Below are 130,612 nucleotides of genomic sequence, written 5' to 3' on the forward strand. Positions count from 1 at the left end.
GCCTTTAAAGTGCAGCTGCCCTATGGGTCTTGAGGCACCATAATCTTTAATCCTTACTGTAACACTCAAATAATGGCAGTGCTGGTACAAGCAACAATGCAAATGGCTTAGGCGGTCTCAAATGCACTACTATGTTGTTAACAGCATCTCAGTGGCTGATGTAAATAGCAAATAGATCACATTAAACACACACAGAGCTGCATTCTCCTCCCCTCTCATTCATTATTAACAGCTTGTTATATTCTGGGTGATTAAGGAAGTTCTGCTCCACATTCATGGCAGATAGTTCAATTGTTTATCCCAGACATGAATCAAAAAACATGACAGACACAACACTACGAGGCAGCTTTGACACATTTAGAGATGCAGACGGGTTGGGCTAAACCCAGAATTAACAAACTGGCTGCCTTTCAATTCACAAGGGTGAATATGAATCGAACTGGGCACTCCCATACGTTGTTGAACTGGAATGACATTTATGGAATTTCAGTAGTCCAAAACAACAACAAAATTCTTGAATGTTCTGTTTTCAATTCTGCATTCAATGCTAAATGATGCCCAAAGCAGTTTACACTCTTAAAAATAAAGGTTCTTTATTGGCATCTTTGTTCCAATGACATCCCTTTCCACAAAAGGTTCTTTATAATGGAAAATGTTTTTTAGATATTTAAAATAAGGTCTTATAAGAATTGTTTACTGAAAGGTTCTTTGGGGAACCCCAAACCTCCTTTTGGAACCTTTATTTTTAAGATTGTAGTAAATTTAGCACCGATTTCTTCAAGTAACAACATCCGATTTTGATAAAAAGTTTTTTAATTGATTTTTTTAAAAATCATAATTTACATAAGCAGACCTTTAACAACAGTGCATCAAGACACAAAGAGCATGTTACATAGTTACATACATCATCTACACAACAAGCAAGGCCTGCACCACAGCAAAGTGTCCAAAGAGCTTCAGCTGTGCAACTGTTGTCTATCAGCTCCAGCACTTTGGCCAAGAATTAAATCATTTTTCAGAGCAGAAATCGTCTTCACACACACTCTGGCTTTGATGGGCGCAGAGGGCCGCTATCACACATCTGTGTCCCATATTCAGCATTCCGTATTTTTAACCGAGAGGCGAGATATTCCTGGATATCTCCCAGTCTTCAGGGACGACGCCACTGACAGATAAGTTACGCAATCGGTACAGAAGTCTGGAAAGAGCTTTTTCAAGTAAATACATCTGATGCGGCGCCGCACGTAGATTCTCACTTCCTCTGGAGAGCGGCAGCCATCGGATCTGAGGCGGTACGGGGTGTAGAGCCTGTTGTTTGTGTCTGTGAGTCTCTGGATCTTGTCGCTGACTCTGGATCAGTCCTCCAGAGGTCCAGAAGCCTCAGTGTACGTGCATGTTGCTCTGCAAGTCACACCGTTTTAAGAGCCTCAAATCCGCAGAACTTCCAGCGTTTCTCCAGTGTCGCTCCAACGCCACTGAACTCCTGCTTGAACATGTTGGGCAACCGGACCATTAGTCTTTCAAGTTCACTGGCCGAGATCTGAAAAATGAGACATGAGCAAAGCAAAGTGTCACTTAGATTGTTATTGTTGCTCCATGCTGAACATTTTGTGCATAAACAGACAAAATTGCCCATTGCGTTTGCTTAGAAATGAATCAAAGGCTCTAATTTGTTTGTTAGTATGTTTGTCGTTTGGTTCCTGCAAACAGTTGCTGTAGTTCATTTTTTAAATTTATAATACTGTTTGTTTTCTCTACTCTTAGTTAAGTAAATGGCAATTTAGACTGGAACAAGATAAACTTGTGGCATTTCTTGAAAATGCATTTTAAGTTAGTCAGCTGATCTGATATAAAAGACTTCCATCAAAGCTTGGTGCCTGCAGGTTTCTCTCCTGTTGAAAGAGTTAGGAGTTCTTTGAAGAGACTTTGTGTAATTGAAGATGATGAATCAATGTTTTGGTAATCAGAGGCAGCTGGTATTTATAATTTAGAGAGATTGACGTTATTGTTCTAGGGAACATTCCATTAGGAAAAAAGTTGTACACGCCATGGAAGATGAGTCATCAAAACTTTCGGTCTGTTTTTCCAGGATTTTTCCTTTTCCTAAATTTTAAATGTGTTTATCTACTAAGCATTTGAAAGAAGGCAGATGCCGTTTGAACCTGCTTTTTCTGTAGTAGCATATATTAATAAATTAGTATATACTACTAAATATATTAGAATTATATACTACTTTCAAAAGATTTCTTGCCAAAACAAATATTTTTTACCAACTCCAATGCACTCATGATGTCAAAATGAATTAAAGAAATAGTTCACTCAAAAAAAAAAAAATCTGTTATTTATTCACTCTCATTTATTTTCTGATGCACAAGAACCAATGAGGTTTGTTCTAATGAGCTTTTGTTTAACATATGCAATGTGCTCTATGCATGCGTGTTTATATGTAAATAAAAGCCTAAATAAATTCTGTTCATCATATAAAGTATCTTCACAAGACTTGGATGAAACTGCCAAATTTACATATATGGTTTAGTTTTATGATGCATTTATGATCTTTTTGGATAACTTTCAATGGAGAGACAAATCTCTCAGGCTTAATGCACACATTTTAATTTGTGTTTGAGGTTTAACCAAAGTCTTGTAAGTTCGGACATGAGGGTGAGCAAATGATGATAGAATTTTCATTTTTGGGTGAATTATCCCTTGAATTAAAACAAATAATCACCTTTGTATCAAGTCTCTGGATATAAGACCACAGATATTCAATGTTGGCTCCAAATGGGTGGACATGGAGGAAGGTTGATATGATTCCTGTGTGGAGATACAGACAGCAGAGCAGGCTTGTGAATGAACATATGTTGCCTCTGACTAGTAGGCAAGACAAGAGATGCAGTGGCACAATCATAAATATGCCGCCTGGAGCAGAAGCACCATCCCTCCCCCACTTAAGCTGATTACTTTGGAGAGGTCCTGCAAAGGTAAAGCACTGATGCGGAGGCACAGGATATAGTGCCTTGCCTGAGGGGCCTGAGCCAATATTTATTTCCTTGATTTATATGCCGTAACACCGCCAATTACCAAGGAACCTCATTCAATTCCCTCCGCAAGACCTACTTTCACAGAGCCGCACTTGGGGAGGGAAGGGGAGTCTCGAGATGTCCGTTCTAATTTTAAAATTCAATGCAGATCAGCCGAGCCAACTCCATATGTCTCTGTTCTGCTACGGTGCGTCGTGCTTACAGAGAGAAACATATCTGTTTTGCATACTCGTACGAGAAATCTAACCAAACAAACTCATTTGAATGGCCTAACGGAGGGAGCTTATACAAAATGATGTTTGCACAGCAAGCTAATCCAAAAACTGCATTAGACGTCCCTTTCAGAGCTAGTACGGGAGCGCCTGGAGACTTAAACAATTTGTGTTCTTCAGTCCGTCCCTTCACTTTGTTCTGCTCAAATGAGTTTGGCTTTTCTGGCTGAGGGCCTCCGAGCCTGGCTGAGACTCCCTACTCCATCAGTGCAGTATATGTGTCCTCTTTGCAAGTGGCGGTGTTGTGCAGCCATTAGATAGAGCGAAGGATATGTGGTCTTCTCTGGGCCAGTGAAGCACCTGGCAAAAAGAAGAACAGCTCCCCTGAGCTCCTCCTAAGGATCATCATCCAAAAACATGACAGAAAAGCCAAGGTGCTAGGAGCTTTCCTAGTCATTGTTATCACAGTGGTTCAAACACTGGCCTGACAGCATTGCGTTCAACTGCTTGGCTGCTCCTGCACCTGCTCGCCCTCCTGTGCTTTTAAGCTAGGACTCAATCCTCCAAGCCCATCTGGTATTCAAGCCCCTCAGCACACGGCTCAAGATGTTTTATAGATCAAAACGGCATGAAGCGGAGTTGGAATAATTACCGAGCAAGAGAGCCTCTTTCTCTGATCTCAAAGGACCCCAAATGACCGCGTCGTTATTCTTCTCTCGATGCTGGAGTGCCGCAGTGCCATTGACTCCCTGTACACATGCATACAAGGGAAAAACACACATCAGGATGCAGAGGAACCTTCACAAAGCAGATAACAGAGAGATGGGATCATGCAACTGTTGAGTTGGTAGGGCATGTTTGCTAATCTTTACTGAGGATGCACCGCATTCGGCTGCGTTCAAAGAAATCAATGCCTATTGACATTCAAGAGGCTCTTCTTCCAAGATGCTGCTCAAGATGCCAGACTATAAGTTACAAAGAGGTTAAATCAAAATTTTATTAAATATAAATTTTTAGTCCTCTGTCAATTGACCAAAATCATGCTAGGTGATCTGTCTCAGGTGCAGAATGTTTCTTTGAAGGACTAGAAAACAATCTCCTATTTGCTGTCAAATGCATAGAGATAAAGATGCCTGTTTACACCTTATGTTTAATGCTTATGTTTTAAATTCTTTTGTTTCTATAAGCTACAGAATATGTGGAGGACTAAATCAATGCAGGCCTTACAGTCCTAATATTCATAATATTCTGGAATAGTGACAGTAAATGTGTTAATCATTTCCGCTCCAAATCACAGTTTATAAATATAAAATTGGGTGTGAAGACATTGCAGTAAATATTATAGTGAAAGCTTAAGTTTGATCAAACGTTAAAAAGAAATGTTAATTGAAATAAAATCAAATTAGAAAAAAAAAATAATTTCAGCTAGTTGCCAAGACAACAGTTCTTAAAATAAATAAAACAAGATTTACTAAAGCTCCAAAACGAATATGAAAATGGTGCTATGAATACAAAAATAAAGACTGATTCAGAATATTAATAAAACTCAATTATATCTCAATGATACTAACATAAGACTGAAACTCAAATCTGTGTACATTACTGTCTGCCTCAGTAGATTGTAGAGCACTTTAACATGAGGTCAGCCAGTTATCAAAAAATGTGTTTATGTACAAATCTTATCAGTGTGTTTATTATGTTATCTGTTGCAGAGACTTTAGTAAGCTACTTGATTTTATGGGTTTACAGATTTAATAGATAGGAATATTCAATGGATATAAATCATTAATGTGAATCTCTTTTATTGAGAATTTATTGATTCAATAAAAAAAAAGTGCAATTCTGTGAAATTCAATTACTGATTGCAAATACTGCACCTTAATTAAAAGTTTTCTGACACTCTCTGCAGCACTCTTAAGTTTGGGAGTCTTTATTTTATGCAGAAAAAGCAGAGGGAGCCCATATTCTCACAGAGCATACAGATCAGTAGTCTAAAATTAACTTCTGCCAGAGAGCTCATGGTGTGAGGAGAAATGAAGGGATGATGCAATGTTAGCGATTCACATGCCTCTTTTGATGTGTGGTGGTAGTGCAGTCTAATCTCACTGGTGAACGTCAGTGACGTGATGGACGCTGGGCGTTACGCAGAATCAGTCTGACTTACCTTTTCATGGCCTTCAGAGTTGTGGTTTGTCAAGTCTACCGATTCCATGGCGTTCAACAGCTGTCAAGAAAAAAAAAGAAAACAGAAATACTCACTTCCAGACTCAATCCTATTTTGCAGTACAGCTGTGAAGGAGCTTTGCAGACAGTGTAACCTCTGGGAAACCTCAGTCTGGCCTCGAGTGGGCCAAGTTGATACTACATTTTTAATGGATGCTTGTGAGAAAAGGGGTAATGAAACACATTTGTAATTCCATACATTACGGCCAGGGTGTTTGTAGAAGGTCACAGCAGTATGAAATATTGAAGCACACCACATCTGGTTCTAAAAATACTGTTGCAGGTGGGTTTGTGTAGGAGCACAATACAGTATGGGCTCCACAGGACCTCCAAGACTATTGATGTTCCTGTTATCTCAGTCAAATAACATTCATGCAAACCAACGTCTGCTGTTAGGAAAATGGGGTAAACAAGGCTGGTCATTATTTCCTGTGTCTGTACTGGCACAAATGATGATGGTGTCATGTTGTGCTGCTCTGCAACAGAGAGAACAGATCATCTGTCCTCAATGACAACAACTCTATAAACCTTAATCAAGCCAGACACCACACTGAATTTGACATGGATGAAGAAGCTATAAGTGACAGACAGTCTATTCAATAGATATGAATAAGGTTTCTTAAGGTCAAAGGTTACATCTTACTTTCACAACTTGTTTGTGGAAATTAATTTTCAGTTGCTTTCTTTCAAAACCTAAAGAAGCGCCAACAGAGGCAGAATGTTAATGCACTCCTTGTGAAAAATTACTCTTTAGCATACATCTAAAAAGAAGGCTTATAACGGAAATAATATACTTTAATATATGAAAAAGTGTGAACTGAATGTAATGTTTTCTGACACTTAATTGCATGTTAATTGCAATGAATTTTTTATTTTTATTTTTTGTAGTAGTAGTATAAATGTATAGTAAATTTGGGTAACTTTGATTTTGTATTGTTCACAATTCACACAGCTTATCTGTTGGCTTTTGTTTGAATATGCTTGGGTGTCATCTTCGCTTGTTTCTGCGATGGTCTTTGCCATGATTGTGTACGTACTGTACATATGGAGCGGAGATATCAAAATAGGGGCAAGATCCTGTTGGGGTATGTGCATTTGTTTTGGTGCTTTCAAATATTAACATCTTTTGGAAAAATTCTATTAGGACACCTTTAAGTGTACTTAAAGAAATTACACTTAAGTACACACTTGAGTACACTTTTTAAAAAAATACACTTTGTACAGTAAATATCTGAATATCTAAACTTTTTTTTTTTTACTTTAAAATACATTTTAAATCATTTAATCGTGTTTTGTTGTCAAAGCACACTTATTTTGATGTTTTAACTAACATAATACAGCACATGATAATAATTTTATTTTTAACTATGGTTTGTTATACAATGCTACACATATAGTTAATACATTCTAAACATGCTAAATTGCAACATCATTACACACATGTAATTATAAACATTTAAATACATGACATACAAGTTTCAATAGAAATGACATTAAAGCATGTTTTGGTTTAAATTCAATTGCACTTATGTTTATTCTTTTAAAATATATTATTTCTGTAATAACTACTGTTTTAAAAAGCATGTGTGTACTTCTTTTTCACAAGAGAACTGACTTTTGTGTTTGGCTGAATCCTCTTTGGAGGCCACTATACGTGTTTTCAGCACATATAGATGTTGTCCCGTATGTGTATCTTTTTCATAGATTGGGCATATGTGACTGTGTGTTGTCTAATGTAGAAATGAACAACCCGGCTCTCCAGCGTAGCCTTGTTCCCCTTCTGCAGCCACAACAAAGCATATTCATCTTAAAACCAAAAACTGTCCTGCTCTTTTTTGTGTGTTGCTATTTATGTGTCTCTGTTTTCAGGTGTGTGTGTGTGTGTGCGCACACCCTGTGCTCCTGCTGCCATGTTGAGTTGTGTTTCTCGCTGCATGCACAGGGGGAGTGAGGACAGTAAGTGACCCCGGGCTGCAGAGCTTCCCGCTGTTACACATGAGGAGGCAGATACTGCCAAAATGCAGCATATCTGAAGTGAACAGTGCTCTTAATGGCTTACATAAGGCTTTGTGTCCATCTACACAGTAACTCCCTACCAGTGCTGGGAAGTAACTACAGGCTACTTTTTCCAGCGAGCAGAGACACAATTACAGTACGTATTGCATGTGAAGATTTACAGTTGAGTGAACAAATCAAACAAGCGTGCATAAAATGTTCACTACTTCTCTCAAATGAAGCAGTGGGAAATCCAGACAAGTGAATTGATTCATTCAGATGGATGATGTAAATCAGAGGTGGCCAAACTTTTTACTACGAAAGACCAAAACAGAATTGAGAGCTATGGGCCAAAAGTATATGTTACATTATATCAGATTATATCATAGTAAAAAAAAATCATTTATAGTCTCTACATATTTATGCAAAAAAAAAAGGTTAAAACAAAGATAAATTGAAATAGTTTCCCCAGTCTTGTGATATATGACAGATGTGACAGTTTCATGTCTTCTTTTTTGTAAAGCTATACAATATATATATATATATATATATATATATATATATATATATATATATATATATATATATATATAGTATAGCTTTACAAAAAGGAAGATTATATTATAATATATTATAATAATATTATAACTCACTCTAAAAATGTGCTTTGCTTGCTGTTAATTTTAAACTGATGCATATAAGATTAATTAGTTCCAGGGCCACCATTCAGTTATGTTAAAAAAAAGTTCTAAGTCAATGTAGTTTGTTGGTAAACCCTAATTGTATTAGTTAATTTGATAAGTTGTCGTAACTCAAAAGACTGATGACTAATGTTGCGTTATTATTTTTATTTATTTATTTTTTGCTGAATTATTTGTCTTTAGAGTGTATTTGTTACTATAATTTTACAAAAAACTATAACTTTTAGTTAAATGCTGTTGTTTATCACTACAATATCTGCTCAGTTGCATAAATCATAGGTTGTTTTTTCTTCTAATTTTATTGTAAAAAAATATATATAAATAAATAAATAATAATAAAATGCTGTTACCCTAATTGGCATCCTCATTGCTTTTTACCATATAACTGCTCTGATTGCAAAATAATAGCCCTGCAAAATATTAAGTTTGCAATTTAGCTAAAAGGGTAACTTTAACTTGAGTAACAGCAGCTTCAAAGTAGCTCTCCCAACACTGCTTTTGCCCTCAAATAAAACTATAATGCAGATGGAAATGCAGATTATTTGGCAATATGACCATGAAGTCTGTCCAACCTTTTCCCTGAGGCTGAGGACCTCTCCCTCTAGGTAGTGCTGCTCATCTCTGGCCTGCTCCAGCTCCAGCTCCTTCCCTTTCAGCTCTTCCTGGAGCCGAAGCAGTTGCTGTGGAGACAACAGAAAGCAGATGGCTGGAGCAATGAGCAGCATGTGGGGCTGTGTGGTGCCCTCATAAACAAACACCAGATAAACATCACTGAACAGCAAACCACAAAGATCATAAAGAGGAGGTGGGGTGAGGAGCTTGACTGAGTCAGACTTTTATGTCTGTTCAAAAGTTAATGTGGTCAGCTTTTTGTAGCATTTATTGAAATGAAAAGAATAAGAATGGAATTTTAAAAATTAAGCCTAGAATTTTCTCAGTTTTTACCCCTAATCCTCTAAGGGGGACGTCACATACAATAACAATAATAATGGCGTGCAGTGCTCACAGACCACAATAACAACATCCATTCTTGCACTTTTCATGATTCAGTCTTTTCCAGATTCAGAAAATCCAATCTTGTTCTTCACTTAGCTTGTTCAATGTTCTGTTTCACTTAGAAATACAGGTTACACTTTAGTATAGGGACCAATTTTTATAGTTGCTTATTAGCATGCACTGTATTATCATATTGGCTGTTTATTAGTCTGTATAAAGCACATATTCTGCATGACCATATTCTACATCCCTAGGCCTAAACTTAACAACTACCATACTATCTATTAATAAGCAGCAAATTAGGAGTTTATTGAGGCAAAAGTCATAGTTAATGATTTGTTAATAGTGAGAATTGGACCTTAAAATAAAGTTTGACCGAAACACACTCTTCAAACATTTCAGGTTGGTAAGATTTTAAGTCAAAGTTAAGTTTTACAGTAAAAACTCTAATATTGTGAAATATAATTAACATTTTAAAGAACTGTAATTTATTCCTGTGATGCAAAGCTGAAATTTCAGCATTATTTCTTCAGTTTTCAGTGTCAGATGATCCTTTAGAAATCTTTCTAATATGCTGAATTGGTGCTGTTAAATGTTACATTTTAAATAGATTTTTTTGTATCAATGTAAAAGTTTTTACAGTAACTTTTGATCAATGTACTGCATCCTTAATGAATAAAAATAGTAAATAATTATAGTATATAATTATTATATAATTATATAGTATATTAATTTCTTTAAAAAAAATCGCACTGTCCCTAAACAGTAGTGTATATGTGATTACAGACATAAATTTAAAACTAAAGCTTTGTGTAATGAAAAAAATAGTGTAATTAAAAAGTTCTCCATCCATTAAATTAAATAATGACAGTCCACTGCACTCTATATAAATCTGAACATCATCTTTCTCTTTCCACAAAAAGGATGCTCATTTCTTACATCAGTATTAAACATATATATAAAAACATATAGAGAGAGAGAGAGAGATAAAATAGAGAGAGAGAGAGAGAGAGAGAGAGAGAGAGAGAGAGAGAGAAAGAGAGAGAGAGAGAGAGTGAGAGAGAGCTCACCGGAGCCTGTGCTAATGGCTGCACTATGACAGTCTGCGTCATGAAGAACTAATGGAGAACATAATTAATGGAGGTATGTGTGTTTGTGTTCCAGATGGAGTGCTGACGTGAGAGCATACTGAACACTTACGCACTGATTTTTTTGTATGTTTAAATGTGTCAAAAGAAGACACTAGGAGGCTCTTTAATCTCAGCCATCCCATAAATATCAATAATGTGATGATGTGATTTTTCTCCAATGTCGACTGAGATTGAGTAAACTGTGCGCGATAAACATGGGACAAATATGTCCCACAGCTTTACTTGTGAAAAAAAATAAAATAAAATAAATAAAAACTTTTTGAAGAAAAGGATTTGATCTAATTGGTCATTTGATGAGTCATGAGTCCGCCTCAAAGCATGGACAATAATATCAAACATGCTGCATGTTTGGATAGTCAGCAGTGTCAGCAGGAAGTTGAGTCGTTGGGGCTGTTAACACCCACCTGCTGAGAGACTCTCTCCAATTCACGCACAACAATAAAAATATACATTACCATTCAAAGATTTTTTTTTTTTTTTTAAGAATTTAAAATTTTTATTCAGCAAGAATTCATTAAATTGATCAAAAGTGTCAGGAAAGGCATGTATAATGTTAGAACAATAGTGTTTTCAGCATTGATAATAGCAATTTTTCTTGAGCAGCAGATCATCATATTGGAATGATTTCTGAAGGATCATGTGAAAATTCAGCTTATTTATTTTCAGTTCCTCTAAATTCGCGCGCGCGCGGCCGCGCACTTCTTCCACCGCAGCCGCGCAAAAGAATTAATGTGTGTGTGTGTGTGAGTTGGGAAAGCCATTTGCGAAAGCGAATGAATTGCAATGCTGCTACAGAGTGATTTCACGATAGTGTTAGAACCGGTGTGAATGTGTGTCTGTTTCATAGAAAAGGAATGTGCGGCAAATGAGTCGCTGTAAAAACCGAATATTTTAATGGTTGCGTACGAAATAGCTCAAATCGTGTGAAGAGCGGCTTGATTAAGTGCTGGAAATAGTAGATGATGGGCACAGAACTGTAACAAAACTCAGAGACATTTACAGTCACACACAGGTGTAGTTTACATAGCTATAGAATAATTGACCGTCAGGTTTTTTTAAAAAAATATTTAACTTACAGATCTCAGTTAAATGCTTCAGTTTCTATTCTATTCTATCTATTATTTAACTGCTTCAGTTTCTATTCTATTGTATTCTATTCTATCAGTTTAAAATGCTTCATTTTTTGTTTTGATATTATATTATGTTAGGCCTATATATAAACCTAATAAATAATTGACCTTGTTTTTTATGGAGTCTCTGCTCATCAAGGTTCAAGTTGAGATTATATAAAAAATACAGAAGAAAAAACAGTAATGATTGTGAAAGCTTATTGCAATTTCTAATATTGGTTTCATGTTTTAATATACTTTAAAATATAATTCCCGTGGAGCAAAGCTGAATTTTCAGCATCATTACTCCAGCCTTCAGTGTCATTAATACTTAGAAATCATTCTAATATGCTGATTTACTATCAGTGTTGAATCTCTTGTAAATGCTTAATATTTATTGCTTAGCTTTTTATTTTTATTTTATTTTTTGGAACAGGGGTACATTTTTCTTTGATTCTTAGATTAATAAAAAGTTGAACAGCATTTATTCAAAATAGAAATCTTTTCCTAAAAATATGTCTTTATTATCACTTTTTATCCATTTAACCATCCTTGCTGAATAAAATTATTTAATTTCTTTAAAAAAAGAAAAAAATTACTGACCACCAAAAACTTTTTAGTAGTGTATATTGTAACACAAAATAAATCTATTTTGAATAAACCTGTCCTTTTTAACTTTTTATTTATCAAAGAATCCCGAAAAAATATCACAAGTCCCCCAAAAATATTAAGCGGCACAACAGTTTCCAGCACTGATAATAAATCAGCATATTAGAATGATTTCTGAGGGATCATGTGACACTGAAGACTGGAATAATGATGCTGAAAATTCCTTCATAGGAATAAATTATATTTTAAAGTATATTAAAAAGAAACATTTTATTTTACATTGCAATAAATATTTCACAAGTATTATTTTGTGAAATAATATTCAGTAAGTTTTATCAGGTAATCTAAATGTACATATTTAGTCACGGGTCAAATCAAATACAAATAGCACATTAAAGTTAAAAGTTTACACACTTTTTCTGTGTGCGCGAAGTACAGGTCTGGTATAACGTTGTTTCTGCACAGGTGGCCGAAATGTCCGATCCACATAAATGAGAAAAGTTTTGCTCAGCAAATCAAAAAATTAGAGGGAACATTGCGCTGGCAGCTGCACTCTTTGCAAATCGCCTTTCCTCATAATGTGCTAATTAGCAAATTTCACGATGAATGTGGCTAAAGTAAACAGTCTCTCTGAGCGTGGTTTGGAAGAGAGGGGCGGGGTCAGCAGAGCTCATTTGCATTTAAAGAGACATGTAATAAAACAGCTTACTGTAGACAGGTGTTTTTGACAGGGTAAAAATAGTTTTTTACACTACTATTGAGAAATTTTAACGAAACTATGTTACAGACTTTTCATTAAGACACTAAATAATCATATCAACTTGTGAAAAATGGACATCTGATGACCCCTTTAAAGTTATGTCGAACTTGATTTTAATTGGCTTTCTTTCAGAACCAATGAAAATCTGGTAACACTTTATGTTAGCGAACACACATTCACTATCACTAAGATTTTTCCCCGCAATAAACTCCCAATTAGCTACTTATTAATAGCATGTAAGTCAATTACTGTAGTAGTTATGTTTCGGTATTTGGTAGCGTTAAGGGATCTAGAATATGGCCATGGATTATTATGTGTTTTATAAGTACTAATAAGCAGCCAATATGCTAGTGAATGTGCATGCTAATAAGCAACTAGTTAATGGTGAATAGTGTTCCCTAATCTTAAGTGTTAATTCTGTTGCAAAACCAGCTTGAGGCTGAACACTCAGATGTGTGTATCACCTGCTGCATGTTCTGCATGGTCTGCTGCAGGAAGTGCAGCTGTTGTTCTTGCGTGTGATCCTCCTCGGTACGGTACATCTTGCCCTGCTCCTTCTTCAGCAGCTCCACCTCGTTCCTGTAAGCGTCCAGCTGCCAGCGCAGACTGTCGTTTTCCTCCCGCAGAGCACATGTCTGCGCAGACAGCACTGCTCTCAGACAGGAAGGAAGAGAAAGAGACAGGAAGTTAGCTTGGATGAAGGTCTTTATCTCATCTGTTGCACAGATAAGATGAATTCACACTTTTGTGCCTGGTAGACCACCTTGACTCAGCTGATTGAGCTAGTTAACTGTCCTAGCTTAACTTGTTGACCAGTTCAACCACCTTAAGTAGTTCTCACTGACCTTTGTTTCTTCTAGTAGGGTGCAACATATGATCTGTTGCGTAATCTAACATGCATCATATAAGACAAGTTCTAACATCAATACGTCTGGTTGGATCAGCATATACGCGGCAGGCTTTACATCAAGCGTTATAATTCAGAGCCGAAATCGATGGTGAAGTTTGCATAACAACTTGGTCACTGTGCTGAGTCTCTGCTGTGTCAACAGTTAGATATTCTCAACCATTAGATATTCCTACCTGCCACTGAAAATACTACGTTTATTGAGCCAGAGCTTGTGTGCTGTGACAGGTCATGAAATATCGCTGAGCTCAGAATCCCCTGACACTTCCTGCCGCCTTTCTCTGCTGAAGCAATATCATTCATAATCAGATTTGCTGTGGGATACACGCAGAAGGGAGAGTGTAATCACTCACGTTGATATCTCAGCACAAATGCTGTTGTACTCAAGGTTATCTGAAGGATGTGATCGCTCGTTTGAATAAAGGTAATAAAAACAAGTGGTCACGGAGGAGCTGATTTGATTGAGACTAACGGGGGGATTGTGTTTCACATTAAACCAGGTTTATTTATTTTTTATTAAATTAAAATTCGATTGGGAATTATTATTAACCTGATACTTTACAGTCACTATCCGGAGATGGACTTGACACTTTACGAAAGTTCCATTCATTAGTTAATCCATTAGGTATTATGAACTGACAGTGAATGATTATTTACAGTGTTTATGAATATTTTATAAAACATGTCCCTAAAATGTCCTGCAGCACCAGAGCTGTGCTCAGACTTCACTTACGTCTTACATTCACTGATGTTCTACATGTGTTTCAATGCTTTGCAGATGAAAACTACATTGGTTTGTGATGTTTAGCTGGCAGACATAGATGATGTATTATTGAAGTTATGTGAAATTGTGATAGCCTTGAAAGCATCAGTTAGAATGATTTAAAAATGATAAACAAAACAGTTTTGCACCATATGCCATCTTTTTCCAGCATTGTGTTACATTATGGCTGTAACTTTCCCGCTATTATTGAAAATTAAATAAATAATGTGGTAGAGGGCTGGTGGGGAAAATACTGATTTGTCTATTTCACAAATTATTCTTTATTTATGAATTATTATTTATTTATACACTACTGTTCAAAAAAATGATATCAGTAAGACTTTTTTTTTTTTAAAGAATATTATATTTCTATTCAGAAAGGACACATTAAATTGATCAAATGACAGTATAGACATTTATGGTGTTACAAAATATTTAAAATAAATGCTGTTCTTTAGAATTTTATATTAATCAAAGAATCCTAAAAAAAAAAGAAAATGAAAAAAAAAAAAAAAAAATGAAACATTGGTTTAGCAGAAAAAAAAAAAAAAAAAAAACTATATATATATATATATAGTTGAGCCCTAAAATGAAACATAATTATGTAGGCACTGCACAAAGGTCTCTATGGCACAGCATTACACATTCCTCTTAATTAATAATGACCTTTATTGAAGATTTATTGTTAGTTTTAAATGCACTGTACAGTCCCAACCAGTGTATATGAACTAGATGTTAGGCCATCAAATCTAGGGCTGTTTTTAGCCACAGTCAGTCCCTGCCTCCAGTGTCCTAATGAATCATGATAATGATAATCAGTGGCTGATCATAGGCCTACCCGTGTCCTCCATTCTCATTTTTTTGCAGGGGTTTTCCTCCAAGTCTTCATCTGACATCTCCATTTCCTCTTCTCTTCGTATTCCCATGATCTCTTCATTTTGAGCATTTCTGAGCTCCTAATGGAGCACAACACAGAAATCAAACAAACACACACACACACACACACACACACACACATCCCATTACTGGCTTCTGTCCGAGACCTTCAATGATTAAAGATTACATTTTGCACACATTAACATTTCCTCTGCTCTGAGTAATTCTGCAAGGACACACTTTTATACTTCCATTTGCTGTGTAAATGTGGCAGTAATGTATACAGCAATCACACATATCAATGAAATGTTTTCTTTCTGCAGTTCTACTTTAATAATACTCTAATTTAATGTGGAAACTTTTGACAGGATGAAAAAACAGGCAATGATTTGGCAAGCACAGGCCCTGGTGATTGATTCCTTAACTTAAAAATACAACCCAGAGGCTCTGCCGTGCTATAGTGAAAGTTCATTTGTCTAAGTCTGAAAATGGAGCGTAAAAAAATCACATTACACAAACTTCCAAGCCCACTGATCCTCTGATAGCCATTATATGGATCAGCACAAAGGACGTTTAATGCCACCACTGTGAAATCTTGCAGATCTGACTCTATAAAGGGAGCGCATTTGAGCTTTGCTTTATCTGTGACTGAATACATTTTACTCTAGCACTGTGTTGCCTGATCTTTCATCTGTTTCTTGAAAGCTGTAGTATCAGAGGAATACAGGTCGAGCTCTGGGTTGTTTCTGATATCATATTTCTCTCTAATTCTCACACCTTTTGACCAAAGAATATCCATTACTTTTCCAGTGGTGTTTCCAGGCATTCTGGAAAAACCAATAAGGTTTTTTATAACATTTTTTATAAAGACTGCATTCACTTAGAGCCATTTCTGGCCAACAAAATAAGGGAGACTAAGGCAAGTTGTCACTCTGTCACAAGGCCTATATCTCCATAATAATAAGTCAGACGTTCACATGCTTTATTTCTTGTCCAGCAGTGATTGTGCATGTTGGTTTAAAAACTGTATAACATTTCAATATCTATGTTTGTAATTTTCCAATCTAAAATCCCAATATCATACTTTTTATATGTTGAGTAAACAAGTAAATATTTATATTGTATGTTTTGTCATGTTACATAATTCATGGGCTCATAATTGTTTTTCTGTTTAAACAGGCTCTTATACACTATTTAATGGTAATTTCCCACTGTGACAGCAGAAATCTCTTTTAAAAAAAGTAAGAAAGAACAACAATAAAAACAACTTTTCACAGGGGTGGCATCTTGACTGGCTTTCACTTCTCACAGCACCAGAGACTCTGCCACAATGCTGATGTCTTACCTCTTGGCGACTGTGAACTGAAATGGAATCCTTTCATAGACTTGACTTAAAGCAATTAATCAATACAGTCAGTGTATTTCTAAGACTAGGTTTCGGGCCTCACATCACTGCTCATGATATACAGTCGTGGAAAAAGTCAGATGGCTGGAGGAAAGACTGCAGCTGGAGTCTATCACCAGCGAGGGATTTTTATATTTCAAGGTTCATTGAGTATTCTGTTTGTGCTAACATCAATTTTGCATACCGGTGACGTTCCATATTATGAATATGGAAACTCCATATTGTGCATTCCAGAGAATTCAGGGGTTTCTAGTGCATAAATGCATACAGGCACATTTTGAGTTAACACACACCTCACTTTTCCTTCCCCATAGAGACCTAATTCAAATTGGATGAGTTATTAACAATTAATTCAGGCTAATCACTGATGAGCATCATTATAATCCTGCCAGTATCTGTTGCCATGGCAGCAATGGAGGTTCTTTCTAGGTGGCAATTTCAAAGAGAGCTCTGCTGCATGAAAGAGCAGAGACTAGAAAAATGGGATGTCTTTTGCTGTGTGAGGGCCCACAAGTCTGTACAATGAAAAGCCACAAGATACACTGCCATATAAAGAGTTGCTGTGTCAGTGTACCATGTAGAGCAGGGGTCTCAAACTACATTACCTGGGGGCCACTAGCAAGTCCTTCAGAGAACCAGCATTTTTACAACCACAAATTTGAAATATGTATATTATATATAGTAAATATTGGTGCAACACTTTGGCTTTTAAATACATTAAGTCCAGACTACCCTGTTGAAAAAAACAGCATATGCTGGTTAGGTATGTTTTGAAGCATGGCAGCTGGTTTAAGCTGGTCATGTGCTGGTCATGAGTAAGCTGGTTTTAAGCAACTAACTCCTGATCAGGACCAGCTCATAACCAGCTTATAACCATCTCAGGACCAGCTTAAACCAGCTCATGACTAACCAAGGACCAGCTTAAACCTGCTCAAACCAGCTGCCATTCTTCAAAACATACCTGTACCAAACCAGCATATACTGTTTTTTTTTTTTTTTTCAATGGGGTATAGTGAAAATTGGTTTGTAATAACAAAGCTTGGCCCATAGTTTGAGACCCCTGATGTAGAGTCAGCATGACAAAAGGGGAGAAGAAATACCAACCTCACACTGCTTTCGCCAAATGTCTATGTTCTTGCGCTGCGCTTTTGAGAAATGGTCCCATGCCTTTTGCCTGGTGGCAGCGGTGAACACAGCCGTAATCTGCTCAACTTTGGTGGATAAGGAAGTCAGACAAGACAAGCCATTTATGTAGAGCTCCGTATCTGCGCCAGCAGTCAGACGCATCAGGACCCTCGCAACACTTCTCTGAGAGGCCCCTGATTGTGTCTGTTGTACTTACATCTCATTAGCTGCTGTTTCAATTCCTTAGGACTGAGGAAGGCAACAGTCTACAATGATGGATTTGCTGGAGAAGCACTAATAAAGTACTGAGTGTTTGATGTCAAACATTGATTGAGGGTTTAGCTCAAAATGGGTACGTGTGCAGTTTTTATTTTGGCATTAGATGTTGGATTTGCGTTAGGATTGAGATTTGGACCAATTGTAAACTGTTGCCTGCTATTTATTAATTTGACCAAGTCTACAGTTTAGAAAACAATTATGTGATCATCTTTTTTAGCCTACTACAACTCTAAAATACATTTTTTTCTTAGTATTTCATGCACAAATGGTGTCACAGTGTCTTTCTGTCAAGCTGCCATCACACATATTCATTCAAGTAAATTACATTTCTTTGTTTGAGCTGGGATATTGGCTTCTCACCTGTCCGGGCCGCAAAAAAAAAAAAAAGATGAGTGATTCTGGTGTTGGCCTACCTTTAAGTTAAGTTGAACATCTCCACATCTGCTATATGGTCAGAGTACTTCCACTGAGACTGTACTTACCCAGGGCCCTTCTATGGGCTATGGCTACAGTCACACTGTCTCAATGCAATCATATCTCCTACTGTGCATTTGTGTAGTGTAAATCTACAGTGATGTCTTGTGAACCGTGTAGGAAACACTGTGGCTCTGTTCCACAACTAGTGAGCTGCCTTGCTTTCTAACAGCATCCAAACTGAAATAGAACCTCATAAGTGAGGGACTATTAGTGTGACACATAATTGATTCTGCCGTAAGCATTTTCCTAAGCTAACAGCAAAATAAACAAAATTAGAACTTGTAACACTGTGTTCTAGAATATGTGATTAAATTAAATTAATTGTTAGGACAAAACATTCCTAAAATAATGTTTATGGAACATTCTTATTAATATTTGATTAGTCTTGTGTAGTCGGACCTTCAGACGGAAGGCAGAAGGTCTGGGAACCTTAGCCGCTTTGAATGGCCAAGCACCGCCCTAGGCTATAGGACTGACAGGTAAAGCAACCAATCACATTTCGTTTTGTGCTGCGTCATGTTTAGTGGGCGTGGAAATGTCCCCACAATAACAGAACGGTGTGTAAAACTCACTTTACATATTTTTGAAAAGCCAGCATTTAGTTGATCCTGATAAGCACTCATTGTCACAGCTGTAAACACATCTCCCGGAGATACTGTATAATTCAACCAATCCAATGACGACTTTGAAACTCCTGAAGTGTTTCCAATTTTGTGTGCTGTATGCATCAGACGTTCTGACTGAGACTAATATTTGATATACTTTTTCAAAACAACATTCTCGGAATGTCTTTATGAAGTTATTATACATACTTGAAGAACGTTCTCAGTGTTGAGAGAAAACATTCTTAGAACAACATTCTTAAAATGTCCTTATGTTATTTGTACTTGATGAAAGTTCTTATTACGTTTTGTAACCTTTAATAATGCTATAATCACAACAAGAAAACAGGACAATGTTCTGAGAATATAAAAAATAAACATTCAAGTGACATTATATGTGGTCCTTAAGTTAGTATACATTTGCTTTAGAAACATTTTTAAAAATGTTCCCACAATGTTTTTATACCATCTCATAACCAGTAATCTTACTGTATTGTGTATAATAAAGGTGCAGTTATGAATTATACACAGAGTGAATGTTTTTGGGCTTGAGCGGTACTGTTTAGGCACGGTTCTTGTTTGTTGTTTTAAATGGGTCATCGGATGCAAAATTAACTTTACATGTTATTTGAACATAAATGTGTGTTGGAAGTGTGTGTACACATACACCCTATAATGATAAAAATCCACCCAGTGTTTTTTTTTTTTTTTAATTCCTATTTTAAAATCCCCTTTCTCAAATCAGGCTATTCTGAGATTCCTGCCAGAATGATGTAGTTCTGCACAGGCCCCTCCCACAATGGTTGATTGACAAGGCTGTCTTACCTTAGACCCGCCCTGAGTGAGCTGTGAGCTGTCGGACATTGTGTTGACTCCGGTGCAGGGGAAGACAAGAATGTCTCTAATTAAGTGATTGATGTGTTTTGTTGTTGGATGAAATAATGAACATATCAGTCATCATTTACTCCCGACATCTGAACCGCATAAGACGCAGAGGATTAACATTACTTTTGTTTTTGAAGGGAATGCACCGATCCCCGATCTGCCTTAATGCGTTTATGTTCACGCTAATCATTCGTGATCCAGCTTCATCTACAGAAGAAGTGGGTATAAGGGTTTTTTATGAATCTTTGCAAATCGCCTTTCTTAATAATGTGCTAGTTATGTTTTGCGGATAAATGTGGCTAAAGTTTACCATCTGCTCATCACCCCATGGAAGAGAGGGGCGGGTTGAGCTAAGCTCATTAGCATTTAAAGCGACATGCAAGGAAACAGAGCTGATTTTGACAAGGTAAAAATGGTGTTTTTTACACTACCATTGAGAAATTTTAACCAAAAAATGTTATAGACTTTTCATTAAGACCTTAAAGAATCATATCAACTTGTGGAAAATGGGCATCCGATGACCCCTTTAAGGCCTGTGCAGACCTCTAAAAAGGACACCGCATAAAAATGATGATGTATTTCTGGTCTCTGTGAATACAATCAGAGACAATGATAACTTTAGCTATATTAGTCATGCAACTTCTATTTCTACTGAAATGACTGGATTTCGAATATGAATTGTCACAGAGCAAAGATAAATTTGATGCAGCTTAAGATGGATTTTGTCTCAATGTATCATGGCATTATCTTCTTCATGAAGGATATATGTGTTGGCTTTTATAATGCCTACCTTTTATAACCTCATCTATGATGCCTTATAATGCTGCCTATGTAGGCAGCTCTCTAGGTTTTGGAACAGAGCCCATGTCTTGCCTGTTACAGTTAGGGGCAGTGTAACGTATATGGTAGTTCTGGACATATAAATACACTCCTACTGGCAGTACAGTCATATTAAGATGAGCGAATTCCAACAATCAGATCAGAGACTGAGCCCACTTAAGGACGGCTATATCATCTTGCTCGGTACAAAGGATGAGCTGTTGTCATGGCAACACTAGATGAAAATCTCATAGTAGCCAGTTGGGATACAAACAGTGAAGGCAGGAGGTATCTTACATTGTGTGAGAATGGCAAGCAGGGAATTCTTAAAGTGTTCTTTGGCCAGCTCCATCTCCTCCTCGTGCTGAGCTTTCTCGTTCATTAGGCGCCGCACGTGGCTGTTCGCTGACTGGATCATGGAGTAGAAATGGTTTGCAGAGCGTCGGTTCACCTCGCCTCTGTCGATCCACGTGAACAGCACTGCCGTTGCCTCACTGAACTTGTTGTCTTCTGGAGAAATTAATAAGGAAAACTGTCATTTGTACTTCATCTACTTATGACAGAAACTGCTGTAACACTTACTTTGCAGGCTTGTCAAAGCCAGCGCACAGTTGAAAATCCTTTACATGAGAAAAATTTTTAACTCTAATTTGCCTCTAAATCTTTGGTCTTTGGTTCCATTAAGAATCTTTAATATCTATGGAACCTTTCCATTGAACTTTTTACAGTAGTAAAAGGTTCTTTATGTTATTAAAATGTTTTTCACAGTATGACAATAGAAAAATAGATAATAGGAAAATAGTTATTTTAAGAACTTTTTACAGAAATGTTGTTAGGGAATCTAAAATAGTTCTATTGCATCGCTACGGAAATCAAAACCCTCTTTTAAAACCTTTTTTTTTTTTTTAAGAGTGTACTAAACTTACAGACCTTCAGTCTCATATTAAATATGCTCTCAAAAATATAAAATCTGGAACTATGGTGCAGGTTGGCTTACAATAAGTCGGCATGAAATGTAAATTAATCCTGTCTATTTTCTATTGCATATTAAATTATCTTATTTTAAACAACTGATCCATATGTTTAATCATTTATAAGACAGACTTCTCTCTGATGATATAACTGGGCTGTTCCAATCATTTAGACAGCTTAAACCCTGGGCCTTTCTTAAAATCCAGCAAGTTCACATTCATATCCCCATCCAATCAACAACCGTCCTACTTTTTGTCATTTTTGATAGTTTGTTTCACAATATGTCACAACACTGCATGTACAACTTTAAATGTCACTGCTTTATGTGTCAATTTTCTATTTTTTTTCCCCATAAAGGTATTATATGTCTTTACACTATTTCCCTGTGTAATACTGTAAAGCTGCTTTGACACAATCTGCATTGTAAACAGTGCTACAGTATATAAATGATGGTGACTTGACTAGAAGACTGTAATGTAATGCCCAAGTTATATGTACTACTGTTATAATGCTTCTATTGGTTTGGAACAATATAAGGGTGCTTAAATATATATTTTTAATATACCTTTCAGGCTGTTCTTTTCTTAGTTTTACAGTTTCCTCTAACGAATGGTTAAAAAAATAATGTATTGCTGGAATTTTAAAAGACTGTTCAAATCCAGCAGTTCAAAATTCATTAACTTGATTTAAGTAGCTACACACCTATACATATATCCAACCATTCATACTGTATATCCTGTCTAGTAACCACACCAGCAGCTTTCTATAGCACCACTAGAATACCCTAGCAACAAAGTTTTAAAATTCAAATCTCTCCTCAAACTACATAAGGCCTACATTCCCTTCACACTTCAAAATCTCTCCTCCTAAGATTTCACATTATACAAAACTCAACCTTCAAACTCGAATCTCTTTCCAAACTGCTCAAGCATTCAACACACAAGACTTATAACCTTCACAATTCAAGACTTTACTACACTTTCAGACAAGACTTTCCTTTTCAGTTAAAGTACTACATGTAATTTTAAGAACTTTCACATGATTAGTTTTGCCACCTCTATTGAGGAAAAGAAACGATAGGGAGATCGGGATTGGACCTCATGTCCACATGCTACAATAAACGCTAAGCCACAGCTCTAACTTTAGGGCCTAATTTAAAGACTCTTTCCCTGCATTGTCTTTTGCTATTGGACAAGAACATCATCTCATCAGTGTGTTCAGTCACGGCTCGTGAATCAGTAACTAACCCTGCATTTTTCCTGTCTAAACATGAAGTGTAATTTTAGCCTGAGTAGCTGAGACATGAGGCATTGAGTGTGGCCTCTCCCAAGCTTCAGTAATCTGCTCCCTGTGGACCCGTGTGAAATACATTACTGAAATTGGAAGAATAATTGAATTTTGCCACAAAGTCAGTGCAGTAGGGCTGGCAGTAAATTCCATCCCTTCCTTAATGAGATCCTGTGCATGGAAACAACATCATTCCCTGCATCTGTGCACTTTTCACCACACTTATTGCTTTGTCTCACCACAGTAAAACCGATTTCAAGCCAAGCAGGAGAATGACATCACAAGAGATGTATCAATTATACCGAACCTCCTTAAAATATGTGCTCAACTCATTTAATTAGAATTTTAGATTTGATATCAATTTTAGTCCTTTTTCAATTAAATAGATGCTATTCCCATGTGTGTTGGTAAGAAACCCAAGGGACTCTGAGCGTTCGAGATCAAGAGCAGGTGTGTTATTAAGGTGGCACTCAAACTTCCCAGCTAATTAAAGGAAATTGAATTCTCCCGACCCTCAGGCAAAAATGCCATCTGACGAGAATAAAAATCATTTCCACAGTCAAATGAGCTTGCTCTGCCAATCTCACGTCTAATGAGAGGCTCCACAAGCAATGCAAATGTGAAATCTCCACACTCTCCCTTGAAATTCCCAGCATTCAGTCATCCGACCTCTCCTTAACTCAGACGCTATGTAAGCCGCCACGCTACTGCAAATTCAGTCAGTGTCAGTTATGGTCGGGAAATTAGCTTTGTTTTAAACGTCGCTCATATTAATTTTTCCATGAAAGCGTAATGTGGCAATGAGCATTTACTTGCCAGAAAGCATTAACCAGGGGCTGTTTGAATGAATAGCATTAAAATGTTTCCAAAGGCAAGAGACATAAAGCAGCAATGGATAGAATTAAGAGTCAATAGTTTAAAAAGAGCTGAAGAACGGCCAGATTTGAGGATGAGGGAAACAGTGCATTTAGATTAAAAAGGGCTTTTTAATGTACATCATTACATTAAAGTATTTTTTAACTATTGGACATTTTTTGATCTTCTAGTAAATAAATTCTGTTTAAAACACTCTTTATATTATTTGTACACTATCAGTGTCTAATACAGTATACTGCTCTGTTTTTGTTTTTTATTTCTGAAAATTCAAGGCATTTTATGGGTATTATCTGATATATACAGAGCCCCACACATGGCATGCAGGAAAAAAATAGTAGACTAAATCGTGTGCACAAATTACTATTTCATTCCCTCGATTTATAAATTGTGTGCACGATTTACTAATTCGTTCCCTCAATTTGCTAAATCGTGCACATGATTTATTAATCGAGAGAACTAATTTGTAAATTGTGCACACGATTTAACAAACCCAGGGGACAAAATAGTAATCGTGTGTACGTTTTAGTACATCGTACTAATTAAGTACAAATTAGTACAAATTAAATTGTGCGATTAAATTGTGCACACAATTTATTTATTTTTTCTTGCATGTCATGTGCGGGGCTCTGTAGATATAAATAACATTTTAAAGATTGTGAAGAAAAATGTGACTCATAGCTAGCTAAAATTTATGAATGCTAACTACCCAAAATAAATTTCACACAATAAAATGTTATTTTACTCTTTGATTAGATTATATATGTAGTTTTATAGATATTTAATTAGATAATTATATAGTTTTAAGAAATAATTAATTAAATAAAGAGGTTTTTTTTTTCTTTTTCATAAAAGGTAATATGTCATTGCTGTTTTTATGATGCATTTTCATATTTGTAAGATTGAAAATCAGGGTCTGAGGTAAAACAATAAAATCGGGTAAACGGTAAAATAAAACAGGGTAAAACAATAAAATCGGGTAAACAGTAAAATAAAACAGGGTAAAACAATAAAATCTGTGCATAAATTGCAAAAGTAAATGATGGAAGTAGTGAAGTGTTTTAAAGATTTTTTAATTAACTTTAATATAACAAATAAAATAAATCTCTAATATGTTAATCAATTAAAAAAAAAGATAAAAAAAGAATAATTGCACAAATAGGCCAAAAAAACATCAACACAAATCCCAATGTTCATTTGCATGCTGTTGATACTTAAACAGATACCACTAGCTGTAGTCAGTAAATATTTGCAGCATAATTGTTTGCGTTTAAACAAGGGAGAGGCAACTGGATGTCAGGCATGAGCAGAACTGTGCCAGACACTAGAATATTGAAACCCCGTCTGAGATGTTTTGTCTGTTGCCTCCTGGGCTCAATAAACATAAGAACATACAGACAGAGCTGGGGATGTGCCACGCAGGGAGAATGGGAAGTGCTTGACACGGGAAGTGCTGTGATTGCTGATGAGGTGCAGGCTGCAGTCAAGTCCCCATCATCTAAATGAAAGCAGTCTCTCCAGAGAGACAAGAGCTCAGAGAGGCATGGAAACCACTGCAGCCAGCACAACTCAACCATCACTACCTTCCTGGAGCCGCTAGCTGTAATCAAATCACATCATGGGAAAACAGCTGTCAGCCAGGAACCGGCTCTGAAATTAAAACATGAAAGGTGACGTTACAAATATGTGTGAATGTCAAAGGGGTGTGATGGACTGGTGAACTCTAAGGTGGAAACACAGCATGTGGCACCTTGAAAATTTCTGTATAATGAAAATTTGACAAGTTGCATGAGTGTTCAAACCTCTCTAGATTCAGAAATAAACATTGTGAAATATTTTAAACCTCACATAAACTATTCTTGTCTGTGTGAAAACGGTAGGAAATCTAAAGAATATTTACAGCCAACCCCGAGCAATGTTGCTGACGCAACACTTACAGTATGTCCATGTAAAGCCATAGAAGAGAAAAAAGTATCACAAATTTTTTAAAAACTTCAAATTTGAAGCACATCTAAGCACCCTAAAAGCAAATGAAAATTCAGCCAACCTTGGAGTTAGGGTTGCTGCGATAGACAGTGTTGACGGTTTTACCAGTGAGAAGCTGCAACACTGGTTACATCACTTGCCCATCGCAGCACCGCCCCCACCGTGGTTTTGATTTTTTATAGTAATAAAAATCATTTAGGTCTGTTAGAGAACAGACACTACAATTAAAACTGAATGCAGCTGCTCAATGCAGCGTGCCGAACGACAGTCGCATCACAGATCAGATTTAATTTATCACGTGAGGAGAAGCTGACAAGAAGAGAATGGTGAGACGACAAGACGATGGCAAAAGAGTTCCAAAATGACATGCAAAAATATTCTGGATTTTTGAAAAGCCTGTTGACTTCTGCTATTTATCTAAGGTGATATTGGAAGTTTTTTTTTTTTAAACTTTCTTATTTACTTGGTTCAACGGTGTTTGCTGATTTTTATTTATTTAAACTGTGTATTTTTTTTCTTAATTTTACATCAAGTATGCCATGTTTCCAAGCTTACTTATTTGTTTTGCTAATAAAGGTAAGTTTCTTATTTATTTGGTTCCACAGTGTTTACTGATCTCCAGTTTTGTATACCTAAACTTTGTGTAAGTTATTTATTTTATATTTCGCATATAACATGGTGTATTTTTTATTCATTTTGTTAATAAAAGTTCTATGTTCTAGGTTTTATTTTGTTGTTGCTTGAATTGAATTCTTTTTGAATTGCTTTTAAAAGTGAAGGAAAGTGAGGAAAAGAGGGAAAACTAAAACCAACTAAAAACAAACACCCGCCAATTATTTTAAGAATTTATTTTAGGACATTAGGAAAATGTCCTCACCGTCGCCACACCCCAAATTGGAGTATTGAGTGTTCACTGTTTAAGTTATAATATATTATTTTAAATAAAGGAAACAAAACAAACATTTACATGCATAAATAAAGAACAAAGACACACCAGTAGAAGGAAAGAAGGGTAGAGAAAAAAATCAGTCCCATAACAAAACAAACAAAAAAGAAACAAAGCAAAGAATCAGTCCCCAACAAAATAAAACAAAACAAAAAAAGCAAAAAATCAGTCCCCTAACACAAAACAAACAAACGAAAATTATAAATAAAACAAAACAAACAGTCCCCTAAGAAAAAAAATAAAATAAAAATAATTCCCCTAACACACACACACACACAAACACACACACAAATCAGGCCACTAACAACAACAACAAAAGGCAGTCCCCTAGCAAAGCAAAACAAAACAAATAGTCCCCTAACAAAACAAAAAAGAAAAAATCATTCCCCTAACACACACAAAAATCAGGCCCCTAAAAAAATCCCCTAGCAAAACAAAACAATCAGCCCCTAAGGTAACACTTTATTTTAAGGTGTCCTTGTTACACATTTTACATGTATTTTCTATAATATAATTGTAATAACAATAAATTATGCATAATTACATGCAAATAACCCTAGCCAAACCCTATCCCTACCCATGTAGTAAGTACATGTAGTTAATTAATATTACTCAGTACATGAATGTAAAATACACTGTAACAAGGACACCTTAAAGGGGTCATCGGATGCCCATTTTCACAGTATGTGTACATACAGTACATGTACTTACAGTGTACTTTCAGTGTACCTACCTAAGAAAGTTCTGATAATATAAGGTAACTACATGGGGTAGGGTTAGGTTTAGGGGGAATGTTCATGGTAAGTACCAAGTTATTACCTTATTGTAATTAATATAATAAGTACATAGTATGTACATGGGGAACAGGACTGTAAAATAAAGTGCTACCTCTATAACATACTTTGGTTAAAATTTCTCAGTGGTAGTGTAAAACAACACCCTTTTTACCTTCTCAAAATCAGCTCTGTTTTCAGCAACCCGTTTTAATGCATGTTCCTTTAAATGCTAATGAGCTCTGTCAACCCGCCCCTCTCTTCCACAGTTCTCATTATACTGTTTACTTTAGCTGCATAACTTGCTAACTAGCACGTTATTAGGAAAGGCGATTTTCAAAGATACATAGAAAAACTTATACTCACTCGAAAAAAATAGCAGACTGATGACAGCTCACTCAGGGCAGATCTAAGGTAAAACGCTAGTGTCAATCAACAATTGTGGGAGGGGCCTTGGTCTGTGTGACGTAACACAGCCAAGAATCTGAGAATGGCTTGAGAAAGGGAAATAATTTCGCGAGAATAAAAAAAAAGGCACAAATTGCATATTTGTAAATATTTTCTTAGCGATAGATGCTATTTACACTAAGTGCAAATAGCTATAGTCAAGTCAAGTCTGCTTTATTGTCAATTCTTCCACATGTACAGTACATACATACAGAGAATCGAAATTTAGTTACTCTCAGACCCCCGGTGCATACAGATAACACTAACAGTAGAGCCTAAAAATCTAGATCAAATATAAAATATAAGATATAACTATACAATAAGGGAATGTAAAAAAAGACATAATAAAAAAAATAAAATAAGGTTAAATAAAGGCAGTGCAAGGCACATGGCAGATAGAGTGCAAACCAGTGAACAAACAGTGCAGATAAAAATATTTTTAGTCCATAAAAAAAGCTTATTCAGTCTGATTAAAGTGACAAAAGGGCTCAAGAGCAGTTATTTTATTTAAACTGACTGATAAGGTGGTAGAATGACGTCAGTTCCATGGTGAATGAGGTAGTGGGCAGACCAATGCTGCACAAAGTGACTGGTGCATGTCATCGTATGTTAGTGGGAGAGGGGGTGGAAGGACCTGGAGATGTGGGATCTTGGGGGGGGGTTCATAGTTCAGTGGTGCCTGGGGCGGAAGAGGGATGGGGGGGCAAGTTCGGGAGCGAGTTCAGCTTCCTTACAGCCTTATTGATGAAGCTGTCCTTCAGTCTGCTGGTCCTGGCCTGGAGACTCCGCAGTCTCCTCCCTGATGGCAGCAGACTGAAGAAGCTGTGTGACGGGTGAGTGGGATCACCTGCAATGCAGAGGGCTTTGCGAGTGAGACGGGTTCCATAAATGTCCTGGAGGGAGGGGAGAGAGACACCAATGATCTTCTCAGCTGCTCTCACTATGCGTTGCAGAGTCTTCCGGCCGGACGCGTTGCAGGCGCCATACCACACAGTGATGCAGCTGGTCAGAATGCTCTTAATGGTGCCTCTGTAGAAGGTGTACATGATGGGGGTGGGGCTCTGGCTCTCCTCAGTTTGCGGAGGAAGTAGAGACGCTGTTGTGATTTCTTCTACACTATCAGAAATAAAGGTACAAAAGCTGTCACTGGGGCTGTACCTTTTCAAAAGGTACATATTTGTACCTTAAGGGTCCATTTTGGTACCTTAAAGATACATATTAGTACTTAAAGTGTACATATTAGAACCCAATAGGTACAAAAGTATACCTTTTGAAAAGGTAACGCCCCGGTGACAGCTTTTGTACCTTTATTTCTGAGAGTGTATTTACTTTGTTAAAATAGCAGGATTTATACTACTTATTGCAAATAGTGGCAATTATCTGCACCTCAGTATTGTAGTACATTATAAAACAGTATGAAATAATAACTTATTGAGTGTAAATTTTTTATTTTAATTCAAATTATTAAATGGATGCCACCTTATTGGGACAATAAGCCCTCCTTACACCTACCTTTACCCTACCCGATACTTTATTTTCAACTTTTTGATTATTTACTTCATTTTCATTGAAAATAAATGCTTTTCTGATGTGATTTGAAATTTGAAAAGGGAGAAAAAGAGTTTGCCAAAAGGCGGATTCGAACCTGGGTCGATCAAGTCAAAATAAGTACAATACATGTTTTACCATCTGTGCTACTAGAGCTGATGATTAGCAACTCTCTTTTGTAATCTTGACTAGCTGAATCACACGTTGGTGGGCGGAGTTACAGTAGTGTAAGCTAGCTTCTGCCAACAAGGCGGGCTATTTGCACTTAGAGTAAATAGACACTCCGTGAAAAAAAAACCCACACTGGGTGGACCTTTATCATTTTAGGGTGGTTGTGTACACTCACTGCCAACACACATTTCAGTTCAAACAGCTTGTAAAAGTCGCATCAGATGACCCCTTTAAATAAAGTCTAATTATAAAATGTAACTATGTCCCATTTGGTTCTTATAGACAATAATGACATTACATGAAGGGAAAATTGGATATTTAAGTCTCACACCTGTCTCTGGTACAGTTTCAGAAGAAAGATAAAATGATCTGAGCTTCTATTCACAGATTTAATTTGATGTCATCTCAACAATTTTAGGATAAACATCTGAGACAAAGATGAAGCTCAAATAAAACCCTATTTAAAGGGCACTACTATAGGTCTTCAATGCTATGATAAAGTAGTCTACAAGCAAACTCTTGCACAATATCTGATTTCTAGACTAGAATCAACCAAAGCCCATTTTAAGCACGCTAAAATCAAATGAAAACTATTTAGTCAACCTTGGGAAACCTTTTGGCTTTCCAGAAGCCTGGTACTCAGTGTTCACTTGATTGGCAATCATTGGTCTCATTGAAGCTGATGAATGGAACTAGCTGATCATATAAACACACCAGTCTCACAGAATAAACAACAGCTGGGGCTGTTAGGCTGGCAGCTGCAGAGAGGAAAGAGGACTGAAGCGTAAAAGCCTCAAAACTATGTAGCCACTCATTAATGTCCGTCACATCATCAGAGATCAGTTGAGGACAGCTGCAAAACGTCTGAAGGAAGGCAGACCTGGCGGCGTAGGTCATTTTACCACACTCTGCCTTTATAAGAAGCATAAAAGTTCTGCCTTGAAGCTTTTCCTAAGAACCCAAATTTCTCTGGGCATTAGATTAATGATGACAAATCTGTGCTTTAAAGGCTAGATGAGATCATGGCACCGCAGTCTGTGGGAAAGCTTACCTTTCAGTTTCTCAGCCAAAAGAGCTGCCTCGTGCTCAGAGTAGTGCATTATGGGAGGAGGTGATGGAGGTCTCAGCCGGTCCTCCTGGATTTTCCGTCGGTGCCGCTCCTCTCGTGCCAGCAATCTTTGTTTGCACTCCCACTCATACAAGTCATCTCTCGCCTGAGCAAAATCTACATGTATGCGGCCCGAATCCTTTTTATCAGTGCTGGAGCCAATGCGCATCCGATAACCTAGGACAACAAACATTATTCAGCAAACAGAGCTCTCATACAGGCTGCTTTAATATATCAACTATCAGTTCACTAAAATAAACATATTGAATGTGAATTAGCATTTGCTTCATTCTAAGATGTTCCTTCCTGCAACATAAATAAAAGCCCCTGCTGAACAAAACAGTACATCCGCTCATGCTATGTTGCATGTATGTTGCAGCATATGCATCAGATGTTGCTTATGCACTTGTACCTAGCTGACTGGGAGCTGATTTAAGTGGACTTTTCAGCAAAGATAAATGCAAGATGTATGGTTTTTCCTACTATGTTATTATCTATTACTATATAACAAGAGAAATGACATATATATTAAAAAACACAACAGAGAGGTAAAGAAACAAAACAATGAGCTCCATAATGAATTTTTTTTTTGATAAATAATAATAAAAATAAAATGACACACCAGAAATGTAGAAAAAACAATCAGTCCCCTAAAAAAACAAATGTTTACTTGTATAAATAAAAACACATCAGACAAAACAAAACACAATGACACACCAAAGAGGTAGAAAACGTAATCAGTTCCCTAACAAAACAAAACCAAACAAAAAACAAACAAAACAAAACAAAACAAAACAAACATTTACTAGTATAAATAAATAAAAAAACATTAGAAAGGTAGAGAAACAAAACAAACTGAACAAAACAAAATTAAACAAAACGAAACACAAAGAGATGCCAAAGAGGTAGAAAAAAAATTATCAGTCAGTAACAAAACATAACCCCAACAAAAGGTAGAGAAATTAAACAAAATAGGTTTCCTAACGAAACAGAATGAAACAAAACAAAAAGAAAAAAAAAACAAAACAAAAAACAAGGACACACCAGAGAGGTAGAGGGCCTTGTCCACCATGAACTCCTCACTAAAACGAATGTGGCAGAAGTTTTTCTTGCTCTTGCGGATGGCAACAATCTCTCCACACTGGTCAAACACTTCTTTGATGATCTCTTCTGTTGCATTCTCCGGAAGGCCACCAACAAACACCGTCTTACACCCTGGAGGTCTCTCTCTCGTGGAGGGAGGAGGAAGATCTGCAGAATCCACAAAGATGTCTTACTGCACTCATAATGCATGACTAAACATGACATAGATCAAATTAACAAATTTTTTCCCCCACATTAACTTGCTAATTTTTTATATAACATTTCTGGAATTTTTATTTAAAAAATCATTTGTACCTGATTCTCAAAATTTTGATCAAATAGTGCATCAAATCCATAGATAGATCAATGTATAGGTCACATTTTATTAGATTTAAAAAATAATGTAAAATATTGGTAAATAAAAAGAAACGTTGATTACAAACAATAAAAATATGGAGCTTATTTTAGTTTCCCTCACTCCACTTCAAAACAGAAATGAATATGGCTAAAGCAATCATAAATTATAGTGACATTCATTATAAACATCGTTTATTATAAAAACCAAACTTAAACAAATTTACTTAAATCGAAACTGATAATACCAGTGTGTGGGAACACATAAACTTGGGCTTAGGTACATCTGTAATTCATTGAAAACCTAAATGTGTGTGCTTTTTGTGCATCTTTGGTATGCTTGCTGCGAATTACATTATATAAGTCACTTTGGAATACAAGTTGCAGCAGGTTTCAGATGATTAAAAAAACAATACTTTCTGGAATATTTTGGAAAACAGAGAAAAGTCAGAAATCCAAGGCCAGACTGAAAATCTTATATATCACCTTATATTGACATTACATTGATGAATTATCATTAATTTATTTCCATTAACAAGAATAAGAATATGAATTGGAGTAATTAGATTCTTATGCAGTGTGCAGTCCATGTGGATAAAATTAACTGTTTTAGGGTTAATTTACATTTATAGTATTTAGGACAAAAGCTCTACAGGTTTAATATTTTGTCTTTCACTGATTTTCCACATTGGAGCATTTAATAAACACTGTCCTGTGGTTGTTGCGATTTCAGTAACTGTAAAACATCTGGCATAAAGTTACAGGTCTTTCAGTGGAACATTTTACCACATAGTCACAGGTCATTCAAAATGGCACAGACTGCACTTCATATATTTACCATGACATCAGTAGAAGTAAATAAGGGTTGGCTACGTTCATCTTTTATGGTGAAAGCTCTAATAATTGTGCTGCGGTAGGTTGCTGTAAAATGCTTACTAGGATTCTGCGGGAAAAGTGTGCAGCTCTTGCAGTGGATGATTTCCTTAATAACAGGAAGTTCTGCTGCCACAGGATGGGGGGGGACCAGACTGATGCCAGCCATCATAGGATTGATTGGGGTGATGATGCCAAGGTTGGGGTCAAAACTCTGTATACAGATGGAGTCTGGAGAATGAAACAGAAAGAGTCATTGATTTGGACCTCGGCACTGGAACCATCTGAGCACAACCACAAAGAAGCCAAAGAAGTAAGAGCAAAGCTGGTGAAAGACCAGCGGAGATGTGAAGAGACCAGGTCACTGCTCTTACTGCAGACGACAAAACCCAGAAAATCTACTAAAGATTAGTTTCTTCTTCAATGAGCTTTCATCACACTAAGCCGCACAGGATCTGAGACCGGAACGCATTGGATTTGTGCAGTAAACCGTGTGCACTGTAAACCACGACAGAAGTCCTACACCTGCATGCACACTTTATATTGTACATACACTGAACAAAATTATAAATGCAACACTTTTGTTTTTGCCCCCATTTTTCAAAAACAGAACACAAAGATCTAAGACTTTTTCTATGTAAACAAAAGTCCTATTTTTCTCAAATATTGTTCACAAATCTGTCTAAATCTGTGTTAGTGAGCACTTCTCCTTCGCCGAGATAATCCATCCACCTCACAGCTGTGGCATATCAAGATGCTGATTAGACAGGATGATTATTGCACAGGTGTGCCTTAGGCTGGCCACAATAAAAGGCCACTCTAAAATGTGCAGTTTTATCACACAGCATAATGCCACAGATGTCGCAAGTTTTGAGGGAGCATGCAATTGGCATGCTGAGTGCAGGAATGTCCACCAGAGCTGTTGCCCGTGAACTGAATGTTCATTTCTCTACCATAAGCTGTCTCCAAAGGTCTTTCAGAGAATTTGGCAGTACATCCAACCGGCCTCAGAACCGCAGACCTCAGAATTTTGTTCAGTGTACATAGAATTCATAAAACACATAAAAACATACAAAACAAATAAATCTGTTCAGTTTCAGTTTCCCCCTGCAAATGACTCAATTATTATACTTATTTCTTAAAACTCATCTTTGATAATCCGCTTTTTCATGTCTTAAAATGGCTTCAATATTCAATATTCACTTAGCCTACCTACTTTATTATATGCCGATTCATAAACATGAGTCTGCTCTAAACACAACCATAAAAACAATCAGATTTTGTGAAGCAGCCTGTTTAATAACAATTTTCTCAGTGTCCTGATCATGTTGAAGGACTAATCAGAAGGTATCTTAAACCTCTTTTTTTTAAATTTCTAAAGTAAAAATGTTACATTTACAATTAAAAAGTCAAAATGCATTCATATTAACACTCAAAAGTGAGGTTATTGAGAGCTTGCTTTTGCAATCCTGCATTGAAAATCTGAAGCCCTGTAAGCTGCGCTTTCACTGTTTGTATCTAAAAGGTGTTTCCACTACTACATTGTAAAAGAATATATATAATGTTCTTTATAAAAAAATAAAGAAATGTTGACATATCTATGAAAATGAGAAAATGTGTTTTGTCTTACAAATAAGGCCTCTTAACTAATAAGGTCATGTTCAGTTCATTATAATTACTGTGCTGAACCACTTATAAACACTCAGTAATTTGTTCTCATTAAAACAGCTTGACATACAGAGAAATGAGTATTACTTAGTGTAAAATATGTTTAAAATCTTCACTCACATGAGATGAAAATTCCAGTCTTAATACTGGCCTAATAAAAGCATTTTTATTTATTTATTCATTTATTTGTCCACATGTGCACACAACCCCAGTCCATCAATCAAAGGGGACCTATTATGCAAAAATCACTTTTAAAAGGTGTTTGAACACAGTTGTGTGGCCTCAGTGTGTGAAAACAAACAGCCTATAATAGCACAAATCCACCCACTCATTTTTTTTTTTTATAATCCCAATCTCTCCAAACGAGCGGTTTTAGATTCTCCCTCTGTATATGTCACCGAAGGGAAAACGCCCATTTGTAACGCTCTCTGCCCTATTAGCAAAGATACAGCCCTGAGTGAGAAGCAGCAGTCCGCCATTACTGTTTTCTTGCTGTAGCTGCTGGACAATGTCAGCACCAAAGCAGCATTACAATGTGGTTTGCTTGTATTGGGATGCACCCATGAACATAGGAGTCGTATTTTGTTTTCCAACTGCCTTTCTGAAAGAGCTTCTTGGCACTCTGTAAGGCTAATGTTGCTAAAGCTACTATTATCTTTGCCTGTTTTCACTGGTGCTGCCTTCCAGAATGATTGTAAATAGGAATGTGGTAGTTAAAAATTGCATATGGAAGCAATGTTAAGTCAACCGCTTAAATTGTTCGAGCTCATAATCACAAATGTGACTTATAAAGTTTGTGATAGCATGCTAAGGTACAATGAGTCCAGCTGTCGCTATTTTTATCACATCATGCTCCTCGTCTGTGTAATTCATAAATGCATATTTATTATGCACATGACAATCAGATGACTGACTCTTAAACCAAGTAAAGATAACAGGCTTGTACTAATATTTGTATGCCGGAGCATGAGGTCCTGAAGCTCCGCTCTCTTCTGTAAATGGGCCGGGAGCACCAGCTCATTTGCATTTAAAGGGACACACACAAAAACGGCGCATTTTGGCTCATACCCTAAAAATGGCAATTTTACCAAGCTATAAAAAAAAATTATCTGTGGGGTATTTTGAGCTAAAACTTTACATACACACACATCAGAGATTTATTTTACATCTTAAAATACATAGGTCAACTTTAACATCGTGTGAAGTGAGAAGCAGTTAGAAACAAATGCATCATTAAGGAGTTTTTACTTTAAACCTTCGCTTTGGGAGAATATACCAGTCCACAGTTCCTAATAATCCTCCAGTGAAAATGCTGATCTCCTGTTGTCCTCTCACATTAAAATCCACAGACACAGTTTTGGACTGTTTTTGCATATTTCTCTCCTGATTCAGACGAGACAACTTTTTAGAAAGCAATAATGCGGTCTCGTATTACAGCTGTAAGCATTGGTTTGTAGTTAAAACATCTTAATGATGGATTTGATTCTTACAAACATGCAGCTTTACACTTCACAAGACAGTAAATGATGGACTGGAGTCATGTGGATTACTTGTGGATTATTGTGATGCTTTTATCAGCTGTTTGGACTCTCATTCTAATGGCACACAGTCACTGCAGAGCATCCATTGGTGAGCATGTGAAATAATGCTAAATTTCTCTAAATCTGTTCTGATGAAAAAACAAACTAATCAACATATAAGATGGCGTGAGTGTGAGACAATTTTCAGCAAATGTTCATTTTTGTGTGAACTATTCCTTTAATGATGGCTGACTGTGAAGAGAGCACTTTTAAAATAGTATCAGTAGGACTGCTAAAACTAAAACTAAACTAAAAGGCCTGAGCTTAACTTAATTTACTGTTATCAGTAGCTTGACAGTAGGTCAACTGCTTTCAAAACAGTGTAGCTTTTTCCCTCTTAGGCAGACTTAACATAGTTTGATGTAGAAACAAAAACTCTTTGTTAGCAGCTTGTTTAAATTAACATTATGTCTAGCTTGTAGCTTGACAAACTACAGTTTCAACACTTTCACCAACACCTCTCTCCTCAACATTATTCAGTTACTGAAAGTTGAGTATTTTCACACTGTTGTAATATTTCAACCTTAATCGGGACAGTCCCGCTTACTTTGTCCTGTAGTGACATAATACAATGGAGAACACTAAATCTAACCCAAGAGATGCTTGAACTGGAAGAAAATCTCGAATCCCTTGCTGGGGAAAGAGATGATGAAAATTATGATCCATAAATCTCCCAGCGGCTGCAAACATGTGAAATGCATCAGGAGATCCATGCAAAACCCAAATCAAAATGTAAACAGGTAAATTACACACACGCCTTCACATTTATCGTTTCTTAATGTTGTTTTTCTTCAGTCAGAATGATTCAAGGACTACTCAATCCTTTGGCTCACAGCTCTTGTTTCTTTTCCAAAAACCTGCTTCAGGTTTTATTTGTCATTATTATCTGCTTTCCATTAAATTTGGATTCACTACGAAGTCAGCAGCTTGCGAAACATTTAGTTCCTACAGGACGCAGCTTCTCATCATTTCAGAGGTGAGACGGCATTAATCAGAGCCCATCACAAACAGCATTACTAAATGCAAGATGCCAGCCCCAGCAGCCCCAGGCCTTGCAGTCCAAATATATAATCCGCAAGGAAATTTGTCTCAGCTGTTTTTTACAGTCTCGCTTTTTTTGGGCTTGAAAGATTTCCAGTCATTGCTCACCACAGCTAATATGCATAATTATCCAAAGCACCCGAAATGACAGTGAATAACTCTAGCAGCACTGAGTCACACAACAAACCTACATTTAACATGTACTGCTTAGGTTCTATTAAAAACTTAAGCTATTAAATAATAATAATAATGTAAAATTATTCTTGTTTTTATTATTAGATTAAAATAGTAAACAAAATAAGAAATATTACTATTGCAATATTTCACTGTAAAATTAAAAACATATTATTATGAAAAAAAATACAATTCTACTTTTATGATTTTTTTAAATGTCTTAGTTTTTAAATGTTAAATCACCACTTGCAAAAGAACACTTCACTTAAAAAAAAACGCCGTGCAAATGGTTATCTAAATAAAATTACAGCTTTTACAGTTTGATAATTGCCCTAAAGCATATTGTGAATTTGAGTTTATTTAAATTAATTGTGCAGCCCTAGAATGTGTTCAGTGTACGTAAATATGTAATCAATACATGTATAACAACTGGGTTCTTATAGTTAGTGATAAAAACGCCCTTAATGACCCCACTTAAATGTTTTCAGTCACTTTTAAATGAATATTGATCATTATTAAAAAAAAATAATAATAATATAATCAGGAGATATTTAGAATATTGGCATCAGACATTTAAAAAAAATAAAAATAAAGATACCTTTTTTATCAGTACTTTTCCCCAAAAATAAATTATTAAATAAATATAATAAAAATGAACGCTCTCATTGGCTGTATTCACATAAATGTTTCCAGTTCCTAGTGCTTCCATAAACAGCACTCAGGAAGATGTTTCTTTGTCATTACAGTGCAATAGTTAAATAGGTCATCGCGACAGCATGCAACTGTTTCTGGTGGAGCATGATTTGGATTTTATTCTCCCTTTCTTTCTTCTTCTTCTAAGCCACTTAAAGCAGCCTTGGTGAATCTTGTGTAAATCTGTGCATTCATACGTTCAGGGCTTACACCATTTCTCAACCTAAATCTCCCAGCATGCTCTGTGTAAAACTCTCACAATGGAGCCGCAACAAAAGCAACTTCATAACTGCAGGAAAATCATCTATATTTAGAGCACTATTCATTGTAGTGCTTTATCAATCCAGTGGGATAAAGCCACAAGAAAAATATAAAAAGAAAATTCTCACAAAGCATGTCTTCTAATGAGCTGGTGCAAATAAACATTTATAATCAATAGAAAATGTGTTGAAATACTGAGAATGAAACTGCCTGCGAGGACAAATTGTGCAAGTGGGCATCTGCTCTGCGAGCAGCAAATTTATGAGCAGATACGGGACAAAATAGAAGCTGTGTGTGTGTGTCATAAGCAATATGTGTGATGCTGAAGTGTGCCTGGAAACATGCTGAGGGAAATTAAAACAAAGACTCAGAGGTTATTTCGGCATAATCTGTTATCTTCGAACAGAAACCAGGCAAATCTTTTCCAATCATTCCGTTGAAGCTGGAATTTCTGTCAGCGTCATTAAAGTCTTTCTGGAGCCAGAGACGATCCAGCCTGTTTGTTCTCAAAGGCTAGCATTTATGCTCGTGTGACAAAATCCTCTTTTAGGTATCTAGAGGCATATCGCTGGTAGCCTGTGTGTACTACATGTGTGAAAGAAACACAGAAAGAAAGAGGATACCGTATGTAAAATCCTCGTATGAATTGCTGGAAGTGTTTCTTTCAGCTTTGGCGTATTACCAGAGGCTTTAGCTCAGAAGCTGAGGATAATAGTTTTAATATTCATTCTTTTCATTTCTGAAATCATCCAAGAACAAAAAAAAAGTAAACCTATATGCAAGTCAAATGACTTGTGCCTTCCCAAATTCTCATAAATAATCATGATCTGAAATATCGGCTCATGCATTTTAATCTGAGCCTAATATGCCTCAATCCATGGCTTCCCTAGCGTGATAGTAATTATAATAGGATCCAAACCAAGGAGAGACTTTATTAGTCTGAAAAACTGACAAGAGAGTCAGTTCTAGGGAATAGTTAGCAAAAAAGTAGCAATGCTACTAACTTTTTTAGTTTTGCATGATTAAAAATTCAGTTTTATTCATTAGGGATGCACTGAATTAATCAAAAAGTGACAGTAAAAGCATTTAGAATGTTAAAAAGTTAAATTATAACTTTCTCAAATAAATGATTTTAAAGATTTTCTATTTATTAAAGAATCCTGAAAAAAATATACATAATGATTTCCTCAAAAAAGCCGTAAAAAAGGTTTTCGACATTTATAATAATAGGAAATATTTTTTGAGCAGCGAATTATCATATTAGAATGATTTCTGATGGATCATGTGACACTGAAGCCTGGAGTAATGATGCTGAAAATTCAGCTTTGATCACAGAAATAAATTACATTTTACAATATATTAAAATAGTAAACAGTTATTTTAAATTGTAATAGTATTTCGCAATATTACTATTTTTACTGCATTTTTTTATCAAATAAAAATAGCCTTGGTGAGCATAAGAAACTTTAAATCTCATCAAACCGTTATAAATGGTAGTGTACATTTATTAATTTTGCAGACTATATTACTTTTTTCAAAAAGCTGGGCTGTTTTTATAGTCACATTTGTATTGCAAGCAAATGAGGAGAGAAATATTGCACATTTGTATTGCAAGCAAGTAAGGAGTGAAATAATCAAACACATACTGAGCAAAATATTTACTGATGTTCATTACTGTTTGTATATGTAGCATTATGTATTAGTACTGTAGTTTTAATTTAACTAGAGTATACACTGACACCCTAGCTCAAATTATAAGTCATATCACCATATTTAGATATGAAGATCAGGGTTCCCACACCTTGGTTAACTTCAAATTCAAGGACCTTTCAAGGACTTTCCAGGTCCAATACCATCAAATTCAAGGACTTAATGTGGAGACACATTTCCAGTGAGAGCAAGGTTACATTATGTTACCTTAGATACATTGTTACAGTTTTCATGTGTCAAACACAACTATGCAAAAAAGCTTTTTTTTTTTCATTTGTTTTGCTTAACCTATGTACAATTATTTTAAAAATAAAGTTTATTGTCATACAATTTTCTTTATAAATTATACACAAAGCATTGGCCTGAGTAAATTCTACCACTGTAGAATTGTGACTGCACAAGTTTAGTAATTTAGGAGGTGAATATACTGTGAAATAAAATAAAATAAAATAATTTAAAATTTGAAAGTATAACAACTGAATATCTATGAAATTTCAATCAATAAAGAATTTTTCAAACAATGACATTTAAAATTTTGAACTAAAATGTTATTGCAACAATGTAGCCTATGAATTCATGAAAATGAATATTTTTAAATTAAAGAGAACTTGGAGTGTGTGGGCTAATTTTGGTGCTTGAATTTGTTCTTCAATATTAATGAGGTCCAGGTTTAGGAATATGCTAGAAGTTACAGTTTTAAAAATGTGTAATTTTGTTTCTCTATTTAACAACATTAACTTAAAGACGTCTTCCCTCAGGTAGATTGCATGTTTTCTTGCCTAGCTGGATGTTTAGCTTATGATTGATAATTACTTTCTTTGCATTCACCCAAACTGATTTGGCAAAATCAAAATGCGGATGGTGAAGGGGATTGCCGTTAGCACAAGTGAAGTGGGAGCGTCCAGCCGGCAGAAGATTCTGCAAGGTCTTAAAGCCTTCCTTGAGTGGCTATGTTCGCAATTCAAACAATAATTAGAGCAAAAAGAATGATTCATTTGTTATTTGTATGGTCTAGATGGTCATACAGCATATACCTACGAATACGGGACAATCGTATATCTTTCATACGGAACGCTTCTCTGATGCCTTAAATACAGGACAATTCCGTATTATACTGAACAGTTAGCAACCCTATTTTGCATGGATTTTATTGAAAAGAGCTTAGGCTCATGTACTGTAACCAGAAGTTTTAAAATATATGAATACGCTTTTTTCTTGCCTCATGGGTTTACATTATCTTAACAAGCAAAGCAATTCAACAGTAATTTCACGATGTCTCTGTGACATGTTGAGGTACTATCGTAGTAGTTTTCTGCACGTGTGAACGTCATGGCAACATACAACACGAAGTAACACTTAACGTAACTAAATGAGCGTAACTAATGTAAATCAAGCAAGCTAGTATGCATAGGACACAAAGTGTTGGCGAAATAACACATTAGTGAACCAGAGGGAATAATATGGATTTTTTTCCAGAAAAAAAATAAATAATTCAAGCACTTTCAAGGACCTGTATGTTTATTTTCAAAAACTTTTCAGGGCCTGTGGGAACCCTTGAAGATACTGCTCACTTTAATAGTTTCATTGTAGTTGACAGCTTACTTCTTCAAAAGTGTAGCTTGACTATAGTTTAACTACTTCCACTCCCACTCATGAGTGCTGTCAAAGCTAGAGAGGTGAATTGCCAGTGTATGGAGAAAACAAACTGTCAATCACTCCGTTAGTCCACTCACTGCATCCACAGCTTATTTGAGATAAAATCACGATTATAAGAGACAATTTCTGTGCAGCTAACATTTACAAAAGCAGCAGAGCTGTTATGATTGCAGATGGCTGCTGACGATCACTGGCCAATCAGAGACAGCAATGAGGAAAGCAGTCCAGTTCTCTGACAAACATCTCTACAAAGCTTCAGTCAGTTGGGAGGATTGAGACGAGTGCTCAGGGCTCCAGGCAAGAAAGTGGTGGGTGCCACCATCCCGCCAGGACATGAGCTTTTCAGAGCTCCAACAATCCAGTATCTCGGCCGAAGAATAAAGTTCAACAAACTGTAACATGCTTCAATGAAATATCCAATGTGTAGTGTTGCTTCTAAAGGTCAAATATTTGGCTGGAGAGGCTGGTGCCTGTGCTGCTTGCCAGAGGGGGAAATATGGGAACCCCGGATTAATATCTGCTTTTTATTCCCCTGCCGTGAAAGGGAAGAGCAGGGAGAGCCATGGATAAAACAGCAGGATTAGCACACTGGAGGAGGGCACAGGGCTTTACCTGATACCAGCTGCTGCCCGGTTAAGCCCATCGGCACAATGCCCAGGTTGTTCATGGCAGTGGCCCAGGCGCTGGGATCGGCCACGGGAACGGTGATGTGGCTCTGCTCGGTTCCCAAACTGCCGATGCCGTCTGCTGCTGCAAAAGACAATACAGTCCATTAGGCACTCATGCAAAATGACAAGTACCTTTAAAACACACACTGGCTAAACACCTGCACTGTCATTCAGCAAAATGTGGCTGCTATGCTTTGCTTCACAGGTCGGTTGCATCAGTTGTGCATGGATTTAGATTATACTCTAGTTCAAGAGTGTTCAGTTAAAGCTTCAAGGGGTCTAAACATTACCTTCCCAGCAAACGTTCCTGAAAAACCCTACTGAAAAAAACAGCATATGCTGGTTAGGTATGTTTTGAAGCATGGCAGCTGGTTTGAGCTGGTTTAAGATGGCCCTTAGTTGGTCATGAGCTGGTTTAAGCTAGTCTTGAGCTGGTTTAAGCTTGCCATGTGCTGGTCCTAAGCATCTAGCTCCTGCTCAGGACCAGCTCATAACCGGCTTATAACCAGTCAAATCTGCCATATCGAGGTGTCTCATAAAACAGCATAATCATCCAGCCTACGTTTGGAACGGTTTGCACATCATTAGCGAGTGCATGTCAGCTTAAAATGCTGCCCACATAGGCAGCTCGCTTCATTTTGGAAGCATGTGTGGTTTGAGTTTTCTGCTAAACAGGACAAGTACTGGACACAATTCGAGGAGGTTAGTTACCGCTAGCCATGGCCCGTCGTCAGTGTTTGTTTCTCTTGGTGCCACTGCTGTCAACAGAGCCCTTGCTCTTCCAAGACAGCCAGCCGGGGAGAACGAAGCTCTCAGGAACTCATCACAGCATTCAGAGAGACCTGCAGCACACACAAACAGAGGCGAGACGACATTCAGAGCACAGCCACATTTTTATTAGGACTATTTAATGCGGCTGAAGAAAGGCCGCTCTTTTCCCAGTGCTCCAGTTACAAATGCCTCCTCAGATAGAGCCAGGCTATAAATAGTAATGATAATCAATAGAGGAGAAATATCACAGTAACACTCATTATCTGTTTCTAATGTGGAAACTCTTACCGTCACACCGGGTCCAATAGTTTCTACAGCTGCGGTAACAAGACTGCAGGAAATGCTCCTTAAAGCCACTTTGAGACATTCTGTCATTGCATCCGCTCTAAATGACTTACAGCTGACCCATCAGTCTTCCATCAAAATGACACATGTCATCCGCTGATGGGTCACAGTGTGTGTGAGTGAGATCTGACCCCCTCCCCCCTATGTTTCCCCCTGACAGATCACATCCCCTCCTCCTGCTCTCTATATCCTCGCGCATTATATCATCCTGGAAATCAAAGTCTGGGAGTTGGGGCCATTAAGCTGTTTAATACTGGTTGGAATAATGGATCCCATACGCGGCGAGCGCACCGTGCTCTGTCCCCGGCGGGGCTGTGAGAGTGAAGTATCATCAGTATGCCAAACTCGTTCCTCTCTGCCACTCTAAACCACAGCACATTATTCAAATCTGACACGCGGATATCAACTTAGGAGCGATGCAATTCCCTTTAATTGAGAAACAATCATATCACAACTTTGATTAGGCACAGTGGTAATGTGTTTGCATTTTATTTGCAGGAATGGATATCTGGTGAAAAGGAACATTGATTTTAACTCTTTCAGAACAATGGCTGGCATCTCCAGTGGAAAAATGTGGAGAATGGAAAAACGTGGCAGGTGCTCCATGACATGCAGTAGCGCTAAACACATTTAACCCTATAAAGCCTACTGTAGCATATTTGACAAATGAATTTCTAAGGCCTCTAAATGATCAAAACTTTGCTAAAAAGCATGTTGTACAAAATCTACTACATGCCTTCTGTCATCTGATTAATAGTTTATCATTTTAAAATAAAAATAAAGTATAACTGTAAACATGTTCCCCTTCAAGTTGTGGTTTACGTGTGTTTCTGCTGTGAATTCTTTACAGAGTTTTATAAAGTATCTTTTATATTTTTTGTAATATTTCAAGATGAACATTTACTCTTAAAATGAATCATGTTAAAATGATGTGTGTATCAAATGATGCATCAGGCTGTTGAGGAACTTTAATTTGTTCATCTCTCAATCATCATTGTATTGCACTGCATTATATGTTTTGCCTCCACAATAAAATCTAGCCTAATTATCATCTTACTTAGACATATTACTGGGAGAAGTGAACTGGCAACTAATATTTATATGCATTTGATATAAATAGTCTGTTATAAATAATTGTACTGATTTACATTGCAAATCACCTGAATTTCATTGTACGTTTCTTTCTCCATGCTTTCACTATATCATGCCTGATGTATTTCTTATGTTGGGCTTTACAGGGTTAAAGTCTGCATGACATGAAAACTGACCTTATTTACTTTCTTAATGCATGTTGCTGGTCTCATTGTGCATGATTCATAAGTGCACACTATTGTGCATGACACTGGATGAATGCATTCATAATATTCAATCAGATTTTGAAAATTTGTTCTGTCTATAAAATGACTTTTCTTGTAACACCAATTTACATGATCCAGTCACAAGAAAATGGGGATTCAATCAGTTCCTGATGCATAAAATCAAATCCTGCCCTACATTTTGTCTTGTTGAATATCCTAATTCACTCAGAAATATGCCACATTAGAATAAAACATACAGCTTTTACCTTAAGGCATACATAAATACATAAGATGAGAGAAATATCGCTTGACGTGCACAGACTTGTGTATTGCTCAAAATCTCTTAAGGGACACAAAATGCATTTTTGCATTTTGCCTTTTTTATTGTTTTAATGTCTCATGTCTTTTGAATTGTCTCATGCATGACAAGGCTAAAACTTGGTTGTCAAGGTAAAAGATGTTGTTAAATGTGACATTTAAAAAAAGTGTGTATTTTTTTTTTTTTTATTCCACACACAAGAACTCAACCTGTGTGAATGTTCCCTAAGATTTCTTGGAGTTCCCATTTTGGCCTGTTTCATTTAATCTTCAATCTGTCTTAGATGTTTGTGCTAAATTTCTTCAGGAGGAATAAACAGAGACTCAAATGAGCCAATTGTTGACATACAGTATGAGTATGGAAAGTAGTCCGAAAGTTGCAGTTGGTGGTCAGTTTAAATGTATGTTTTTGACCGATAATCATAGGATTCAGACATGCCTTGTCTTCATACCGCCTTATACGGCCTGCAGAAGCAACATTTTTCTGCTTTCAAGCACAGCCAAGATCTCATTTGTGATTTTTCTATTGTGTGGAAAAAATTGTGAAAAATCCAAAGCATGCATGCTAAGTAAGAGTATAAGTGTGTATCATTCTCCCTCATCTCAATTTCACAGCGGGTAATGTGTCTTTAGTGTGAAAGCAATGTAGCATCACAAACACGACTCAATATAGTATCATCTCCTCCCTCATAAGGTCCAGAAGACAGCATGGGGTAAAGCACGGCCAGCTGAAACACATCTTCCCATCTCTCCTCCTATATCTCTCACACTGATCATTATAAACAATCACCATGGACTCACTTCCCAAACCCATCCGACTCACTTTCACATACCATGAAATATTTACACCACAACCCATGTTGCTTTAATAATTCATAGACTTACTTGACATTTCTGAATCATTTAGGTGACATCCACTTCCAAATCCAAATTTGGAGTCCATTATGATTGGAATGTGAAAAAACTAAAAGGAGAGGGACCTTATGTGTTATGCATGTGCAAGAGGCATGATAGTTTCCAAATGTTCCTTAGGAAGTAAAATTGATAAATCAATTTGATGTGAATTGATTTTTTATCACTTTTAACGTCCAATTCCAGAAGATTCCAGTTCAAGATCCAAATAGTTGTTTTTCTTTCAGCAGTATGTCAAGACTGATCTGATTAACTAGATCTGGTTTTGTGATGTGTTCTTTGGTAAATGAAAAGGTCAGGTAAATGTCAGGGTCAAATTATGGATGGGGCCAGTGGCCGGGGCCTCTGACTGCTAGGGGCCTTGAGATGGGAAGACTTCTGAAATCCAGAATGTGTGTCAGCTCAGCACAAGGTGTGTTTATTCTTGTAACTGCAACTTTATCTTTTCATGTTATTTGGACATTACTTCACACAGCTGTGTGCTGACACTAACTTCAAGACAAAAGTTGGCACACTATGACTGCAAATAATAATTTACTAAGACATTAATTCATTTATCAAGACATTGCCACAATTGTAATGTTTCAAGCCAGCCAGCTCTTCTTTTTGCCAATTAAGAATGAATAAAGAGCAGTCTGGCTCAAAACATTACCATTGTAAAAAAAAAAAAAAAAAAAAAGCTTAATAAATGAAGGGGAATATTGTTTGCAGTCATAGGGAGTTTACACACACCATTTTCAACTAAAAATTTAACCGTTCATATACATGACAATGGTGTTGTGGGGACCTGAAAATGCAAACTTTTGAAAACAATACTCTTATCATCTCCAGGTAAACTACAAAAAACAGCAATTTGTGAAAATGTTGATGCCATGCACATGCTGTATCAGTGTATCAGTGTATCATGAGTGTTTGATGTTCAGTCTATAAAAAATAGTGACATCAACTAATGGCCTGGTATGCACAATACAGCATATTTAGTCATTTTCGTGAATCTGTGTGAATTTTGTATGTTTAACTTTTCAAAAACTATATATTTATTTTATTTAGTTTTTTGGACGAGTATCTAAAATGAAGCTTGTTAGCTTATGTGCATGGGTTTTTTGTACTTTTATATTTATAATGAATCAACCATATTTATATTTATTTGTTTTTATTTTATTTTGTTTAATTACGCCATTTCTAATGCTTTATGGAACTGTAGGTGATTCACTCTTAATTAATGATCTCACATACATTGCACAGTGTTATTCCTTTTTTTAATGGCTTATAAAGTGGGCAACTACTGTTGCACTCTATAAAAGCATTTTTAAAAGTCTTGTTCCATTGTTCTTCTGTCTACATCCATCTGATGGATCCAAAATGCCGAACATTCCATCTCTGAGAACATCATGAGTATGTGCTTTCAGACATCCAGCATAAGGGTGATCTATTTATTCGCTTGAGGCCATGGAACAGATGATACACGTCCCACATGCTTCTCGTCGTAAGACCAAATGCATTCTATGCACATACCAGTTTAAAAAGCTCAGCACAGCATGCTGTACATCAGCATACAGTTTCACCTACGCAGGACTTGCAAAAGATTGTAACTATATCAATGCTCCATCATAACCCACCCATGGTGTATCGAATGTTTTGGTGCAAACACATCAAGCTGATGCCTGCAACACAACATCAGATTTGTGGCAGAATCTAATGTGCATGCTAAATGACACTTGCACACTTTCCAGGCACAAATCCCAATGGAGGAATTCACTAAGTAGCATTATATGGAGGCTTGTTTCCAACATGAGCAATTGTGACATTTACCTCAAAATTCTGACTTTATTTCTCAGAATTGTTTACATCAGTTCTGACTTTTTTAATTTACTCAGTTATTTCTCGCAATGCAAATTTAAATCTCACAATACGACTTTATACATTAAAATTGTGAGAACTGATGTCTGAACTGTGATGTAAACCTAACTCTGAAAAAAGAAAGTCAGAATTGCAGCATAAACCTGAATCGTTTGATATTACCTCAAAATTGTAAGTAAACTCGGAATTGCGATAAATAAAGTCAGAATTGTGAGATATAAAGTTACAATTACCTTTTTTCATTTTTTTATTCCATGGCAGAAACTGTCTACCATTGTAATGTCTTTTACATATTCAAAATGAATGTCAGTTTATACATGGGGGTGCTAATTTACATTCTACATTACTTTAATCTACATTAATTCTCTTCAAAACTATGGTATAATTAGAACAGAGTTTAAAAATAATGACTGTTTTCAAACATGTTTCTCAAATTGTTTCCAATTGGTTGGTCAGAACTGATAGTCCCGCCCTATACTCACACCATTTGTTGAGCCAGTGCTGATATGTTGGACTGATTAGAAAGTATAGAAAGCAAGCAGAGCAATCTTTTGATAGGAGCACATAGCCACAATGTTTATGCTTTTTTGGGTGAATCGACCTACAAAAACGGCTTTCTTACAGTTGTCACTACATATTAAGCCTGGATAGGAGAGAAAAATTAACATAAAAAAATATTACACACATCATCTGTAAGTTAAACCTCTGCTTGTCTTCTCTTGACTTCTCATGGTGTCCTGGTTTTCCTTCCTGTTTCGCTAGTGCACTGAGATTAGCCGCATATATCACAGCATTCAGAGAGTAGAAGAGACCTATGAAAAGACTGGCACACTAACACCAGCACTCCCCTTTAATGGAAAAGAGGGCACAATATCACTCATAGTGCAAATTGTTCCTAATAATACCATTAGCAAGGCAGCATTATTCCAAGGTTCGTTCATGGAGAAAAAAACACATTTGGGAGTGAAAAATGCAGAATTCATTTAAGCCTGTCACTGTCAACACCACACTGACTAGCTCAAAAAGCCCAATCCAGATGCAGTTAGTCAAATGACATTCAAAAAAGTTTGTATTTAAAAACCAAGGCAACTGCACACAAGCTTTTCCAACTATTCCACTACTATGAATTAACATCCGTAACGCAAAAGAGTTTGGCCTCAAGCCAAGCACAAGTAGCTCAGAATCAGCTCTCCTATCTGCAGCTCCGAGTGAATATGGCTACTTAGCTTGAATGAAATGGCGAACACGACACTGCATCTGAACAAAAGGAGGCAATTCTCCATCTGCTCATCCTGAACAGAGTCAGAGGAGTGCAAATGGCTGTATAGGAGAGGAACTCTTAAGATCACTCGCCAACTGACTGAGGAGAATGCAAAGTGCTCGCGCTGGAGCAAAGACACCACATCCAAGAGGAGGCAAGTGTACTAAAACTAAGCAACAACAGCAGCGTTTGACTAAAGAGGCAGATGTTTACACTGGAGAGTGTTTCTTTTGATTGTGGTTTCTAAAGCCTCTCTCTCTCTCTCCCACACTGTTCCTCAGAAGCATGCACACCTTTGCATTATCCTAATCCCATTAGTGAGATGAAAAAGCTGGAGAATCCCTCGGTATGTATTACAGAAATGTAATTCCGGCTGCAGCATTGGTTAAGATCCGGTGAAGCGCTGCTCTGATGGCTCTCTGTAATCTTTTTAGTGCTGTTGGGGATGAGTGGTCATTGAGATGGGAATGAAGGCCGGTGGGAAACCAGTCTATGTTACATTTATAGGATACATGAGATTGCTAATGGTACGACCAATAAATTCCTTCCTGAAACATTTAAGTAGTTGTAGCCACTTTTTTGGCTTTGAGTATAAATTACTGATGACACAAGTGCATTACATCACTGTGCTTACTGTAAGTGATGCTGCTATCAATACATTTATATTAATAAATGAAGTGTTGCACGTTTTTATTTGCAAATTGCTTAACATTCACAAACCATCAACTGCACAAAACAAAAAACAACAATTAACATAACAACAAGTAAAACAGAAAACATCAGTTAATATAATGAGAAGCATCTGCAATTTTTTTGTGTGTGTAGCCCTGGACGGTATTCTGACACCTACTGGCCTGGATGAATTAACTTTATAATTGAGCTATTTGCAGTTGTCTCATACACTTAAACTTTTGTTTTTTTTATGTTACATTAAACACCTGTTAACTTTAAGGTGCGTTAACATATATGATGATCAACTGTATGCTTTCTGCTAGCAAATCTATGTTTTACTGTATAATTAATGATGAAGTAAAAGAACATTACCAGAAGTCTTTGTTTGACACATCACATATGATTAGATTTTATTTAAATAGTATATACTCTGTGTTTCTTCTCATTTTTTGTTACCATTAATGTGCATTAGGTTGTTTTATGTTACATTATTTAATTATTGACAATTAAATAATGTTTTGTTTTGTACAAAAATAAAAAACTCAAATCAATATATAAGCAACGTTATTACTGCATAATGAACTTATACTGCATAATGGTCTATTTTGTGATAATGACCAGCAGAAAGTGCATTTTATCTTACATAAATATGGAGCCAAAACAAGTGTAAATGAAAAATAATGTAGCCACCAAAGTCAAAATATACATGAATCCAGCCAAAATCCACAGTAAAACAGAAGCTCAGACACAAAAGATGAAAAACAATTGTCTTGCAAGATGTTTCTCTCACTTTGTTCAGCACATTTGTAGCTAAACAGGCAAGAAAAATGAGCAGTTGTCACCAGTGAGGACAAATGGGGTTGTTCTGAAATTTGCTGTAGAGATTTTTCTGTGTGTTCTCTTTTTTCAGCTGTGTGTAAAAATGAAAAAAAGAGCAGTACCGTGACTGGCAGTTGATGCCAGAACAGAAAAGCCGAGAGCCATGTCTGATCCTCCCTGACTGGCCATTTCATCTCCCTACCCTACAACTTCCACCTAATTGGCATTCACTATGAAGCATATCCATGTCTTTCAGCTGCCCTCTATCCACTCTGTCGCACCAAGGTACGATCTGTAGCTGTGTGTCAAAGCAGAACAGACATTCATCTGTGGATTATTTCTCTTTGTTCTCTCTCCGGGCAGCGCCGGGCACGTCGCTGACAGCTCTGAGTTCAGTGTTATATGACAAACAAGAAACCAGGCCTGTGCATTTCTGTCATAAGACTTCTATATGAGGACAAAGTCATTAGTCGGCCATTACACTACAAAGCTAATTAGTGTGTTTGTAGGGCCTGCGGAAGCATCCGGGAGGATTTGGAGCGCCTGTGGATAGCCAGCCTGCCACTGTCAGGCCACAACGCTTCTAAACTGTTAATGAAGACAAATGTGCGCGACTGTGTTTGCAGACATTCAACACAAAGGAGCCTGCAACGTAAGTCTACTTCTCACATCTGCTCGCTCCCTTCCTCCAGCCTTTCAGCCATGATCCCTCACTTCCTGCAGCCATTCTGTCTGTCACACACTATTTTTCTTTCTCTGACCACTCAATCTATGTCTTTTTCCATAAGCTAAGTAAACTATATTTTTCCTGAATATGCAAATCAGCCCCCGCCTCCGCTCAATCATCTCAGCTCAGACTACCTGCTCCACTTTCACTCGGTTAACTGAAGTAGTAAATTCTACACAATGGCAAGTAGCAATTTTGGATTAATTCAGCCAAACATGTTTGAACCAGAGGCTGATTGCGAAGAAGAGGAAGAACGCATTTTACAGGGTTGTCTACAAAATGATGTATCAGAATGGTAATGCATTTTATGTAATGCTCTCTACAAGGCAAGGCACGGCAAGTTTATTTCTATAGCACATTTCATACACAATGGCAATTCAAAGTGCTTTACATAAAAGAAAATAAAATAATAATAAAAAAAATAAAAGTACTTTAAAATCAATCCTAAATGTAACTGGAAGCCAGTGTATAAGGACCTCTACAACATCAGGCACATAAAAGTCATTGATATCATTCGCCTCTGCCTTGTCTTCATTATCAATCAACTAATAATGTGTTCCTAAAGTTACACAAATTATGTTTTGATTTGCTGATTCAGACAACTACCTTCGAAAAATAAAAAAGTAGAAATGCTCATCTAATGATATGGAAAGCCCCACCCCGCAGGGCGATGGGATTGGTTACACGGCACACTGCAATGGTTCTGTAATACATTTCAAACTTGTATAACATCTGGCTGACCGATCCTGAGTAATGAGACTGTAGTAATGAGGAGTGACCAATAAAACTGAGAAAGAGACTGCAAGAGGACAGAAAGGCAGTGGGAAGTGGGCATAAAAAAAACATCACACTGCTACCTACATCTCTCCAACTCTATGAACTATATTTTTCTCTCCTTTTCACATTCTGTGCAAAAACGAGCACAAACCCGGTTGACATTGTGTCAAGAATGAACTTGACACAATGAGTTTGTGTGAGAACGTTTGGGACCGACTTTGCAATATGTGATAGGGAGTTGTATATAAATGTCACAGGCAGTCAACAGGAGCAGGGTCGCCAATCACACTCACTTGAATTGAGGAGGTGTTTTAAATTCCAGTGCAGTTCTTGAATTTGAATCGAGGCAGCAAACAGGATGCAGAAATGTAATTTAAATGCAAATTAATAAAAAAAATACTATTTCAATATGGATTACCAATACACATTATCATTCATTGATAGATTTTTTTTTCGCTAGAATTCTCTAAACTATCCCAAATTTTGATGTCTGTGTTATTTTTATAATGCAGTCTGAAAACAATGACTGACTGTATTTCTTTAAACTGTAATTCACTAAATTCGTCATCCTGTCATTCCAATTCAATTTCCTCTTGATTCAAACTCATAAATGAAAACAGAGCCAATTCTTACATTTTGCCCAACCTATGAGAGAAAAGTACAAATAGATACTGTAACTATGATTTAAGCATTTATTCCCACTATTTATTATAAAGGGTTAGTTCACCCAGAAATTAAAATTAGCCTGTGTTTTATGCATCCTAGGTGTATAAGACTTTCTTCTTTCAGACGAATCCAATTAGAGTTTTATAAAAATTGTCCTGGCTATTCCAAACGTTATCATTGCAGTGGGCTGGTGTTTCTGTTCAGCAGTCCACAAGATGTCAAATGAAGTGTGCGCGGCGCGTCTCCATAATAAAACGTGCCTCAAACTGCTCTGGGGCATGAATAAAGGTAGCGAATTTCTCCTGTAGTGAATCCATGCGTTTTTGTAAGAAAAATATCCATATTTCAAACATAATAAACACTTTTCTCTCACTTCCGCTATCTCTCATACACGGGAGCTATTCCAGTGGATGACGCAGGACGTATACACTGTGCGCAAAGTTTCCTTACTTTAGCAAAGGAAAACCAGTCTCCTCTTGGCTTATATCAAAATTCTCCGACATTTTTCTTTACAAAGCCTTGGTTTGTACTTCTAATTCATGACCGGCATTTTGTTTTGTTCTCTCTCTGCATTCATCACTAATCACGCAACGCTGACATCGAATGTCATCTGGCGGGACGGCTTCTACGTATGATAGATAAATGAAGTGAGAGAGAAGTGTTTATTACAAAAACACATGGATTCACTACAGAAGGCCTTTATTCATGCCCCAGAGCCATGTGAGGCATGTTTTATGGATGCGCATGCTTTATTTGATGACTTGTGGCCTGTTGAACAGAAACACCCACCCATTGCAATGATAACGCTTGGAAAAGCCGGGACAATTTTTAATGTAACTGTGATTGGATTTGTCTGAAAGAAGAAAGTCATATACATCTAGGAGTATACATCTGAGTAAAACACAGGCTAATTTTCATTTTTGGGTGAACTAACCCTTTAAATTGTGGCCACATTGTACTAATTGCTTTCCTCATTATAATTTAGATGGATTTCAACTTTGATTTAACGAAAATAAGGGAACAAATTAACACATTTTAGGAACAAATTCGTGATTTGTGGCCACAGTATCTTGTCGTTACTGGAATGTTTCCTCAGTTTTTCATCTGTATGCAGTCTAATGTGACACTAAAGTAAAGACCACTGCAGGTCACCAACTCTACAGCTCCTCAAAATGATGACATGTCTTTTACTTTTCCCCTCCCCCTTTCCTAGCTCTCCTCTCATCTGTCCATTCGCTCCATCTGTTGCCCCTGTCTGCTGACACCGACTGCCGAGGGTCGGCTCTTGGCTGAAGGTAGAGTAGACTATCACATGTCAGATCTTTGCAGGCACAGCACCTGTGCACTCACGCACTCATGAGCAGAGCAAACCTTTGGGATTTGACCTGACGTAGGCCAGCTTTAATACTCTGACAGTCTAAGAGCATGTTAATCTATGTGCACATAAATTTAATGCGTGATAAATCCAAATTTATGGGTCAACATACTCAGCATCCATTAACACACTGCAGGTTTCTATTTTGAATTATATTTTAAAATATTTTCCCCACTCATTTTTGCCCTTCCCTTTTTAATATTATTTTCATTTTCCTTTATGAGATGCCACAATGCAATATGTTGTTTTGGGTGTAGCATCTGCCAAGAGAATAAATATGCATTTTTTATGCATATTGCCGACCTTTTCACCCCTTTTATAAATGGAGGCAGTATACAAAAACTAGATTTTTGTATTTTCTGAGAAAAGCGGTGCTTGCATTACTCAGAATGCTATGGTGTTCTGAGTGGTTTTTAATGTGTTAATATGTGGTTGCTGGCTCAATGGTATTCTGGTCCCCTATATACTAGATATTTTCACCCGGTGGGTGATAAAATGAGCAACAAAAAAAAAACAATCTAATTGAATTCAAGGAAAATCAAATAATTTTACATTAAAAACATTTAAATTACATTGAAAAAAGGATTTAAAATCAAATAGCTTTACATCTGCCACATTTCGGCAAAATTTTGAGGGCATAAAAGGTCTACTGTCTATTGTAAATGGTACAGCGATGTATGTTGTCAATTTCAAACCAAGCAGCTTTCTGTTTGTTAACTGGGTGAATTCGTATGACCAGCTTGAACCTGTTGCAAAATCCGTGTGGGGAAACCTTTCATCCTTACTGAAAAAAATCACATTGGCAAACTGAATTTTGACTGCAAAAAAATAAGCAAACAACAGTAAATATGATCGTACGATTACACTAAAGGAGGGACTCAAACCCTTTTCCACCCACACAAATGGTGAGAGAGGATATACCCACCAACGTTTAATACTTAGTATAAGTACTGAGTTATAGTGTTAAATAAATCTGGCAAACACTCAAATGAGGGTCATAAACATATAAGAATTTGTGTACTCTAAAATCTGCTATAAAAATTCACTCTGTCCCCCTTCCTCTTCCCTCTCTGTTTCTCATTTGTGTTCCTCTGTTTATGTATTTTTTGAATGAAGCCAGATGGATGAAGACTCACATCTCCATCTAACTAATCTCCAAACAAACTAATCATCACCTCTTACCCTCTTCCTCCCTTAAGGCAGTCTGGGCGCCACTCACCAATTTTATCCACCGCTAGCCACACAAGCCATTTGTGGTGTTGTAATCACATCTCAGTGACTAGAAGCGTGAGTGAGTGTATTATATAAAGCGTAAAGAGGAAATTGAAGTTGGTATACGGTTGAAACAGTGCCTGTCTGGGCCTGTATAGAAGGAATTAAACTCTTTTCCAAAAAGTAGTGAGCATCTACAAGCCGGGCTCACACTACAGGATTTTTAGCCCGATTTAGCCCTGATTTCCCCCTCCCGAGAATCGCGGCAAAAATCTTGTTGAGCACCTCAATAGGTTTCCGATGTTCGGCGCGGATTATCTGGTAATGTGAGGCGTTTACAGATGGAAATATTGCACCTCCCGATCTGCTTACACACAAATTGGGGCCGCCCCGATTAATATCAAACATGTTTTATATTTAGGATTTAAATCGGGATGATGACGGCTATGATTACATCAGTACTTTCACAATAGCCAATGCGCGACTGCAGAACAGCTCAAGTCACGGCACCCTCCCACATAATAAAAGCAGCAAACTGCAGACATCCCAAGTCTCCCGCAAGTCCCGGGAGTCTCCCGCATAATGATAGCGGCTCCCTGATGCCCGCAAATTAGTTAAAATCTCCCGGAATATAGAGCGAGCGAGCAAAAGCGTATACGAGACAGAGACTGTTTCAAACCGTGTAGCGCGGGTACGGCAGAGAGGGAGAGGGAGCGAGAGACCTTGCGTGTGTGTGCTAGTGTGCGTGTGTGCGAAGTAGTGATGTGTCATGCGCAAAAGATGCGGCTCTGAGAGCCGATGCTTTGTAGTGAATCAGAAGAGCCGGCTCGCATCGAGTGAGAGCCGGCTCCCAGTTTTTTTCCTTTCGCTGCTTACCTCAAGGCAGAAACTTTGTTTTGATTGGTCAGCAATCGCATCGCGGCCAATCAGATGTGAGAATATGGGATCATACCATTATGTAAAAACAGAGAGGGGGGTGAAACAGGGCAGATAATCACAGAAAGAAGAAATAGGATCAGTCAATCAAAGTTGAGGCATCTGTTTTTTTTTTTTTTTTTGAATGCCAATCTTCACTGAGGACATTAATACTGTTTGCTTGAGTTTGGTTCTAGTTCTGTTCTGTGGATTTATTTGCTGTTTTGCTGTTAATTTGTGCAATAAAATGTTTGATTAAAATATTAAACAAAACAAACAAAAGAATGGTTTTGTAACAAAATAAATGCTCAAAATTAGGCAGTTATAAGGATTCTCATAAAAACACTGCACATGAAAGGGTTTTCAACACACAAACCATTAATTTTTGCAAAGTTATGGTAAAATAAAGGCCTACAAAAAAATCCTAAATTAAGAGCCGTTCAGGAGTCGAAAGAGTCGGCTCTTCTTTGGGAGCTGAGCCAAAAGAGCCGGCTCTCTGAAAAGAGCCGAACTTCCCATCACTAGTGCGAAGCGCATGTAAGACAGAGAGCATCCTGATTGGCCTGTTTCGGCAAATCAACCAATCAATTGTCAGTGTGGGCGGGCTTTTATCTTTTCTCCCGAACCAAATTAATCAGTTATGTCTATCTAGAAACAGGAGCACCATGGCAGAGGGAGAGTGCCACAAAAAAATAAAATAAACTAAAATAAAATAAATAACGAAATAAATAAAAAACCAAGTATAATACACATTTTACGGCAGACTACACAAAAGTAGTAGTTTAGTCTTGTAGTGTCAAACATAATGACAGTCTTGCTCGCTGCACTATTTGTAACAGCGACTTCAGCATTGCCCATGGCGGGTTAAATGATTGCAAAAGGCATGTTGAGGTGAGTTGACATGTTTCATTTCATGTGCATATTATTCAGGCTAGTTGCCAAGGCTACATGAAAACAACAAACTCAGACCTGTTTAAAGTTGCAATGGAAAATAAATAAAAGCAGTTTACATAAATAGTATAAGCAGCTTATATAAATAGTAAAAGTAACCTACATATTTAAACGTAATTAACGAATACTTGCATAGACCTATAGCTTATAGAAATAATATTTTATGCTTTTATATCTTTAAGTAAAGTCATGTTCTGTGGTGAAATTATCATATCCTTGTCCTCCTTCCTCTTTTTTTTTTCTTGGGGGTGGGGGGGGGTGTCTTCGGGATACCTCCCTGAAATGACTTTTTGCAGGTTGGGATGTCGGAAATTGCTTCTTGATGTTTTGTAGTAACACAGCTGTCTGTATAATAGCTTGAAAATGTATCTCAACCGTAAGGAGAAAGAGAAGCACTGGGATGAAATCGCCTCAGTTTTGAATGCACTGGGTGAGTGCAGAAAGCTGCTAGCACGCTAGCTAACATTTGTAAACATCACTGAAATATCAGTGATGATCTGCTGTGTGAGATCACGTGAGGCGCTCCCTCTGGCATGATCATCTTAGCAACATCTTATAGTGTGTGATGCGCCACTTTTTTCAAATCTTGTAGTGTGTGCATGTTTAAGATTTGAGAGAAGATAATCTGCAAAGATTCTCCTTATGCGTGTGCTGCAACCAGATTTAATTATCGGTTAGGATTTTAAAACACCTGTAGTGTGAGCTTAAGAACCTTTCTTTTGGCATCACTGCATATATCCTTGAAGGAGAATGCAATCAGAATGCATTGCAACAAGCTCAGGGAAAATAATTCATCCAGGATGGCAGACATTTCTGTTATAAATAGAATTTATTATAGTATAGGTTCATTATCAATATAGATAAATATATAGGTAAGATATATATATATATCTTAATATATATATATAGATATATATATATATATATATATATATATATATATCTTAATATATATATAATTACCCAATATTTTTATTGTTTGTGCATTTTTATGCTTGGAGCATCACATTGTTAGGTTAGGATCATGCTAATGCCAAATTCTATTGAAATGAACTGTAAGACATGTCTTTTTGTGAGGAGCACTATTTGTGTAATGCTTAAAATTAGAATGCTGCCTATTTAGGCAGGAAATAGCAAATACTGTATATGTGTGTGTCTTTGTGAAAAATAAGTATGCTTAATTGGACTGAATGTGCACTTGTAGTGTACTTCACATTGCTGATCAGTTTACTTTAAAGTAAATTTTAAATCATTGTTTTTTAATAATCTTTTTTTCAGACTTATTACACTTATTAAGAACAAGTAGTATTTTGATGTGTTGACTAACATACTCAAGCACATGTGAAGTACCTGATTATAAATTTGACTTAATTTTGTAATTTTAAAATTACAACTTCATCATTACAAATACTCTATATTTAAATACAAATATATTGCATACAAATTTTAATGCAAATGACAATATATTTTAATTATATTGTGTATTCTGCAGTACACTTTAATGTTATTTCAGGTAAAGTAATTGCATTTAATATGATATTATATAATAAACGTTAATATATTTTAAATGCAAATATCATTAAATTAAGTATCTGAAAACATCACATTCAGTTAGCACTTAAGTATATTCCCTTAAATTATATAATTTCTGTTATAAGTATTCTTTTTATAAAGTTTGGTGAACTGTATGTCTTTATCACAAGGGCATGTGTGTGTGTGTGTGTGTGCGTGTGCGTGTGTGTGTGTGTGTGTGTGTGTGTGTGTGTGTGTGTGTGTGTGTGTGTGTGCGTGTGCGTGTGTGTGTGTGTGTGTGATGTGGCGGCTAGCAGCGTGTGTTGGGGTGATGCTTCTAAGTCACAGTGAAAGTGACCAGATGGCAAAAGCGAAATGAAGCATTCCTCTAGCAGTGACTGCTCTGCATTTTAAACAGGCTGCCTCACCATGATTTCACATCACACACACACACACAAACACGCACACACATGCAGGCAGAGCCAATTAGCATCGTGCTGCATTTCACACATTGCCTGTAAACCTGAGCCATGAATATTTAGAGACAGTGGTCCACAGAGACAGGGTGAAATAGCACAGGATGTTATTACTGCCTGAAAAGAGCCGCCATGGCCATTGTGCTCATCTAACCACCTGCAAAGCACAAGAGTATGTGCTCAGAACTAAAGTGTTGTTAAAGGTGAAGTGTGTCATTTTTTTCAGTGTTTAAATATATTATCCTACCACAGTTTAATGTGCAGTGTCAACTACTGTATAATTAGGTAGACTGATTTCCCTGAAAAGTCTAACACTGTGGTTCTATCATCACATTACAGACCAGCTGAACACAGTAACAGTGACACGACTGACATTATACATAACATTACACATACTGTACTTATAGAAAATATTTTTTACTGATCAAGAAGTGAATCATCAAATGCATACTCTGACATGGGAATTGATGATCTGGATTAAAAACAGCAATTTTTCTGAGAAAAAAAAAATGCAATTGCAAATTAACGTAATAAAAAGGGTTTGTATGGCTGTACAATTTGACCAAAAAGTGGATGATTACATATTTATGTGACTATGATAAAAATATATTTATATATTTCTTATTTTAGAATTTGTTATTATTATTATTATTATTATTATTATTATTATTATTATTATTATTATTATTATTTGATAGTATTATTATTATTTTAAGTCTGTAGGGCTGAACAACTTGGCCAAAAAAATTGTGTGCTAAAATATTAATATCACTGTAAATAAATAAATAAATAATAATAATAATAATAATACAGACTTGTACATTTTACTGTATAATAATAATAATAAGTATTATTATTATTATTATAGAATAAAAAGTAACAATAGTAATATAGAAATAATAATGACAGGAAGCCCCTAAAGCTTTTCTTTTGTTGACAAGCTTCTCATTACAAGTTCAGAAGACGGCTGACACATGCTGTGTTTCCAAACACGTTATAAGCGACCCAAACTCAGAGCAGATGCAGAGATGAGTTCATGTGGAGCAGTATTCAGTGTGAACTGAACTGCTCTGAGATGCTAAAAACACCAGTGTAAATGAACGCAGTGCCGCTCTTCACTTAAAAAAAAAAAAAAAACAAAAACAAAAAAACACAGAGCATATGTTTATTTAATTAAATTGCAGCCTTTTGTGATCAGACACTCACACTAAGTCATATTGCGAGTTTGGTGTGATTTCAATTAAAGGTGCACTAAGCAATTTTTGAAAATCTGTGTTGCCTTTTTTTGAATATGCTTGTGTGTCATCTTCGCTTGCAATCGTCGTTATGCCAGGGTTGTGTACGTACATGTGGGGCAGAGATATATAAATAGAGGCGAGGTCCTGTTGGGGTATGGGCGTGTTTGTTTTGTTCCTTTCAAATATGAACAAAAATCGCTTAGAACACCTTTAATCATGCAGCCTATTCTGACAGCATGTGAATCTGGATGAAGAAATTACGCACTGCACCTTTAAGGCACAGTTGTCTACGATACATCACATAAACTGTTATGGCTTTCTGTGCTCTGTGTTATTACAAATTAAATGTCGTCAATGGGCCAAACCATGAGAAAAAATCCTAAAATCGCAATCTAATCCCATAATATACACAAGGGAGGTCAAAGACTCGCAAATGACCAGGATATAATCCCCATAAAGAGGAGCATTGAAAACTTGGATGCATATCATGTTTAAGTGGAATCTTCCCCAGACCTGCTAATGAATCTCACAGCTGTGCTGACTTAACACTCGCACCGGCCAACTTGATGATAAAGTGTGTCTCTCCACACCACGCAGTTAGAGAATATATGCACACGTCAGATGCAACACAAACCCCACCCTGGCCTGCATCCACACTGCCCCATCCCCGCCAGGCACTGTTTGTTAAAAAGAGCCGAACCCAATTCCCGCAGGCATTGGGCACTGCAGTGGCCCCACTGTCCCATGAGCAGATGCTCCTCAGTGGGACATTCCTACAGGCCGAAAATTAGTACACAAACACAGACGAAAATGCTTTGACGACATATTGCAAGTGTGTGATCCTGTTGTAGGTACATACGATAAATATATGTTACATATGGTACAAATCATCTTTCTCAAAACATTGCAATTAATTTTGAATAAATTTTTTTCTTCTGTTTTTCAGACTGCTGTTCTTAATTTTATTATTCCTTCTAAATCTTGTACACAAACAATATCAAAAAATATCTGTTAATTTTTTTTACCATAATGGGAAAATAACCATATGCACTTTTGAAACACTTTAACAATGCAACTGCAACGCCAGTGTCAAAAAGTCAATTGTACTATTTTATATATATATATATATATATATATATATATATATATATATATATATATATATATATATATATATTATTATTATTATTATTATTATTATTATTATTTACTTTTTTTTGTTTTTGTTTTTGCTAATAATCAACTTAAATCAGTAAAAATAAATGATAAAATAACTGTAAATATCATTTAAGTGGAATTCCAAATATGTCAAAACATTTGGGTTTGGTAAGATTAAGTAAAATTTAACACGGGATTAAATCTTGCTATGGTTCTGAGATGGAAAAAAATGTTTTAATAGTGCTCTGAACAAAAAAACGAAAAAAAATATAATGACAGGTTAGCATCAAAAATAACTCCAAGATTCCTCACTCTATTCTGGATTTCCAAAACAGAGCCATCAAAAGTCAAAGACTTTAGAACTTTAGAACTTTGATGACAGGAACCAATGAGCATAACGTTGGTTTTACCATTCTTCAGACACAGGAAATTGTTACTCATCCATGTTTTTATCTCAGTAATACAATCAGAAACAAAAGAAGTGTCTGGGTTTTGAATATAGCCTATATAAATCTGCATGCCAGCATACAAATGATAATGGAGGCCGTGGGATCTCAAGAGACGGCCAAGTTGTCACAGATAGATATTAAAAAATAAAGGGCCCAAGACTGAACCCTGAGGAACACCAGTGAAAATAGAGTTAATCTCTGACCTATGACCTCCCATAGAAGTGAACTGGGAATGGTGGGTGAAATAGGATCAAACCCACTTTAAAAATGTCCCTGACACACCAAACGCTATTTCAAGATGTGTGAGTATATAGACTGTGATCAACTGTATCACAATGCACCACAACAATCAAACAATTTCACATTTTCAATAAACTGTTGAAGAATTATGCTTTTTATATAGAGTTATTAACTGCTCAAAATCTTTTTCATGAACAAAAAGTCAACAGACATGTTTGACAATATTTTGAGAATGACCCATATGCGAGTTCATGCATTAGTGTGGCACTAACAAACCCCAGTACTCAAGAGGGCTATAGAGTAACCTTCAAACGTTAAACTGTATGTGTTATTATTCAGACGGCTATCTATAAACATGTTTATGTAATCTACCTTGTTCAGCTCCATCATTGGCTCACATACTTGCATAGAGTATCCCGTCTAAGAATGCTCTTCGTGTGCCAGGCTTCTCCATCCACACCCATCTCGTCTAAATCCACTCAGCCATCAGGCTTTATTACAAGCCATTATGTTAGGATGTGAGGAAGGCCAAGGCTGAGTGAAATTGATTCCCACTACTGTCAGTCAGTCAGTCCACCCCTAAACATTATAAATGGACGATGAAGGTTCACTTTCAGAAGGCAGTGGAATAGAGGGAGAACAAGCTTTTATCTCACTTTCAAGTTCAAGACCTCGACCAGAAAACCCCTCTGTATTGGTGGAAAGACACTGAATCCTTGACCTTGGATCCATATGGCTGTTTACTATTGATGGAGTGTGAAGCTCTCAACCCTAAAGGAGCGCTGCTGTTCCTGGAACAGGGCCAATGGCCGTACACCCCGCAGGAAGGCACCACCGAAGCCCAACGAAACACAGGGAGGGGGAGGAATCTAATAAGAGGCAGTGAGAAACACTGTCTGTTCCAAAAGTAAACATCTCCAAATAAATCGTCTCTGTAATGAACCCACTATTGCATTCATGGTATGTGACAAACCTCATGGTATGTGACAAACCTGCCCAGGTCTCCTCTCTGCCATTTGCATGCAGCAGTGCACTGCAGGCCTTACCCCTGTGATGGAAAATCTGCATGCCAAGTGTCACCAGGAGCAATGAAATATTACTGACGCATTTGTTGCTGTACATCAGGTCCTCTGCAAGGACATTATACCCAACACCATCAGAGAGATAAATTAGCTGACAAACATCCAGTAGAAATCATGGCTGCCACCACAGAGGACAATGCGCTATAGGGCTGCATGTTATTGGAAAAAAACTGACATTGCACTATTTAGTTTTTCTGTGATATGTACTATGATATGAAAAAATGCATTGATTTTTACCAGGGGGACTTTAATAGTTATATTTGGAAAGAACTAGGATGTATTGGGGTGATTTTGTATGAAGTGCATCTAACTAACTTTTTCATTCACCATGAAGTGAGTTTTAAAAAAAAATCTATTTCCACTTGGGTTTTCACAGATCATATTCCCACTGTTTAACCAATTAAATATGACTATAAAATAATGCTCTGAGAAGCAGGAACACTTTATCATAAGCTGCACACGTGTAAATGAACACAGCGCTGTGCTTGAAACCAGATGCATATAAATTTATTCAGTTGGATCGTAATGTGTATGATTTGTCAATCACAGTAAGCCATGTTGCGATATCAATTACATTTCAAAATATTATGTATCCCCTATACACCATAACAGGACCACTGCTTGTGAAAAGAAAAACTGCACTCTTGTGAAAACAAAAACTGTATCTGGAAGCTAAAGTTTTTTCCAAACAGGAAGTCAACCTGTTCTACACATTTATGTCTGGTTGTCACAGGCCTGCATATCTGCACTAAACAGCATGATTGACGGAGTCACTCAGCTATAGCAACACCGTATGTTCCCTTCTCTTCCAATTAATTTCAGACTTAAGCATTAATTGGTGAGCCTCAGAGGTGTGCACACTAGAGTAAACAACACATGTTTACCAGCAAATCTATGAATAATATCCTGATACAGGCCCACCCTTGGCTAATGACAGGCGGACCTGATTTAGAAGCAGACGGGATCCTGTGCGATCCAGACATGTCTCGCTGCTGTCTGCTGGGTTTCAGTTTCACTGGGTTGATGAGAGACCCAGATGTTTTGGCTCTTACTTCAGGGCATCCCAGGCTGAGCTGCCTGCAGGTCTAGTTTCCTCAACAAATCAGAAGAATGAAAGCAGCAAATTAAACACAGGCTGTCCGTTATTATTCTCGGTGAAACTTAAGAGCTCTTGGCGTACGGCGTGAGCAAAGCAGCTCAACATTTTCCATAGTCTGGTTACCACAAAGCAGCATCGCGATTAAAAATGGACACGACCGATTCTTTATCTTTCAGTGAAGACACCACTTAACCTCAGAGAATTGCAGAGAAATCACCAAATAACATGAATACTTGTTTTTTAATGTGTTTTCTATTTGCATAGTTGACAATATGGATTAAGATCTAGTTCAGTTCATCATCAAAGCACACCATTGTCTCAGTTAAATGTGTCTATTCATTCTTTCCATTGTTCAGTAAACAAAACAATATATATATATATATATATATATATATATATATATATATATATATATATATATATATAGAAAATATTATTACAATTTAAAATGACTGTTGCATTTGAATATATTTTAAAATGTAATTTATGCCTGTGATCAAAGCTGAATTTCAGCATCATTACTCGAGTCCACCAAACCTATTTAAACCTATTTAACATGTAGTATATATATTTAAAATTAAATCACTTTTTTTTTTTTTTTTTTTTTGCCTGACATCAAGTCAAACATCCAAAAGGAAATCTTCAGAAAATCCTGTGTAGTAAGAATGATTTAGTGTCTCCCACACTTAGATCAGATATATAGTGTTCACATAAACTATGACACATTTTTAAGTTAAAAAAAACTATTGGACAGAGTGAAACATAATTTAATATAAAATGTCCTTAATAGCTGAATGAAAAAAAAAAAAGTATTCACATGCAATGCTCATGGCATGAGACAATGAAAGAAACAGCAAGAGATGCAATACAAATGCCAAAAAAGTGTACGTGCATAGGCCAACATTTAAAATACAGTCTAACTTCCTATACAATATTACACAAAGCTATCATAGTCCTCACAAAAAATAAAGACTGATTGATTATAGTGTATTACAATAATGGAAAGATTGCTCAAACCAGGCGATTTGAATTATATTCTATATTAGACATGCCCTCAAGTACTCTCAATTTAATAAACATCACAGCATACCACTGAGTCTACTAACTTGTTTAAGAGATGATGGATTCATATGGAAGAAACTAGGCTTGAACAGCTCTCTCTCTCAGATGAAAAGAACTCAAAGACTCAAGTTAATACATTCCCCTTAATCTAATAAATACAATCAAAAAAATCAAATAAAACAAAAAACATTCATACTTCTTCCCCATATTCATGACACCCATACACAAACACCATAAAAGCTGAGCACATTCAATAAACTGACATATTATATAGCAGTTCACAATGTTTACTCAGTTCCTATCAATAAAAGCTTGATAGACCATCAAGAAAACATACTTCTCAACAGCTGAAATACAGCAGCACTTATCTCCCTTTAGAGAGATTCACTCAGTGCAGACTTTAATAGAACTGCTGTTGCATGGAGATTATGCATAGAATCAGGAGAAAAACATCTGATATGCGACCAATTAAAAATAGAGGAAACCAGCAATGGCAAGAAAAGACTTCATTTTTTTGTCCCCAGAGATTCAGACACTATAGTCGCAGTCTTATTCACCTCAGCATTGAAAACGCAGATGCATGCTGGATCCTAACAGCTTAGGTGCTATCTGGCTTTTTTGTCAAGAATTCACTTGACATTATTCATCAGTAATCCTATTTAAAAACTTAAACAATATGTTCAGTTACGTAAATGATAATTGCTTCAACGCATGCGACAAACACTGATTTCACAGCATAAACAATTCCACGCTACAAGGCTGATGATGGATCACCTTTTATTTTCTTCTCTGTTTACCTTCATTTGACCATGCAATCCCCTCTGAGACATGTTGTCAGGGATGAAACATATAAGCAAATTATCAACAAAAAACAAGCAAATTATAGCAAGACACAATAAATTTGTCAATTTGCTATTGTGCTCTCTCGCATGGAGTGCACTGGATCCTTCGGGCTGTTAACAAACAGGATCAAAATAGCAACATAAGCTCTGAGCCTTAGATATTTTAGCCCATAATGTGATTTTTGAGCCTTGAGTTATGCTCTGCGGCTGCAGCTGTGAAGATAACAACATGCAATTTGAATTCTCAAATTCTGAATTTTGAATATGGAAATCTTTGACTCTTTTCAAGCTGTAAAGATGGCTGATGAGAGAGACAAAGAGAGAAAAATAATAAAAGGAACAAATGCATAGCTGAAGGGTACAGAATAATGTGCTGAATTTTAAAAAGCCTGTTTTCAGAGAGGGAAAATATGACTTAAATGTAGGTGGCAGCCCGGCACATTTAACACAGTAAAAGAAGAAACACTTGAATATGACATGCCCTTCTCTTCTTTGCTGCTGTTAGGAGGTATTAACTGTGCCCTGGTCACAAGATCTGACAGCGGTTCAAAATGTATGGTGCAAAAATTGAGCTTCAAAATGCCTCCTGCTCAAATCTCATTCGATTAAGTATGTAATACCACCAGCAGAAGGTCATGGGGAAGCTTTGAGTATCTCCATAATCCACCTGCGCTAAACAACCAGTGATGTACATAGTGCTGTTTCTCTCCGGGCTTGTCTTGTGCGTCTGTAAGACTACCTCTGGTTTACCCATCAAACCCTCAAAAGTCTGAACTCGTGAGATAATCCTGCCCTGAACTGAATCTCATTTCCGACTGACCTTTCTGACATGGTCTTTTTAATGTGTGGGAGAAGAAATGTTTAACTCAAGCTATCCAATGCATTACCTTTCAACCCACGTTGTTACATCTGAACTTATATCTTTCAAAATAAAATAAAGTGGTAGTGTTAAGATAAAGAAAACATTTAACTATGGATTATTGTGATGTTTTTATCAGCTGTTTGGACTCTCATTCTGAAGACAACCATCCATTGGTGATTGTGTAATGTAATGCTAAATTTCTCCAAATCTGTTCCTCGAGAAGAAACAAACTCATGAGGGTGAGTACATTTTCAGCCAATTTTCCTTTTTGTGTGAACTATTCCTTTAATACTGTTTGATATTTTAGAGTGGATTTCCCTGGAAACTGCATACTCTACTTATTTCTTGCTTTAATTCCCAGGACAAAAACCACAGACCTCAGTGTCCTCTCTTGCCTTAAGAGTCCATGACAACCAACCATCACTTCATGAGGACCCTGAATACACATACCGTTAGAACAGTGAGAGATAAGCTTGAAATTCAGAGAAGAAAAGTCAAAATTGTGAGATATAAAATTGCAATTATGAGAAAAAAAGTCTCAATTACCTTTTTTGATTTTTTTATTCTGTGGTGGAGAAAAAAATAAATAGAATTGCCAGAATTACTTTAGATTAAATTAGCTAAAGTTGGTTTTGGGCCATAACATATTTGGGGGCTCGTCCGGGATTGAGGAACTTGAACATGCATCACAAGGTTATTTTGTTGCATGTGGTGATGCAGCAAGTGATTTTCATGTTCCAAATGATTGGAAAGCTGAACCAGAATATTTCACCCGCACCATTATATCCCATTCTGGCCACTGGTGAACTATTTGAGCATGTGATGGTCAACTGCACAGGTCCCTTACCTCATACCAAGTCTGGTAACCAGTATTTTCCCTGTATTATGGGCATGTCAACGTGCTTTTTGAAAAGTAAACTCAGAATTCTGAGGAAAAAAATCAGAATTGTGAGATATAAATAAATAAAACATTATTTGTGACTTTTCATCACACAATTCTGACTTTTTTCACAGAACTGTGAGAAAAAAAGAAAAAAATCTTGAAGATACTTTTTTTTTTAAACCATATGAAGGTATCATGATTACAAATAGAACATTTTTAAGAATTTGGCATACATGTAATAAACACAATTTTTAAATCATTTTATACAGGGGTGTTGCTTTAATTCCTGGAACAAAAACCACAGAGGACCTCAGTGTCCTTTCTTGTCTTTGAGTCCAGGACAACCAAGCATCACTTCATGAAGACCCTGACTACATATATAAACAGCATTTTGTTCTTGTGAATAATTTTGGTTTTGGAGAGCAAAAAGTAATAGATGATGCTTTCAACAAAGAAACGACTGTGTTGAACATACAGTATCTGGGACAAAAAGCATATTTGTCAGTGGCCTGGGTGTAGAGTTTGTGGTTTTTCTTCATGAAACAAAGCCAAACCAGAATGATCTATATATCCACATCAGCAGAAGGTCATGTAAGGCCCCAAAGGAGCCTTTATGTTGCGAGCTTCCCATTAGTTCTTTATCATTTGTCACATACGTTTTTTTTTTTTTTTTCTGTCAAGTAAGGAAAGAATAAGAGTGAAGAGGATGCTGTTATTTTTTCTGTTGAAGGGATTTATATTGTTTTGTCTTATAAAGAAGGGAGGGAAACTGCAGGCTGCACTCCAGTGGAGTCTGTCATAGTCATATATGTGACAATGTTCGTGAGATGGATGTTGTGTCATTTGAGCACAGAGAGTTTTAATTAAAAGGGAAAGATGATTCATTGCCACCACAAATTTTGTCTCATAGCTGAAGTTCAGCTCAAGCGTGCACTTTGATTTGAGAGAAAAATAAATTAAAGGTGAAGTGTGTAATTTTTGTGGCACCAAACACAATTGCAATATTTTTAATATATTAATATGTTTAATATTTTTTTAATTAGCCTGAGTATTGACTTAACAAGTAGCATGAGTTTGACTGAACCGAATGATGGCAATGGGAAAGTGAAACTCTGTGATTCAGCTGCTATTGGTGCAGAAATTACTCACTTCACTATTAAAGAATGACAGTACAGATCACAGAATGCTGGGATATATGCAATAGATTTCATGTACAGTCCTAGTGGTCCATGTCTTTGGTAATTAATTGTCAAGATTACCACAAAGGGATGAAGACTTTGATATTGAACACTCTCACAGTCTGATGACGTCATGCGGGTCTCTAGAGTTCAGATATACACCAGTTTTGCTGAAGTCAGGGATCTGACCCACTGAAGGCTCATATGCGAAACTAATCAGAATGTGACTTGTAAGCAACCTCTGACTTCACCTATTATTCAGCTCATAGTTCATATATTTTGACAGGGAAAAACGTGGGCCTGTCTGTATTGAGATTGTAATCAGACTGTGGATATTATTGTAGAAATTGTGAGGTAAACATACAATGTTTTATCATAAATATCCATGTGCTCATCTTGTTAAATTACTGATGAAAATGGCCAATGACTAAAGGCTGTTTTATTTCATTGCTGATGACAACAAATGAAAAATATGAAACTGCAAAATTCAAGATAAAAAAATGAAAAATATGAAACATGGCAAAGTCAAAATAATACTGCAAACAAAAAAGAAAAAAAAAAAAAGGTTTTATATATTTAGAAAAGAAGTCTCTTATGCTCACCAAAGCTACATTTATTTGGACTAAAATACAATAAAAACAATAAAATAGCAAAATATTATTACAATTTGGAATAACTGTGTTTTATTTTGATATATTTTAAAATGTAATTTATTCCTCTGATGCAAAGCTGAATTTTCAGCATCATTACTCCAGTCTTCAGTATCACATGATCCTTCAGAAATCATTCTAATATGCTGATTTGCTGCTCAAGAAACATTTCTTATTATCAATGTTGAAAACAGTTATGCTGCTTTATATGTGTTTTACATTTTTTTGAAGATTCTTTAATGAACAGAAAATTAAAAATACAGTATTTTATATATATATATATCTGTAGCCCCTTTCGCACAGTAATACCAGTAAATTGCTGTAAAAGTGCCCGGAACGACTTTACCGGTAAATTCAAAAATGCGCTGTTCACACAGTCAACAACATTCTGTCTTTTTTCCAGAAAAGCACCATTCAAACATTCATTCCAAAATACTGGTAAATTCTGTGACATCATTAACCTCTAAACAGCTGTACTTGTATTTGTAAACATGGAGGGGTATATGCGGTCAGTATTTTTGTTGATGGTTTCATTTTTGTTTCAAAATTTCGCATTCATGCAGCTGCTTTTGTCACAGAGACATCGTAATAGATGACTACAAACCAAGACCAGACGCTAGTTCGGGGTTTCTCTGAATTCAAGCTACTGGTTAGAGCTACAGGATTTGTGGAGTGACTGGACCCCCAAATAGATTGACAAAAGTCATAATATGCCCAATAAATTCTTCCACTACCACTTCGATTGTGATGGTCATGATATTTAAGGCGCAATGTTTTCAGTTTACTGGTGACCTAACTATTTGTCCTGTGAATGCCTTGCTCTCAGAGACGATTAGTTATTTTATCTTATGTTACTGCATCACTAACAGTTCCTCTCAGATGACGACAAATTTCTTCATCCGCATGGATAAGGAGAAGCGCTTTAATTTCACTAACACTCCACATACATCACAACTCTCTTAACTCCTAAAACAGTCCGGATTGAATGCGTCATCTGCGTCAGATTGTTAGGATTGGCCCAGAGTAGACGTCTTACGTTACTGTGTTCTGAACTCATACATGCTCATAACGGTAATTTTCCTTCTGCGTTCACACACAGCAGAATTCCGGCAATTTACTGGTAATGTTACAACTTCTCGTACCGGTAACGAATTTACCGGTATTTTTGAAAAGATCCTGTTTACACATGATCTCTTTGTGGCAATTTACCGGTAATTTTCCAGAAAAGTCTGTATGTATGAAAGGGGCTTAAATTTATCTTGTGTGTGTCTGTGTGTGTGTGTGTGTATCTATATTAATCTTTACACACACACAGGTGTGTTTATTCGGTATTTTTTACACATTTTGTTTTGTCCTTGTAAGTTAGGCTTGTTCTCTTTCTACCCTGTCATTCTCGGGAGGAGTAAATAAGGTAAGAATTTCATTGTACTATTACATATGACAATAAAGCTCTTGAATCTTGAATCTTGTGTGTGTGTGGCCTGTAAAGCATTAAGAATTTAACAATTTAACACAATATTTTCAATATTCACAATATTATACTAACTAATTCAGTATACTCAGTTATTTTCACAAAAAAAAAAAAAACTTTTTCAATTTATTCACATAATTTCCCTTTAGTTGGACTAGAAATCATGAATATGACCTAATGAAATAGTATCCCTAAATGTAAAGGTGTTTTGTCAAAGGACCAAAACTATGACTAAAACAAAACATTTTACTGAACACTGAACATTTGATGGAAACAAGCATGAAACCGCTTATTCGGGACAAGGGGGTAACGTTTTAATAATATACCACTGAAAGCCCATATAAATCACCTAATAATACTGGTGTCCCTCAATGTCTATGGTGATTATGGCCCTGGATAAAAGATAAAGAGCAGAAAATGTCTTGATCCTAGTCCACAGCCATATTCTAAAGACATCAGTCAACATGGCCATAGGGTAAACAGCTTAAAATGAGCACCTTTTAAATGAAGACATGAGTGTCATATTTTCCCTTGACTCAAAGTTGAGTTTGATGCCACTGAAGGGAGCTGAGCTGAAAAAGTACTGACAGCTGGACTAGATGTGAGATCATAATACACTCCAGTTCAACACAGAAAAACCTAAATAGTTCCCTGAGGGCCAAGAGTTTGACATCCTCCAGGAATCATCAAGAATGAACTCTGGAAATTACACCCACTTACTGAAATAAATGATTAGGATGGGAGTATCCAGACATACGGAGCTCAAATAATATGCTGGTTCCATGGAACAGTGAAAGCTCATTTTTCTATGTTAAATACTTTCTTCTTTCCTTGTTTAATGCAACAACCATAAGTATGGAAGCTTGCTTCTGCAGTGGTATAAAAACAAGGGCAATATGGTGATTGCATTTTTAATCTCACAATTTAGATTTTCTTTGTCGCATTTCTGAGTTTATATTTTACAATTAAGACTTTTTTATTTATTTTTGCTCAAAAGTTATATTCTGAGAATATAAAGTCAGAATTGCAAGATATAAGCTTGGAATTTAGCCTCTTGGCATGCAAATATTGCCAGTGGCACTGTGTTCATGTGTTCAACTGATATGACTGTGATTGACTGCGTGAACGCCAGTCAGCGCTGTTTAAGAATCCGCTCAACAGTGCTCAAATGCTAGCAGGAAATGGCCATTTTTAAAATTTCAGTCGGTACTTTTGACAACATTACCCTATACCGCGGTGATATTTTCTGCCAGTCATTTAGGCATGAACAAAACTTAAGATTGTGTACGTCAACATTTTTTTCCAGCCTAGCTTAAAGAGTGATGTAGTAAGCTATTGCTAAAGCTTTCATGTGTCAAATGACTGGAAAGCTGAACCAGAATATTTCATCCGCACCATTATATACATTTCTGGTCACTGGTAAACCATTTGAGCATGTGAAACGCATTTTGTGAAAAGTAAACTCTGAATTCTGAGAAAAAAAGTCAGAATTGTTAGTAAATTTGCAATTATTATATGGTATTCTGGACTTGGAATACTTATGGACTTCAGAAACATTTTTTATTATGCTGGTTGAAAGTCTCTTCACATCCCAATAGCAATCATTAAGTTAAGTGGTCTAAATGTATTTATATGCATTAATGTATTCTGTGGAAGGTGTAGGACCAAGAAATGTTTGTCCAATCAAAACGCTCATTCCGAGCATTTTGATTGACTTTCCTACCTACCTGTCAACATACTGTATGTATTTGCATACCTTTAATCTGTAAGTTTCCACCCATGGTGCCGTCATTTTGATATCGCAAGTGACGACGGTGTACCAATGCCATTCATTTCCTGGTCCTGGTTACATTTCACAATTCTTACTTTTTTCTTGCAATTCTGATTTATTAAATAAAAAAAGTGTCAAAATAGATGAGAGTGAGATAAAGTCACATTTACCTACAGTATATAAACTTTGAATTCTAACTTTTCCTCAAAATTCTGAGTTTATATCTCACAATTCCTACGTTTTTAATTGCAATTCTGAGAGAATTTTTTTTTCTTCTTTTCAATCCCGTGCTGGAAACGCGCTTCCATACATGCATGAGCTATTCGGTAGGTAGATAACATTTCCCAGATGGTGCAAATTTGAACTGTACTATCTCTTCAGAAAGGGTAAACCAATTTAAAATTGTGATGCAAGCTCACAAATTACACACTGCCGCTTTAAGAAAGATAAAAAGTTTCTGGTGGCTGTCTCGGAGAGAATGCAACTTCTTGAGTTCATGTGACAAACTGCAATCCACAACAAAAGCCTTCTCATTGTGTCACACATTTACACAAACACAGCAAGACAGGGAACAGAGCGTGCATCCAAACATCCTATCTCACTTACACAGACACACAGAACAGCCCTGGGCTTTGTCTTGTTATGTGAAATCCTCTCAAAACATCTCTCACTTTTTTTCCCTGCTGCACCCTCTCTCCCACTTTCTTTTCCTGGTTTGGATGTGGTCACTGTTATGTGAGGTTGTTCAGAGCTTTATAGCGCTCTAAGGTTCCGTTGGGACAGTGAATCATGGAAATCATATTCATGCCCAAGTCTTTATCCCAGCTGAATGAGATGCAGCATCCTGGCAAAGATGCATGAGCCACATCGCCCGTCACTCCAGATTCTCTCCACCTCCTGCGAGATGCGATCCAAACGCTGCACACCTCAACAACAACAGCCCTTCGCTTGGGCACAAAGTATCCTTACCTCTGTATTCGCAGTCATTCCTCATTGTCTGCGGCCACATGCTTTCACCAGTCTGGGTTTTTCTACTTTTAGTGTCCCTATCTCTTGCTCTCCTCCTATATATCAACAAGATGAAGTGGCCTTATAGTGACCATCTCAGCCTTTAATAGCCTCTGTAAATCACCGCAGGTTTAGCGCAACACAATAGCAGCAGTGACCCATTCATCACCTCCACACTACAAGAGTCCTCTGACATATCAAGATGTTAATTCCTACACCATTACTACACCATGTTAATTAAAAATGTATTTTTCCTCACTGAAACTGAACTTACAGAGCCTTAACATGACTTTAAGAAAATCTCAGCTTTGAGAGGTCAATCTGCTGTAAATATTATATGAGCTGCTTTACTTTAAATTCATGTTATATAAGTTGTTGTTATTTATAGCTGTGTTGCAAAATGTTCTGTCAGAGTTTAAGACTTAGACAATACTTGCATGATTTTAAACTTTAAACATCAAAATAAACAAAATTTTTTAAATTGAAATTTTTTAAATGATCTTAATTATTTAATGTAAAAAAAATGAGGAATAGCTGATTTATAGTTAAATTATAAATTGTTTAATAATTTTGTCTTAATAATTAGGCAAAAGAGCTGAATATTTGATCTTGACAATTGTTGTTAAACCCATGCACTATTAAAATAGTCCTCTTTCAATAAAATAAAGCTAAAATAAAACTAAATAAAATCTAAATATTATATTAAGGACCTAAAAAATGAAAGACATTAGAAAACAAAACAAAGCAAAAAAAAAAAAAATGCTGATACTGCCTTGGCCTTGACAGAAATATAAGTTAAAATATTAAAATTACTAAAACTAAAACTGTAATAAAGAATAAAGCTAAATAGAATTATTATAAAAACAAATGTTTAAAAATGGCAAAAGCAGATAACAAAAAAAAAGAAAACTGAAAATATATACATTTGTAAATATCAATAAATAACATAATAGGATCTAAATAATGCTAAATAACACTAATCTTGAAAAATGCAGTCAACCCTAAAAATTGGGGACAAAAATAATACTATTTATTACCCTCCCACCATGCCAAAAAATCCAAATCTAATAGGAAAATCATGCTATAACAGATTTGCAAAATGTGGAACATGACTAAACATTATGTTTTTGGCTATTAAATTACTTTAATAAAATAATTTTACTACAGTTATTTAGACATCAACAGATTATATCAAAATTGTTGAATGATCTTCTGAGGTTTAGGACAACCTCTGAGTTGTCGCAGTTGTTGATGTGTCAAGCTACTTTTAATTCTGTTAGCTTATAATTTAATGCCATTAAACCGCAACGCCTATTCTGTTCTTGGGAAACTGCATGCTTGTGTGTTTTCCCTACAGGAATGTATTTAAGTGAGTGGAGGGGGTGAAAATACAGAGTGAAGTGACAATCAGCTAATCCAAGCACTAATCCACTTTTATTGCTTCTCCTCTCTGCTGGCCATCAGAGACCATGGGTGTCACACACCTGATGCTCTCTCTCTCATAAGTGCTTCATCAATATCTCAGTGATCAGCTGCCTCAGATAGACTTTCATATCAGCCTCAGACAGCAGACTGCATAATGCATATTGCAAATAAAACTCGCAAACGCTTTCTGAAATTTAGCAGCTCTATTCTGCTCGGTTTGATTCTGCATTTAGGGTGCACTAGCCTTCCTAAAAGTGTTTTTATATGGATGGGTATTATACTGATATACTGATGGTATAATGGTATTTTATACTGATGGATATAATGACAGCTCTTGAGGAATTCAATCAGGGGTGTGTTTCCTAAACTATGGTTGCAAGAACTGTCGTTTCCAACATAGTTCAATGATTAGATAAAACCATTGTTTGAACAAATACTCACAAATAGCAACGCAATATTGTGTGGTTGGAACTAGAGCTCTTGACCTGTGGCTACATGCAGTTTCTTGTTAGTAGAACGTGGACTTAGATCATGTTCTCAGGCACAATAAGCAAGCTAATGTACATTTTATATCCTTCCTTACACTTAAAAACAATCAGTGTCATTCTAAACCCCAGAGTATGATGTTAAAAAGAAAACCCATGATGAATCAAACATCAAATAAAGCAAAATGATTGGGAACAAAAATAGTGAAATTATCAAAAAGCATGTACATTACAAAAGGATCTCAGAGAAATTATGTTGTGGTGAAAGTTGCAGACTGAATGAATCGCATGTATGACAAACACCAACTTGAGTTTTGCCTCTTCTTGCTCTTGAACCAACAAATGCATACAAAATTATGTCAAAATACCTTTCTGAAAGTGAACGTGAAACAACTCCAGCATGAAGCTAAAAACAACCTAATTAATATGACTGAATTTGTATTTAACATAACAATTTACACTGAACAAAATTATAAACGCAACACTTTTGTTTTTGCCCCCATTTTTCATGAGCTGAACTCAAAGATCTAAGACTTTTTCTATGTACACAAAAGACCTATTTCTCTCAGATATTGTTCACAAATCTGTCTAAATCTGTGTTAGTGAGCACCGAGATAATCCATCCACCTCATAGGTGTGGCATATCAAGATGCTGATTAGACAGCATGATTATTGCACAGGTGTGCCTTAGGCTGGTCACAATAAAAGCCCACTCTCTAGGAGGTTTTGAAAATATAAATAAAAAGCATTTTATTCAGGAACAATTGTGGACTATACAAAATACAGAAGGGAACATAAAGTTAACTCAAGCCATTCTGGTGAGCATAGGGGAAAAGCTTTCAAATAGAAATGATCAATATTTCTCCAGCTGCCTTGAGTAATATTGATCTTCGTAAAGGGAGATATCCTGCCGCTCGGCAAGCTGTTGTGCTGCAGGGACAGGTGGCTATAGTTTGGTCATGTCAGGCCTGTGTTCCCACAGATGTGGGCTGCTATCTGGGTCAGCTGTATGCAGTGCACACCCATCCTGACAAACACCAGGCCTACAAAAGCAACATAAGTTTTTGGGTGCAGTCAAGTAATCTAGCATTGCAGGGTGGGATCCAGACATCAGTGCACGACATCAGATTTACATCAGAACCTCTATGGAACGAAGAGTTTCAGACTTATCATTTGAGACAGACCTGCACAGACTTAAGCAATGTGCCAAGCCTTCACAAAGTGATTCAGTGTTGAATTACATCACAATACAACAATAAATATGATTTATCAAGAGTTGCAGAGCAAAAAAATCCTTTTTATGGCTGTTAATTGTTAACAGATTTAAGTTGTTACATATTTTTAAATTTATTTGACTCGTATTGTTATTTGGTGTTTATTTGTAAAGACCACATTATAAGCAGAGTGTGCTCTATTTGAAGACAGTAAATTAGGAGGGGAGATACATTGTCTGCTGTATTACTGGCACACTGAATGACAACGAGTCCAAATTAGAGGCTTAGAGTTTACCAACAATAAAAATATGAAATTAGAAGTTTATTTCGAAAATAAAAGCATTACGACCACTGGCTGAATGTGTTATAAAAAAACAATGTGAAAAAAGCCTTCTCTATTTTGTGTGTAGTTAGTTTTCTGCCTGATTTGTTTTTGCTAATTTTTCTGTGCATATGACCAGAATGTAATCTGTCCAATTTATGCAGCCTTCTCTTTGGCCTATTTCTGTCTTCTGTCTGTATAAATTGTTATTTTGTTAGTATTGTTGATGTTATACACTATCTGTATATAGTCGTATGTTTTGTTATATTTTCTTGTGGTGTGGGGGTTTGTGAACACTTTGGGGTTATGAAAGGGGGTTTTGGTGTCCTTATACTGAAGATGTAATATAATGTATTGTAATCAAGATCTGGAGATCAGATCTGTAGTTCATATGTCCCATGTGTCAAAACAATGTCAACAATTTAACAACAAGTTATGATTACTTCATTCTTGTTCCAGCCAGAATATCCCTTGTGGAAAGGACATACAATTCAGCTTTATACTTTTAAAAAAAGAGTAGGAAATATACTTTGAACAAAGTGAGAACTGAATGTAATGTTTGAGACACTTAATTTCAATCGCCTGAAAATGTCTTACTTTGAATTTATATTTAATGACATTAGCTGAACTATACAGTGCTTTTTTGACCTACCTAAGTAGTTGTTAATTATATCTTTATGGAGATATGTGATTATATAATTACTGTCTCTAAAAAGTATTTGAAATATGGTTAAAGTGTACGGCCAAATGTACTGACAAGCCTTTATGGCAAACTAAAATATACAGTACATTAATGTCATTTCTAATGTTATATATTTAAATATATTTGTAATTACACATTTGTAATGATGCAGTTACAATTTAGTACATTTAAAATATATTAACTTTACATGTACTATCAGATAACACACTACAGTTAAAATTATGTTCAAGTACTTTGCATGTGCTTTAGTATGTTAGCCAACACATCAAAACAGGTGAACTTCTTTAAAGGCACAGAACATTGGAAAAAGATGAAAACAAAAATTTAAAATTCAAAGTAAATCTTGACAGTATTATGAAGAGCACTTTTACACACATTTAAGTGTCATGGAAGTCTACTCTCTTTAAATACACGTTTATTTCATTAATATTATATTAATTACAATTGCATTTTAAAAAAGATTTACTATTAAGATTTGTAGTGCACATTCAGTACAATTAAGCATACTTCTTTTTCACATTAGATGTTAACTCAAAAGTAGCATTTGCTTCAGTATAGTTTAGCGCAACATACAGTATTTTCTGAATCTTAAATGTTAAAAGTGAATTATAGTAATGCACTTTAAACTCGAGATAACCTAAGCACATATTTTAACATCAGCAGATTAAGATCAGTTGATGCAAGCCAAAAGCACCCCACCTGCTTCCAGCACCCCTGCAAAGGAGTGGAAAGTAGCACGTCTTGGCTGACTTTAAATTGCAGCATTGGGAAGAATGAATGTGATGAGTGGCAAAATGCAGGACAGACGAGTTCTGCATGTCATGGAAAGAAAATCAAAAAATACTGCTGTTAAAGCAGAAACAAGTGTTGACTGAGTGTGGGGATATGGTTGCCAAAAATGCACATATGGTAGAGCGGTCGTGGTCAGATAACCCACGGCTAGATGAGCGAAAACTGCGTAGTGTGGCTGTACATATGGTGGAGAGCAGTGGGTGCTCTGTGACTCTGAAGGGAATGGCTCATTAGCTGGAGGACTTTTTGGGTGAGAGGTGCATTCTTTAGTCGTGACTGCATGGAAAATCATAAACATAAATGAATGAGAGTGAAAAGCGTGGAAATAAATGATACTGAATAGCAAAAAAAAATAAAAAAATGCATAAACCCAATAACAATCAGTAAGGCTTATGATTAAAATGAGGAGGGGAAAAACATAATAGCCTACTGCTCTAAATAATACGGAAGTTCTAAGCGGCCATGCATAATTTTTTTTTTTTTTCACTCTTGTTTTCTCGTGATCACAAATAATTTTCTCACAGACATGTCCACCATCTAAATAAAAGTAATCTACCTATACATATCTATGGCTGTACCTGCATGAATGGTCATGTGACATGCATTTTTGGTTTTGTAGAGTGGACGGAGATCGTTTCTGAAACAGTGAAAATGCCAGTGTAGACGAGGATCGGTTTCTTTTTAAAACACTGCTTTAAAACAGGGCCTGAGTGCAAATCACTGCTCTGTAGATTTTCAAAATACAACAAATAATAAATATATGCAATCATGAACACATGTTAATATGTGTTTATTTTTGCTGACAGTATTTTAAGAGTGAGCTATTTAATGATTATGAACAAAGCAATACAAAATAAATTAATAATATAATATCAATTAAACCACAAAGCTGATGCGGAGGTATGTACAATTACGATATAAAGTTATTTTAAGTGTTATTGCTATTAATATTATTTTCTAAAATAAGGTACATGTAATATAAAATGTACATATGATGAAGTTGTTTCTCACGCGCAATGTATACGTCACCGTACGAATGCGTTTACTTCATTTTGTTCACTCCTTTCTGATATAGTCCACTCAACTGCCATGCACTATATAGGGATTAGTGAATGAGTGAGCGATTTCAGACAAAGCTATTGTTAAAAGAACTACTTTTGTTATGTCGAAATCATGAGAAAATTAAGTTGTGATAACGAGAAAATAACTTTTGTTATGTCGGGAAAATTAAAGGGATACTCCACCCCAAAATGAAAATTTTGTCATTCATCACTTACCCCCATGTCATTCCAAACTCATAAAAGCATCATCCGTCTTCGGAACACAATTTAAGATATTTTGGATGTAAACCGGGAGGCTTGTGACTGTCCCAAAGACTAGTCCATAATCCATAGACATAACGTTATGAAGTCCTTATTTTTGTTTTCTTTGCGTACAAAATGTATTGCCGTCGCTTTATAACGTTACGGTTGAATCACTGATGGCAGATGGACTATTTTGACGATGTCTTTCATACTTTTCTAGACCTTGACAGTGTTACTTATTTGGCAGTCTATGGGACAGTCACAAGCCTCCCAGTTTTCTTCCAAAATATCTTAAATTGTGTTCTGAAGACGATTTTGGAACGACTTGGGGGTAAGTGATAAATGACAAAATGTTCATTTTGGGGTGGAGTAACCCTTTAATTCGTGATCATGAGAAAACAGGAAAGAAAAAAATTATAATAACGCACGACCGCTTAGAACTTCCGTAAAATAATACTGCTTAAATATATAAAAATATAAATATATTAAATATATTAGTTTTATGGATGTCTTTTTATTTACAAAAGTCTCGGTTATGAGTTACTAAAATGCTTTTTGCAGTGTGATGATGAATGATCTGGACATTTTCAGTACAGACAAGATGATTCACCGAGTTCAGTATGTGAAATGAATAGACTTGTGAAATAGCAGAAGAGCCTTGTGATGGCAGGCTCAGGGCAGAAGAAGCGTTCACAGATAAACAGCCGTCAGCCTGAGGTGCTGTGTCCTCCATTCATCATGATGTCCATGAACAGAGACACCTCCTCTAATGAGCACCTCTTGTGGCAGGGCTGATTTCCTCTCGCAGGCTGCTGGATGGAGTGTATCTAAGAGATGTGATGTAGGGATAAAGCTTTTGTCATGATCAATCACCTTCACCTAAAAGGAACCCATGGTTCACTACCCTTATTCTGGTTAACACCGTTTGTCAGCAAGGCTCTATCGGCACTACTGATCTTTTGCCAAATACACAGATCAGTCACCCAGGTGAACTGCATAATATGTTAAAATATTTGTCCTATCCTAGCTTAAAAAGCAAAAATTACTATACGAACTTGGCAGGTTGATTTCCTTGAGTGGTGTGTGGTGTTATCAAAACATTGTACTAACTGCTTCCAAAAAACATTGTTAGACAACTATGTTCAGAAGATCTGTCATTACAAAAATGAGTTTAACAATTCTATGTTTCCTAAAACCATAGGTCAAATGGAAATTCACAAACAACACTGCAGACTTGTGTCACTGAGACTAGAGCTCTCAACCTGTGGTGTGAAAAATAGTTTCTAGCTAGCGTGATGTACACTAAAATAGATCATGCTCCGGAGCAAAATAAGCAAAATAACATGTAGTACAATTTCAACCCTGGTTTATCTGAGAAATAAAAATGGCTCCACCTATATTTTTGCAACCCTCCAAAAATGTACCTTTAAATACAATTGTCTGCAGTTGAAATAAACACTAGAGGCAGTAAAACACCAATAACACCAATTTACACAAAGTAGGATTACAAGCAGAAATTACTGATAATATATACTTATTTTTGCACAATTTCTTGCAAAATATTATGTTATGACCTCAAAACACTTCTATTATTGTGCATGGTTTATAAACTAATAATGTTTACATCACATAACCAGCTTCATATATGGCTTTTCTAATGTAGTAAACTTGCTTGGTAGCTCACCTGGTACAGCACTGCTCAAGACTTGTAGAACCAAGAGAAAAAAGTATAGTTGCTTCAGCAAATGCACTTTATCCCCCGTTTGCTTTTTGCTCACATTATTGTTTAGGTGTGTGGTTGGGTTTAGTTTAGGTGGAACATTATTTTTCCATACATGATTAATTAGCATTAACCTTTAAATGCCACATATGTACAACAACCAGCTTAATAAAAAATTGGGAGATTCACGTTAATATATTCCAAATAAATCTGAATGTGCTACATTTCCCTCTTAAAGTGTTGTGAAACATGCAAGAAGAGAATGAAAGTACTGTGCATGTCCGAATGTGCTGTAGTGCTCTTGGAAAACCTTTGATTGAATCAAATATCTGAAATTAAAGCAGCAACCACAAAGAGAACAAAAATAGTATGTTCTCAAAAGCCGTGTTTGTTATTTACAGCAATAATTTGACATTCATTGTATGTGAAACACACTGTAGTCTGACAACAGCAACACTGGTTCAACCAATAGCATTAGTTTGGGACGGGGCTATATGTTTGGCTGTCCAGTGGCAGATGGGTAACATGTTTGAAAACAGACATTATTTTTACAATTAAAGTACAATTTCTCTACAATTAAAATTGCTTTATGTTCAACATTTTGTCAGGACAATGTTTATTGCTATCCAGCCTACAGGTAAGAAACTAAAGAAGTATAGAATATTTACACTGCCAGCTGTTAAAGTCAGTCAGAATAACTTTGACTGCATGGCTAACGCTTCTTTCTCATAACTGCATTAGCTGTATTAAAACCCTTTGTGTTGCTTTACCCACAATACATGTTTTACAAACACTGAAAACAGCATTAGCCTGATCCGATTTAAAGAAAAAAATGCCAGATGGGCATGTTTCCATTCCAAGGCACACAGCAAAATGTTGGCTTGAAAATTTGGTATCGTAGATCTCCTCACATATCATCCAAATGGAAGAAACATCTGCCAATTGCAGATGACATATTTAGCATGGAAATTGGCTGCTTCCAATCTATAGCTAATCTATCTGTCCACCCCAACCAACCCACTATCTAGTTAACAAATGTGTACCTATGCCAAGATACACAGCATATACATTTTCTGATTATGTTTACGGACATGTCGTCCTGTAATCATTTCAGCTCATGCAATCATACTTGGATTCCTTTCAAAGAGAGATCGAAGTTAAGCTGTGCGAGTGACCTCAGAGTGAATGCAACCCAGATTCAAACAGCTTCAGTTTCAGTGTTTCTTGATCAATACACAGAAGTCCTGGTCTGATCAATGAAGATTAACTCGAAACCCTCTCTCACTTTGTAACAGTATGTTTTGAGTAAATTGCCAACACCTTCACCTGTCCTTACTTGAGTGAGTTCAGAGATCTGGAAGTACAGCATTTGTTCCAGAGGTGTATAAACATCCAAAGGTAAGGTAAGCACAAAGACATTTATTGCATTATCCAGGTTTTCAATGCAACATTAACTTCAAAACAAAAACAGATGGAGTGGTTTTGTGCGCTTGTCAAAGTCGTTGCAGCATATCCAAAGAGAAAATACAAATTATGCATTGTTTATTGTAAACATCAGATACTGTAGGTTGAAATGCAATTGCATGAGCCTATTCTACATACTGCATGTCTCCATTTCAGGAAATCTAGCCTAATTTCTTTCACAGGCTCTGGAGGTGATATTGATTTTTGTATCTCCAGAGTCCAAAACCCAGTATAAGTAGAGCAGAATACATCAAAGCACATTTACATCTCACAAAGACAGCCTTGAAGATGCACTTGGTTGCTTCTTTATTATCTCCTCATGCTTAAAAGTTACTTTTTGAAGCACCACACTTATTTGTGCCTCACAGATGGACCTTATTACAGAATTCCTAAATGTTACTGATCTGCGTTCTCAACGTATTTATATATCAGATCACCACCGGCTTTTCTAAGCAGAAATCCAGTTTTTGCTCTTTAAGACCTTCTGTTTAACACATTCTGCTAATGTGAAATCAAATACATCCATTCAGAGTGATTTCACGACTAATTCCCATATCATTCTTTAGAGTAACTCTTGAAATTGGTTGTAATGAACCTATTTTTATGATAGATGAGATAAAAACAGTATGGATATACCGAACAAAGAAATTCCTCAGACAACCCCCATCACCATCCCAAGCACGCAGAAGCATTATGGAGGTGGACGTCCCGTGAGAATATAACGAGACGCCATCCAATAAAGAGGATTATAGATTCTAGCCTGTGCACCCAAAGTGTTTCCAATGAAATAACCACCTCCTGCAAAAGTCATTAAAATTTAAACCATCCATTCTTAGGGATATCGCCACACAGCATATATTACCCGCCGAATGAGTGGAAAACAATCTCTACCTTGACGTTGTGCATTAGGCTCACACTGGAATGGAAAGTGTGCCTAACACAGAGGGTTGTGTGTGTGGGTCAGTAGCGTGAGAGTGTGAATGTGTGTTTGCAGTGCAGAGAGAGGGAGAGAGAAAGAGAGAGAGAGGGATTTCTGGGTACACATTTCAAATGGTGACTTTAAGCTGCCGTGAGAGGGAGTGGGATAATGTTACACATATTTTTGTAGGCTCTATTTTTGGCTGATATTCAATGGTTGATGAAACATTCATGGGGAAACACCATTGGCCGATGAAAGAAAATCTTTATCCAGCAGTTATCCATCTATATACTTTATGAACCAAATCCAACACAAACCAAAAAAATGGAGAACTGCTGTTATTTTCATGGAAGTTATTTTATTCACTATTTCTTTGGAAATGACAGTAGTTGGGAATCAAGCGCTACACTGTAAAACAGTTTTTTTGTTTGAACTTCATAAATGAAGCAAAGATTATTGCTTCATAGTGCTTTTCACAATAAAATTATATTTCAGTCAAGCAAATGTAATGTTTCATTCAATGTTTCTTGCCATTTCTTTGTAATTAATTATGACATTTACTATCAATTTCCAAGTGAAAATTGTTTCTGTGCCACTTTTTTTTTGTATGCACTGCAATTTAAAAGTGTGGGGTCAGCAAAAAAAAAATTTTCCAAGAAACTAATACTTTGGTCCCACTTTATATTAGGTGGGCCTTTGTACTTGCATCAAAAAATAAGTACAGTTTACTTATTATGTTCATGTTGTATTGCAAAACACGTTTGCTGCTATTAAGATGGGAGGTAAGGTTAGGGACAGGTTTGGTGATATGGGTAGGTTTAAAGGTGGGTTAAGATGTAAGGATAGGTCAAAAGTGTAATTATAAATGTTATTACAGAAATTAATTACAGATGTAATTACATGCAAATATAAGTACAGTACAATGTAAAAACATGTATGTACACAATTAGTGCATTGTATTAGAGTATAACATGTATGTACATAGTAGTTAAAGCCACTTAATATAAAGTGGGACCCATGCTTTTATTCAGTACAGATACATTACATTGGCGAAAAATGAAAGTAAAGGCATTTATTTTCTTAAATATGTCCATTTCAAATAAAAGTTGTTCTTTTGAACTTTCTATTCATCACTAATCATGAAAAAATGTATCATGGTTTTCGCAAAAACATTAAACATAAAAACTGTTTTCAACATTAATAATAGCAGAAATGTTTCTTGAGCAGGAAATCATCATATATGAATGATTTCTGGAAGTTCATGAGGCAATGAAGACTGGAGTAATGATGCTGAAAATTCAGCTTTACATCACAGGAATAAATTACATTTTAAAATTAGTGCTGTCAAATGATTAATCGCATCCAAAATAAAAGTTGTTGTTCACATGATATATGTGTGTGTACTGTGTACATTTATTATGTATATATAAATACACACACATGCAGTATATATTTTTAAAAAATATATTTACATGTATTTACATAATTTATATTATATATACATATATTTAATATATAAATAATATATGTCACAATCATCAGCTGGAGTGCCCATGAACTCCAGTAGGGGGCACTCCACTCAGGACTCTTCCATTTGGTGTCCATTTCCATTCCGAACTCCAATTCCCATCCTCCCTCATACCTGGGACTGATTGCACACACACCTGCATCTAATTACACGCACACACACCTGCAGCTAATACACACACACACATATAAGCAGCACACTCAGGCCAACTCACTGCGAAGTCTTGTTTAGCACCGTCTAGCATTTCTGAGTGGTTTCCTAGTGTTTGTTCTTCCCATGTCTGATTTTGGTTTGTGTATTCTGCCTTTGATTCTCTGCTGCATGCCCCGACCTCTGCCTGGTACTGTTACTGATTTTGGATATCCCTTTACACACTTGCCTGTTTGACCACTCTATAATAAACTACTGCATATGGATCCGAATGTCTCTGACTCCTCGTAACAATATACGTGTGTGTTTTTATATATACCTAATAAATATAAAGAGTACACTCACATATTTTACATAAACAAAAACCATTATTCTGGATGTGATAATCGTGATTAATCGTTTGACAGCACTATTTAAAGTTATTTTAAATTGTAATATTATTTTACAATATTACTGTTTTTATTCTATTTTTGATCCAAAAAAAAAAAGGCAGCCATGAAGATTTTAAGAGACTTTTTAAAATCTTAGAGACCCCAAACCTTTGAATGGTAGTATAAATAGCACACACTACAGCAGTGTTTGTCAGTTTTTACAAAAATACTATACTTAACATAGACACTAAACTTAAACAATATTACTTTTTGGTAACATTAAGGCTTTGTGAGTCTGTCTGACCCATTTATTTTTAAAAATGTCTTACAAGAGCAATTTATTCACAAAACGGAGCACAATGGTCGCTCTCTGCGTTTGTTGTTGTGTGCAGCCAGCAGGGACACTGCAATAGAAAGATGTGTTGTCTGTTTATTGTCTTTTATTATTTCAGTGCACTCATTCTTTCTCCCTCATCACATCCAATTCAGACACAAGCTTGCAACTGGGCTGACACAGTTTCTTTTGCTGTGGTGCTGCAGCTTCGGTAGCAGCACCAGTAAACACTCTCAGAGAAATGTACTCGCAGAAACGAATGAAGAGCTTCAAGAAGTGCTAATGAAACCAAATGTCATGGAAATCATTTGCTTCCAGTATTTCTTTTATTCCCAATCTGAGAGCATTTGAATAAATCCTAGATATATTTCCCATCTGGATGATCATAAAAACCGAGTGGCACTTCAACAATGAGTTTTTATTCTGCATGAGGCTTGATGCTTTCTAGAGTGAAATTACAAAGGCAGTGAGGTCTGAACCTCAAGTTCACCCTCTGAACGCCTGAGATCTTCATTGCATTGGAAAACACACTCTGTAGTCCTCAGGTGCTGCTGCTCTTTCATGCTTGAGGGAAAACTGAGCAAGTGTGTCCACATAAATAGTTTGTGGTAGATTGGACAGCGCGGGAGGTTTGCTCATGTTTCATTTATGAAGCTCTAACATGTTTTTCTGTGTCTGTGTTCCTACCTGTGACCTTGTCATCAAAAATAAGAAATGTACTGTAAATAAAATAAATAAATAAAAAAGGACTGACCAGTCAGACCAATTAAGATTCAAGCCTTCCAAGGAGGCTTGTGCTTGTTGCTTAGCAACCTGTTAAATTCCCAGTTGAGAAGGTGTCATATCCATGGCAGGTACATGTGTACATCAGCATTTATGTGCTGATCTCTTCCTTTCACTGATGCTCTCCTCGCACTGATCTGCCAAAATCAAAGACGATTTAATTCCCCATCATTAAAATAAAACACTCACCACTAATTAATTCACAGAAGCAAGGGGTGACAGTAAAGGCAATGTGAATTGGTATTCTCATTTTACTGCAGTAATGTGACAGTTTCATGTGAAATTGGAGTTAACTGGATGGTGGAAATTCCATTACAATCCAGAACTAAGCAAGACCATATGTGAGTTCTGAATGACATACTATACACTATGCACTATGTAGTCAACTGTCTAATTTATAAAATTATTTTGTTATCAAGCATTGTGGTCTAAGGAAAGCTGAGACAGCTGAGGGTTTGAAGTGTCCAACTCACACTACTCACACGGTTTATATTATAAAATGACAGAACAGTGCTCAAGTATGTGAATTGGGACGCACCTAATGACTTCATTTGTATGTAATAAAAGCTATATGTGATAGCTTTTTTGACAATTATCCCACAGCTTACACAGCTTAAGTGACACGACAAAAGCTGTTTCAGGTGAAAGTTATTACATTTTGATTGAAGATTAAGATGACAAACATTTTTATTTTCCTGTGAAATAATGTGTAGTGATGAATCATCCACAATATGACCTAGAATAAAAGCTTTAGGAAAGTAAATAAGGTCCATTTGAATTCCGGATGACTTTAATGTATCTTTAATTTTATTATTTGTGCTGACAGGAAGAACTGATTCATAAGGACTTTCACATCTCACAGAAGTTACTTTTACAAATAGCTTTACAGACAATTATACTTGTGGCTTACTGATGATTTTGCGCAAACTATTGTCAGAAAGAGAATAATTTCATAAAACCAGATTAAAAGGCTCTAATTGGCAGTATGATCATTCATTGTATATATTTTAGTGCTGTCAAACGATTAATCACATCCAAAATAAGTTTTTGTTTACATAATATCTGCGTGTGTACTGTGTGTATTTAATATGTATATATAAATACACAAACATGTTATGTTTATATATTAAATATATTTATATATCATATAATTTTTATAAATATATACATGTAAATATTTTCAAAATATATGCTGTATGTTTGTGTCTTTATATATACATAATAAATATACACAGTACACACGCAGATATTATGTAAACAAAAACTTTTATTTTGGATGCGATTAATCGTTTGACAGCACTAATATATTTTATAATGTTAGTTTTATGGTTTTAACTCGTGCTACATATTTTATTCTATCTTTTGAGTTGCATTAAAAATTATAATCAGATGAGATGAAGAACTTTTATTTCATTTTTAGATCACTCGTATATTTAATTAAACAGTATTTATTATTATTATTATTATTATTATTATTATTATATACAGGTTGTTAATAATAATAATTATAAACTAGACAGAGAGGGATTTAGGGTTATTGATAAATTTACACCAAATTTAACTTAAAGTCTTTTTTTTAATCTAGTTATATTTGATGTAAATTCAGCAAAAATATTTTTGATTTTTTAGATAATCTAAATCATTTAAATAATCTATAAATAACTATATTACAACCATATTACATATATTTTAAACTAGTTTTAACTCAACATGTGTGCCAAACCCCCGTGCCATCTTCAGGCCTGAGCAATCGTCCCTCTCTGTAATAGAGTGAGAAACTCCAGAACTTCAGTCTACAGATGACTCACTTTGTTCTCTCTTTTAGGTATTGGTCTGGCCCTTTCGGGTTAGAGCCATCCCTGAAGCAATCTAGGTAAGAGAAATAGAAAGAGATGAGATTTCGGCTGTGAGGTGTACCCTGCTCCAACACTATCAGTTCTGACGTTGTTTCATTAGAGAGTTCAATGCAAAAGGCTGTCTGTGTTTACCGAGGCTATAGCCAGAGACTCTCCTCTGATCAGTCAGCAGTTCAGCTGGAAGAGAAAGCACACAGCCTTTCTGCTTACTGGACATTAATGTCTAGAGAAATCCCATCATCCAGCATGGAGCTCAGAGCTGTGGAGCTGTGTGTTATTCACAGACCTGTCTTCATCGTCTCCCATCTCCTGCAGCAGAGCGGAGGATGATGAGGAGCTAGGCAGGGGTTAAATTGGGATTTTGGAGGTGGAAGAGCACTAAAATCTAGTTATCTGTCTGAGATATGACATAACCAGCTACCTCAGTGTTAGAGTACTGACTCAAATGAAGTATAATGCTTATTAGAATGAATTTGTTGTTATTATAATAAAGTTTTTATTAATCATGTACATGTACATAATAAATTTGGGGGTTGGTAAAAAATGAATAAATAATGTTTTAAGAAAAGTCTCTTCTGCACTCCAAGGATGCATTTATTTGATTTAAAATACAGTTAAAACAGTAATTTTGTGAAATATTATTACAATAACTAATTTCTATTTTAATATATTTAAAAATGTAATTTATTTCTGTGATGGTAAAGCTGAATTTTCAGCATCATTACAGTCTTCAGTGTCACATGGTCCTTCAGATATCATTATGCTGAACTGATGCTCAAGAAACGGGACCAATTCTCATTAACTATGTGCTTATTAGCATGTCTATTATTAACATATTGGCTGCTTATTAGTACTTATAAACCACATATTCTGCACGACCATATTCTACATCCCTAATCCTAAACTTAACAACTACCTTACTAGCTGTTAATAAGCAGCAAATTAGGAGTAATAGTTAATGGTTTGTTAATAGTGAGAATTTGACCATAAAATAAAGTGTGACCATTATCGATGCTGCTTAATATTTTTGTGGAAACATTTTTTTCAGGATTCTTTGGCAAATAACGATCATTTATCTAAAATATAAATATTTTTATAAATGTCTTTTTTGTCGGTTTTGATCAATTTAATGCATGCAAGCTTAAGTAATTTCTTTCCAAAAAAAACATACTGACCTAAATGATTTGAACGATTAGTGCATGCATATGTTAGGGGGCCAATAGTGTGTACGTGTCAGTGGTCCAGCTCTTCTTATATCTTCATAGTCTCCCCTCCCCCACCTTTCCGAGCCTTTGTCCTTGAACAGGACAGAGCCAGAGGAGATGAAAGTCATCTTTGAAAGGATTTTCCGTATCTTAGCATATCAGTGCAATCATGCAGTATTTGTCCACTGATTCATTGTATTTGGTAAAAATCATTAGCCATCATTTGCACAGCGTTCTACTGTTAAATCTGTTAAAATCTAGCTTTCTAAGGGTAAAAAAAAAAAAAAGAAACCTAACCTTCTCTTTCAGCTCATTCAGAGAGTTAAAAAAAAACACTAAAATAATTTGGAGAGCAGTCGATGTATTTCCAAAGAGACACTTGGCTTTAGACAGAATGAGTCCAGGTGTGTTGGACTGAAACACTGTTCGTGACACCATCTAACATTTGAACTGTTCACATTTGGGTGTATCCTAATCACACCAAATGGTATTGGCAGAGAAAGGACATTAAATTTATATTGTTTTATTTTTCATTATATTTGCCATCCTCGTAAATATTTTGTGAGCATAGCCTATATCAAACATGCTCTGTGCACTTAGTATGAACTCGCCTTTTCACTTTGTTATATCTTCCAGATCAGCTCAAATCGGGTTATTTGAGTTGTGCTGCAAGCTCTAAAACCTGGAGTAAAACCAAGACCTAATGTAAAACAAGGCAATAGCACAATCTGATGCTCTCCGCCTGGAGAGATACTATCTTATTCAATCTGTGCATGTCCTGTGATGCAGTGCAGGGTCAGGACAGTGGCTGCCAGAATGAGGAGGACCTACTATTGAAATGAAGCTGGAGAAAAGAAACACATAAAAACAGACTAAATACACATTACAAACAAAATACCAGTCCATAATCCATATTAACTCTTCCTCCAGTAAACAAGTCAATCCACTGTTGTCCTCTCTCATCAAACTCCATATTTGTTTACAACTGTTTTGGGCTGTGTTTCACTGGTAAACAGTGCTTAATCTGTGCATACTTCTCCCCTAATTCAGAAAAGATGATTTTTTCACTGGAGAATGTAATATTATGGCTACAGGACTCATATGGTGTGGATTATTGTGATGTTTTTATCAGCTGTTTGGACTCTCATTCTGACGGCACCCATTCACTGCATAGCAAGTGATGTAAAGATAATTTTCTCCAAATCTCTACTGATTGAGAAAAAATAATAATTTACATCTTCTATAAAAGTAAAATTTTTAGCAAATGCTTATTTTGGGGTGAATTATTCCTTTAAGAGTCAAGCTTAGCTAATCCATATATATGTAATATAGAGTAACCAAATATGCTTCTAAACTAGACGAAAATAAATAAAATTCAAAAGTGCAAGATCCCAGTCAAAAAAAAATAAAAATAAAAATAAAAACCTTCAAACTGAACACAGTAATATAATGTTATCACATTGAGTTCACAGAACAGTTTGAGCAAAAATACAGTAAAAATACAGCGTAAATAATAAACACAATTTTTACAGTGATAATAATAATGTCAAAAAAGTCTAAAACTCATTTTCTCAGCAGTGTAGAAGCAGAGCCACACTAAGAGTGTTTTTTCCTTTCACAATCCTCTTGCAGTAAAGCATGCAGAATGGAAGGATTGAATAACCAAATGAGAGAGACACACACAGCAAAGACCATTAACTCCCATTCCTGAAGGCTTCTGCATCACTGCCTGCTGCACTATTTGCAGGCAGAGGTTTGTGTGTGTGAATAATAATCTGTCTCTGGCCACAGGCTGGTAATGGGGAGACAGACGGTCTGTTTCTTTTCCATAGCACCCCTGTCAGTTAGAGACTAAGCAAATGCACCTCTACAGACAAAGTAACATAGCTGAAGTCACGCAGCACTCTGTCCTGAAAACAAAACAAAAATTCCAATGCAGTCGCCAAAAATCTTTGACTTTTTAACTGACATGAAAACCCAAGAGAGATGAGGAAAGAATCGTCCATTTTAACAGCCAGACCCTGCCGTTCAGCAATCAACGAGAATGAAATAACACTGTAAACTCCACCCATGGACAATTAACTTTAGCACTTAAAATGTGTAATTACAACAAAAGCTAGTTGAATAGAAGGCAAATACAGTCATTCACAGTTAATTATTGAAAACAGCTCTCTTTAAAAAGAAAAACATTTCCCTATTCCTGCTCATTGGAGTTTAATTAGTATAGCTGTCTATATATCTCGGTACTTTAATGGGTTTAATTCAGAATCCAGATTTTACAAGGTGGCAAACTATCGTTAAATTGTTTTATTGTGCAGAAGTAAACAAAAATGTGCCCTTTTGGTTTCTAAATGTTTCTTCTAATTGTTTCATGATTCTTAGTCAATAATTGTCTGCACATTATTGCAACAAGTTTCTACTTCAAAATTTCACTTTTAATTCAATGTATTACTTGCTGTTTTTTTTGTTATTAATTGTGAAATTTACTAGCAAATTCTGAGTGGAAATTGTTTCTAAACTAAACTGTGTCCGGAACCAGCAACACAACAGATCTGCGACCCACCAGATTGACTCTCACTGAAGGGGCTCCTTGTGTCCTGTACTAACCAAGCAATGTTTATTCAGAGATCTGAGAGGCAGCAAATTGCATTTCCTGCTAACTTTATTCCATGGATCTCCATATAAATTAAATTATAACTTGATTTATTGCCAAGCCTTACTTCGGGCCTCACAGCCCCCTCCAAAGGATAACGCCGCTTATTGTGGCAGAAAAGCCGTCCCAGAAAAACATCCTAACATCAAAGAAGGCTTTCATAACTGCTGCTTTGAGATGCAGTGAGATACAGTGGCTTCAGCCCACTCACTCGGACACGGCACATTGGGCCAATTACAGTCTCGTCAACAGCGGTCACGATCATGTGTTAAAGTACAGGGGGTCTAGATGAGATTATTCTAATAATATTCTAATAACGCCTAGTATTGCAAGACTGAGGAGACAGCTGGTAAGCCGAGGAAAAGCGTGCCTTGCAGAATAGCATCAACGTCACAGTGTCCTAAATCTGTAAGGGAAAGTGTGACATAAAATATGAGAAGAGGAAAGATTTAGCATTTAGCCTTTAAACACACAATTAAAGGAATAGTTCACCCAGAAATGAAAATTTGCTTAACATTTAAGTCATTCAAGACGTACTGTAGATGGGTTTGTTTCTTTATCAGAACAAATTTGGAGAAATTTAGCATTACATTACTTGCTCACCAGTGGATGCTCTGCAGTGAATGGGTGCCGTCAGAATGAGAGTCCAAACAGCTGATAAAAACATCACAATAATCCACAAGTAATCCACAAAGAAAAGAAAAGTTTGTAAGATACAAATTTATAATTAAAATGTGTTATATTCAAATTGTTGTTTCCAGCTAAAATATGGGTCTTCTATCCATGATGTTGCATCCTCCAGTGAAAAAGTTATCTTGTCTAAATCAAGAGAGAAATATGTACAAATCAAGTTTACAGGCAAAAACAATTTTAAAACAAATATGATCGTGGATTTTGATGTGAGTGGAAAACAGGAAATGCACTTTTTCACTGGAGGAAGTATCATTATGGATTATGGACACTATTTTTGGCCAGATTATTTAAATGTAATACACCGTAGTTGTGAATTTGTTTATTACAAACATGCAGCTTTTCGCTTCACAGGATATTAACTGATAGTCTGGAGGGGTGTGGATTACTTGTGGATTGTTGTGATGTTTGTATCAGCTGTTTTGACTCTCATCCTGACGGCACCCATTCACTGCAGAGCATCCTCTTGTAAGCAAGTGATGTAATTCTACATTTCTCCAAATCTGTTCTGACAAAGAAAAAACTCATTTACATATTGGATGGCCTGAGGTTGAGTAAAATTTCAGCAAAATTTCATTTTTGAGTGAATGTTCCTTTAAGGAGAAGTGACTTTGTATCAACAGCAGACCTATTAAGAATATATCAGCACAGAAACCTGGTAAGTGCAATTTTCCACAGCTGATCTTTACAATTTATGCTTTATTTGGAAGTTCACGCAGCGCTACAAGTAACAGTTGATGAGAAAGCCGCCTGTAGAAGAAATATCTGCATTTGGGCCTAATTGGATACTCTTTTGATCGATGGAAAAAACTTTTTTTTTTTTTTTTGCAAAAATACTGGCCAGCAGTAGGACATTTTACTCTCACAGATGATTCAAAGATTTAAAAAACAGACTCTGTGGAAAGTATTGGAACAAACTAAAATGCCAATCTAGTTACTGAGGGTAATTTAATTTGAGAGGGAAGACATCGTTATGGCATTCTTTTGTCGTATGACTGCATTTGTAAACAATATGAGTGCGTGAGGGAATGTTTCCAGGATTCTCTAAAGCTTTGTAATAGCTTTCAAATCTTAACTGTAGTATTGGCAAGATGCTATTAAAACAATCCAATGTGATGCATTGTTTCATTTTCATGAATCTGCCATGAAGTCAATACAGACGGGAATGCTTCTTTCTAATTACCATGAATGAAGTGCAGAGAAACATGTGCAAGCTTTTTCAAATGAAATTAAATAAATAAATAAACGTCACATTTACATGATATTTCTATCAGAGTCTAATTCCACAACCAGCGTAATCAATGCATCTCTTTCTCTCTTTACAGCACCTTTTATAGAAAAGCAGCAGCAATAAAAAAGCTCTGCATCTTCCTTACAGTACACTTGTTACATCTCGATCTCCCTCTAAAGATCCATCTGTGATTTATCTTAACAGTCAGTTTGTTTGCAATAATCTGACTGCATGTTTATACACCAAGTCATACATATCTCACTATATACCAGTCATGAATATATAAGACTAAAAACAACACATTTTTCAAATTTATGCACTTATAAACAAACAAAAAAACAAATATTCCAGTCTCCTCTTTAATTTTACTGTGCTTCACAGAACCAGATGGGGCCCAGAATGAAATCTCTTGTGCCGGTTGCACCCCTGTCTAGAAATATATTATTTATGTATTATAATAAATAGCAAGCCAAGCATTCAACATTTCTTTTGTCTTCACTGTAGGTTCTACTGCCAGCTCTGATTAAAGTGTGGATTTGGTTATTTTGTACTGATTTTGCTTGGCCGTCCATTAAGAACTCATTTGCTATCATTTCAGAAATAGTACTTGAGGTACTTCACTGACCCAGAATGGAAAATAATGTTTCATCAAATACACACCGAGTTCAGTGCCTGATCGCAATGACAGCCCGTGAAGATTTCTAGAGCACTTTCCCTCACTGTAACTAAAAGGTCAACAGAAATTCGCAGGTTTTACAATGGACTTTTGTTTATACTCTAATCGGAATGAAATCAAACCATTTCTAATTCTCCATTTCAACAAAAGATTGGCTTCTTTGAAATCTGTTACATTCTGTAGTACTAGAGCTGCATTGATAGTTCAGAGAGATCAACTGCATTTAAAGCAGTGTATTTTTTGAATATCAGAATCAGAATTAGCTTTATTCACCAAGAGTGTGCAAAAACAAAAGGAGTTTGTTGTGTTCTTTTAGGAGCTTTTGGGACATACAATGAACAGCAGTTTGTAATGACTGCATTCAGACTGTAATCGTTTGTATTCAGATTAACAGCACATTTTGCAGGTACCTATGATATTGCTTTTACACAGTTAAACAAGCAAGTAATTAAGATCGAGTAATTACAGTTCTGACAGGAACTGACTAGTTGATCTGCTGCACTGTCAACAAAAATAGTTACAAAAGAAGCCAACCAAGCAAAGCCGGACGGGATCAACATATGTGAGTGGAACGGAGCAAATTCAATTTGGTGGACAAATTCACACCATTGACCAATAGAAGTTGTACAGTGTGGCAGTGACCTGTATTTCAAAAAAGCCTAAACTCTCTCAATGAAAGAATAAGAGAGTAGCTAACAAGCAGTGTCTGCTCTGCCGCTTCTTAATAAAGGCACTGATTAAAAAATCAAAGTCTGACTTAAAGGAGTCATCGGATGCAAAACTCACTTTAACATGTTGTTTGAACATAAATGTGTGTTGGCAGTGTTTGTACACAACCACCCTATAATGATAAAAATTCACCCAGTGTTTTCACCCCACGGAAGAGAGGGGCGGGGTCAGGAGAGCTCATTAGCATTTAAAGGAACATGCACCGAAACGCCTCGCTTTAAACAGAGCTGACAAGATAAAAAAGGGAGTTGTTTTACACTACCACTGAGAAAAATTTTTTATGAACTTTTCATTAAGACCTTAAAGAATCATATCAACTTGTGGAAATGGGCATCTGATTACCCCTTTAAAAAAGAGGCTTTTTGCAAAGTGTTCACACACTCATATCTAGTCCCGCCTTAAAATAACATTTCTCTATATGCGACCAAACAAATACTCAAGGCAAATTTGCTTTGCAGTAAGCCAATCAAAGTTGAGGACGAGAAAAACAGTCCTATAAAAGAAAACATTAGCCGCATACTTGAATTTCACATGACTTTAAAAGTGTTGCTTGTTTTGTTAGTGTCACAGCAAACACTGCCTACCTATAAACAAACAAAAAAAGAGTGTGTCACAGCAAACATAGCCCAACACAAAAGTTGTTAATGCGCGAGTCTAGAAAGGCAGCGGATGAGAGTACCGTGGGCTCCTCAGGACTCTCTCCATGGTGCTGAAGCGGTCGCCCAGGTGACATGACATCAAGGGCATCGGCCTTTCTACAGAGCCGCTCCAGCATCTGACGCTCGCGAAACCCCATGATTAATAAAACAAACTACAGAAATGACCCGACATTCAACACTTCAATTCTCAAAGCACGGTTTAACCAGCGTATGCTGTCTCCAGCCTGTTTCCAAACATCGTAAAGCCGAGAAACTTATTATCTGTGACCGTCTATCGCTTTTATCGTGTTATGTGAACGAAATAATGTCCCTCATGAAGTCGGGGTCGCTTTCTTTCCAGTGAACTGTGTATCCAAAATAAAACATTTGCGCGTTTAACTTTCAAAACTGATATAATGTTCAACATTCAACAGCCTATAATAAACATTCTGTCTCAACAAGTATTCCAACAAGTATAATACGAATTCCGTCTTAAGAGAAACCACGCAATTTAAGAAAAAACAAAATACAGGATGTAAATAAATTGTAAATAGACCGCTCTTAAATGTTGATGCCTCGATAGGGGGAAACATAGTGATGGAGCTGAGCTCGGTCTGATGAAATGAGAAGAATGGGAACCAGCAGCCGCTGCAGGACTGGGTCGCGCACACAGAGAAATACAGCAACGCCGAGGATGAAGGAGGACTCTTACCGCTCTGAATCAAGCCTCGGTGTGATTCGGCGTAATAATCCTGCGAAATAAACGCGAACCAAGCTGAATGGTGAAATGCTGCCCGTCGTCGCTCTTCAGTGCTGCTGCTGCTTCCACGCGCTGAGAGACTAAGCGCGCGACACGGATCAGCGTGCACGAGTCCACAGCGAACTGCCTCCAGTGAGCGACCCCAGTTCACGTGCAAAACCGACGTGTGTTTTTATGTCTAAAACCTGACAAATAATCAGAAGTCTCTGTCTGATGTTAAGTGTGAGGCGGACTAATATGTTAACACAGTGCAATGACAATATTTACTGAATGACTTATAGCCTACTGAAATTATCAACGCAACAATAAACTAGTCACATTATTTGATGTATTTAGCAGTTTGGTGCGTAATGCAAAACATATTACACTTAACATAAAAACAATTTCGGTATTCTTATATTAAATTTAGTGTTGTGGATTTTATTATTAATATTAGTATTACTTTTATGATTTTTTTTAAAGAAGACTTGAGCCTAAAATATGTGAATCTCACGTAGAACAGAAGCTTTTGATGTGTTGTGATCTTTTTATTTATTGCATTAATCGTACATGAAATTCACAAAGCTCAAAATTAAAAGACCATACGCGATGTGAGTGATTTTTAATAGAGAGGTTACTGCATATATTTCAGATCAGAATCAGAGCACCGCTGCTGATGATGGTAAAGGCAAAATAATCTGGTAATTGTACTCCCTCTGTTGGCCGCTGGACACACGTCGGTTTTTTGCAACGTGCTTCAGTTAGTAAGCCTATCAGATAATCACCTCGTCACTATGACACGTCATACAATTACGAGGAAGTGACTGAGGGATGAACATGAGCTCAGCAAAAGTGGGACGTCAGGTAAAGTGAGATAAATAAGTTTCTTGACTGAACTGTCCTTTAAATATTAGCTTTACAAAATGTATAGCGATCATAAATTGTCATTCTAAAAATATTGTCACTTGTCAAGCGTCACCATCTACAGTAATCTAAGCAAGTAGCCTACAGAGAAAACCCACTAATGCAATATAGCATAAAACACTTAGACTTTCAAATATAAGTCACCACCACATATTAGTTGTGGGGTTTAAGCCCTGTCCCACTTTAACATGTTACATTAAATAAAGTTGGAAATTTAAAAAAATATAATAATTAAATAGATAATAATCATTAATCATATTATGAATGAGCATGAACCATGTCGTACAAAAGTCATAAGACATTTCTTATAAAAGCCTGCTGTGGATAAAGGTCAGACATGAGGTTACATATTGGCCTACTGTATGTAAATCAAAAAAAAATTAATTGGAGGACAGATTCTACAAATATATATATATATATATTCAAGTGTAAGCAGTTTTTTTTTACCATGTACTCAGTATCCACTGCTAAAACAAGCATCTGTGTCCATGTTATGACTAGCATTGTTCTGCATAAATGACGTTCTATTCAAACGGTGAAATAATTCTGAGAAATACAGAATTAATAAGGCAGCTGCTCTAGTCATTTCCTTTTTTCCTGGAATCAGTAGAGTACGGTATAACGAAATAACTTCTAACAATAATAATCATGTGATTAAATACTGATGGGTCATTCATCTTACCGTCTGAGCTCTGACTAGAGTATTGCAGATTTTGGAAAAATAAATACTGCAACCAGTTTCAACAGACCCCTTAAATTTATAAAACACCACATTTTAAGGGCATTATTGTGGGTGATCTTTATTATTTTATTTATTTGTATTAAATGCTGCTGGCATTTATTACATAAAGGGATATTACAAAAGATTAATACAGAAGAAAGTGAAACTGACAGCACAGGAAAAACCTTTTTTTCTTTTTTCTTTTTTGTTGCATTAAAAATTTTTAATAAAGAAAGGAAATGGTGAAGAACCACCTGGAATATTTGCCTGTTTTCCATATCTGAAGTTAGTTCAGCATTCAAGAACATGAAAAAATGTCAACATCCATATAAACAAATGAAATAATTTTAACATGTTATTGTGTTATTGTGATAATCTAATTTTTTTTTCTAATATTTTATCCAATAAAGGACATACTGTATATGATGAGCAGACCTAAACATCGTAATCCGTTACTGATTCCAAGTTTCATGACAAAATGTGTAGTTAGTAACGTAATCCGTACCTTACACGTTTTAGGTAATATAATGAGACTACTTTTAGATTACTGTTGACCTAACTTGTTTATCACATTGATTTAAATAGTCAAATCCTGTACCATTTGATTTATAATACAAAGAAATAGAAAATATATTTAATTCGTTGTTAATAATAAAATGGAGTACATTAAACATTATATTACATCGAAGTTTCCCAAACAGGGGTTGGTGAAGGAACTGCAGGGGGTTCTTGTGTTTAATAAAAAGCTAATAATTTATTACATCATACAAATGTAAAATTAAAATAAATCATTTTAAAATAACAACAACTGAAATAAAACAATATTTTATTTGTTTACCTGCAAGTCATGTGACCATTAACCAACGTGAACTGTAAACAGGCAAATGTGCTACTTATTTAATAACTTAAAATCTCAGGGGTACTTCAAGTAAATATGTCAGGTGAAACAGGTTCAGATGACAACGTTTGGGAAGCCCTGGATTCCACGTATATAAGAAATAATGTGAGTTTGTGCATTTTATTGTGTTTGAAAGAAAAAAGCCTTTCAAAGACATAATAACCTACCGAGTGATAATTTAAATAAAAATGAACGTGTTCATCAGTAGTTGATTCGATGTTGAAATGTTAAGAAAACTTTTGTAAATCCAGTGGTTAATGCTGTGTGGCCTCTCAGTTTTCAGTGTAATTATAGCCACCCTGACTAGTGACTGTTTTTTGTGCGAACGTCCTGGAAGACTTTCTGAATGTATATATGCAGTAGGCCAGGAGTGTTCAATAGGCCTACTGTTCCTGGAGATCTACCTACCTGCAAAGTTCAGCTCCAACCCTGAACCAGTTAATTAGGATCTGAAGGAGCACTTGATAATTACAGACAGGTGAGTTTTATCTGGGTTGGAAACGAACTCTGCAGGTGGGTAGATATCCAGGACCAAGACTGGACACGCCTGCACTAGGCTATTTTAGAAAGATGGAAAAGAAGAATTAGGGAAAATCGATAAATTATGACTAATTTATTGCTATTGTGTGAATATTATGTAATCAACAAAAAAGTACTAACTGTAGTCTGATTACAAGTATTTTAAAACGTAATTTATTCTAATTACAAGTAGCCTATAGCCTACTTAATTTTTGAAATCTGATTACTAATCCAGATGACTACCCAGCATTGATGAGGACATGAAAATGTATAGCATAGCAGGAATTGCCCTCATGACAACAAAGCAAGGTTCACTGACAGTGTCAGTGCAGTCTCAGAACAAGACTCAATGGGGAAGTTCATTGAGAAATCGGACAGTCTGTTACATGTCTGCAAAACAGCTAGCGATTCAGCAAACTGTAGCATCCCACTGGAAATTCTGTGTCAGAGCAATGTCACATGCGGTCATATGTTGCACGTCTGCACTTGAGGTACACAGCACATGCGATGCGAGGCGCTTATCCGCTGAGGAGTTTCCACTGAGGGCGGCGCTACGCTCGATTCAGGAAGTGCTGGCACAGAGGAAATTTTGATATCGTGGTAAATAAAAACAAGGTTCCTCGTTTGTGACATTTATAACCAGGTGAGGTATGTTTGCACGTCTATAAAACCTCTATCCCATCAGAACAAGCGCGACTGCTGATCAGAGATGGCTGCTGTAACTCTCGTGGATCTCACACACGCCTGCTCTTCACAACACGACACTTGTGTGAAAGAGCGCATTAGCGAGTTCTGTGCATTGACCGGGGATGGCTCGCGAGAGCCGGTCTTCTTCATCGCGGATCCGGAGAGCTCCGTGGGGACCGGCAGATTTCCTAGAAGCTCACTTCAGGAGATGTTTATCGGTTTCATCAATTCCCCACAGGTCCTGTGCAGGAGCTCGCGCTCAGCCGCGTTATACTCATTCAAACAGGCTATAGACAGAGAGGACATCAGTAACGTGAAGATCGTGACTTCGAGCCGCGGGAGAGGGGTGTTTCAGGTCTACCAGGAGCTCCTCTTCACTTCTGCGTATAATTTTGAGTACAGTATCATGTTTGACAGTCTGTCCTGTGAGTGCTGTCCCCTGTGTCCATGCACAGACAGCAGCTCTCAGGCAGCTGACGCTAAACATGAGCTCAGCACGTTTCTACAGCGCCTCCCAGCGCTCAAAGGAGACATTGCAGTTCTCAGATCTCCTTTAATTTCAGGTTAGTCATGCTCGCTCACATGATCACACACAGCCCCACGCACATTTGACTTTTATGCTTAAATATGTATAGTTAATAGTAGCATTTTTTTTGTTTTTGTTTTTTAAACTAGTGATACAGGAATCTTGAATCTGAGTGCTGGGATAATTTCATTTGGAATAATAAATATACCTATAATACATTTAAAGCTGGGAAATAATAATAATAATAATAATAATAATAAATATTATTATTATTATTATTATTATTATTATTATTATTATTATTATTGAACATTTTTTAAATACAGAGCTTACATTTAAGAAGGAAAAGCACATTCATTTTAATCAGTGGCCCAAACCGAACAAAAATATGCAATTTGGTGCAAATGCTGTTATTTATATGCCAAAAAGTAAATTCTGAATACTTAATTTTAATCACAGTATTATAGACTACTTAATAAAATGCACATATATATATATATATATATATATATATATATATAATATAAGTTGTCACTTCCTAAAATTATGCTTAATTAAATGCTTTTATGTTCAAAGCACTGTAGGGTTTTTATTTGTTTTGTTTTTTAGATCGAAACTTATAACGCAATGCAATACAATGATGATTAACAGATGAACAAATAAACATTCCTCAAAAAAACCTGATTCATCACATTTTAACATGATTAGTTGCTTCAGTCTGGTATATATGTTCATCTTGCAATATTTATAACAATATAAATGTTATTCTTTCTTTTACTAAAATCATTAGTTTTCACAGCAAACAGACACTGTACCACATCCCTTTAAAAAAAAAAAAAAAATATATATATATATATATATATATATATATATATATATATATATATATATATATATATATATATATATATATATATATACTAAAAGGCCTTTTACAGATGTGGCCATTAAGAATGCACATTTTTGTACTTCCTACAAAGTATGAACTATCAATCAGGTGACAACTGGCATGGAGAAGATTGTGTTCAACAGGTTTTTCAGTAAAGTTTTGATCATTTAGATAATTTCGATGCCTTAGAAATTCAAGTATCAAATATGATCCAGTAGGCTTTATAGGGTTAATGGATCATTTGGAGCAGATAGTAAAGGAAATGCAGTCAGTGAGTATGTAGCATAGATGGGAACTCCTTCCATTCTGTTTAAAGGGACCCAGTAAGCACCTGATGTAGGCAGTGTCCGGAGTGAGCAGAGCTGGAATCAAGACAAAGAAGAAGCTCAAATATATTACTATATAATGTTATTTCATCATTAAAATGCCTTCCGGACAGTCAATCTATGTCTCTGTTTCTTCCTCATTCAAAGACTGCTTCAGTCATGGCTTCTCCACTCGTACTGGAGGTATATCCTACATCAGCACTCTGAGCTCACTCAACCTCTTCTGTAACCCACGGCGGAAAGACTCCAGAGCCGTGGTGGCTGAGAACCTCCGGCGGCTCGGCCTGCAGGCTGGATTTCACCCTCAACAGTTCAACCTCATAAAGGTACTTTATCACAAAGAACATATGAGGAAGTCAGTCTATAAGCAAGCAGCATATCATAACTCTAAACACATGCTACTGCATTTTTCTACATTCTTTTTAATACTGCCTCACTGCCTGATCTTTAACATTAATCATTTTCTACATAATGATTTTTTTAATATAAAGTTGTGATCTTTTTAAATTCTCATGCATACAGTACATTCTTGAAATTAGTTTAGCGCACAAATATAAATAGTGTTTACATATGAATTTAATTAAAACTTTATTATTAACGCTGTAAAGACTGACATAAGAAATAAGAAAATCTTTTTTTTTAATAAAACAGTTTATTAAAAAAAAAAAGTTTTTGTATGAGTTTAATGTTTTGTATCATTTTTGATACATCAGACATTGACTGATCTTTCTACATATTGATCGCTGTGTCTTTGTCACTGACGTCAGTGTAATCATGCCAGTGATGTGTGGGTGATGGGCAAACCCGCCCCCGACAGTTACGACGGGATGGTGACCAATCAGGTGGGTGTTGTCATAGCAGCACCAGGGGCTGATTGCATGCCGCTACTCTTCACTGACCCTGTAGCAAAGGTTATTGGAGTGGCACATGCAGGTGAGTCACATCACATTGCAAAAAAATCTTAATGCTCCTACAAATAGACTATTTTCTTTAAACAAAATTTGACAGGTTTAAACATTTAATGGACAAGTTTCGTTCACCCAAATAATAATTGAACTGATGGATAAGGGTTAGATCTGCAACCTTATACTGATTCACTTAAAGCTTCAAGTTAGATCTATAGGAAGTATGTATTCATATAACCTGAAACAGGAAAGGTGCATTCCATTTGACCGTGAATTCTCAGTGACGTGGACTTAGATGAGATTCCAGTCCGAAGGGAGCTGACATGCTCAGTTTGAAGAGCACTGCAAATGGCACAGGGAAAAAGGGAACATCAGTACATCACTTAATAGGATGTGGAGAAGGAAATGAACCCGCTAGTCACTGCGCATCACTCCAGTACTAAAGGAGTAAACTAAACACGGTGATAAGATCAGTTGAGGTGCCAGTGTTTTATTAAGCTTAATTAGTCCTAGGTGTATTAAGTAAGCAGCTGTTCACAGATATAAAGTGCGAGAGATGCAACGAATATCATCATCATCATCATAGCTAAATAAAATAAGATGCATTACAATTTATTAATAATAAAAGTTATTATTCATTTAATTAATATGCATTGTATACCACATATTATATTATGGCAAGTTTTGTCTGTGATGATGTTGTGTGTTCTTAACACTTGCATCAGCATTTATTACTCAGTTTAGTGCTTTCAAATATGACCGTGATTGAATTAATAATAACTTAATATTTATATAATGATACATTAATATTAATATATAGGCAGAGCTGGGTAGTAACTGATTACATGTAATAATCAGATTCCAAAAATTAAGTTCTTGTAATTAGAATAAATTACATTTTAAAATACTCATAATCAGGCTACACTTACTTTTTTTTTTTTATTGATTACTTGATTACATGTATTCACACAATAGCAAGAGATTATTTTCATCTTTTAAATGTTCCTTTCTAAAAGTCATACATTATATGCAGGTAAACAAAATATTAAATTTTTTAGTACGTGTTATTATTTTGATTGATTGTTATTTTAAAATGATTTATTTTAGTTTTACATTATGACTTAATCATTAGATTATCATTAAACTCACAACCCCCTGCACTTCCTTCACGAACCCCACTTTGGGAAAACTTGACACAATGTAATACTTTATTCAATTTATGACGAATGGAATATATTTTCTGCATTTAATATCAATATGGAACCATATTATCCTATTTAAATCAATGTTCATTAAAGTAATCTAAAAGTAGTTGGATAATGTTACCTAAAATGTGTAATGTAATAGATTATGTTACTAACGGACTACAATTTGTAAGTAATCTACCCAGTTCTAATAACACCCTACTGATGGAACACCCTAGTCATCATGCACAGACAAAACTTGACATAATATCTAAATATAACATTTATTAATATATTATGTTGTTATATTTAGATATTATGTCAAGTTTGGTCTGTGTGTGATGACTAGGGTGTTCCAACTGGATGCATTTTGTCAAGTGAAGTGAATTTCAGCAGATATCCTGTGCTCAGGGAGCAGGCTAGTAAACACTGTGTAGGGACTGTGTCAGTCGAAACGCAGCTGAAGAGAAAATACACACTCATGATGCACAGACATAGAAAGCAATTTGTTTTATCTGAAATGCAGCTGGAATTGGAGTATTCCCAAAAGGGTACATGTAATTGAGTTATTCTCAGTGGTGCTGTCATTGCTGTGCAGTGCTTACATAATCCTTGTTTATGTCATTTGAGAGCTATATACATACAGTATGATCATTTTCTGTGTTCTTTATATATTATCATCTTAAAATAATATTCCAGAAATTATCTTCCAGGTATAGCATAAATGTAATAGTTCTTGTATTTCTTTAATAGTACTTTAATTAATTAATAGTATTTCTTGTGTGTGTCCCAGGCTGGAAGGGGACTCTCATGGGAATTGCCATGGCAACGGTGAATGCCATGGTGTCAGAGTTTGGCAGCAGGCCTGCAGACATTGTGTGTGTGATCGGTCCTTCTGTTGGGCCGTGCTGCTTTACTCTGGAGCAAGATTCGGCCCGAGAGTTTCACGCCATACACCCAGACTGTGTTAGACATATGGACTCATCTAGACCTTATGTCGACATCAGACTCGCAACCAGGTAAACATGAAAGTTCAACCAGCGGAAGCCTGGTTTGCCCCCAGCTGTAAACCGGAGACCTGTTTCATTGATCCCTCTGTCCTCTGTGTCACTCAAAGAGGTCACGTCGCTCCCTGAAGTGACTCTCAGTAATGAACACCTCTCAAATGAAGGTGACTGATGTGAAGGGTAATACACTTCTGTTAGAATATAGCAGAAACAAAGACTGATTGTTGCTCACGTGGAAATGGATGCACATGTATGCAGACCAGTTCTAATTCTTCGCTTCTCCCAGATTTGTGATATATTGTCTATTTTATGTTTTTGTATTGTTAAGGTTTTTACTATGTAAAGCGCTTTTGAGGATGTTATTTGAAATGTACTTTTGAATTTATTATTTTTATATATTTTTGATTAACCAACCAATCGTGCGTTGTCTTTCAGAATCCTGCTGGCGAGGGGTGGAATTAAACCCGAACACATCGAGGACATCAGGATCCCACACCAATCGGAGTCTACTCTCTGCACCTCCTGCCGTCCTGAACTGTTCTTCTCACATGTGAGAGATGGACTCAACTTTGGGACACAGATTGGCTTTGTGTGGATCAAATAATCATGCATTCACCAAGCTCTGACCGAATGTGCAGAAACATCGCATATGCGTGTATTCACTTATGGGGAAGAATCTAAATGACAGAACATAAACATAGTAATATAATAAATTAATTAGTATGGAATTATCCCATGTTGGACACTGAAATAAACATTTTTATTTGGTTAGTTGTCACTCCACAGGACTGAAGAATTAGATTCACATACATACAATAAATACACTTGTAATTAATAGTAGAAGGTAGAACTTCCTTATTTGCTGATTTTAAAATTTACCTGAAAGCTTACTGCTGGTCGGTGTCCTGATCAGCAGCATTTTCAAGATTTTGTCACTCGGTTGTATAGACTATGTAATATACATTTATATTTAAAATAGTATTTATATCCAAATTGTTCATTTTGAAACAAAAGGATAGTCCTACATCGCAGGAATATTTCCACATTTTACTTGAATTGCTAAATGTGAATTGCTAAAACTATGAATTATAATAGATAATTTAATGTTTGTGGGGAAAAAAAAAGTATAAGCCCTTTTCAACAGTCAACAACAAACTATTGGAAGAAATAAAGAAACCTTGCTAAAATACATAATTCAGGAATTGTCTGTTTATATTCGTCGGTATGAAAGTGTTTTGTGTGTTTGTTTTTTAATTAGATGTTTTTAATAACTCTTTGAGGGGTGAAAATACAGTAGACGGTGAATGTACACTAGAGGGAGCTAATCGCTAGCTAATCGTGACCATTCACATTATAATCAGTACTGATTGTTTAGTGCATGTTTGCTGTAACTGCACTAACCAAATCATATCACAGAGAAAACAGCTGCTTATTTTGTCATGTCAAGCTTAAGATGTCGAGATTCTAAGTGGGATCATATATTTTTGTATTGTAGCCTAACACATATAATAAAACTATTTGTAAAATATGTGTACATTTGCTTGTTTAACGTTATTTAATATGTGTTTAATATCTCTAAATTCTTCACATCTGTCTTCGGCTGTGTAATAAAGAGGACGACAGTAGAGGGCGCGAGCTTGTTTATTTAGTGAGAGACGCTGGTGTTCAAGGGCCCTTCAGCAGGCTTTTGTCTCCAACAGCACTTTTGCAATGTCACAAAAACATCTCGGCTATCCCTTATCGCGTGCTGTTGAAATGACCACAACATTTGCCTATCAAGTCATTAAAGGAAGGCAATACAGATGTCCAAGAGTGACGTGATGTTTTGAAGAAAGCTTAATTGTCAGCCCCTGTACTGTCTACTCAAGCAGCAGCGTGTTTTTTTCTTTTCAAGGCAAGTGAGTGTTTTCAGTGTTGACAGAATGACGGGGAAACCATACCACAGTCAATACCTCAATGTGCTGACCTACTAAAGCATGCATCAGACATAGTCCTCAACTAATAGCATATATTATACTACTAGCCAGTGTTGGGAAGGTTACTTTGGAAATGTAATAGGTTACAGATTACAAGTTACCCTATTTAAAATGTAATAAGTAGTGTAACTATTTCAGTTAGTCCCTACTTAATGTAACTGATTACATTTGTTTATTATTTTTTTATTACTTTTCTATATTTCTAATGTTTGCAGGGTTAACCTTACAGGAGCGCTGAACACGGATTACTGTCACTTTCAAAATCCTTCATCACCTGAATTAAGATTATAATAATTGAATTTTAAAGCACCAGCACCACAAAATCAGACTTATTTTGAGATCATTCTGAGGTTAAATACAGGTTTAAAACCATAACAAGAAATAGTTTAGGAGCTATGATACTGTTTTTGAAATCAAATCTTTATGACAGGAATTTAACAATGGCTTGGAAAAACAGTTAATCCTGAAATATAAAGCATATACATAAACCCAAATAGGAAATAAAGCAGGTATCTAATAATCAGGTGTCCTATAAAGTGTCTTAAACTCCTGAAACTCATATCTCATATTTTAGAGCGTGCAGTCACTGCGATTACACCCCTTTTATAATCAGTAACATTTTCATCCGTCTGAAATTTACTTCTAAAATTAGCATTTTTCTATGTTTATGTTTAGTTATTTCACTGTAATGGCAATGAAAAGAAATTATTTATTGCTATTGAAGTAAAATTACTGAAACTACACATAGGCGCCTGATTAAAATTCTCTTTTAAGAAGAAAGCTGCAAATGGCACTTAGAGGCTTTTGCATCTGAACTCTTCATTTTTTGTTACTTCCCAATGCTGCCTATAGGTCAGTTCTACCGGTTTTGTTTTAGTATCCTAAGTTTAAATTGCTTGTAATGTGAAACTGTACCAAAAATCATAAAGTAAACATGAACTGTGTAGGCCCACCAATATGGAAGATGATTATAAGAAAGGCTGAATAGGGAAATTTACAAGATGCAACTTATTTTCTGATAAAAACAGCAACATGTTATTAATGAAAGAGTGCAAAAATCCACCTTACTTTACCCAAATATACTTTAATAAACATGATACACAGAGAAAGTAGCTCCGGCTGTGGGTAGCATGAAGCTGAATGTTTGTTGTCACGACTTACGAGAAAAAATGACCATAGATCATTCAAAACAGCAAACCTCTGTGAATCACTGGTGTTAAAAACAAAGAAACCGGTATTTATTGGTCATTCCTTTCTGATATGATGTCCTCTCCATGTGTACACCAGAAGCTCATTTATTAGTGCAAAGGAGCAGAGCTGAAGCACAACCAAAACAATCTATTTCCACACTTTTATTTTGAACCGCTACAGGTCCTTAAGTGACATAAGTGTCATTTTAAGTTCGTAAACAAAAGCAGAAGTGTGATTACTGTTACTATTTGCATTTGCCTTTACTAGTCCCTGCTGTGCATGATCATATCAAAACAAATCTTTTACTCATTTTTGGGTTGTAACACACCAGTTATGCTATAGCACTCTTCATAATGTGAACAGAGCAGGTCAAGTATTTATGTGAACTATGAATTTGCAGCATCTATTAATAATTGGGTCCTGTATTTAAATATAGATTTAAATGCCTTACAAAGCCTTTCCTGTGAGGTCAAACCTCAGATTAATAAACTGGTTTTATGTGGGCCATGCAAATAAATAATGAAATAAATAATAATACTATAAAAGGCTTTCCTTTCCTTACAGCAGATGGGGAATTTCTGCTGTAAGGAATTTCTTAGTAGTTAGATGCGTAGTTAGATGTGGCTGTGATGTCCTGAAAATGACTTTTTATCATTGCAGAAATGCACTTTTAGAGTACATATTGTCTACACTGTATTAAAACCAAAGTCATATTATTACACATGCATTCTTAGGAACACTTCTGGCACTGATATAGTGGTTTATTGCACTTTAGACCATGATAATTGCGAATCCACCATTCACGTTTCTGTGCTACAGCATGACCGGCACAGTTTTCTTGATTAATGACTTCCGATCACGCCTCAGTTTTCCTGTAACTTACTGACGTAAGCGACACAAATGCTCAAGAAAACAATTCCAAAGAAACTGCATGTTTAGACTTGTAAACAAAGAAGTGCAAGTTAAATTACATTAGGGATACAGGATATAGACATGTGGTTGATGGTATTAAAGAACACATCTGGGAACCAGGTGCACAAGTCTTGGCCTGGGCTCTGAATGCATTTACTCCTGTGCCACAGTTTTTTTTTTTTTTTAACTTGCATTCCAACTTAATCTACATTTACAATGAACCAACACATACTACAGTCAGTCTTACTGGAAATCACATGATCTGACCATAAAGGTGTAGATGTAAGGAGGTGTTTGAGCAGCTAACGGGTGTGCTTACAGTGTGCTCAGATCAAGGATGACAACTATTACAATAACTATAACTATAAAGTCTTAATAATCATTCTAATTCTATGAGAATAGGGAAGTTCACACCACTGTTAAAGAGAGCAACGCTTAGGTTCTGGGAGTAAAAATCCTATTACTTTTCTTATAAACTTATAAGACAGACATACTGTGAGCTATGAGGTTATTGATTAATGGCATATGCTTTTGTTAAAGCTGTCAGCCTGTATTATTTAAACTTATTTAAAAATATTTCGTTTTGTGGTTTATGTATATATATATATATATATATATATATATACTGTATATATTACAATGAGTATATTCCACTAAATTAATCCTATTAAAATTAAATTTAACTACAATGGATTGTAGTTATATTCCTTATTAAGTACACAATCTTGTAAATTCTGTTTTTCTGGCCAGTTGTCAGTATTTTTTTTTTTTTTTCTTCTTTTTTTTTGTTTGGCTCCAAATCAAAGTTTTCAATGTGGTGATTAACCTCACTCCTTAACCTCAAACCTGGTTGAGAATGAGTTCATGGCTTATAACTCCTTTAATGTTTTTAAGATCTCTATATGGGAAAAATACTTCTAGAACCAAGGCTGCAGAAAGAAAAAAAGAATATATATATATATATATATATATATATATATATATATATATATATATATATATATATATATATATATACACATTTGAGAGCCAATCAGAATCCACCTTTAAAGAGCTTTAGCATATAAAGCTTTAGACGAAAAATGTTGATGTGAATGATAATATACTTAGTATCATAGTTTTCATTTAATATAATGGACAAGCCATTAATCACTTTGTAGAATTATTCAAAAGCATTTCTTCAGATTCAGTAAGAGTCAGCAGCATCTTGAACTATTGATGGCACTGTGTACGTGACTTGTTTGATTTGCCTCAATGAGGGAACAAAGCTTAAGGAGCTTCCAAAATACAGATATGCTAACCTTTTGTTATGGAAAAAATAGCAAGTCCTCAGGAACCAGCATCGGTGTCTGCACGTATCCCTGTCATGCAGCAGTTATTTACAATAGTCATTTACTGGAAACAAGCTTCCTGGCCTTTCTAAGTACTCCACTGCAGGATGCATACAACACACCAGACATTCACTATCATCCCTTCCGTATCTATATCATTCATGTTATTATGTTTATTATAAAAAAAAACGAAAAATATATTACTGTCTTCTTTAAATTAATGAATTAGTCTTAGATACAGCAGAGTTCAAAAGATTTGAGACCACTATTGAAAATGCTATTTTCCATTATTTTTAATGTAATACAAACTTCTAAAAAACTTTTTATTACAATGACAATTTTTAAAGTCCTGAAATAATAATAATAAAATTAGATTTTTATGTATGCACCCCAGAGTATACTGGACCAATGTTGCAATTAAATCGTACTTCAGTTGGATTTGGAGCTGAGTCTGCTTATGTAACTGTGCTGCTGACCCTTTCCATCCCCATCATCAACTTCTTTACATTCCATATATAAACATTAGTGTTTATATCAGCTGTCTGCTGAAACGGGATCCACTACATAAATACATATCCTGTCTATGTACACAGATAAGAAAAAGGAACATGTTTAGCTTTAAAAGAACCGTAATTGGTACAGATGACTACAATGTCTCTTAATGCACAAAGATTCAAAGCTACTGAAATATCGTCTTATTAAAGAAATGCTAATATCTAAATATTATCTGGTGCTTGAGGCGCAAGTTCTTTCATGCATCATGAGCCATGCACCCCCACCCTCTCCACCCGCTCCCTTCTCATCTTTGATGTGGGCGGCTTGGTTTGCTTTGTCACGGTAACTTTGTGGATATGAAAACAAAGGCTTGCTTGAAATACGTGTAGTTTTGGGTGTGGATGGTCTGTGACTGTCCTTTTCCAATTTTTGCTGAATCATGTCTTTAAACATTATCTTGGGAAACATCCTACATGCAAAACCTACACAGCAAAAATATAAATAAATCCAGCAGTGGACAAAATCCAGTTCCATCCAGTACAGTTCAGATGGCCCTTCTGTTATGTTTTATGTGGTTTAGTGTCTCCCTCCTACATCTTAGGGCATGATAATACATTTTACTGATGCAATCTGTATGTTTTTACTCTATATGACTCAGACATAAGTCAGACAGCTAAAAGGAGAACTGCCTTCACATTGAATTCTGAAGAAAATGCTGCTTTCTCATGCAAACTTTTTTTTTTGCAAACCTGGGTGTCACTATTCAGCTGCTATGGTGTTCTGAGTGTTCGTTAGCACATTAATATGCAGTCATTAGGGTCTTCTGGGTGGTTGCTGTGCAGTTGCTCTGGTGTTTGTTAAGATATTTACACATTATTTAAGATATCATTCTTGTAAATGTTGCTTGATGTTTCTTCATTTTTTTGCCTCCTTATGAGACGGGCTCTATAGTGAAATGAAATCTGGTGAGGTGTAATGTGATGATGCAAGCCTCATTTGAACCCGTTTCACCAACATAAGCACCACTGCTGTTACCCACTGCAGCACAGGTTCAGAAAAGTCTAAAGGGGCCATTCACACAGAACGTGTCTTTACACCTAAAGGTCTGAAATTTTTGCACGTAAAAAAAAAAATACAACCTCACGTTGTCAACCCCGTTTATGCACTGCCTCCGAAACTTTCATCCATCAAAAAAAAAAAATTGGATTCGGGTTAGATATTCTGCATTTTTCATATCCGTTGCATGCATTTTGAGAGGAAAGGATGACGAATACGGAAAAAAAATGTATATGAAAATTTTGGACTCAGAATGGAAGGACCTTAAGGGCACAGTCACACTGCAATTGTCACTCAAAGACTACCATTCATACGCATGCAAAAGTGTCAGAGTGGAAACTCAAGCTAGTGCAAAATGTTTCACATTTTGCTGTGTTCCAGAGTTCAAGCTTGGTGAACCCTGGCCTGTGTATTCACATCACGTGAAACCAGCAGATCCATACGTCACAGCCTGCCAACTTACCATAAACAAAAGCTCGCAGTGATTGATCCACTGTTTTGGAGACTCACATTGATGAGTGGTGCTGCGTGTAAAAGTTGAAATTCTTTTAACTTGTCACGGCGCTGATGTGCGAGATGCTACAAAAGAGACGTGAGCGCATAAATGCACATCTAAAGTGTGTTTTTAAATAGAAAAACAATGGAAAAGTAGCAAATTGGAATGGGAAACTCGTTCTGTGTGAACAATGCCTTAACAGTTTTAAAAGCATACATGAGACCTTTTTAGCACTGCAAATGCCACTTATTGGATCCTGTGGCAACATTTTCCTCACTCTTCCTCTGTCTGTTAGCTGAGTCAGAGGAGGATCCGAGCTCAAGGGTCTGCAGTGCAGAACAGTGTTGGCTGAAGTGCAGTATGGATTGCACACGTTAATGCTGACGCTGCAGGTTTCTCTCACCTGCAAATGCAGGCCTGCTGATGGAAGTTTACAGAGAGACAGACACATTCCTGGCAACATCCACCCACTGCTGTCAGCACAGAGCCATCACGCCCGGCTTCAATACCACTGCCCAGAATACACTCATACACCAACATACACTACTGTTCAAATGTTTGAGGTCAGAAATCAGTCAAAGAAATCAATGCTTTTATTCCACAAGGACACACTGAATTGATCAAAAGTAACAGTAATAACATTTATAATATTGCAAAAAATATTAATTTCAAATAAATGCTGTTTTTTTTAACTATCTATGCGTCAAACAGTCCTGAAAAAATATATTATGGTTTTAACAAAAACTTCACTGTTTTATGTTTTCAACATTGATAATGATACATTTTCTTGAGCAAAAAAATCATCATATTAGAATGATTTCTGAAGGATCATGTGACACTGAAGACTGGAGTAATGATGCTGAAAATTCAGCTTTGCATTAGAGGAATAAATTACATAAAAAATATATAAATAGGAAACAGTTATTTTAAATTGTAATAATATTGCACAAAATTATCTTTTTTTTTTTTTTTTTTTGGTATTAGTGTATTCGTGATCAAATAAATGCAGCCTTGATGAGCAGGACAGTTATAAAACATCTAAAAACCTTATAGACCCCAAACTAATAAATGGTCCTGTTCCCAGGTACACTACATACATTACATTGTCACATCCAGGTTTGTATTCACTGAAAAAAAACAAAAAAAAAACAACTGTATTCAGTATTTTTGTTTTACTTTCCAGTAATATAAACAAGGTGCATTTACTTTTGAAAAATTGCATGAGATATTAAGTCTTACTTCACTGGCAAATATTTGAAATTAAAACATAATTTACTGAGATTTGTGCTTTAAATAATAAAAATAAAAGCTATTTAGGGGTTAAGAAATCAAGATAAGTCTTTATATCACATGTTGTTTTGCTGTTGTGGTTTTGGCAGTGTTGCGTGAAGTATGTTTCTGGCCTAATGCAGCTCATTTGCATCTCTGTGCACCACTGAGAAGCGCGATTGCTTTCATCATGTTAAGAGGGATTACTGACCCTCCTTTGACCTTCACCCTCTCTCTGTTTTTGAAACAGGATGCCCTCTCTTCTCTAATCTCTCCATTCAGTCTGCCCCAATTACCAAGAGCTCTGGACAGTTTAAAGCATCTCGTCTCTGTTATCATGCTACAATTAAAACTAGCACTGCACTTTGATCTTTGGATTTAAACAGCCTGTGTCTTCTTGTTACAGTTTCCTCCTGTGGCTGCTTAGCTTCATCTTAAATCTTAAAGAAAAGCTTCCTTCGGCTCTTTTCTCCTCCTGGCCGTGATCCCGGAGTACTGCTGAGTGTCCCCTCGTCTTGGGCGGCAGAGACCGCTCAGCAGGTTTCATCTGGCCACCCTCAAACACATGGGAGGTAGAGACAATTAATAAGAGCCTCACATTTCTGTTTTTCAGTGCCAAGAAATCAGCCGCAGTGCTCTGCTGCCAGCTGACCCACTGTTTCACATCCTTCAGGTTTCTTAGTCAACTTGAGTGATAAATATATCCTAAAGCCTTAATGTGATTGAGTTCCCCTTCCAGAAGAGAAAAGCCCTTCACTATCTGTGAGACACCTTTAATGAGCCCCAGTCATTTTAATGGCATCGCTAATGGACTGCAGGCTTCGTTAAATGCAGCCAGTGTCATAATGCACAATGATATCCAGTGCAATAAGAGCACATTTCTGATGTCTGTCAAGATACGAGGTGAAAAAGTGTGGGAAACACTTCTGTTATATTGAATAGGATTAGCATAAATGACCTCATTACCGTTGCTGGTGTGTTCAGATGTATTCAGGTTGATTCAGTCATGCGATGATATATTGTAACTGGTTAAAAAAAGATGGTAGATATTCGTGCATGAAGTACATTTGAGGTTATTTATACCTCAGATGTAGTTCACGTGTAAAGCGGCTCTATTTAAATCTGCGGTGTGGCAGTAATGACTGAGAGAAACGTCCTTTCTCTCTTTGGCTTGGTTATTTTGGACGTCTCGATCCTTCTGCCTGTTCGTCTGATTGGCATTCTAATTATCAGCTGCTTTAGAAAATAGCTGTTCAGTGCTTTCAGTTCTACAACACAGTCCGAAAATACACTGAGAAATCATTTGTAAATGTATTGTTAGTGTACATTTGAGAAGAGGGTACAGAATTAAGGAAAAACCAATGCTGATAGTAAAGATAGTGACAAAAATATAATTTTAATAACTAGAAAGTAAAGTTTGTGTTCAAACTTTAAGTTGGCTTGAAAAAGCCTGACCAGAAAGTTTGAAAAATTTAGAAAGTTTGAAAAGTTTAAAAAGTTTAAAAAGATTTAAAATTTTGAAAAGTTCAGAAGTTTAAAAAAGAAAGTGATTAACATATTGCTAGCATTAAAAGCAAGTGACTAACATGTCATTAGCATGATTAGCAAAGTTGCTAGCATGTTGCTAGCATAATTAGCAAGTGACTAGCATGTACTTAACATGATTAGCAAGGTATCTAGCATGTCACTAGCATGTTTGTAGCATGATTAGCAAGTGACTAGCATGTTTTTAGCATGATTATCGATTGACTAGCATGTCGCTAGCATGTTTCTAGCATCATTAGCAAGTGACTAGCATGTCGCTATCATGTTTCTAGCATGATTAGCAAGTGACTAGCATGTCACTAGCATGTTTTTAGCATGATTAGTGAGTGACTAGCATGTCAGTAGCATGTTTTTAGCATGATTAGCGAGTGACTAGCATGTCGCTAGCATGATAAGCATGTTACTAGCATGTCGCTAGCATGTTTCTAGCATGATTAGCAAGTGACTAGCATGTCGCTAGCATGTTTCTAGCATGATTAACAAGTGACTAGCATGTCACTAGCATGTTTTTTTAGCATGATTAGCTAGTGACTAGCATGTCGCTAGCATGTTTATAGCATGATTAACAAGTGACTAGCATGTCACTAGCATGTTTTTAGCATGATTAGCTAGTGACTAGCATGTCGCTAGCATGTTTCTAGCATGATTAGGAAGTGACTAGCATGTTTTTAGCATGATTAGCGATTGACTAGCATGTCGCTAGCATGTTTCTAGCATGATTATCAAGTGACTAGCATGTCGCTAGCATGTTTATAGCATGATTAACAAGTGACTAGCATGTCACTAGCATGTTTTTAGCATGATTAGCTAGTGACTAGCATGTCGCTAGCATGTTTTTAGCATGATTAGCAAGTGACTAGCATGTTTTTTTTTCGCATGATTAGCGATTGACTAGCATGTCGCTAGCATGTTTCTAGCATGATTATCAAGTGACTAGCATGTCGCTAGCATGTTTCTAGCATGATTAGCAAGTGACTAGCATGTCACTAGCATGTTTTTAGCATGATTAGTGAGTGACTAGCATGTCGCTAGCATGTTTCTAGCATGATTAGCAAGTGACAAGCATGTTTTTAGCATGATTAGCAAGTTACTAGCATGTCGCTAGCATGTTTCTAGCATGATTAGCAAGTGACTAGCATGTCACTAGCATGATTACCAAGTTACTAGCATGTTGCTAGCATGTTTCTAGCATGATTAGCGAGTGACTAGCATGTCCGCTAGCATGTTTTTAGCATGATTAGCATGATTGACTAGCATGTCGCTAGCATGTTTCTAGCATGATTAGCAAGTGACTAGCATGTCGCTAGCATGTTTAGCATGATTAGCAAGTGACATGTCGCTAGCATGTTTCTAGCATGATTAGCAAGTGACTAGCATGTCGCTAGCATAGCATGTGACTAGCATGTCGCTAGCATGAGCATGATTAGCAAGTGACTAGCATGTCGCTAGCATGTTTTAGCATGATTAGCAAGTGACTAGCATGTTTTTAGCATGTTGCTAGCATGTCGCTAGCATGTTTCTAGCATGATTAGCAAGTGACTAGCATGTCACTAGCATGATTAGCAAGTTACCAGCATGTCGCTAGCATGTTTCTAGCATGATTAGCAAGTGATTAGCATGTCGCTAGCATGTTTCTAGCATGATTAGCAAGTGACTAGCATGTGACTAGCATGTTTTTATCATGATTAGCGAGTGACTAGCATGTCGCTAGCATGTTTCTAGCATGATTAGCAAGTGATTAGCATGTCGCTAGCATGTTTTTAGCATGATTAGCAAGTGACTAGCATGTTTTTAGCATGATTAGTGATTGACTAGCATGTCGCTAGCATGTTTCTAGCATGATTAGCTAGTGACTAGCATGTCGCTAGCATGTTTCTATGATAATCTAGCTAAAACCAGTTGATTCAGTAAAGAAAACCAGCTAAAACCAGCTAAAGACCAGCTAAGACCAGCGTGACAGTGGCCAAAACTACTTTAAAACCATGTTAAAAGCATGTTAAAAGCATGTTTCTAACCTGATTATCAAGTTACTAACATGTTGTTAACATGTTTCTATGATAATCTAGCTAAAACCAGTTGATTCAGTAAAGAAAACCAGCTAAAACCAGCTAAGACCAGCTAAGGCCAGCGTGACAGTGGCCAAAACCACTTTAAAACCATGTTAAAAGCATGTTTCTAGTCTGATAAGCAAGTTACTAGCATGTTGTTAACATTTTTCTATTCTAATCCAGCTAAAACCAGTTGATTCAGTAAAGAAAACCAGCTAAAACCAGCTAAGACCACCTAAGGCCAGCGTGACAGTGGCCAAAACCACTTTAAAACCATGTTAAAAGCATGTTTCTAGTCTGATTAGTGAGTAACTAGCATGTTGTTAACATGTTTCTATGATAATCTAGCTAAAACCAGTTGATTCAGTAAAGAAAACCAGCTAAAACCAGGTAAAGGCCAGCGTGACAGTGGCCAAAAACCACTTTAAACCATGTTAGAAGTATGTTTCTAGTCTGATTAGTGAGTAACTTGCATGTTGTTAGCATGTTTCTATGCTAAATCCGGCCAAAACCAGCTTAAACCCAGTGGATTCAGTAAAAACCAGCTAAAACCCAGCTAAGACCAGCATGACAGTGGCCAAAACCACTTAAAAACACCAGCTTGGGAGACTAGCCAAAGCAACTGATCAGCTTAGGCTGGTTTTAGCTGTATTCTCAGTAGAGAGTTTTTAAGGTTTGCTATGGTAGTAGACAACTTAAATACATTATAAGTCTTATTTTGTAAAAGTTTGCACCCCCTCAATGAAAGTCTATGGGATTTAAGGTGGTTTTGGTAGTCTGGTTTACGAAAACCATAAGCCGGATCAGTTAGAAAAGATATAGCAACCCGAGTCAGACCAGTCTGAAGGTCTGACCCGAGTTTGGTGGTTCTAGCTTGAAAGCTCTAGGAGGAGATAGTGTTTAAAATTTGGCTCAGAAGAATAATAATAATAACTAGAATGTACATTTCCTGAAGAAAATGTGAGTGGTGCTTGCAGTGGCAAAACTCGGCGCTCGGTTGCTAAGGTGTTTTTAGGCGGTTGCTAGGTTGTTCTGGGTGGTTGCTAGGCAGTTGCTATGGTAACCTGGGTGGTTGCTAGGCAGTTGCTAAGGTACTTGGGGGGGTTGCTAAGGTGTTGTTAGGCGGTTGCTAGGGTGTTCTGGGTGGTTGCTAGGCGGTTGCTATGGTAACCTGGGTGGTTGCTAGGCAGTTGCTAAGCTATTTGTGGTGGTTGCTAAGGTGTTGCTAAGCGGTTGCTAGGGTGTTCTGGGTGGTTGCTAGGCAGTTGCTATGGTAACCTGGGTGGTTGCTAGGCAGTTGCTAGGCAGTTGCTATGGTAACCTGGGTGGTTGCTAAGGTATTTGGGGTGGTCGCTAAGGTGTTGCTAGGCGGTTGCTAGGGTGTTTTGGGTGGTTGCTAGGCAGTTGCTATGGTAACCTGGGTGGTTGCTAGGCAGTTGCTAAGGTACTTGGGGTGGTCACTATGGTGTTGCTAGGCGGTTGCTAGGGTGTTTTGGGTGGTTGCTAGGCAGTTGCTAGGGTGTTCTGGGTGGTTGCTAGGCGGTTTGCTAGGCAGTTGCTAAGGTATTTGGGGTGGTTGCTAAGGTGTTGCTAGGTGGTTGCTAGGCGGTTGCTATGGTAACCTGGGTGGTTGCTAGGCAGTTGCTAAGGTATTTGGGGTGGTTGCTGAGATGTTGGTAGGCGGTTTGCTAGGGTGTTCTGGGTGGTTGCTAGGATGTTGCTATGGTAACCTGGGTGGTTGCTAGGCGGTTGCTAGGCAGTTGCTAAGGTACTTTAGGTGGTTGCTAATGTGTTGCTAGGCGGTTGGCTAGGGTGCTCTGGGTGGTTGCTAGGGCGGTTGCTATGGTAACCGGGGTAGTTGCTATGCTGTTACTAGGTGGTTGGTAGTTGTCACAAATGGTCACTATGTAGTTTATATAGAGTTAATAGCATGTTGTTAGCCAATTTGAGCACTTAGCTAATCACTATTAGCATGTAGCTATTCATTGCTAGCATGACTAGCATGTTGGAATTCCAGTTTGCTAGCATGAGTCAAAAAAGCCAACCGCCTTGTTTCTACGATGTTCTGATTCAGAGATATATGTCTTGCAGGACGGTTGCTAGGGTACTCTGTTCGGTTGCTATGTAGTGGCTTGGCAAACTGCCAATGATGATACTCCAAAGGCTGCTTGACAGTATAAACCAACTCTCATGTCTGTACGATGTACTGATGCAGAGATATAGATTTTGAAAAACGGTTGCTAGGGTACTCTGTTTGGTTGCTAGGGAGTGGCTTGGCATCTGTCAATGATGATACTCAAAGGCTGCTTGCCAATATAAACCAAACCACCATGTCTGTACGATTTTCGGTTGTAAAGATATAATACTTACTAAATGGTTGCTAGGGTACTCTGTTTGGTTGCTAGGGAGTGGCCTGACAGCTGGCAGTGATGATTCTCCAAAGGCTGCTTGCCAATGTAAACCAACCTCCATGTCTGTACGATGTTCTGATGCAGAGATATAGATCTTGAAAAACGGTTTGCTAGGGTACTGTGTTTGGTTGCTAGGGAGTGGCCTGGCAACTGCCAATGATGATACTCCAAAGGCTGGTTGCCAGTATGAATGATATAAACCAACCCCTATGCCTTTATGATATTCAGATTTTAAGATATCCCTCTATGCTTTGGGTTGCCAAGGTGCTCTAAATGGTTGCTAGGGCGTGGCTATGAAGTCTTGAATGTGATTCGTGATTGGCCGTTTGCTGCCCCGAGTCAAACGAGCCCGCCCTCATGTTTCTATGACACTTCTATCCAAAGATATTATTTTTATCTTTTTCAATGGAAGTCTATGGAGCTTGTTACTAAGGGACCCTAAATGGTTGCTAGGGCGTGGTTTGACTGCTTCACAATGATCCTGATGGACTGATTGGTTGTCTGAGTAAAATGAGCCCACCCCTATGTCTCTATGACATTGTGATCCAGAGTTATGTTCAATGCAAAACTCCTAGGTAAAGTACCATAGTAGGAAAAAAACGCGCTGTTTCATGGGCGATCCCTCACCATAATATGTCTATGGGGCAACTTTGGGGGGCTCTTGCGCACCAGGGGTACAACTTATACCCCACTGCGGGGTATGTTCTCGCACAGCCTGATAGCCTCTCCAAATGTGGTGATTCACATGTTTCTGCGAAATTCTCTCTCGGAGCTACAATCCGTCAAAGTCGGCCGCAATGCATTGTCTATGCGATTTTTTCGGGCGATATTTCGCCCGGTGTGCGAACATCGTACGCCCGATCGCTTATAAAAGTCATAGCACACCATTCCCGAATAGGCCGCACGATTTGACACCTCTTTTGCGGGTCTGTGACAAAAACTGCGGGACTAGTTACGCGCCGAAAATTTGTACGGAATCTATAAGAAGAAGAAAAAGAAGAATAATAAGTATGTGAGATAATACAAGTGATGCTTTGCCTTCGGCAAGCACCACTAATAATAAGATTAGATAGTAGATCAGTAAGTTGGCTTTTTCAAGCCAACTTAATTATTGCATAATAAAATAATATTAATAATAAATGTATTTTTAGTTTTATGTATTTTTAATAATTATTGCACAATAATAACAATTATTGCATAATAATAATAATAATAGTAATAATAATAATAATAATTATTATTATTATTATTATAGTCTTGCATGTTTCTGCATGTTGAGTGCATCTCATGACTTTTAAATATATTATAAATTTTACGTTTTTCTAAAAAATAATAATTTAAACATGTAAAAATAATAAAAAGCACAATTCACAATTATTTTATAAAAATTATTTATTTTCAAGAATTCAGTCCACTATTAATATATAATTAAATTATTGCTCTTCAAAACAAGCTTTATTCAAGTATATATTTACATATTGCATTTTTAATGTTTTTTTTTCTTTATCAATGAAAAAAAAAAAAAAATACTATAATATAATATGTCACTAAATACAATCTGAAGTGAAGACAGAAATCAGTTCTCGTGAACAGCCTCTCCCGATAAAGTAAATAAATCATAAACGGTTGGTTTGTATAGCCTTTATAATCTCTAATGAAAACTTCCTTGAAAGACTTCTTAGGAATCTGTCAGAGAAACCGGTCTGATCCAGTTTGCTGCGTCTTGACAGGAAGTGAGCAGGGCCGAGCCAGCCAGCTGTTTTGGAGGCAGTATGTTTTTTTTTGTTGTTGAGTTTCCTGGCGAGGTTGAAGGAAGTGTCAGTTGTACTCAGGTGATCTCAGCAGCTGGGCTGAATAGGCCGTCTGTTATTCATGTGCGCTGGCTCTGAATCTATGATGAGTGCAAACAAGCCGGGGGATGTTTTTATTCCCTCACATTCAGCAGATCTGCTCGCCCCGTGGAAGACTAGGAAGGATCTCTCAACCCGGCACAGCTGACCCATATACCTGCAGCGGCTCCCTCGAGCCCGTCTGAGCCCTGTGTTCCTCAAGACACCCTCACAGGGCCTCACTGCTTTACAGCTGCCAACCATTTGGCCAAATATTTTCCTCACATGTGGAGTGTATGCGTGTGTACATATGGACTGTGGGAAAAAGCGGTGCCCGCAGAGGGAAAGAGAGAGATGTGTTTGAGAGAAGAGATGGTGTGTTGTCTGCTGTTTGAACAGGTCTGTTTGGTTTGGCTGCGCTGGAATCTGTGTGATTGATTCCCCTCGGATCTGCTGAGGATGAACCGCTCGTTGCCTGTGCTTCTTCATTTCATTTCCTCTTAGCAGGGATACGCTTGCACAATTGATTCTTTTCAAGAAGTATTTGTTTGCTTAGATCTTTAATAGTCTCTGAAAATGCTTTCAGCACTAGAGAGTCTAAGACAGCAGGCTCAAATGCATTTACGAACCATTGTGTCTTTCATTTCAATGACAAAGGTAAAAAGAATGATAAATTATAGGGCGAGTGTATCACACTCAGTCTGGAGAGCAGCACAGCTTCACAAGTGTACATCAGTGTCACCTCACAGGAAGTGGGCAGGAAATTTGATTTACCCATCAGTCATTGTGGCCCACCTGAAGCTATGAAGAGAGAAAGAGAGTATTTCAACACTGAAAAATGATGCACATCGCAAAATAATAAAATAATTCAGTTCAGTTCAATTTAATAAAATAAACTTTAATTCAGCTCAGAAATCGTTACTAGACAGTTCAAAGTGCACCAACTGTGTCACTGTTACAACAGGAAGACAAATTAACCACATCACATTTATTTTTATATCAAACAATCATTTATTAACTAAATTTAGGGCATATTTTGCAGTTTATATTAATCTTAAATACATAACATACATGTATACAACCGTACATGACTTGACTAAATTTGTTCTAAAGGTTTATGCTTAAAAGTGAAATTCATTTTTAGTGAAATAATAATGTACTCATGAATAAAACTCAAATATTTTTTTATTTAATGATAATAATAATAATAATAAGTAGTAGTAGTAGAAGTAGTAGTAGTAGTAGTAGTATTTAAATATTAACAAAGATCATCCCTTTTTCCCACATTTATTTTAGACAAATATAAAAATATTCTCATGTATATTTTATGGACTTTTTATTATTATTATTATTATTATTATTATTATTATTATTATTATTATTATTATTAAAAATAGTATTTTATTAATAATTATTTTAACAATTACTCAACATATTTTACTACATTTATTTATTTATTTATTTGTTTGTTTGTTTGTTTTTTTGCTTTTGTTAAATGGATGAGTTGGACTAGATAGTGATTTTTTATTTAATAATAATAATAATAATAATAACAATGACAATATTAATAATAATAATGTTATTGTTATTATTATTGTTATTATTTAAGTATTAACAATGGTCCTCATTTTTACCACATTTATTTTAGACAAATATAAAGATATACTTGTGTATAAATTTCTTTACAAAACTGAAATTATTTTTATTGGCTTTTTATATTTTTATTATTATTATTTTAAAATAATATTTTATTGATCATTATTTTAATATTTAATCAACAAATCATTTTACTACATTTATTTTTATTTATTATTTATGTTTTGTTACTGTTTAAATCCCACAATGCACCTCATGAAGCTGGAATCTAAACAAACAAGTTCAAATAGCGATATTTTTATTTATTTTATTTTTTTATTCTAATACTTGCATTTGTGCTATTTTGCCTTTGATGTGTTCACTATTCTGCTGATCCATGCATTCTCCAAACCATGTGTCCTTTGTAAGGCACTTTACTATTCCAAAATATTAAAATATATTAATGATAAAAAAACACTTTTGACTGGTAGTGTATATTTTTATACAAATGCATGTGAATGTATAATAAACATTTATGTGTATGAAAGCATTTTCATTTCTTTTATGTGTATACACAAGCATATGATGTTGTCACACTGGAAACCCCTAATCTGCATGACTCAAGAGTTTTCTGTGGCGTCCAAAATGAAGAGAAATGCAAACACAGCTTATGTGACGCCGTGGGTCCAGGCCAGGCTCAGATAGTCCTGAGCTTGTAAATGTCTGAAAGGTTCTTGGAAATGATTTACGCAGAACACAGAGTAATCACCCCACTATTGTGAGCAATTACCATGGACACCTTGAAACCTGTTGAGCGTGTAACCCGCAGTACCAGGAAGATTCACTCTATCCACACTCATTAACAGCCAGCACACATGATATCAGCTTATGACACAGTCTCTCAGGGCCACTGTCTTTTGCCTTTACACTGCCTGCATGGGGCACGCTTTGAGACTCGAGTTGAGCTACTTTAAAAACAAACGGATCATTGTTAACAGGAATGTGGCCCGGAAGATGAAATTGTGTGGATTGAAGCATCATGACTTCCTCTCGGTGATCGGTGACAGTGTCAGGTGACACATCACAGGCAGAGGATGAACAAACACAATCCCACAAAGACCTCAGCCTGCGTGTTTGCTCTGAGCTGTGGCCGTGTCAGACATACGACTGAATAACTCTGGCCTGACATAACATGCTTCATCGCTGCTTGCGTGACAATGTGGCTATTGTGTGTGTCAAACTGAAACTATCAGGTTTAACAGAGGAACTCGGGTGAGTAGTGAGTGAACATAGAAAGGCCTTCATTCTGTAAACATACAGTTGGATATAAGCAGAGAAGTTGGGGTTGGAGTAGGCTACATTTTGATTATTAAAAATGATATGACTGACTATGTAATGAAAATATTTTCATTTACTGGTCAAATTTAAGATTAAATTAATAAATCTTCTTTCAGATTAGTGGAAAGAAAACATCCCAAATAGACATTTAAGTGTTTGGGACACTTTATCTTTTTGCATCTGTAGATTTCATATATTGGTTAAAAAAGTACATTTCCATAATGTACTCAAAGTGCTCTATTTTCATGCACTAATTTTGTGTTTAATATACTAAAAATTATTTTTTAGTAGGCCTACTTCTTAAAATAAAATTAAGATAAACTAAGTGTACTTGGGACACCATGAAAATGAACTAAAATGTGCTTTTAACAAACTAGCTTTGTATTTATGTATTTAGTCACCACTTGTAGTGCATTTCAACCCGTCTTTCATACACTCAAGTGTACTACAAGTGGTGATTAAATACATTTTTTAAATACAGAGATAGTATGTTAAAAGCATATTTTAGTTCATATTCATGGTGTCCTGAAATAGCACAGTTGAGTATACTTAGCTGATCTTAAGCAGTACTAAAGAATATTTTTTAGTATATTAAATAGAAAATTAGTGCACAGAAATAGAGCACCTGGAGTATTTTGCATCCCAGATTTTGGGTCTTACACTTTTGAGCCACACTGTCTATTGTTGCAAAAAAAGGGCAAAGGTCAAGGCTGCTGCTCCCCAATTCAACTACTTATACTATGCCCTAAAAGTGTAGTATGTACTCTTTTTGTCTAGACATACTTTTGAGTTTGTAGCAGAATATAGGCAAGCTTTGTGATAAATGACTTTGTGTCCTTAACGGACCGCTCTTTTGCTTAGTTGCATGCATCCTGTAAGAGTTTTTTTTTATAAAACTACATATCACTATAATAGGAGTCCTGAGCAATCACACCTGCAGCTCTAGAGTCTGTAAACAGCAGAAAACAGCCCAAAAACTAGCTGATGAGAAACGTCTGGACGATAAGTTTTGCTGAAAAGAGCTCATTAGGCGAGAATGTAAACTGCTGTTGACTTTCACCTGCATTCCTGCTCTGAGTCACGAGCTGCCTGTCACACACGTGAGGAGCGCTTCACTAGCACCTCTATGAGGAATCCCACCTCAAACATTACATCATCACTGACAGCGCAGCTCAGATATGCATGGAGGAGCTTCAGCTGTGTGTGTTCAGGATTTGACACGAGGGGACAAAATGTTAAGCTCCTGCACAGACACATACACAAAAATCAGTCAAATACACTCAAACTGTCCCGTACATTACTGCTACTTCACATAAATAGGGTACACTGGTGTCACATTACTTTGTTTTTTTGTAGAGAGAACTATTATGTGTCTCTTTATTAACCTAGCATGAAAATTAGCTACTTTTAAACATCATCATATCAAATATCTGCTATCAGAAAAGGTGATTTTAATCCTGGCCCACATCAGGGAATTTGATCTTGCCAACTCATTTAATGAATAAATTCAATCAACAATGTCATTTGTGTGGTATAAACTATTCAGATGATATTACAATGATATAATGATATTAAGCTCACATAACATATGTGACTCTGGACCACAAAACCAGTCAAAATTTTCCATTGATGTGTGGTTTGTTAGGATAGGACAATATTTGGCTGAGATACAAATATTTGAAAATCTGGACTCTGAGGGTGCAAAAAAATCAAAATACTGAGAAAATCACCTTTAAAGTTGTCCAAATAAAGTCCTTAGCAATGCATATTACTGCTCAAAAATTAAGTTTTGATATATTTACAGTAGGAAATCAATACAAAATATCTTCATGAAACATAATCTTTACTTAATATCCTAATGATTTTAGGCATAAAAGAAAAATCTATAATTTTGACCCATACTTATATTCCCATTCAATCATTTATTCAATCATTCACAAACCTGCAAATCTAGAAATAAAATTATTCAAATAATAAGGTTTATTGTTCAATTCTGAATGTTAAGCACCTCCTTCCATTGACCACTTGCTGAAAAACAAAAACAAACTTTCTAGTTTCAAACTCTGTTTTGTACCCAGTAGATGGAAAGTGTCTTATCTTGTATTGATGTGTATTGAAAGTGCAGGCAGCCGTGTTTTTATCACTCCACCTCTCTCTGTTTTGGCAGCACACAATTATTCTCCAGACTGCAGTTTACTTTAAGCTCACTCTGCAATCAGGGAACTCCAGCACCACACCCACAAATCCAAATAAAGTCTGAAAGCAGACTGCGAGCGGCTTCACCTGGCCACAATGACATAACGAGGCTGACGTGTCTTCCTAGAAAGATAAGGTCACCATGACACATGTTTTCAAAGCAGCACGGCTGGAGTTTCGGATGAAACCGCAGCGCACTGGGAGCAGCCAGGCTTGGAGACTGTTTGTTTTCATAGGCAGGGCTGCAGAGAAACTCACAGTCACAGAACTAATTGCAGTCCAGCCTCGAGTCTCAAAAAGCATCACTGAGCTTTTGCTGCTCTCTCATTCAGAAAGGTTGTATTGAAGTGACCCACTTTCCGCTGCTGTGAGCCGTGGCACAGGTTGGCATAGATGCCTTATTCACACGGGCTGGCATTTCAGCTCACACTTCTCAGCTTTGGTGTGGCTGGGTTTGGTTTGTAAAGACCCGGCAGAGCGAGTGGAAGGAAAGCTGAGTGACTTGCTGATTGTTGTTGACTGCGGCGAGTCGAGACCAGCTGGGCTCCTTTGAAAATAATCGAATGGCTGTGGAGCGGCTGAAAGGCAGCAGTTTTGGCATGTTTATCCAAATAAAATGTCCTTCGATTGTGGTGAGGTGTGAGGGAAAACCAAGTGTGTAAATATTGGTATTCACACACTGGAATATGTCATTTGAGCTAGTTATAGCCTAAGCTGTGTTGGTGAGAATCTGTTTAGCCGTCTGTCTTGGTGTGTGTGTGTGTGTGTGTGTGTGTGTGTGTGTGTGTGTGTGTGTGTGTGTGTGTGTGTGTGTGTGTGTGTGTGTGTGTGTTATAGGCATGTGAGGGTCGTTGAGCAGAACAAACACATGCACTCGCTCGTACAGTCAGAACAGCTCTGAGAAGCAGCGCTGAGAGGACGAGCTGGAGAGCGGATGAGCCTGTGTGCCGTTTAATATTCGGGACAAGTGTAAATCAGCTGCACATCACAGGCATCGCTCTGCAAAGACATTACAGCAGCAGAACAGAGAGAAACAACAGACTCATTCAAAGCAGAACTATATGACACTGCATCCATTCTGATGAGAAATCTGTCTGAGAAGGATCTATCTATCTATCCATTGATACTATTAATGTATTACTATTAATGATCTATTAATCATCTACTAAATTGTGTGGCATTAGTGCAAATTGTCATTTGTGCAGAACCATGTGGAGGTCATATGCCACTTTAACCCTCGCCCACATACACGCCACGGGTCACGTCCACACTGCATGACGAGATGTTTGTTTTCATTTCCATGTGCCAGCAGACTCCACATCCTCCATCTTTCTGAATTCATATTCCTCACGTATGACCTGTTCTCTGCCGCTGGGCCGCTCTCGGAGGTTTTCCGGGGGCAGGCCGGCTCGCTTTGTGTCCCTTTTGTCACGGAGCGCTTTGTCTCTTTAAAGGGTTGATGGCTTAAACAGTGCGGGTGTGCTCAAAGAGTTTTGTGTGGGCAGCAGCATAAACAATATGGCCAGTGGCAAGCTTACAGAAGCACTAGAAGTGTTTGACAAAGAAGAAAATGGCAGCGCTAATCGCACGCAGGGCTGAAACAATACAGGCCGAGTAACACAGCTGCTTCATATTCTCTCCACTTCAGTGACGAGACAAACACAGACCCTCCTCCTGCTCATCACACACACCTCCATCCAAAATAACTGCAGCCGTTTGCTCACCGGGCTTGTGTGCGCAATAAAAACTCAGTAATCCCA

General features: G+C 36.4%; 2 protein-coding genes across 5 annotated transcripts; one reads left to right on the forward strand and one right to left on the reverse strand.

Moving 5' to 3' along the window:
- Positions 1–795: 795 nt before the first annotated feature.
- Positions 796–98,742, reverse strand: LOC109096245 (ecto-NOX disulfide-thiol exchanger 1-like). 3 transcript variants are annotated; one of them, XM_042730819.1, is made up of 15 exons: positions 98,572–98,742; positions 43,519–43,649; positions 42,752–42,886; positions 33,420–33,587; positions 32,091–32,297; positions 30,990–31,223; positions 21,233–21,445; positions 17,853–17,959; positions 15,306–15,423; positions 13,262–13,446; positions 8,745–8,852; positions 5,418–5,477; positions 3,906–4,002; positions 2,729–2,814; positions 796–1,540 (listed from the first exon to the last, which is right to left on the reverse strand). In XM_042730819.1, exons 2-15 carry the CDS (start codon positions 43,526–43,528, stop codon positions 1,409–1,411), a joined length of 1,860 nt encoding a protein of 619 aa, XP_042586753.1. In that variant the 5' UTR covers positions 43,529–43,649; positions 98,572–98,742; the 3' UTR covers positions 796–1,408. The 3 variants fall into 3 exon arrangements, with proteins under 3 accessions (XP_042586753.1, XP_042586751.1, XP_042586752.1); XM_042730817.1 differs by having other exon boundaries at positions 42,752–42,889; positions 98,572–98,741; XM_042730818.1 differs by lacking the exon at positions 98,572–98,742 and adding an exon at positions 43,867–44,007 and having other exon boundaries at positions 42,752–42,889.
- Positions 98,743–101,660: 2,918 nt separating this feature from the next.
- On the forward strand, positions 101,661–108,375 carry LOC122134114 (purine nucleoside phosphorylase LACC1-like). 2 transcript variants are annotated; one of them, XM_042730820.1, is made up of 6 exons: positions 101,661–102,260; positions 102,346–102,910; positions 104,236–104,414; positions 104,856–105,021; positions 106,971–107,196; positions 107,620–108,375. In XM_042730820.1, exons 2-6 carry the CDS (start codon positions 102,370–102,372, stop codon positions 107,786–107,788), a joined length of 1,281 nt encoding a protein of 426 aa, XP_042586754.1. In that variant the 5' UTR covers positions 101,661–102,260; positions 102,346–102,369; the 3' UTR covers positions 107,789–108,375. The 2 variants fall into 2 exon arrangements, with proteins under 2 accessions (XP_042586754.1, XP_042586755.1); XM_042730821.1 differs by lacking the exons at positions 101,661–102,260; positions 102,346–102,910 and having other exon boundaries at positions 104,278–104,414; positions 104,870–105,021.
- The last annotated feature ends 22,237 nt before the right edge of the window (positions 108,376–130,612 follow it).

The sequence above is a fragment of the Cyprinus carpio genome, chromosome B9 (genome assembly GCF_018340385.1).
Source record: "Cyprinus carpio isolate SPL01 chromosome B9, ASM1834038v1, whole genome shotgun sequence".
Classification (NCBI taxonomy): Eukaryota; Metazoa; Chordata; class Actinopteri; order Cypriniformes; family Cyprinidae; genus Cyprinus; species Cyprinus carpio.

Bases quoted from the DNA above. Each gene is read 5' to 3' on its own strand.
- LOC109096245 (XM_042730817.1), bottom strand. The intron at 21,446-30,989 runs GTAAGCTTTCCC...TAATTTCTCCAG, and splicing joins TTTGGCTGAGAAACTGAAAG to AAGACAACAAGTTCAGTGAG. The intron at 2,815-3,905 runs GTAATTATTCCA...ATCTCCACACAG, and splicing joins GAAAGAGGCTCTCTTGCTCG to GAATCATATCAACCTTCCTC.
- LOC122134114 (XM_042730820.1), top strand. From the start codon at position 102,370: ATGGCTGCTGTAACTCTCGTGGATCTCACACACGCCTGCTCTTCACAA. The intron at 104,415-104,855 runs GTACTTTATCAC...CACTGACGTCAG, and splicing joins AACAGTTCAACCTCATAAAG to TGTAATCATGCCAGTGATGT. The intron at 105,022-106,970 runs GTGAGTCACATC...TGTGTGTCCCAG, and splicing joins TATTGGAGTGGCACATGCAG to GCTGGAAGGGGACTCTCATG.